The sequence below is a fragment of the Pimephales promelas genome, chromosome 20 (assembly GCF_988280905.1).
Source record: "Pimephales promelas chromosome 20, fPimPro1.hap1.1, whole genome shotgun sequence".
Lineage (NCBI taxonomy): Eukaryota > Metazoa > Chordata > Actinopteri > Cypriniformes > Leuciscidae > Pimephales > Pimephales promelas.
In genome coordinates, this window is record NC_142788.1 from 6,773,021 (window position 1) to 6,917,199 (window position 144,179).

Genomic DNA, 144,179 nt, shown 5'->3' on the forward strand with positions numbered 1-144,179 from the left:
GCCTACGCTTACAGGGTCACAAGACTTCGCAAAGGGCACAGGGAAAACTCAGGTTGAAATAAGGAACTCAATAACCCGTAATGAAACACAGCTGAACATAATAAAACATAATGAGTCATGGGAAAACATAGCACAGGAAGAGAGGGACACGAGGCACAAGCGGGCACTCCAGCTGGCATTCATGACACTTAGTATGAAATTAATGTATTTTAAAATAATTTTTGATATAGGTTTTTTCACAAGGGTAATCACTAAGGTAAACTTAAAAAACATACAATTTTAATGGGAGTACTTCAGTTTGATTATAATTTGTTGGGGTGCCAGTATTTTGGCAGAAAAACTTCCCTGCTGTGAATATTTTGAATGAAGGATTAAAGAGTTCACCCAAAAATATGGAAATATGTCATTAATGACTCACCCTCATGTCGTTCCAAGCCCATAAGACCTCCGTTCACCTTCAGAACACAGTCTAAGATATTTTAGATTTAGTCCGAGAGCTTTCTGTCCCTCTATTGTAAATGTATGTACGCTACACTGTCCTTGTCCAGAAAGGAAATGAAGACATCATCTAAGTAGTCTATGTGACATCAGTGGGTTGGTTAGAATGTTTTGAACAACGCATTCTCACCCCAAGGCGTCACCTTTGACCATGCTTCAATATTTGACGTTTTAGGACGCGGTTAGGTTTAGGTGTGGGGTGGGGGTAAGGTACACGCGATCCTAGGGCGTCATCTAACTGACGCTAAAGGGCGCCTAAAGCGTCAGATATTGAAGCATGTCCAAATGCTTCCCAAGGCGTCAGTTAGGTGACGCCTTGGGGGTGAGAATGGGCTGTTTTGAAACATCAAAAATACATTTTGGTCCAAAAATAACAAAAACTACGACTTTATTCAGCATTCTATTGTCTTCCAGTTCTGTTGTCAATCCGCATTCAGGAGTCCGAAGTGACGCTGATAAGACGCTGCTGACGTGTGTCTGGTGCGTCCGGGTTAAAATAAATATGGCTGGGAAAAAAATACAAGTCTTCCTCTGTGTCGAAATCCTTAGACACGTTTGCGAAGATTTTTGTTTACAGCGTGCGTCTCCCTCATACATGTGAACGAAGCTTGGGCGCACCAGACACACGTCAGCAGTGTCTTACGTCAGCAGCGGATCCACAACTGTGGAGGAATGTTACTTTAAATTTGCACCTTTTATGATTTAACTTTTCTATGCTGAAATATAATCAAATAGTATGGAACTGGAAATCAAAATAAATGATTGGTTTTCCAAGCAGATGATTTAGGATTTCTTGCACATAAGAATAAGGAAATAGGACATTAAATAGTGTGTACTATATTTGCTCCATGTTTCTCTTCAACATTTATATGCATTCATTCAGCAGACGCTTTTATACAGAGCGACTTACAATTGAGGAATTCATCTTAATTAAAACCCAGTCATATTTAGCAGAATCCTATAAGTCAAGAATCACTTTGGTGGGTGTCTCTTAGGTAGCAGTCGGCTTGTCATGCTCCAGGAAATTCCCTACAAGTAGTTTTGTTGAGATGCCTAAATGTTAGAGTAATGAGCCTTCACACCTGAAACATCGCACATGAAAGACTTGACCAAAATTAAGCATCTCTATTGAGGTTTCTAAATTAGAAGGAGCGGAAATTCCCTCGCAAAGATCAACAATGAGGAAAGCCTGGTCTCTAAAGGCATGTTTATGAATGTGGCATTTACCATGATGAAACTTGTGTCTTTAAGATGGTTTCATTTATTTTACAGTGTCTCACTGCACTCACTTGCACTTGTGTAAACAATCATCAGCAGGAAATGTCATAATGTGACGGATTGGCTTTGATGTCTCTTCTTCATATTGCACTGTATAATAGCGGCGCCAAACGGTATTGCACCAATAATGAGGCTTCAAACAGGTTTGAACACACACATTTCTGCCATTGTTCAATCTATATTAGCTGGAGAGAGCTAATATACTGTACTTAGACTTTCTCTCAGTGTAAGTCAAGTATCCTAAAGTGTAATTTTAAGCATATTTCTGAGAAGTACATAAGAAGAAGACTGTATGCTTCACTTTTCTTTCTTTTTTTAAGAATTATACTAATAGTACACTTGAATAAACTTCTTTTTTGTAAGGGTATTAAGCATATTTCTGAGAAGTACTTAAGAAGAAGACTGTATGCTTCACTTTTCTTCTCTTTTTTTTTTAAAGAATTATACTAATAGTACACTTGAATAAACTTCTTTTTTGTAAGGTTATGACTATTAAAAAAAGTCAATAAAAAGATACATTCACAACAACAAAACGCTAAAACTCTTCTTTCGTTGGTTACTGTTTTTGGCCTTTACAGCATTAATAATATGGGTCTATGCTAAAGAACAATGTTTTGAAGACTGAGTTTTGAATCACGCACACACACACACACACACACACACACACACACACACACACACAGCAGCTTTAGGCACACGGTCACCTGTAAATTACATAATCTGTTTGGAGGAAAACAAGAACAGGAATCACACACACATGCAGCACTAATCACACTTACTTTTACACAGAGACCAACATCTCAGAAGTCTCTGCTCTGCAAGATAACAAACGTGAGTGTCAAACGATTCTCATATTGTTGACACAAGGCCGGTGACTGTGAAAGACACGAATGCGGGAATCTTATCAGTGTTTGAGCACAATCTCATCCCTAAGCAGTGAAGATGAACTCAGATCAGTCTGTCCTCTCCAGATCCTCGACAGAAGGACTCGGGACTGTTCTGGGATCAGCACACAGGGCAGATGGCTGATAGTGCGGGGTGTGAATAGGGAAACTGCTCTGAGATCAGTAAATGAGGTAAAGCAACACATTCCATGAGCGTTATGATGTGAAACAGCAAAGCGGAGGGAAACAATGATCACATTCATTAAATTCATCCGTCATTTTCCTCTCCTTTTATCTCATGCTTTCTCGCTCCCTTTCATAAGATTTCACCTGTACGTCCACCAAAAAGCGGCCCTTTGAAGAGGCTGTCCTGCCACCCCAGTTTGAGCTGCCAAACGTCCCAGCCTGTCATGTCGTATAAACACTTACTTTGCCCCCCTCAAATATTTCGGAACTCGCACTTCTAGAATATCTGATTAAGATAAAAAAAAAACCTGCCGCTAGACAAGACCACAACGCATGATGTAGTCAGCCGGAACCGGGTCATATCCAGATCAGATGGAGGACCTGCGTCTAGACAAGACCATAATGCATGATGTACTCAGCCGTATCCAGGCCGTATCCAGATCAGATGGAGGACCTGCACCTAGACACGACCACAACGCATGATGTAGTCAGCCAGATCCAGGCCGGATCCAGATCAGATGAAGGACCTGCACCTAGACAAGACCACAACGCATGATATAGTCACCCGGATCCAGGCCGCATCCAGATCAGATGGAGGACCTGCACCTACAAGACCATAATGCATGATCTATCCAGCCGTATCCAGGCCGTATCCAGATCAGATGGAGGATCTGCGCCTAGACACGACCACAATGCATGTGTAGTCATCCGGATCCGGGCCGTATCCAGATCAGATGGAGGATCTGCGCCTAGACAAGACCATAATGCATGATGTTATCAGCCGGATCCGGGTCGTATCCAGATCAGATGAAGGACCTGCACCTATACACGACCACAACGCATGATGTAGTCAGCCGGATCCAGGCCCCATCCAGACCAGATGGAGGACCTGCACCTAGACACGACCACAACGCATGATGTAGTCAGCCAGATCCAGGCCGGATCCAGATCAGATGAAGGACCTGCACCTAGACAAGACCACAACGCATGATATAGTCACCCGGATCCAGGCCGCATCCAGATCAGATGGAGGACCTGCACCTACAAGACCATAATGCATGATGTATCCAGCCGTATCCAGGCCGTATCCAGATCAGATGGAGGATCTGCGCCTTGACACGAACACAATGCATGTGTAGTCATCCGGATCCGGGCCGTGTCCAGATCAGATGGAGGATCTGCGCCTAGACAAGACCATAATGCGTGATGTAGTCGGCCAGATCCGGGCTGTATCCAGATCTGATGGAGGACCTGCGCCTAGACACGACCATGATGCATGATGTTATCAGCCGGATCCGGGCCGTATCCAGATCAGATGAAGGACCTGCACCTATACACGACCATAATGCATGATGTAGTCAGCCAGATCCGGGCCGGATCCAGATCAGATGAAGGACTTGCGCCTAGACACGACCATAATGCATGATGTAGTCAGCCAGATCCGGGCCGTATCCAGATCAAATGGAGGACCTGCACCTAGACACGACCATGATGAATGATGTAGTCAGCCAGATCCAGGCCGTGTCCAGATCTGACAGAGGACCTGCGCATTGACACGACCGCAACACATCTCTGAAGTGTCAGCAGAGATTGTGCCACCTAGACTCTCCCCTGTGTAGGCCTCATCGACACGACAGCCATACCAGCCGACAGTCTCCACACCGGCGTGACTCTGGTCTTCAACCAGATGACCTGAATAATGTTGTTCCAGTCTGACCTCTGACCTGTAGTGCTGCCTGAATCATAATCATAAACTGTTCATTCACTGGCCCCCAACTGAGCCTGGGTTCTCCAAAGGCTTTTGGCTTGCTTAGTTGGGAACATTTAACATTCAACAATATATATTCAACAATAGTGGATATAAATCAATATATTGATCTGCCTGCATTGACAGCATTATATGAGAACTGAACTAAAGCTGGACGATGACATCACGGTTTTCTCCAGAGTGGCTATATAACTAAATTAATAACTTAATAAATGAATAACAAAAATGAATCACTGAACTTATTTCAACACTCTGGACTGTACAGCAGAAAAAAATCTCCAGTAGCACCTCAATGCAGCACATGAGATCCACGGGGAGGAGTCGGGTCAAGATCCAAGGGGTGGAGATGGGTAGGATTAGGGTTGGGTTTAGGGATTAGGGTTGGGTTTAGGGATCAGGGGGCGGAGTTAGGTAGGTTTAGGTGTATGTAAGGTGGGAGGAGTTGGATCTGGAGCCGACTCCTCCCCATGGATTTCATGTTCCGCAGTGAGAACCATATCGTTATCTCTGTAAAGCTGCTCTGAAACACTCTGTATTGTAAAAGCTCTGTATATATAAATGTGACTTGACTAATGGCTGTTGCCCACAGTCCGCCCCAAAGACACTGAACACCACTGAGGCAGTAGAGCCTTGAGTGCTCAGCCTTTTCTTCATAAATGCAATAAATATTGGGATTTATAGAATTTATTCTCTTATGACATAACAAAGGTTCATTTGGTGACACTTTATAGTGCTGTTCCTTCATTAATGAATGACTACACAGGAACAAATGGGTAACACACAATTAACATTCTACAAACAAGGAACATTGATTAACACATTAGTAAGTAATATCTTTCAGATGAATGTGGCAATTCACTATTAGCTAATCAATAACCTCACTGTAATAACCTTTTCATACCTCACTGAAGTCTTTTAACTTTCAGAACTTATGATGCTCAATCATCACTCAATTAATCACTTTATTATCTCATTAACTTTAACACTGCTTCAGTGATACTTATAACACTCTTGAGTGTGGACTCATATAAACACTGAGCAATGTAAATTTAGCACTGGGGATTTTGCTGTTTAAAGTATCAGGTTTTAAAAAAATAAAATCAGTTTATTTCCATTACAACCAATAACTGTAATATAATGAAAGCCATTTGTTTTCTGGTAAAATAAGAATGACACCTTGCACTTGAAGAAAGCATGAATGTATTCATTTTACAGTCAAGAAAACAACATTTGTGAAAATTACCTTTGATTTTGAGCTCAATCACGGCCCTTGAAATCTTAAGTTAATGTATTTTGAAGGTAAATACGTTATTTGAACTTATATATTTCAGTGACAGGGCCAAAATGCTAAATGTAAAGTAATGTTTATAGTCAAGTACACGTGATTGTTTAAGTAAAGACCACATTAGGGTTTACAGTGTTGAATTTTGTCCTATATAATAAAGCAGCTTTGCACAGGTGATGTATGTGTTTCAGATCTCCTAGAGCCTGCAGATCTGCTGAAATGATATGATAACTTCACCTGTAAACAGTTTTCAATGTGTAAATGGTTATGAAAACAAAATCAGCATTGTCCTTTCCTGAAGCACAGCACCACCTGCTGGTATCTTAGCACATGTGCACGCAGGTTTGTGGACGCTGATGTTTCCCAAATTTATTACACTAATTCTTCAATCCCGCACAACTGCAAGTGTATGTAATCTGTCCAAAATTATGATTGATGTGACAACACCAAAAGTATTAATATAAATGCAAATTATTCCCAAAAATCTCAAATTGTATGACAGAGCACTGACATTTTTGGTTGCGAGACCGTATATAAGCACATAAGTGTGATTAAAGTTATATTGTCCCACGTCTCAAGAATTAGAGAAGGATGAAAATGCTACATTATCATAGACATATAATGCATGCCCCATCAAGTAGATCTTCTGTATAGCTGACTTCTTGAAATGGGAGACACTTCATGCATATGCTCTAGGGAAAACACAAATGTTTCTGTGTATCCTGCAGAAGCTGAGATCTTTTTGGACGGAGTACACAGGATATTGTCACCGGACCTGTAGGGGAAAGATGAAGAAAATAATAGTTAGAATGTGGTTTCTGTGGTATGCAGCATGAAAGACCTGCCTGTTGTGTCTTGCAAAAGTCAGTTTCTGAAATATGACAGTTTGTCTGATATATTTAACCCTGCCTGCAGAGACATAAAGACATTATCTTTCACATTTTTAGTCACATATAGGGGAAACAGAACATCAGAAATAACTTTAATTTATTAACCCTTCCTTCCTTCTCTTGAATGTCACTACGTCAACAGGAACTAATGATCAAATCTAATCATTTTAAGGTAAATAAAATGAATAATCTCCCTAACAATTGCATTAAAAATAGAAAAATTATTATCAAAATGAAATAAATAAGCTTTCTGGGCAAAGTATAATTTTAATTAATTAATTAATTAATTAATTAATTAATTAAGAAAGAAAGAAAGAAAGAAAGAAAGAAAGAAAGAAAGAAAGAAAGAAAGACAGAAAGAAAGAAAGAAAGAAAGAAAGCACCAAAGTGCTTTTTTTAATATATATTATTTAGATTTCAACTAAAAATTATTAAATTGATTAAGGGTCTAGACTTAACATGCTGTAAATACCATATATTCTGTGTTGAATTATAAAATAAAATAGGGAAAAGTGTGCGAAATTCAATGAAGAACATAAAAAATAGGTTAAAGATCAACGGAGCAAAGATGTTAAATGAAAAAAGTCAGTATACCATTTTGCAAGATGTAAACAACACTGGTCCAGAAGCACTTCCTGTTTCAGTTTTTTTAACACTGTACTGGTCCAGAAGCACTTCCTGTTTCAGTTTGTAACTGTTTTCTTTATTTCACATGTAAAGAAAACATCTTAAAGTTTGTTTAACTTTTTGATTCAGTTTTAAATGTTCTGTTGGTTGTATTTTATCCCAGCTTTTATGTAGTGTTAAAAAACTGAAACAGGAAGTGCTTCTGGACCAGTGTTGTTTACATCTTGTGAAATGGTCTATATAAAAGCTGGGATAAAATACAACCAACAGAACATATAAAATTGAATCAAAAAGTTAAACAAAAATCTTTAAGATGTTTTCTTTACATGTGAAATAAAGAAAACAGTTACAAACTGAAACAGGAAGTGTTTCTGAACCAGTGTTGTTTACATCTTGCAAAATGGTCTTGTTACATCAGGAAATACACTTTCATTACCAACCAAATTGACAGAAAATCTATAAATCTACCCTTCAAAAAAGTACAGGATACACCTTATTATTAAAACTATATTATGCAATGGCAAAAGTGATTGAAATTTGGAGAGTTGAGATTTGGACTTGATTTTATCAGGAGAGTTGTGCCCCAGTTTTTTTTTTATATTTCTAATCAGCTAACTTAATCAAATTCCTGTAAAAAGTCACTTCAACCGGCAGGATGAAAGCATCACTACACTGTGTCTTTAAGGAAACTCGTCACTGTGTTTCAGAATGACGGAGAGCAAGTCCCAGCATGCATCACTCCACTTCGATAGTATAACCTGCGGCGGGTATTTTCCATGCGACTATGTCTATTCAAAAAGTATAATTTTTTGCATGCTCCGGGAAAGTTTTTGCCTATTTTACAGACTCATATTTTTAGTATTCGCGTTTTTTTTTCTAATTTGAACACCTGAACCTCTGAGTTCAGAGAGAAGAAATAATGAAAGTAACAGCAGTGACTGTGCAGCCCGCGCGCCGTGAGCTGTGTGGAGTGGAGCGCGTGCTGTAGACACTTCAGCACTGCTGTCACATTAGTTCGGTTGAGGGGTGTGTGTGTGTGTGTGTATGTGTAAGGGATGCGGCGGGAGGTTACTGGAGAAACCGGCACAAACTATCTAAATACGAATAGTTTCATATCCATAACTTGAAAAATCTCTGTGAATATAAGACCTGCTGTGATCATGGTGAGCGCTCGTCCTCTCGCTGTGATCTTCATCCTGACATCTGCGCTCATGTGCTGCTTCACCAACGCGGCCAAACTTAACATACCTAAAGTGTTATTACCTCTTGCCAGAAGCACAAAAATTAATTTTACTCTGGAAGCAAGTGAAGGATGTTATCGCTGGTAAGTGCATTAAGTAGGCTTGTAAAGAAACATTGATGCATTTCTTGTGTAATATTGAATACCTTGCCCGGTTGTAACATCATGTTTTTGACATGTCAAATGATAAAGTACAGTAGACCACATTAGACCCCTTATCTATAAAAGAGTAACTTAACTAGAACAATATATGTATTACTATAAGGATGAGTTCAGAAAGCTCAAGCACGTGGTGCTGTTGTGACGTGTTTGTTATAGTTCCTCATGCTCAAATCTCACTTTTTCAATTTCTGTACTTTGTAGATATTTTAAAATGTGATATTTAAATATATTTTAAAATGTGATAAATGTCATGCTAAATACTAAGAGTTGCATTTTATTTTAACAATTATTGCACTTTTTTGCACAGCTATCTCAGTCATATATTATCTTTATTTATATATTTATAAGTTTAGTTTATTATTGATATGAGATTGTACATTGCACTTTGCTTGCTAGGAAAACTCAACTACTGGTAAAATGGAAACATTTTACAATAAGGTCAATAAGGTTTTACCTCCTCTTCACTCTATATTCAACAAAATAAATAATGTTCAAACAAGCAAGGAAAATTATTCTGGACCCTTTCATGCAGAATTGCAACCACTTCCGTTTGGTCTTTAACTATTAACTAAGATAATAAATGCTAAAGAAGTATTTTCATTTTAATTGAAACAATGTAGGAAACATGGAACCTTATTGTAAAGTGTTACTGGTGAAATGTGTGTTACATCCTGTTAAAATGCATACAATTCTAGAACCTTAAGCCCCTCTCCGGAGCCCTGTGTATTACCTGTTTTAATGCGTGTTGTGTCTTCAGGTCGTCGAACCGGCTGGAGTTGGTATATTATACATCTATTAATGCATGTTGTATCCTCGGGTCGTCGAACTGACCGGAAGTGCTATATTATACCTGTATAAATGCATGGTGTGTTCTCAGGTCGTCGAACCGGCCGGAGGTGGCCAGCGTGGAGGCGGTAGATGTTGACGAGCGCCAGTGTTCTCAGAGGGCCGTCCTGCAGGCGCGCTCTACTCAGCCCTCCCGCCTCACCAGCATCATCCTCGCTGAAGACGTTTGTGAGTCACACACACTGGGGCTTTCTTATTGTTGGGTAGCTTTGTCATTCCTTGTTAGTTTGTAACGTTATGATTGATCATTACAGAGACAATGTGCTATGAACTATTATATCAGTTATTAATTCATCTCTCCCACACAATTATAGTGAACTGAGACTGCAGCTTTTGAGCTTCAGAAAGGATAAGTACCGTAAATATATAAAAGTTGTCCAAATGTCCTAGGTGCTGTATTAAAAGCCATCTAAAATGATTATATACACTGCCCTGCAAAAAAAGGCTCTGTTTGAATCAGTGTTGTTTTTGGCAGCCCTTTTAGTTTTAGTCTTAGTCTTAGTCTTTTGGACGAAAAAATGCTTTTAAGTTTTAGTCACATTTTAGTCACTTATAAACTTAATAGTTTTAGTCAAGTTTTAGTCGACGAAAACACAAAAGGTTTTAGTCAAGTATTAGCCGACGAAAACACCAAAAGGTTTTAGTCAAGTTTAATCAATTTTAGTAAAAAAAAAAAAGTAGTCTTTAACAAATTAATTTAGTTTAAAAAGTAGTGGAAATGGGCTTAGGTTTGACAGATTTAGCAAGTGTTGCAGTTCATAAAACAAGCTAACCTTACAACCTTTGCATAATAAACTAGACTTTCTCACTGATGGAGATGCAGTGCTGCCATTGCCAAGCTGTACTTCATTGTCACATTGGGCAGAAACCTTTTATCCCCATATTTCAAGTTATAGTTTTACCCCTGAATATTAAAAGTTATTTTCACCAGTTATCACAGTAATAAAGGAATAAAGGAATGGTTTAAAGTTTAAACAGCAAAAACGTTGAGCTACTAGAACATTGTACACAGATAAAGTGGTAACAGTGAAATCACTGTTTTACTCGAAAAAAGCCAAGCATAAAAACATTCTTACTTTGGCAATTGTGGCTTTATTTGAGAAATTGCTAAAGTGCAATGAACAACGTAGTATGCAACAATAAGATGCACATTTTTTGTAAACACAAACATTATGTATAGTCTATCTTTAACTTGTGCAAACTGCAAAGTTGCAAACATTCTGAAACAAAATAATAAAATAAATATCTAATACTGAGGTGCATTGACCAAAGAATGCATACTTGAATATAAAGTATGAAACAAACATGACACTTGGAGTGTGTTGAACATAAAAATGTATAAGACAATCCCAGAATAAACACTGTATTTGGTCTTGGTTAGTTAGGTATTTTACACTTAAAGCCCTGTTTTAAGATCGTTTCTGATGAAATAGAACGGTTAAGATTGAAATTTGGACAAATGCTGTTGTCCCGAGAATTTTAGGTTTGTGTGTTACTTAGCACCCACACAATCATTCATAAAACTTATTAAACATTCGTTTACAAAGACGTCAAACTCTCCGAGTGGTCAGGGATGTTCACTGATATGCTCACTCAAACATCGCTGCAAAATATGCTTTCCAACAGGTTTTATCCTAGTTTTTGTCCGACTCTATTGACTTGACTTGGTACAAAAACTACCATTAAACCCTGTGTTGTTGTTGTGTGGTGGCCGGTGCTGGGCGCACGCGATAGGAAACGGCAGCATTGCTGATACTTATTTTTAGCTCAATACAGACCGATTTCACGCAAAACAGGCATAAATTACATGCATTGTGAACGTCAGACTTATAATCATTTTCGTTCCGTCTCGTCAACGAAAACTTGAAAACGTCTCGTCATGTTTTAGTCACCTCAGAGCTATTTTTAGCTAGTCATCGTCGCGTTATCATCATAAAAAATAGTGCGTTAACGAAATCATTTCGTTATCGTCATCACTGACGAAAACATCACTGGTTTGAATTTAAGTACGGTAGGCAAATGCTTAAAGGGATAGTTCAACCAAAAATTTAAATTAGCCCATGATTTACTCACCCTCAACAAGCTATCCTAGGTGTATATGACATTCTTCTTTCAGATGACATCTATCACATCTTTCCGTGATAAAAGTGCGTCTGTCCATGATAAAAGTGCATCTGTCCATGATAAAAGTACATCTGTCCATGATAAAGGTGCATCTGTCCATGATAAAAGTGCATCTGTCCATGATAAAGGTGCATCTGTCCATGATAAAGGTGCATCTGTCCATGATAAAAGTGCATGTGTCCATGATAAAGGTGCATGTATCCATGATAAAGGTGCATCTGTCCATGATAAAGGTGCATCTGTCCATGATAAAAGTGCATTTGTCCATGATAAAAGTGCTCTACCTGGCTCTGAGGGGTTTACTTATCTGACCTTCTGAAGTGAAGATCAGATAAGTAACCTTAGGTCAGGTTATTCTGAATGGAAATTAGCTGATATCAATTTATAGTGCCTAAATAAGAGTTTGTTTTCCTATTACATATTTCTGTTGTTTGACCATATTATTAGCAAATGTAGTTCAGAGTAGTTGTCCAGCTGTGAAGAATGTCTGAGGCTCATTCCTTCTGTTGATCTGTGCTCAGTGACAGGACAGGTTCTGCGCTGTGATGCTATTGTGGACGTCATCAGTGAGATCCAGATAGAGTCCACCACGCGTGAGCTTCACCTGGAGGATTCCCCACTGGAGCTGAAGATCCATGCGCTCGACTCCGAGGGTGAGTCTTCACGCACTTCTGCACACTCCTGCACACTCTTGTTCTTTTCTAGCTTGTATCGCCAAGCAAAAACAATACTATCTGTTTTAAAAGGTAATTAACATTACAAACTATAAGGATGTAATTTTGTTGCAATATACCACTCCTGTTTCACTTTTGAATGAAATAGGATAGGTAAAAAGTTATCGTAAAATGTAAACTTCTATTAAGTCCTCTTGTAGTAATTTTTTTAAACATGTCATTATGGTAATCAAAGATGAGTTTTAAAGATTCAAGCCTTAAAATAGCTTGAATGTAACTTGACACCCTTGCCTCATTTAGTATACACAGTCTATGAAAATGCAAATGAGCCCCGTCTTCACTCACCTCAGCTCAGAGATCCACTCGTTGACAATCACACGTTGAACTTATTGGTTACAAGGTAGTTTGTGACGTCAGAAACACCAGCGATTTCACACCGTGTTTTTTAAGGAGAAAATACTCTGCAATGGTGTTGACTTTGCATATGGTTTGTCTAAAAGCATATTAAAAACACCACATAGACACTTAAATAACATTTAAAAGCTTAATTTTCACCACAGGGGGACTTTAAAATCAAGTGTGCATTGTAATAATACATCTGTCTGGATCTGATGAATGATTTTTGTTGGTTTCAAATTGTTGGAGAAATTAAGATTTTACAGTTTTTTCCACAGGTCACACCTCAAGCTGTACATTTAAGCATCTAGTCATCATTTGTATTCATTTCCATGTATACAGGGGTTGGACAATGAAACTGAAACACCTGGTTTTACAACACAATAATTTGTTAGAATGGTGAGGGCCTCATTTTGCATCCAAATACAGCACCAATTGACAGATAGAAGTCCATCACAGTGACCAGAGGGATTATGAGCCGTCCCTCTTCCAGAACAGTGTCCAGGTCATTATATGATGCTGGTGGACTCGCTCCTCCAAAACACCACAATAATATTCAGATCTGGTGACTGTCAGACCATGGGAGATGTTCAACGTCACTTTCATCTTCATCAAACCCTTCTGTCACAAGTCTTGCTGTGTGTGTTGGTGCATGATCATGCTGATACACGGTTTGAGCATCAGGTGCTCATGATCCTCCAGAAGGGTTTGGTAGTCCTCGGCAGTGTTGTGTCCATCAAATACAATCAGGATTGTCAAGATATTGGAGCTCAAACCATCACTGATCCACCCGTGCTTCACTCTGAAGATTGGCCGCCAGGCATATAGATGTGAAACCTCCAACATTAGCCAGTGTTTCAGTTTCATTGTCCAACCCCTGTAGATGTGAACAAGTTGATTACAAATCAACTTGTACAACTTACTATACCTATTCTATGGCTAGCATGATCACAATTTCTTAAATTAAAGGAAAAGAGCGTCAGAATGAAATATCTGAAAACAAAATCTTACGTAGTTTGGTATAATATGTGGTTAATATTTCATGTAAATCATAATAACACTCTAATACGTCATTGACAACTATACACACTTACGCACACATAAACAGCTGTGAAGCTTCCAGGGTGACTCTGACAGTGAAGAAGGACTGTACTGGTGTCATTCATGTACAGTCTGGGTAACGTGTTCCTCATTGGCTCTTCAGGGAACACCTTCAGTACTCTAGCCAGTCTGTTGTTCGAGTGGACTATCGTGAAGGACGCCGAAATGGCAGGTTTCCCTGATTCCTACAACACCCTACAGTAAGAGCTCACGTTTCCTTCACCAAATTATGCTGCCTTTCACTTGGTCATCCTGTTTTATCACATTTCCTCATGTCCTCATGAAGGATCTATTCTTCACATCCTCATTTTACATTAATTTTATAAGTCGTCCCCCACGACTGCGCTCTGTTCAAGCTTGCGGCCCGTGTCATGTTGCCGTGTGTGTGTGTCTGCAGGGTCCTGAGGTTTGCAGAGTCGGCATACACTCCTCCAGCGTATATCTCTGAGATGGAGCGAGTGGGACATCAGGGCGACATCATCCTTGTTTCAGGAATCAAAACCGGCCATGCCAAACTCAAAGCCAAAATACAAGAGGCCATCTATAAGGTCCATGTCACATGTGTGATTGATTTTATACTTCATATGAATAGATTTTTGGCCATGTTTTGAGAATAAAGATATTACAGCATCGTTAGGAAGAGGGGTGTTGTGCTCATGAATGTGTTCTCTGCTTGTGTTCTCAGGATGTCGGTGCTGCCGAGGTCCGACTGCTGATCCTGGAGAACATTCTCTTGAGTCCTGCGTATGATGTGTATCTGCTGGCTGGCACCTCCATTACATATAAAGTCCAGAAAATCCGTCAGGGAAAGATTACAGGTAAGATTTGTTTCATTTATCAATAAATAATTGTCTCTTTGGTAGGGGTGTAATGACACCCTCATGTCACGATACTGAACTCACAATATCATATTATTCCAATACTCAAAGACATATAAGAAAATGTAAACAAAAATATATAATGTTGATTGAAATGGCAAATTTGGTATTACATTGCGTGTTTATACATTTATAAGACTTGGACTTGGTGCTGGAAACCCAAAGCACAGGACAATAGTGACATCAGAATAACAATATTCATGATTCTGAAGCTGAAAATAGGATTATTTTTGATGAATATGCTTTCACTGATATATTTAAAATAATGTAGGCCACTAATAATATTAGTGCTAACAGAAGATATTTGGCATAATCAAGACCCACAAATATTCCCGCATTGTTTTATTATACATTATATTCAACATTATATACATCAGTTTAATGTAGAACCGACACTAAAACAAAGTAATTTTTATTTTGGATGAACTGTACACAATACATATTGTCACTATCCACAAATTATTGCGTTTTTGTATTACGATATATTGTGACACCCTTACTCTTTGGTTATTACAGTGTGTTTGAGATTTTTGGCCAAAAATAACAAACTAATCAGGCTATAATCCATTACCAATGTCTAATAAGCGGGTCTAATAATAGAAGTTAAACCTGCACTATGACCATGTAGGATGGCGTTCCTTTAAGGAGCCGGATAACACGCCCTCTCTCTAAATTATCAATACATTGATAATCTCTATAGTTTTAACAAAAATTTTGGTAAAAAAATCTAATAGAACCAAAATGTCCAAATGGGTTGTCGTCGATGTTGTATTTTACACGGATGTGTCTGTGGCTGAGTGTGTCCTCCTCACTGCAGAGCTGTCCATGCCCTGTGATCAGTATGAGCTCCAGCTTCAGAACGGTGTGGTCACCGCTAATGGAAACCCTGAGGCTCCTGTCGCACACCTGGACCAGAGCAGCTCTACAGTCTTTGCCCTTCAGCATGGACACACCAACATCGTGCTGGACCACAAGAGTATCCTTCACACTGGCCAGCTTCAGTTACGCTTATTGCTTGTGTTTCTTGCGGTGTATTTGATGACATTACTCTGAGGTTTCCTTGATTCTGAACGCCAAGGTCTCGGGATGCAGGGCGTTTCCCGACTTCCCAACAGCACAATCTATGTTGTGGAGCCTGGATACTTGGGTTTGTCTCTTCATAAAATCTTCAGGAATATGACAACTTGTTATCTAATTAGGATGATCAGTAATTTAATAAGATGTTTTAGAATACTTGATTGACTATAGTTGATTGAAACTTTTTTGTTTGTCGTCTTCTCTGCTAGCATTCAAGATTCATCCTGAGGATTGCTGGGTCCTTGAGACAGGGAGGAAATATGAGATTTTCATTGAAGTGTTTGATAAGTCGGGCCACAAGCTTTATCTGTCTGACGTAAGTTGACTTTGGACTTTTAAAATATGTCTTTTTTTTTATTTTTATTCTTTTCAATATAACTAAATGCATCTTCTGCTCATCATGAGTAGAGTGATATCTGAAAACTTCATAAATAATTACTAAATCACTACACTCGCTTAAGGGTTAGTTCAACCGAAAATAAAGCATTTTTCTTGCCTGACACATAAGCACGTCAAATATGGCAAAACATTAGCTTGCTTATAAGTACATTTGCTGAACAGTGTTTATATGATAATAAAAGCCTACATTTCATATGTTCATTACATTAAGTTATCAGAAGATTTTTCAATGTTTTTTTTGTACTTTTTAATGCATGAAAGTTTTGGTTGTGTTGACTTGTGGGTTTGGAACAACATTAGGACGAATTACAGAATAAAAAATTTTCTTTTAAGGTAGATCAATGTTTCATTTATTATTAAAAGATTCACATAAACTTTGATAAACACAGCTACAGAATAAAGTACCAGCTGCGCATCAAAAAGCTCATGTGACTGCCTCAAGTCAGTGGACCAATTAACTCGGATGATTGGCTGTTATTACCTACTAGTGAAGTTATGGTTTATGGGATACTCAGTGGTTCAGATTGCACATACAAAAAACTCTTAATAATTTATTAAATTGAATTAAAAAAAAACTACAACAGTGGTTAACTCAATGGCTCAGTGTGAATGATGCTTCTGTTCTTTTGAACATATGAGATGTAAATGGTTATTTATTAACCAATTGTTTTTACAATATTTTTAGTGTGAATTAAATTCAAAACTTTTTTTTAATGAAAACGCATATTTTCACAGAATATCCGTATAGAAACCACATTCCCTAGCGAGTACTTTGAGGTTCTGGAATCGTCTGTTAATGGATCTTACCACCACGTGAGAGCTTTGAGACGAGGTCAGACTGGCATTGATGGCACACTGAAAGCTGTTGTCGATCAAGTAGGTTTTTGTCTTGTTACAGGGTAAACATTTGTTTTCTTTAGCATTTAAAATTGTACCTGTTACAAGGATCTTCTCAGTGTTGGTTTATCGACCCTATTCTAGTTTGTTGTGACCTCGTGTGTGTCTTCAGGCAGGAAGTGTCCACGCACTCTCTGTTCCGGTGCGTAACGAGCAGGACGTGGAAATCTACGACCCCATCGTCCTCAAACCCGCCATCCTCACCTTCCCATGGCAGCCGAAAGAGGGAGCCTACCAGTACACCATCCAGGTGTCGTGCGGCTCTCTTTTCTTTGTCAGACATTGATCATTTAGCATTGTAAAGTTCAAAAATACATAAGAGTGTGTGAATCTGTTCTTATGTGTGTGTGCATGAATGTTATGTGTCTGCTTCAGGCGACTGGAGGGAGTGGGAACTTCAGCTGGTCTTCCAGTAACGCGGCCGTTGCTACTGTCACAGTGAAAGGCGTGATGACCACTGTCCGGGACGTTGGCGTCAGTGCAGTCTATGCCCACGACGTCAGAAATCCCCTGCACTATGGAGACATGAAGGTGTGGCCAACGCTCATGCTCTTACAAATCAAGATGAGTTTAGTTACTGGTCTAGATTTATCATTCTTGATTTTTTTTTTTTTTTTTTAAATTATTAATGTTTTTAAATAACTGATTGTGTTTGAGCATAGACATTTTGAGCTCTTCTCTTAGATAATCTGCTTTCTGAAAATAAAAATGATTTTAAACAATGAATCAAAGTAATATTGTAATCAGAATTATTTGTACAAATTGAAATACTGTTGATTGCCACGAATATAGCCTTTGCTGCTGATATGATGTTAAAGGGTTAGTTCACCCAAAAATTCAAATTATGTCAGTATTTACTCACCCTCATGTTGTTCCAACCCCGTAAGACCTTCGTTCATCTTCGGAACACAAATTAAGATATTTAAGATATTAAGATCGCTCCTGCATACAGTCCATAGGCTTCTTGAGGGACTGGCTCTTGCTGTCCTCGAAAAGTCATTAAAGACATCGTTAAAATAGTCCAAGTGACTACAGGGGCTCAATCTTAAGTTTATCAAACGACGAGAACACTTTTGTGCGCAAAAAAACAACAAAAATAACGACTTTATTTCAACTATTCACTTCCTTCTCCATGAGCCTGTAAGTCAGTTAACGTAGTGTGATTGCGTAGAGCTACGTCACACGTAGGCTCACTATTGGCCGACGCTGGTCATGTGTGTGATGCGTGTGACGTACAATAACAGAAGCTTACGCTGTTAAACTAGTAACCTGACTCGCGCAGAGGGAGAAATAAACGAATAGTTGAAATAAAGTCGTTATTTTTGTTGTTTTTTTGCGCACAAAAGTGTTCTCGTCGTTTGATAAACTTAAGATTGAGCCCCTGTAGTCACTTGGACTATTTTAACGATGTCTTTAATGACTTTTCGAGGACCGCAAGAGCCAGTCCCTCAAGAAGCCTATGGACTGTATGCAGGAGCGATCTTAATATCTTAAATATCTTAATTTGTGTTCCGAAGATGAACGAAGGTCTTACGGGGTTGGAACAACATGAGGGTGAGTAAATACTGACAGAATTTTCATTTTTGGGTGAACTAACCTTTTAAATCATAAATTAGTGCTGTGCAAAGTTTGTCTACGTAATATATGTGTGTGTTGTGTATAATCATTTTGTAAATACAGTATAAATACACACACATGCATGCATATGTGTGTATAATTATTTTGTATATATAATACACATAGTATACACACACATCTTATTTAAACACAAAAGTTTTATTTTGGATGTGATTAATCGTTGCTCAGCCCTAAATGAATGAGTAACGCGTGAGCTCTGTTGCTCCTGCAGGTGTATGTGATCGAGCCGGTGGGCATGGAGTTCAGCCCGTGTGCAGTGGAGGCCCGCGTGGGCCTGGACCTTGACCTGCCGCTGCGCATCTTCGGTCAGCTAGCCGGAGAGAGGGTGACGCTCAGTGACTGCTCACACTTCGACATGCAGGTGGACATGGAGAGCCACAGCTTCTTCCAGCTGCTGGAGGGTGAGTTCAGTACACGCTAAACAAACTGATTCAGTTTCTTGCCTGGAACTGGATCATTCACCCACAAATCAATCTATTACTCTCCATCGAGTTGCTCCAAACCTGTATGAATTTATTTCTTCTTCTGAACACAAAAGGTATTTTGAAGAATATGGGTAACCACTGTTTACTTTCATTTATGACTTACAACGGTAACACTTTACGGTAAGGGTACATGAATCATCATGAATTCATGTATAAGTTAATGCATGAACTATGCATTCATTCATGCATTAATATCTCATGAATCATCAGGAACTAACACAAGTTCAACGTTTTTTCATTCATGACTTCATTATTACGCATGATCATGAATTTTTCTTTGTTCACAGTTATGCCACCATTAACAGCACATTGTTCATCAGTGTTTCAAAGGACCTAGTCACCACTTTAGTTAAGGGGCCACACACATGATGAAGTCATTGATAGATAATGCTTAGTTAATGATGACTTCTGTATTTGATTTACAGAATGTGTGTGCCATGAGCTGTGATTGGTCTATTATAGTGTCTGTCCAATAGTCATCATTAACTAAGCCTTAATCTATTAATGACTTCATCATGTGTGTGGCCCCTTAACTAAAGTGGTGACTAGGTCACTGACCTAGACTAAGAACAAAGAAAACATCATGATCATGCGTAATAAATCATAATTCATGATGATGTGCTCATCTTAGTTAATGTTTTAATTAAGGTGTTGTTCATTCATGAAGTCATGAATGAAAACCGTTTAACTTGTGTTAGTTCCTGATGATTCATGAGATATTAATGGATGAATGAATGCATTAATTTATACATGAATTCATGATAATTCATGTACCCTTACCGTAAAGTGTTACCCTTACAACAGGGTTCCCCAAACTCGGTCCTGGAGGGCCACTGTCCCTGCAGAGTTTAGCTCCAACCCTAATCAAACACACCTACCTGTGAGTTTCTAGTGATTCTGAAGACCTTGATTAGCTTGCTCGGGTGTGTTTGATCAGGGTCGGAGCTAAACTCTGCAGGGACCGAGTTTGGGGAATCCTGGTTTACAATGAAATTTTGACATAATTTGGGGTATTTGTCTGTTCAAGTGCAAGAAGACATGAAAGAGACTCCATTCAGCATTTGTTATGTGCAAGTGCTCAGAAAACAGAATTGAGATCTCTTTCTAATCTTCTTGTGCTTGAATGGTTTAAAACCACATTAAATGTGTACACAGGAGTCGATGAGTGTAATTTTATAACTAGTATCTGATTCCTGACCTTAAGCATTTGATTCCGGCTTATTGTGCTTAAAGGATTAGTTCACTTTTGAAAACTTTTGCTGTTAATTTACTCACCCCCACGTCATCCAAGATGTCCATGTCTTTCTTTCCTAAGTCGAAAAGAAATTTAGGTTTTTGATGAAAACATTCCAAGATTTTTCTCCATATAATGGTCCAAGGTCCAAAAGACAGTTAATAACAGTTTCAGATGCAGCTTCAAATGTCTTTAAACGATATCAGACGATGAATAAGGGTCTTATCATGCGAAACGATCGGTTATTTCAAAACTTATTCCAAAAATGTAACTTTTATAAGGACAAATGCTAGCCTTGCTCTATTCTGTGAGGCGCGCTTGCAACGTCACGTATTACGTAATTACGTTCAAAAGGTCACGGGCGACGTAGCCGAATCTGATGAAACCGAAAATTTAGGTTTCATCAAAAACCTAAATTTCTTTTCAAATGAGGAAAGAAAGACATGGACATCTTGGATGACATGGTGGTGAGTAAGTTATCAGCAAAAGTTTTTTCAAAAGTGAACTAATCCTTTAATTACTTTTTGGGATTTTTTTTTCGATTTATCACAGTAAAGTGTTAATGATTTTTAGTACTGTGCTAATGATTTTGTGCTAAACGATTTATATATATCGTCATAACTCCCAGCCCCACCTGAAGTACAAGGGTCAAATCTTTTTTTAAACAACAAAAGACGTGCGGGTTTTGCATAAGAATGTGAACGTTTTTCACAGCAGTTGACTTGAAGTGCCGCATTAATTCTCTAATGTGAAAATCACAAATAATGTCTTGATACTCCGTTTGTGTTATTTAAGAGTTACAAATATGATTTTGTTGTATTAATATTGGCAGATTTAACAAAAGCAAGCAAAGTGTTATGCTAGTAATAAAAGTGTGTGGAGTTGTACTCTTGCAGTAATTTTTTAGTGTGTGTGTGTGTGTGTGTCTTCAGGTAGACTTGCTCCAGGTCAGGGCCACTGCAGCGGGGTTCGTGTTAAGGCCTTGACCCCTGGTTACACCACCCTGTTGGTCAGCTATACCCATAGTAATGTTCACCTCAGTGCAAAGATCACCATCGCTGCCTACCCGCCTCTCAAGGTAAGATGTTTGAATATACGTTTAAAGATGGAGGAGTGAGCCGTGACCTGTAGATGACGTGCCTCCTCGTCTTCTGCAGCCGGTTGACCCCGTAGCTGTGGCTGTGGTGACGTTGGGCTCCTCTAAAGACATGCTGTTTGAAGGAGGCCCGAGGCCTTGGGTGCTGGAGCCATCCAAGTTCTTCAGGAACCTGACGGCTGAGGACCACAGCAGCGTTGCGCTGTCTCTGCAGGGCCCTGCCTCGCGCTCCTACTCCCAACACCTGGTCAGAGCCACGTGCAGAGCTCTGGGAGAACAGGTACATCTCATGTCCTGCAGACATGGCGTGTTCATCTCATGTCCAGTAGCTCCTTCCCAGCACAGGTTCGGACTGTACTTTTTAGAAACCGTCCATCAAGGCTGCCGTATTACTTTGTAAAACAAAACAAAAAAACGTAACTTTTAAAATAGTCATCAAAGATGAGAATCTTGGGCCCAGAGAGCCAAAAGAGTGAATTTATTTATTTATTTATTTATTTGTTACCAAAGATTTACCCAAAAAAGTAAATATTTCTGAATATAAAAAGGTTAGCTCAGCTATTTTTAGTGTATGGCACATAGAAGGCACTGAGAAAACGGGCTTTACCTCTTATGCTGGGTACACACCGAAAGATTTTCAAAATGTGATAGACCACTCACATGAGGAGAAAAAATCCTAGATTTAACCGTTTTGCTCCTATAGTGTGTGGTGTGCCATGATGTGACAGCACAAGACAGCACATTATAATAAGTAATTATAATACTCTCATAAAGAAAGTAAATAAAGAATTAATCTAAAAATAAACTGTTTTTTATTTCATTGTTAATGTCTATATTCTTTTCTTTCTTTTTTGCTCGCAATAAACTTCAATCAATCAATAAATCAACGTTTGTTTTGAAACACAGTTTGTTGTTTATTTTCAATACAATGTTCACGGTTACATCATTGATAATACAGTACTAACCAAGTCTGCCACGGGACACATTATCCTGCATAGCACAGTTCCATGTGGAGACTGAAAAAAATCATTTCGAACAGGTATCGTTATGGCAGCTCGGGTGGAACCTTTATTTTATTGTCTATGGGTGGAAGGGCCCTGGACATCCGTGTTGATTCTGTGGGGATAAAGTTTGTGTCGTCTTGTTAATCAATGTCGTTTAGCTCTAGCTGGCAGCTGCAAAAACAACAACATTCTCTCTCTTTCGCTCGCGGCGCACGGAACCAAAGAGATTCGCGAACCCCCCTAGCGTTCTGGCGGCGAAATGCACCGCGATGCACCACAACCTCACACAGAAGTATAAAACGGCCACGACGCCGTAGCAGTGACGACGTAGCTACGCCGTGGAGTTGACGCAGAAGCATAATGAGGCCTTCACACATACACCTATCCTTATATGGAATGTTTTTTATACTGAGCTAATTACATTTTCTGAGCCACAAATCAACAAGCTGATCCTCCATCTCATCAAGTTCATGTTGTGTTGCGCTATGACTGTGTTTGTGATGCTTCCGTCTTCCATCATCTCGCTTTCTGATTTGATATTGTTTCGTTTCATGTGATAATCTCCAGAGCGCGCACGCGTTTGTACTCGGGGTTCCCCCCACACATTAGGATTTCTGATCGTAAATATTCAACATGTTGAATATTTACGATTCGCGATTGAAATGTCGCTCCGATGTTCTTCCAAGCAGGTTCGTGCACTCTTAACACACCTCACACCAAGGAAGAATCTGATATGATAATCTGTAAAACCATCAAGATAATCGGGACATACCTAGGATTGTTGGAAGGGGGAAAATCGACCAAAAAACAGCCCGATTATCTTTTGGTGTGTACCCAGCATTAAGAAAAGTATGGGCCATTTTTATATTTTACTCAAAGAAATCAACTATTAGATTACGTACATTGTTTGTTTTTTAATAATCAAAACTCTTATCATGAGGACAAAACAAAGTTAAATAGTAATTTATGCTTTTTTTTTTTCTTTACTTGCCTTCTCTATATAATTTTAATGCTCTTTATATGCTGATTATTAATGCTAAATGTATGAAAACAACTTGTCAAACCTTGTTTAGTTAAATGATCAGAGTAATCTGTATGACATGTACAAATAATTGTATTCGCTGCATTCTTGTTTTCTGCTGTGTTTCAGTGAAAGGATCTGTTTTGCTTAGCACCGTGTTTCTGCTACTGTTGTTAAAATAACTGTGTCATCTGCAGCTCTTAATGTGGCGCTTTATAAGCGAGGGGAAGAGAGAAGCAATGTGTGCTTGAATGAAACACTTTTAGCTCTAGACATAATATTATAGATATAGCTCCGAAAGATCATTACCATAAACAACCCAGAGTGCTTGTGACGTGAACCGCTTTGTTAGAAATGGTAGAAACGGTAAAATGTGTTCAACACATTTTTATGTTTTGTTTGTTTGTTTGTTTGTTTTTTGTTTATTTAAATTATTTATTTGTTCTTTATATTTAATGACATAATTATGTCCCACAATCCAGTTGGAACCAGTCCGCCCTTTGAGCAACACTGCTCTAGACTGTCCACTAGGAATGTGGATTGATATGATTGAAATGTTTGAATAATTGTGTCTCCGCAGATCTTAGCAGTGACTGTTGGGAACCAGCCCACCATGACGAACCCCTTCCCTGCAGTGGAACCGGCTGTTGTGAAGTTTGTGTGTGCTCCTCCATCACGCCTCACACTGACCCCCATCTACATGAGCCCTCAGCTGGACGTGTCCTGCCCTCTGCTGCAGCAGAACAAACAAGTGGTGAGCACCCAAACGCTCAGTGTCTGCAGGCTGCAAGATATACATGACCTAAAATAGACCTATAATGCCCTTTCACAAGATGGAAAATTATTCTCTGAAGTCCCCAGAGTTTGTGTGTGAAGTTTTAGCACAAAATACGCCATTTTTTTTAAAGCATGTGAAAATTGAAAAAAATTGGGGGAAAAAACCCCCATAAAATTTCAAAAACTTTTAGCTTTTTATGTTCAAACCGGACAATCGAAACAAAATGGAGAGACTCAAGAAGAAGTGACGACTTGTAGAGTAACAGGACATTTTATGAATTGTTAGTTGATGAATTCATGTATCTTCTAGTCATTGATTAGCATATTCTGTCATGATGATCTATAATTACGTTCCTGTGGGCGGGGTTTATGTAAATTTTGGGGTTGGTCACTAACCCAGGAGGAAGCTTGTGTAGTTCCTACCAGCCGTTTGTTGTAATCCTTAAAAAGCGATTTCTGTAAAAGCAAATATCTCCCTTTGCTTTGAACTTTGAGCGTTTTAACTTTGCAGATGTTGTTTATGCTCAAACAGCAACATTACACACTAACTACAGTTAGAAAAGTGAAATCATAATCAAGCACCCCTTTAACATGAAAGAAGTTCAGTGTCATTTGTGCTCGTTCTGCAGGTGCCCGTCTCCAACTACCACAACCCCGAGCTGGATGTGTCGGCGTTCGACCAGCAGGGACGGAGGTTTGATAACTTCAGCTCGTTGAGTATGATCTGGGAGTCCTCTAGAGTCTCCCTGGCCAGCATCGAGCCGACCATGCCCATGAAACTACACGTGCACGAGGACGACAGCAAACAGAAAAAACTTCACGGTACCTTTTAATGAATACTGAGAGATCATTGATAATTATGGAGTACACATATGAATTAGGGAAGGATGGCATGGCAAAAATCCTACACTGAGGGTCAGATGAACTTAACTTTGCGAACGCAGCGTTAATAGCGCCATGGCCAAGACGCAGAAAGTGGTTGATGTGAAACCAAAGTGTGCAAGTTATGTACCAAACCTATAGCCTGGCATGCCAGACCTACATCAAGATGTTAGGTCTGGGAACTCATCATTGACAGGGCTCAATCTGAGGGGCGGGATAAACGGTTGTCTTTCAAATTCTCTCAAATTGTGACACTTTCCCCTTGACCATCCCATGAATGCATATGCATGACACGAAAAGCGCATTTTGCCATTTTCAGTTCCCGAGACGGGCAGTCTGCGCTTTCCTCTCGGTGCGTCCCGTTCGTACATACCTCGCCATGGTTTTATATGCACTTTGTGAAACAATTACACCTGATGTGCGCACAAAAGCATTAGTACATCTGGCCCTGACTCATTTTATATAGCATATATCACAATAAATCAATTTTAAACATTAAAACATGAGCATAAGATTACAGCTGAAACAAATGTTTGATGATATTAACAAAAAAAGCCAAATAAAGTCACCGTTATTTATATAGAGTTTTTTACTATATAGATTGTTTCAAAACAGCTTTACAGAGATAACAGGAAAAATTTGTTTCTGCTGTACAGCAGAGCTAGAAGGAAACAGCATCACAGTCCAGCTGAAGTTCACTGATGGTTCGTTTTTGTTGTAAAAACAAAAAGGTGTATGCTGTGTGTATATATATATATATATATATATATATATATAGCGCTCTGGAGAAAACGGTGATGTCCTCGTCCAGCTCAGTTCAGGTCTCAAATCATATGTCACCAATAAGCAAGACGGTGACATGATGGTAGTACAAGTATCAAAGTAAGAGTAAAGCATAATTGCGTACATAAAAGTATCAGTTTTGACATGCCTATATCCAGTGGTGGAGGAAGTACTGAATCTCAGTACTTAAGTAAAAGTACAAATAACCAGATAAATATTTACTTTAGTAAAAATAGAAGTAACACAATGACAATCATACTTAAGTAAAAAGTACCTGATTTTAAATGTACTTTAACTATTAAAAGTAAAAGAACTTAACATTTTATTCTCTTAATGTCTATTTCTTTCTAATGATTAATAAAACATTTAATTCTAACTCATTCCACCTAATACTCCTATAATGATGTTCAATATTTGTGGAAAAAAAATTGTTGTCACCATTTCTGAAACAAGCTTGCAATTAGGCAATATACACATCATGCTTATCCTTACTATATATTAATAACTATGTTTGGCAGATGTTACACATGGTGCGTTTCCTATGCACGTAAAAACAAATTTTCGCGTATAAATTGCACGATAAACACACTGCGTGCGAGACACGTATCTATGGCAACCAAACGTAACTGGTGAGACAAACGTGCAACGAACGGACGGTCAGATTACGTTTTGGCAGGGGAAAAACTGATCAGAAAATGTAACGAAAATGTAACAGAAGTTGTAGAAATGTAGTGGAGTAGAAAGTATAATAATTGCTGCAAAATGTAACGAAGTAGAAGTAAAAAGTATGCACTATTTTTTCTACTTAAGTAAAGTAAAGATACGTGAAAAATGTACTTAAGTAAAGTAACAAAGTATTTGTACTTCATTACATTCCACCACTGCCTATATTGCACATAACCGTTATACAGACAGTGGTACTGAATTCTATTTTCTACATATTTAATAAACAGGTTCACACACTTCTACTGTTACACAGTCATATACCACCATACTGCTCAGCCCTGATGTTTGTGATGCATGTGTGTAACACACATGTGGTGTGTTCCCCGCAGGTCACCAGACGGTGCTGGTGCATCATGAGTCAGGTGTGGCAGCGATCACGGTGACCGCGGTCGGCTATCAGACACCGCACCTGGAGCTCGCCGCGGTTCCCAGCGGAGTGAGTCCTTCTTCCTTTATATCAAAATGCTTTTTAAACCACAACCAAATCCACTATAAATCATCTCTCTTATCTTCAGATCGAATAGAATACAAGATTGCAGTCGATATGCACTTTTATTCTTTTATCTTTTTTTTTTTTTTACCCAAAGCTTTGAGGCCAGTTCACATGTGTGGAATGACTCGTTTTTAAAATAGTTGAACTTCTTTTTACTTGAGCCCCAGGTTTTCAAAATGCTGTGTCATTGCGTAGACGTGAATGCAGCGGTCAAACATCCGTCTGGCAAATGTAACGAGAGAAAAGCTAACAAATTCTTTAATGAATTTTTCTAATAACTGTCAGGTTCAGGGCACTGAGTAGCAACACACAATGATGCTTGCTTTTTAATGTGTTTTTTCTTATTGGAAAGTTTTTAATTACGATAACTATTGCTAACCAAATAAATATTTATTGTATTAATATTACATGGGTTAAATTGCGAAGCTGGCACAGAAGTGTATAATTACAATGTAAAGTTACTGTGGCTGACTTGATTTTTTTTTTTTTTAAGCCTAAAAGTTTGTGACTGCGATGTTATTTCTGCTCCAGCTCTCTGGTGCACAGTCAGTGTCATTTCGCAACGTCATTTCGTTGACTTCTGATGCATAGAGTTAGCAACGAGAGTCCATTTGTGCGCTAGAGCCGACCCTGAAGGGCCCTGTGATGTGGGTTCGGTGGATCTCTGGTTGGGATTGAGCGATCAGCATAAGAGAGGGCCTGATCCTCCACTTCTGGAGATCATGAGCCACCTCGTTTCCTCAGCAGGAAGTGACTTAGTCTCTCTTACCACACATGACCCAACACAATTACCGTTGCCACAACAGAGCGAACAGCACAGGAAGCTGAAACGGCACACGCTAGCTCTGTGCTAACGCCTAGTCAGCAGTTTACGGTGACTGGCAGACGCTTGCTGATGAAGAGGAGCTTCAGGTTCATTTGAAAGTCTCTTCTTGGCACCAATAGTCACACATATAGTGTTGATTCTATTCAAATCCTGATTCTCCTAACATGTTTCTAAGATAATGATAAGGAAAATACCTCTTACTCGTACAAGACGATATGTCAGCTAATTTTTGGCATTGGCAAGTTTTTCTGTTTGGGTGATTAAATGTTGTGAGCTGGACTTTTATTTTGACCGTATTGAGAACCAAGACACCAATTCTGTATTCATTAGTTTCCCATCTTTGTTTCACAGATTTGTCTATTAATCGATAATCAAACTTTTTTTATATATACTGTTGCCATTCCGGAAATCAGCATTTATATAATGAAAGAAGTCATTAAACACCTGTTAAACATGTAATTCCACAAACCTTCCCCAACTTTGGTAAATCCTGCTGAAGAGCACTCTGTAGTGAACTTTTTCTTCCAAAGTGGAAAAAAATCAGAAACATAGACCAGGAGACGTTGAGGTATCTTTCACGCAGAAGTTATTTATTGCGTCTCTGTAGTCATCTCAAAAATCGTCTAACTAAACTAAAATACAGAACTGTTCTTATACAGTAATCTGACTCATTTAACTTACAATAGAGACACCAGAACAGAATTTATTTTTCAAATAAATATTATGTAGTAAATATTAGCTAAAATCTAAATATAATTACAAATCGTATGTTATTTACTGTTGTTAAAATCAAGCTTTGAATGTTGTCTATGTGGTGTTTTTGAGATGCTTTAATTGGCATCAGCCAGCAAAAAAATCCAGATCTGTGGACGACTGCCTTTTATTCATACATATTGGATCGTTTTGAGCTTCAGTGTAAATTGGATCACTGATGTGTGTTTTATTTACATGTGTGTGTGTGTTAGTTTGATCCTCTGAGCCCCGTCTCGGCCACGCTTGACCTTCTGTTAGTAGAGGACGTGAGGGTGACCCCTGACACCATCACCATATACAACCATCCTGATGTGGCGGTAAGACCTCTTTATCACACACACACACACACATGCTCTGCCTGAAAGAGCTTGTCCAGTGTGCCTGACGCATACTTCTCTGCAGGCGGATCTGACTCTTCAGCAGGGCTCCGGTTATTTCTACATCAATGCAAGCGTCGGGGGGATCGCAGATATCACGTTTCAGGAGTCCCAGGGAATTGCTCAGGTAACTTCTTAAAGGCCTGATCCAGCTTCAGTAGGAGATGAGCTCGATCGGTGGAATTTTGTATTGCAAAAAATTATTTCAACTAAACATTACAACATAACAACAAATTTTGTGTTTTAAATTTGTACAGGTTAGTTCCAAGTGCGAGAAGACTAAAAAGAGAACTCAATTCAGTATTGAAGCACTAATCAAAACTCAAATCACCCTAAAAAGAAGAGGAATTAATATTTGATCCCATGGGTTTAAGTTATCATTGACCTGTAACTGTTCTATTGCATCTTAACGAGTGTATTCTCAGTGTGTTGACAGTGTATTAACCAGGAGAGCTTATACTGAACATCTCTACTGAATGAGTAGCCTTTGCTGTCGTCTAGAGCAGACTCAGGCCTGGTTTCACAGACATAGATTAAGCCAGGATTAGTTAAATACATTAAAGTATTCCACCGACTCTGTGAGCTGACTGCAAAATGTAAATTGGTTACAACTTGTTTCTTCTGCACACTGTTAAATCAATGTAGTTTTGAATCTAATCTCATGCCATTGTGACTCAGGTTGTCCCAGCTCAGGCGGGGGTCTTGCAGGTGATGGTTCATGACCTTTGCTTGACCTTTCCTTCCCCCGCCACGGCTACAGTTCACATCTCTGATATTCTGGAGGTTTATGTGCGCGTGGTCGACAAGGTTGGTGACATTCACTCAAAAAAAAAAAACTTGAATTAAGAAAGTCCACTAACAAATCCGTTTTGAAAATATAAAAGCCTCATTTCATGCATGCGCACTTTATGATCTTTTATAAAGTGGTTTTGAAGTCAGAGGTTAAATTCAGATTACACAATCATTTTAGGTTGAGATCGGCAAGTCAGTCAAAGCATACGTTCGGGTTTTGGACGGCAACAAGAAGCCTTTCCTGTCCAAGTACTTCTCTGTCATGAACCTGAAGCTGAGGGCAGCGTCGTCCATCATCTCTCTGCAGTGGGTAACCGATTCCTCTTTACTCGATGTGCTGGCATCTGTGAAAGCTAATACGCTTCTGTTGTTTGTCAGAACTCTGCCCGATTCATCAGAGGAAGATTCGGCCACTTTTCTGGTCAAAGGTCTGGTGATCGGACAAACCAGTGTGTCTGCTTTCGTCGTTGACAAAAACGGCAGGAAGATCACCTCTGCACCCCAACAAATTGAGGTAAGCTTCTTCTGTGCTGTCATTTACAGCTTTTTTTCAAAGGATTGTGTCAAAGTTTTTTCATAGTTACACTAAAAGCCTGTTGAATGCTTGATTCTGATTGGTTGACACTCTAAGGTGTGCAATTATTGTCCAGTAAACACACAGCTATTGTTGTTCCAGGCAGGTCGCATTATAACATTAGTTGACCGCATTACAGTTTTATATCAGTTCACTAAATTAATTCATTTATTTATAAAAGTCTTTATGAAAAAGTCAAATGAAACCCGGTATTAAACGGGCCCCGGTACTGAATTTTGAAAGACCGCTGTATCGATAAGCTCGGACGTTATTGGTTCTGCTGTCGGTACTGGAGAAATTAAGGAAATACACGTAAGTTGGGCTAATATTTATTATTCCTATAAAGACGTTATCTTGAACATGTTTATATCGCCAGCCATTTCTATATATAAACTATATTTTAATTAAACCATTTGTCTGTGATGTAAATTTGCAATTCGCAGTTCAGAAGAGAGAGAGAGCGATCTCTCACGCAAATCCACAGCACGCGCAACACGACAGCCCTTGCTTAATGAGTGACAATGAGGACAGAACTAAACATTCAACGTGGTTACACTTTAGATCTGGGATATTATTCTAATATATTTTGTATTTTGGCTTCCAAATATTATAAAAAGAAGATATTTGAGATAAAACCGTTAAAAAACGAGACGATCTGTCCAGCTTAACTTCCTTTACTTCACAGCACTGCAGAGCGCTGTCAGTTCTTCCTAAAACCTAAACGTAACCGTCAGAATCCGCACGATCGGCGATTGTTGCAAAATGCTGTCTTCTACTGTTGCAAGATAAAAAAAATGGCTATTAAAAACACAAAAACCTGCGCAAGAGACACTGTTCACAAGGCGGTGCGCACTCCGAATCGGAGTGCCACGAGACAAGAAAAGTAGCCTGCCTATACTTGGGCTTCGTGCGTCCTTAACTATCAAATATACATAAAAATGTCAAAATGACCAGCTCTGAGATTCACTTAAACACAGTTCATTCACTTAAACACAATTATGTCTTAAATGGACGTAAATAACAGGGAGAAAATGATGCATCAGTCCCCATTAGATCTGCACTCGGTCTTAAAGGGGCAGCAGTCTAATAGCCTAAACCTGCTGACGATTCCATGCCTGATAGCGCTCCGGCGTCACGCCGGATTTCCGGCGTTCAGACGTGTCTGGGGAAAAAAAAAAAAAACAGGTTCGCGCACTAAACCACATATGTAACCTTACTTCAGCCAATCGGCAATAGGGTAGGGGCTGGTCTTGGGTTTTGGCCAATCAAATTGAATCAGTAGTCACTTCACGTGCGATCAGTTTTTTGTGCGTTTTCCACACTGGCAGCGCGAAATCTAGCCGAAGTCATGGAGCGCAACTTTATGAAGACGGGGGAAGACACCAAACTTTTCGATAAAGGCATAAAGAATAAATGGCGCTGGTCTTGGATAGAAGAGGTGGGTAGAGACGAAAAGCCCTTTGGAAGCTGGTGTCAAAAACCCCGGCAACCAGGAGCATGTTTCTGCACTTTGTGTGCAAGGAAAATATTATATGGAACTAGCGGGAAAAAAAGTGCTGCCACGGCACGAGTTAGACCCTAGTCATCAAGCAGCTGTCCGAGCGATTCAACACACCTCACGTTTGCCGGGGGCAACAGCCACAGCAGATATCCGACCCTCAATGACCGATCGTGTGGCTGATTTAAAAATTCGCTTGTGCTCCTTCATTGCCGAGTTCGATCTGTCATTTACAATCGCTCATCCACTCGTCACTCTGTGTCAGAAATTAGCGAAGGATAAACTCGCCCTAACGCATCTGTCTGTTTCGAGGCAGCAACCTCAAACGAATAGTAACAATTTCAACATATGCATGAAAAAAACGAATTATTGAAAATGATCAATATATGATAACGATATTCAAAAAAGGGATGGGCACCCCTCCAGCACATGCACACACAAACACACAGGCTACATAACATGTGAGCAAAGCGGAGCAGCATGACGCTTAAATATAAGTTAAAAAATAAATAAATAAATAAATAAACATAAAATATACGTTTCACATTTGTTTTTAATAATATTACATTACTTATTTTTATTATTTCATATATGTTGAGTAGGCTATGAAAAGGGAACCGCATGAGATGAGTAAGATAGGATCAAAATTCAAAAGCTGCCCAATATCTGAAAATATTTGGAGTGCGTCAGACATGATTTTGACCACTTATTAAGTTTTGTTTTGTAGAAAGCTTGTAAATTTCGTTTCATATAAATTGTATCTTCATTTTAATAAATGTTTCATCGACAAATTGACTGGATTAATACATTAGAAGTAAATATCAGACAATATAATCAGGACACAGAGGCGCGCAGGTGAACCGGAGTGCGTCTCATAATATGAATCGAAACACCGCGATGCTTGCCTCACACAGGCCTGAGAACTAAGCTACAGAAAGCTTTAAATATCTACTTTTAAACAAAACAATTAAAAACTAAAATAAATTGGCAACTCTCTGCGTATGTAGGCTAATTCGAAGTATGCGTTTCTATAGGCCTATGCGCGTTCACTGCGAAGATGGCGAGTAAGCATCATCAACTTTATCTTTGTTGCTGACACTGACAGAAAACATTAGTTTATTAATAAACAATTCAAATGTTTCATGCATAATCATTACTTTTGCCGGTTCTTTGTGGCAAGCTTTATGCATACGTTGAAATGCGGAATATGCAATTAAAAACGCTCATATGGTTTCTCTCCCATTTAATTAAATCAATATATGTGATTACTGATAATACAAATGGCTTAAATGATCTACTACTAGTCGACTAGAAAACTAGGACTCATTTTGAGGAATAAATGAACATAATAAACCTCTGTTCAGAGTGCCGCCGTGCTGGATTGTGTAGAGCGCTCATTGAATTTGAGGATTTATCGTGTTTAGGCTAAAAACAGGGCTGGCGCTTATCGTGGTTTGGAAAGAAACTGTATCTTGCAGTACATTTTAAACATAGAAAGAAATATAGCGATTTGGCATGAAACGTTGATGGAGCAGCGAAAGGGTTCTGTCCGCAGCAGAATGACACGACAAACTCGTTTTTTTTTTTAAAATGGCGTTTATCACGTTTTGGAAAAGAGCTCTTCAAATTGAGTGTTACATTACATAGGGTTTTGTTGCACTGTAACTGTTTAAAAAAAAATATTTAAAATAAATGGTGCATATTTTGCATTAAAATGAATATCTCCTTGTTCATGCGTCCTTATTTTCTATGGTTAGGCTACTAATGAATTCCTAGTTTACTTTGGAGAATTATAATTGCCACGCTCTGACCTTTCTTGTTATGGATGTTGTATAGTCTTAGTACACTATACAAGCAATAAGTACGCAGGTAAATGACTAGTTAAAAGCAGGGATGGATTAATAAACAGACCCAGGGTCCCAGGAGCTCTGGTGCTCTACACAAATATGCTACTGTAATATAGGCTTTGTATTGGGTTTGTTCATTTCATGTCTGAATGATGTCCATTTATATCTACAAAAGTCACCAGAATCATTTAAGGGACTACCTGTATTTATCAAAATGTTCTCCCAGGGGAGCACACTTCTGGATCCCGCTTGACAAATGTTGATCAGGGCATATATCTCTTGGCTTAGGGGCCGCTTACCTCCCAGGGAAAAAAGTTCAGGCTCAGGATTTTTTTCTACTATCACCCCTGCGATTCAGCCATTAATGCAAATCAAACAACAAAAGGCAGAGAAAATCACTCACAGCTTTTGAATGAGTAACTTTAGATTTAATAAGCATTATTCTATCTATGATAAACTATACAGTGCTATTTTATATTTGATTACTAGGTTTCTTTTCAGACAGAAACAATTACCTGAAAAGATATGTTAGTAGACATTCTTGAAATTAAAGCACTTTGTATATAATTTGTATCTTTGATTAATTGTATTCTACGGAGCCCCTCTAGTCCCACTTTGGTAAAAACAATTAATTATAACTATCTTGTGGCCTCAAGATAGTAACTCGTGGCCTCAAGATACTAACTCGTGGCCACAAGATAGTAACTCGTGGCCACAAGATAGTAACTCGTGGCCTCAAGATACTAACTCGTGGCCTCAAGATAGTAACTCGTGGCCTCAAGATAGTAACTCGTGGCCTCAAGATAGTAACTCGTGGCCTCAAGATAGTAACTCGTGGCCTCAAGATACTAACTCGTGGCCTCAAGTTAGTATCTCGTGGCCACGAGTTAGTATCTCGTGGCCACGAGTTACTATCTTGAGGCCACGAGTTACTATCTTGAGGCCACGAGTTAGTATCTTGTGGCCACGAGTTAGTATCTTGTGGCCACGAGTTACTATCTTGTGGCCACGAGTTACTATCTTGAGGCCACGAGTTACTATCTTGTGGCCACGAGTTACTATCTTGTGGCCACGAGTTACTATCTTGAGGCCACGAGTTACTATCTTGAGGCCACGAGTTACTATCTTGTGGCCACGAGTTAGTATCTTGAGGCCACGAGTTACTATCTTGAGGCCACGAGTTACTATCTTGTGGCCACGAGTTAGTATCTTGAGGCCACGAGTTACTATCTTGAGGCCACGAGTTACTATCTTGAGGCCACAAGATAGTTATAATTAATTTTTTTTACCAAAGTGGGACTAGAGGGGCTCCGTAGTATTCTTGTGTTTGTACTTGTTTTTTTCTTATGTGTCCTTTTTGTATAAACAAAAAAAGCCTGCTCACTGCTGCATAACAAAAATATATTTTACTTCGTTTTGCTTTTTCTATTTTACGTTTCAAAATATAAAGTTTAATTATGTTCTTAAAAAAAATAAATAAATAAAAAATAATAAAAAACACCAAAAAGAAATGATAAGAATACCGTTAAAGTACTGGATCGATAAGCGGTATCGGTAAGAGTGGTAATACCGATAAAACCTTAATGATACCCATCCCTACACTAGGATAAAAATTACAAACTATATCCATATCTATATTTTGTTTTCACCACAAAATCACATTTCAATTAAAATAGTAAGTAATATAAAAATAACACGATTAAATAAAATGGATGATAAATGGTAAAATGATTGAATAACTGAATATAAATGATGACTGTAAATATTAGCTAAAGCAAATGGGAAAAAATACACAATTAAAGATTGCCCTGTTGAAGCACTCACACAGGTTGCTTATGAAAACTCAGGCCCCGTCCACACTGCTGTGTTTTCTAATGCACTCTGTGTGCGGGTTGAGGGGGAAAAAAGCGTTGAGCGATGTAGCAAATCACAGACGTGTGTTGTTTTCTTGAACGCAATGGCCAATCAGAAGTATTTACTATGGACTCCCCTCACCGCTTAAAACAGACTTTTTGTTCAGTGCTGAATTCTGTATGATGGCAAATCCTTTAAAGTCCCCGTGAACCGGAAGTTGCAAACGATTTTTCTCCAGTGCTGTGACGTATTTCCAAGTGAAACGGAATATTGAACAGAGGGCAGGGTTTTACTCTAGCGCTCCTCCTCTCCATCTCTCGCTCATAGCAAAATAACGGTTTGAGGGGAGTGGTTAAGCGTTTCCCCACCCAAACTGTGAAACCTACGTCATCAGAAAAAGAAACCGTTCCAGACCGGAAGTAACTTTTCAGATTTTGATTAAAGATTACTAAGGTAAAACATTTTTTTAATATATATTCACTTGCACGGATTAATTGTTCACCACAAGACTAGTAATATGCGCTAACAAACTAAATAGGTTCAATTTTGATTTCACAGGGACTTTAATTATAACAAACACAGATATTATGAAAAGCTTCATTGATAATAACAGATGTGTGAGACTGTGAGGAACTGTCAGCTTTTTAGGAATTATTAAAGGAGCACACAGTCATGCCAAACCATGCACGCAGGAGCTGCTTGCTTTTATGTTGTAACAATGGTTTGTGTGTTAATGCCTTAATAACAAATAATTCATCAGGAGCAATTATGCTGATGTGTATGCTAGCGATATGTAGGCTAACTTGAAAGTATTTGGAGGTACAGAAAAAAAGTCTTTTTGCGAGCGGGAGCGGGACGAAACATAAATGTTGCGGGCGGGAGAAAGTAATATAGAAAGTTGAGAACGTCACATCGACCCACGTTTTAAAAAATAGCCGGGTTTAAATCATTTAATTGATTAGATTTGTTTTCTTAATTTCCATATAATATTTTGTGTTATGGGATCAAATCACCTGGATATTTAGAGTGAGAACATGCAAACCTTGGCATACAGTACTAATTTAGAATACAATATCTTTTTTTTTTTTTTACAAGATGGGAAAAGTTGAATTAATTCTTGTTTACTTGTGTTCATTTAATTTATTTTTATTTTAGAGCATTCACAGAGCAGTCCTCTGTGTCTAAATAAAGTAATAAAAGTCCCAGAGTTAAAAAATGTGTAAACTGTGTGCGACTTGGTATGACTTGATGACCAATTTGCAACTTGACTTGACTTGACTTGACAAAGAGTATGACTTGACTTGACTTGACACTTACAACAGAATGACTTGACTTGACTTTGACTTGTAATGTTAAGACTTGGACTTGACTTGAGACTTGCATTTAGTGACTTACTCCCACCTCTGGTGAATGGTTACGTGATCCGCGTTTTCAGTCGTTTTAATGTGGACGGAGATCAATTTTAATACGCAGATAAAACGCTGGTGTGGATCCGTTTTTAAACGAAAACGCAGTAGTGTGGACAGGGCATCAAATTGGATCTCAGATCTTCATGGTGATAATTCATGGTGATGAAAATTCCTGTTTTTTTCCGACCTGTAGGTCTTCCCCCCCTTCAGACTGCTGCCAAGGAAAGTCACTCTGATTGTTGGAGCAATGATGCAGGTACGTAATTATTTATTCCAGTAGTAACGAGCACTAAAAAACGAGACCACATAACTCCAATTCTTTATTCTCTCCATTGGCTCCCAGTACATTTTAGAATTCACTATAAAATTTTATTATTCGTTTTTAAAGCTCTTAACGGCCTCGCTCCATCTTACATATTAGACATGCTGACCATTCGAAATTATGGTAGGACGTTGCGGTCGTCCAATCAGCTTATGCTGGAAGTGCCCAGGTCAAAACTTAAACACTGGGGTTGACCGCGCTTTTTCCGTTTCTGGACCTAAGCTCTGGAATAAGCTCCCCAGTGAGTTGCATATTATTACTGACTTAGGCCTTTTTGAATCAAGACTAAAAACGCATCTTTTTAAAATGACCTTTATTACCTAGTAGTGTGTTGGCTCGTTTATATCGATTTTATTTTATTTTTTTATTTATTCCTCTTACTTTCCTCTCATTTTTTATTGTATTTGTGTTATTGGTAGTTTTGATTTGTTGTTTATTCTGTTGTAAAGCACTTTGGTTCACCTATCGGTTGATTTAAGGTGCTACATAAATAAAGTACATTTACATGTTTCAGTTACTTTCCTCTTGTCTAATGCACTCAGATCTGATTTGTAAATGAGCTGTTGAACACACAAAACACTAGCCAATCCTGCATTCCAGAATTAAATGGTAAATGGACTGCATTTATATAACGCTTTCACAGACCGACTGGCCACCAAAGCGCTTTACATTTTACCTCACATTCACCTATTTACTCACTCATTCATACACCGACGGCAGGATGTAGCTGTGTTTACACGGTCACCTTTTTTTAGTTTAGAGTTAAATCATTCTGGTTGATGAAACCGTTTACATCAGGGGTTCTCAACTCCAGTCCTCACGACCCACTGCTCTGCATATTAGCCGTTTCTCAATACCAAGTACGCAAAGCTCGGAGGACGCAAGTCCGGTTCTTCTGCAAATGGAACAGAGCGTACTTGATCGCGTCACTCAGCACGCTCTGGCTACTCCGGTTATTTCTTTATATATATTTTAGGCAAACAATAAAACGAAATATGCTACAACTCTGCCTCTTTTCATCAACAATAAAACGAAATATGTTATAAAATACCACTCTGCCTCTTTTCATTAAAAAAAAATCAACATATTAGCCTAATGGCCATGTGGTTCAGGCAACGCGATTCTCTTCACTACATGATCTTTTTGTTTTCATATTAAAAATATGAAACATTGATTTTTATTGACATTTTGTCAAACAGAGACAGTGTTGTCATTTTATTTTATTGTTCATATAGTGAAGATAATGTAAAAATGTTGTTAAAGTTAAATAACCTAAATATGTAAAGTTATGAAACTTAAAAAAAAAACGATTTTTTTGCCATGCAACAAAGTTTAATGAGACCAAAGATAGACTTATACACAAGACGAATTATACGTCTAGTTTATCCACTTGATGAGAGAGCAGAGCCAGCGGCAAACGTCAGAAGCACTAGCCGAGGATAAGCTGTTCCAGTCGGGGTTGATCTCGCTGAGTGTCCGGTGAAGGCTTAGATGTAAGAAATCCCAAAACATCAGATGCATTTTTCAAATAGGCGCTATGTTTATAAATAAACCACAGATTTGAGATTTAAACAACTACATTCCCGCCTGAAACACTCTTAAAATTACATTTCATGACACGATAATAGTAGTATTTTGATATTTCGCGGATTTTCTCCTCTCCTATTGATCCTTGCTGGTTAGTGCGAGGTGCATTCTGGGATACCTGGCTATCTCAAGTCCACACAAGTCACCTCTCGATGCATCCTCGGTAAACGGGGCGGATCAAGAACACATCCGGGGATTTGAAGTGGACTTGGCTAGATGTGAACTTTGAATTGGAACAGTACTTGGGCAGTGACTGATGTTTCACAAGTCCTCGAGAACACAAGTACAGACAAGAATGCATATTGAGAAACGGCTATACACAATATGCAGAGCAGTGGGTCGTGAGGACTGGAATTGAGAACCCCTGGTTTACATGAAAGCAAAGTAATCAGATTTATGATCCAAATCTGAATGAATCTTTTGATTTGCATTCACAATACATGTGCTAGCCATTGGGTCTCACACACTAACTGTGCATGTGTGAAATTTATGTTCGTTTTCAAATTATTCATGATTCAGAACCAGAGCATAATTCAGAGCATTATCAGCTTGGAAAGCCAATGACATGATTTATAATGTTTGTCAGTGGTCCTTCAACCATTGTTTTAATCTCTTAATGTTCTAGAGCTACATCTGTGCATGACACCATCGCTGCATCAGTGTTGAACATGTACAGAACATCCCCGTTTCAGAGTAAAAGAAATACACAACCACTTTCAATCTCCTCATTTCATCTTTTGCATTCGCTTCGAGTTCGAGTGTTTCTTTAACACTTGTTTTCATGTGCCGCCTCAAACAGCACACGTCTGTCCGATGTCTCTTGCTCTAAATATACCAAATTAAACCCGTACTCCACCCAGTATTTCCCAGTGGAACTACAACAGACATTTAAATAGAGCATAATGGCTCTTACTGCACATCTATGATTGTTTTCTGATGTCATCTGTTCATTTATAGATCACATCAGAGGGAGGGCCACAGCCCCAGTCCAACATCCTCTTCTCTCTCTCCCGTGACCACATCGCCTCAGTCAACAGCCTGGGTCACGTCCAGGGCCTGTCGGTGGGCAACATGAGCGTGACCGGTGTGGTTCAGGCGGTCGACACGGAAACAGGCAAACTAGTGGTGGTGTCAAAGGTGATGCTTCTTTACAGACACATGTGAACACATATGGTTGAAACCATATTGGTCTGTGTGGTGAATGACTTAATGGGATAGTTCATCCAAAAATGAAAATTGTCATCAGTTGTTCTCACTCATGTCGTTGGACACCAATGAAGATTTATTGTAACCCGAGAAACTTCTCTCCCTCCATTGTAAGTCTATTCGCCCAAAACTCAGATGGTTCAAAAGAAAGAGATTGTAAAATAAATCCAAAAGAAATTAGCGGTTTAATCCAAACCTTCTGAAGTGATCCAATCACTTTATAGGATGAACAGTGCTTACAAAGGAGGGACAGACATCTCTCAGATTTCCTTAAAAATATCTTCATTTGTGTTTCAAAGAAGAACGACATGGGAATGAGTGCTTGATGACAGAACGAACTAACCCTTTAGATATCGTTATTGACAGGATCAAGTGGACATTGAGGTGGTGCAGCTGAAGGCTATAAGGATCCGAGCCCCCATCACCAGGATGAAGACGGGGACACTGGTAAACACACATCATGTTTGCGCAGTGTTTTGTCTGCAGAGTATGTTGTCTTGTTACACAGCTTTGGTGTCTTGCTGTAGATGCCGGTGTATGTGATGGGCCTGAGCAGCAGTCAGACGCCCTTCTCTTTCGGGAACGCTCTTCCCGGCCTCAGCTTCCACTGGTCTGTGACGAAGAGAGATGTTCTGGACGTCCACACACGCCACTCAGAGGTCAGGACAAAACCCTTGCACAGTGATGCACACTGCTTGTGTTCACTATTCCTGTGTTGATTTTAGCTTCGTCACTGCTGGTATCTCAATATCTTACGATGTTATTTAAACGATGATGATTTATTGAGTAAAACACTCAATGTTTTTGCATTGGCTCTCAAAACATTTAAAAAAGTGAAAGGAAAGGAAAAAGACATGAACAACTGTTGTTTCAATGTACATTAAATGTATCATACGTAAGTGCTTACTGCAAAACACTAGTATAATGTATAAATACTAGTATAAATGAATAATCTAGACCCATCCTTTTTTTTAAAAATAAATAAACACCAATATAAAATTAAAAAATATAAGGTAACACTTTATTTTACAATGTCCTTGTTACATATGTTACATGTTACCACACATCTTACCATACTAATAACAGTACATTATGCATAATTACATGCAATTAACCCTCAAACAAAACCTAACCTAACCCTGTAGTAAGCACATGTAGTAAAAATATTAAAATGACTCAGTGCTTAAATATATAATTACACTGAAACAATGACACCTTAAAATAAAGTGTAACCATTTATTTTAATGCGTCTTTGTTGCACTGTAATTATACATTTAATAATAATATTAAGTAACTTCATGTACTTACTATAGGGTTAGGATTAGTGTTTGGTTGAGGGTTGATTGCATGTAATTATGCATAGTTTATAGTTCTGTCAGGTCCATTAAGTCAAAACACATGACAATAAATTATTAGGAAATTGTATTGAATAAAATGCAATTCAAGTTGATAATTAAAACTGGGCAATATGTCTCTGTTCAGGGAGTTCTCTGACCTTTCATGAGCACCATGAAATAGCAGAGAGTCAGAGGACAGCAGCAGGTACCTGGCAACCTCTTGTGAATAAGACAAGAGATGGAATCAGACAATTAAAATGCTTAGAAATCTTTATGAATAAATACGAATTAGTTGGCAATATGTTTCAGTTCAGATGAGTCTCCTGACCATTCATGAGCACCATGAATTTAGCAGAGAGTCAGAGGACAACAGTAGCATTAGGGGAAATTTTGCTGCAACAATCCTGCATATTGTACCTTTATAATAACATTATTTTGGTTATAGCCTTTTTTGTTGCTGTTTTTAGTTTGAGTCAGTCAGCCATCAGTTTTTCTAATACACTTAAAGGACCACAGGTGGTAAAGTGCACAGCAACAAAAAATACAAATAACTATCTTTAACTTTGCTTTTTTCTGGGATGCTTAGTCAGATTTTGTGGGCATTTAGAGAGGAAGAGAGGTAGATAAAGAGAGAGGGGGGATAGAGATTATTAGATTAATTTCGCTCAATTTCTTGGTCATTTTTTATTTATTTATTTATTTTTGCAAGAACCCTTGCAAAATTATTTTAAACAGATTAAGAACGCCACCACTACTGTACTGATCACATCTATATGGTTGGATTGATTTGTTTAGATTTGTTTACCATGTACCTAATATAAATAAATAAATCATCTCCAGTTAACTTGCAGAGCATTCATTTAGCACTAAAATGTGTTTTTGAACTCAAGCTGTGCGCTCGTTGCCGCGGTGATCAGTGTCATGGATACAGTGTTTTCTGTGTCTTCACTCGGAGGTGCGCTTCAATCTGTCGCCGTTGCGGACTCTATTCATTCCTATGAAATCACAAAATAAAACACAAACCTGTCCCTGCTTGATATAGACTGTAACAACTGATGAACATATTCAGTTTTGATGAGAGAAAAAAATATATACGAGTGCGGAATAGAACCCGTGACCTCTGACATGCTTGGCAAAAGATCTCCCATTAGACCATTGAATAACTCAAACTTAAATTGCGGATCAATGTATTTATTTACGGGTTGAGCAGAGAGGCTGCACAGTTTGACAAGCGGCAATGACATGGTACACACATTGCAGATTGCTAATGAATTGTCTTTTTCACACACCTTGTAGAACTGCCAGACAGGTGAAGCCATTTTTATCAGGGCATAAAAAAAATTGTGTCGTGAATTTTGCGTCATCTGATTGGTTTTTCTGGATCTGCCGCCGATCACACATCCCAAAGCAATTATTGGCCGATTATGATCGGCGACCGATCAATCGGAGCATCCTTATTTAGGAGCGAACTGTATCTGCTTAAATAGGGTACCCTGATTAGAGCGTAGGCATTAGCAGCGAGGGGAGATGAACACATGGTTGTCAGTTTGGTTTGAAATGTGCTGGGGACAATGACGCATTCCTTCTTTTTTCTCTTTCGCGAAGGTCATGTTTTCAAAGACGATTTCCTGTAGCTTACTGATGTAAATAAATAAAATGTATACAAAGATGTGATGTCCGACCAAAAACGTTATGATACTTTGGGTTTAATTGGTCGTATATGAGATATGTTGTTAGTATGGAGAATTTTAAAGTGAATAAATACACAGATTCACCTATACTGAGTATGTACAGTGATGGTCCAGTGGCAGTAATTTTGCCAAGCGTGTCGGAGGTTCTGGGTTCTAATCCGCACTCGTTTAGTTGGTTTTTTTTCCCTCATCAAAACCGTATTTATATTGATATGCAACCACTGAAAAACATTCTCGTTTTTGATGAGGGTAAAAAATACTGTACAAGTGCAGATTAAAACCCAGAGAAGCAGGGACATGTTTGTGTGTATTTTGATTTGTGATTTCACCGGAACGAATGAAACCTCCCCAACGGATTGCAGCGAGCATCCGAGTGAAGAAAACTCATTTCAGCGCTAGATCGCCTCTTATTTAACAAACGAATGCTGCTAGCTAACTGGAGATGTTTTATTTGTATTGGTACATCCGTGCCGTGAGACATGTTTCAAAAGTGGTGGGGACAATATCGACCCTGGCAAAAAGTGGTGGGGACATGTCCCACCCGTCCCCCCCGTAAATGACGCCTATGGATGAACAGCAGATCGCCGATGAGACCGTGTTGACTGCCGATAGCAGCATCTTGACAACTTGGCCTTCCAGAACTGATGCTGATGCTGAATGTGTAATTACTCTATAAATAACTACATGTAACATATGTAACAATGACACTAAAATAAGGTGTTAAAAGGTAATAAGGTATTAAAAATGTGATTGGTGCAACAATTATTTATAGATGGATGGATAGATAGATAGCACTTTATTATCATTGTACATGGAAATTTGTCTTGCAATATAAGTTCCAACAATTACAACACACAACTTAAAAAAAGCTAAAAACATAGTCATCAGTAAAAACAGCCTCTTTGAAGAACAAAACACATGACCTTGTCCAAGTGGCAGGTCTGTTAGTTTGCGTTGACACATTTCTGTGGTGACCTTTGACTCCAGTGTCTGGTGGTGTTGTGCTTCAGTGTAAGCAGTGTGTGTGTAATCTCTCTTGCAGGCATCTGTGCAGCTCAGCGCTGAGCACAACTTTGCCATGAGTGTGTTTGCCAGGACTAAAGGCCGCACTGGACTGAGGGTGGTGGTGAAGGCCACTGTTCCTCTGGCGGGACTTCTGGAAGGCAATGCCCTTGAACTCCATGATGAGATACAGATTCAGGTAGGCGGAAACTCAGTCTGTCATTCATTTGCTAAACAGAAAGCAAAGACTGACTCTTACCATACATTCAACCGTGCATTCAATAACAATTTCAGGTCTATGAGAAACTACAGCTGTTGAACCCAGAAGTTCAAGCGGAGGAGATACTGTTGTCACCAAACTCCCTGCTGAAGCTCCAAACTAACAGGTTCTTCAGTTCAGATCAACACGTATAGATACAGATCAACATGTATAGATACAGATCAAGACGTATAGATTCAGCTCAACACATATGGACACAGATCAACGCGTATGGATACAGATCAACACGTATAGATACAGCTCAACACTTAAAGATGCAGCTCAACCCTTGTAGATACAGCTCAACACGTACAGACACAGATCAACACGTCTAGACACAGATCAACAAGTATGGATACAGCTCAACAAGTATGGATACAGCTCAACACGTAGAGATGCAGCTCAACACTTATAGATGCATAACAACACGTAAAGCGCAGCTCAACACGTGTTTATCCAACAGCTCAACACGTATAGATACAGATCAACACGTATAGATAGAGATCGACATGTATAGAAACAGCTCAACCTGTAGAGATACAGCTCAACATGTATAGATTCAGATCAACACGTACAGCTGGCTTGCTGTGTTTGAACTGGACAACATCATACATCCATGTTGCTTTGTCATGAATTTGAGCTGTATTTCCCTACAAAGACAAAATACAGTAAACACATTTTGACCAGCATATCAGTAAAAACCTAGTGTGAAATACAAAACAGGATACAATTTTATTTGTTTAAGTAATAGTGTCTTCAATTCAAATTCATTAAGTTAAATAGTGTTTTTAAAGTAGTTCACCCAAAAATGAAAATTCTGTCAGTAATTAAGTCAAGTCAAGTCAAGTCACATTTATTTATATAGCGCTTTTCACAATACAGATTGTATCAAAGCAGCTTCACAGTGATAACATGTAAGTAGCACAACACAGATCAACAACATTGCTAAACACTAAATAAATAACCCCAACTGAGCAAGCTCAAAGCAAGCCAAAAGCAAGGCGACAGTGGCAAGGAACCAAACTCCATCAGATTGGATGGAGAAAAAACCTTGGGAGAACCCAGGCTCAGTCGGGGGCCAGTTCTCCTCTGGCTTACATTCATATTGTTTAAATATAAATATTAAATATAAATATTGTTTATGAATCAAACGGCGCCATAACATATCGCAGGCGTTGAGTCGTCTCATCACAGGCGTTGAGTCGTCTCATCACAGGCGTTGGGGCATCCGAAATCCCCGTGAGAGGCTGGACACAAAACTGGACCTGACGAACGCCATTTTTCTCGGGACAAGCGTCCCGAGATAACAGCAGAAAGGCAGATGGGAAATAATTAGCATAGCTGATGTTCATAATAATTTCCGTTATAACTCACAAACTCTCCGTAACCCGAACTCTCCGCAACCCAACCATACGCGCCGACCCGTTTGTCTAAGAGGCTGTCGAGCCCCACTGGTGCGTTAAGCAGTTTCAGTGGCAAACGGTTCCGTATGGCATAACAGAGGACTAGAAGGTAAGCATTATGTGAATGCTTGACTAAAGAGATGCGTCTTTAATCTAGTTTTGAACTGTGTCAGCGAGTCAGAGGCTCGGACCGTATCGGGAAGGCCATTCCAGAGTTTTGGAGCTAAATGCGAGAACGCCCTCCCTCCTTTACTGGACTTCGATATCCTAGGAATGACCAGAAGCCTTGAATTTAGTGATCTTAAGGAACGCGCTGGATTGTAGGGCGAAAGAAGGTCCGTTAAGTACATAGGTGCTAAACCATTTAGGGCTTTATAGGTCAGTAGTAGTATTTTGTAGTTGATGCGGAACTTAATAGGTAACCAGTGTAGAGATGATAAAATCGGTGTTATATGATCATATTTTCTTGACCTAGTAAGAACTCTAGCAGCTGCATTTTGTACTAACTGTAGCTTGTTTATTGAGGATGCAGGACAACCAGCTAATAAAGCATTACAGTAATCTAGTCTCGAGGTCATGAATGCGTGAACTAATTTTTCTGCATCAGAAATAGATAGCATGTTACGTAGCTTAGCAATGTTTCTAAGGTGGAAAAAGGCTGTTCTTGTAACATATGAAATATGATTTTCGAACGACAAGTTGCGGTCTAGTATAACACCCAGGTCTTTTACTGTTGTGGATAAAGTAACAGGACATCCGTCTATATTAAAGTTGTATTGTGAGAGGTTTTGTGAGTAGTTTTTTGGACCAATAAGTAATACCTCCGTTTTATCTGAATTTAATAGCAGGAAATTACGCGTCATCCAGCATTTTATATCTTTGAGACACTCTGTCATTTTAGATGAGTTAGTGTTTTCATCTGGTCGTGATGAAATATATAATTGAGTGTCGTCAGCGTAACAGTGGAAATTAATTCCATGTTTTCTTATAATATTACCAAGTGGCAGCATATATATTGAGAATAGCAGAGGGCCTAAAACTGATCCTTGCGGTACTCCATAGTCTACTGACGTTATCTTTGATTTTTTCCCATTTAAACAGACAAAATGAGAACGGTCCGATAAGTACGATCTAAACCAGCTTAATGCCTGTCCCTGAACACCGGTGAAGTTTTGTAGTCGATCCAAGAGTATTTTATGATCTATAGTGTCGAACGCATTACTCATTTTGTTCCAACCCGTAAGACCTTTGTTCATCTTCAGAACACAAATTAAGATATTTTTGATGAAATCTGAGAGCTGGATCATTCCTGCATACTAGTCCATAGGCTTCTTGAGGAATTGAAAGTTGCCGTCCTCAAAGTTATTAAAGACATCGTTAAAATAGTCCAAGTGACTTAATTGGCTCAATCTTAACTTTATCAAGTGACGAGAATGCTTTTTGTGCGCAAAAACAAACAAAAATAACGACTTTATTTCAACTATTCACTTCCTTCTCTATGGGCCTCTAGTTAGTTAACGTAGTGTGATAGCGTAGAGCTACATCACACGTAGGCTCACTATTGGCCGAAGCTGGTCGTGTGTGATGCGTGTGACGTACAATCGTACAAACAAGCTTACGTTATTAAACTAGTAACCTGACTCGAGGCAGAGAGAGGGGTAAATAAATAGTTGAATTAATGTTGTTGTTTTTTGCGCACAAAAAGTATTCTCATCGTTTGATAAAGTAAAGATTGAGCCACTGTACTCACTTGGACTATTTTAACGATGTCTTTAACAACTTTTCGAGGCCAGCAAGTTTAAATTCCTCAAGAAGCCTATGGACTAGTATACAGAAGTGATCCAGCTCTCGGATTTCATCAAAAATAAAATAAAAATTTGTGTTCCGAAGAAGAACAAAGGTCTTACGGGGTTGGAACAACATGAGGGTGAGTAAATACTGACAGAATTTTCATTTTTGGGTGAACTAACCCTTTTAACTAAACTGGTCAGTTTATACAGAGTTGCCCGGGACAACAGTCATCATTTAGAAATATTTGACCTGAATATATTCCATACAAATCTATTTCATTCTAATTAATATATGTAATGTGAAAAATTAATGTATGTAATAGGTTTGTTACTGCCACAGAATAAAACATTTTAAAAGATAATAGCAAGTTTACATTTACATCATATTCTTAAAGGGTACATATCATGCTTTTAAATCATTCATTTTTACATATAAATCATACCGTTGTGGTCTATATAAAACATAACTGCAATGCTTGGGTCTGAATTCCTCATTATTATAGCTCCACAGGCCCCTTTTCTACCCCTTTTCTGATGTGCGCCTTTGAGCGACCCGTTTCAAAGCGGCCCCTTTAAATAAAAAGGAGATGCGTCATACCGATGAGTCGATGAGTTCACGGTCAGTTCAACTCCCCACGTTCGGCCATTATTGTGGTTTGATTAGAGATACACGATTATATACGATACCTTCAAATAACATTTTTATTCACACATTAATAAAATGTCAACAACAGAAGACTTGTCCATCAAGCCTTACATATTCGAGCCAGAGCGAGCGAGTTGATAAAGACGACGACGAACCTGCAGAACAACCACTTCTTCATATGGATATGTTGGTATGCGAGTTAACTGTTTTGTGTTATTAGTGAAAGTCGACTATTTCTCTTGTTAAAACAACCACACTGACAAGATAAATGACTACGGTCTAATCTTACCACAAAAAAATCTGTATTAACAATATGATACGTTTAGAAAACCATCAGAAAACAACGCAGCTAAATGACCATTGATGAAACTCAAGAACAATAATACTGCAGACGTGTAACGTTACTTCAAAACAAAAACAAAGAAAGACAAAGGTACTGCTAAACCATGACCACCGTGTGTTTTAAGAAAGTAAAGTACTTTATTTTTATTAACGATATTTACAGCTTTTTGAAATGCTCTGTTCGTCGTCTCCAAAGATAGAAGGAATTTACCTCTCATTCAGACGAAGTCAATCGGCAAACCCTTCTTTATACTGGCGGAGGTTGTTGAAGTGGGAATCCTTGAAGTGCTTCAGGTCACTAACGTACATCCAACAACCGAACATTTTGACTTGCCCTCTCGTAACTGCTGCATCATTAAGCTCGGACTACAAAATCGGAGCGAGAAATAATAATGGCGGATTGCTCAAAGTGTTGGACCGGTAGTCAATGTCCTTATTTGGCAGTTCCGCTGCAAATACGGTGACGCACTTGCTCAAAAAACGTCATAGAGAACAGAAAAATCTGAACAGGTTGAAAAATATTATCAAAACAGAATATAAAGATATAAACGAAGCACCTGAAGAGAATAATTTCATCTTTTCTGTACTTATAAACACTCCAAATATAAAACAAAATGCATTTAAGGGCTAAAAAAGTGGATTTTGCATGATTTGTCCCCTTTAATATTTCCCAATTACGTGTTATTTCAGAATTGCGAGATAAAAAGTTGCAATTACCTTTTTTTAATTTTTATTCTGTGGTGTAAACAAGCTTCCATAAATTTAAGTATTTGAGAGATCCATTGAATAATATTGAGTAACTTGAAAGACAAAATTGGTTCAGTTTGTGTATTTTTTTCCGTGTCAACTGTGTGTTATTTACTGTAGAGATGGTCAGGGGTCCCTGTCGTACCGTGTGTTGGATTGTCCGGACAGAGCTGCTCTCATTCAAGTGGATGATAAAGGTCTTCTGATGTCTGGATCTCTGACAGGAACAGCATCCCTACAGATTAGCTCGCAGGAAACATTCGGCGTCAATCAAACCATCATCATCGCTGTCAAGGTAACACTGCGACATGCATGAAGCTCTGCTAGTGCAATACAGTCTTCAAACAGATGATCCTTTTAGCAAATTTAAGTGCATTTTACAGAACCTAATAAACAGAGAACAAAATAGAGGATAAGTAACTTAAATTGCAGATTAATATTGCTTGTTAAATGATTTGAGACTAATGACTGACTGACTGCACATTACCAATCTTATATTTATATTTTGTAATTCACACTTGTTCTTAACTGTTTGTGTTGGTAATTGGGAGTCAGCAGTGTTTGTGTATTGTTGTTTAAAGGTGGTGACCGTGTCATACCTGCGTCTGAGCACGAGTCCAGTGATGTACACGTCTAACAGAGAGACTGTGTCCGCCATCCCGCTGGGAGCCGTTCTGACCTTCACCGTTCATTTCCACGACAGCACAGGAGAAACCTTACACAGCCACAACTCACTGCTCAGCTTCTCCACCAACAGGTGCTGCAAACTCAAACCCTCGGCATGACATGATTCACACAGTCCCTACACTGCTACACTGCAAGACAAATCAGAGCTGCCACCCCTAAAAAACTGTTTATGTTTATATTTAACATAGAATATTTTAATGTCTACAGATATTATGGACTAAACATTTTGCATCAAAATTCAACAGCAACAAAACATTTTTCCACAAGTAAGCATTAATGCAACATATTTCCCCATGTTTTACTTCTCTTGACTGTTCTCCCCATCTCATCACAAACTTTAACTCTGGGTGACTCCAAGTAGGAAATCTGATATGTAGTGTTTTTCTACCATATAAAATCCGCTTTATTTTTTATATGAATATAAGAATGGGCAACATGTCCATTCTAATATTCTTACTGTGATCAAATTATCCTGTTATTTAATACTAAAATATATATTCTGACAGAGAAATTGAGCATCAAATGTGATTTGAAATCCAAAAAGACAAGTTTCACTGGATATTTAATGTAGGCTGATGTAATGTATTAATGCAAGACTATGTCAATGAATTTACACAGGAAGTACAATCACAGAAACTGTTAATGTTTTTGTTTTTGCAGTTCGTGCTATAAAAAGATTTTGGTAACGCTTCCTTTTACAGTACAGTACTTACAGTGTACTTACAGTAGGTGATCAACCAGAATGACACTTACCGCCACCGCAAGTGTAAACAAAAATAACAAAAATAAACCAGCCGTATTTCAAAGTCGGTCGCGAAATAACCACGAGGTGGCGCAAAGGGACATTTAGCGAAAGAAAAATGTAATTATATAAAAATAGCCTACATTTTAAATAGAATATTGCTTTAAATGTAATCTAAACTTTTATAAAAGAACATTTTATTAATCAAAAGGCCACAGTCAGTGAAATAAATTGGGTGCTTTCAAAGACGCTATTGAGGAATGAGAAGACTGAATCAATCTTTTTGGTTTAGTTTCGTTTTGAATTGTTCTGTTTAAAAGTTGACATTTCAAATACGTTTCAGGTCTGTGGAGTAGGATATACTTAGGCTATACGCTGAGTTTATATTTATGAGACGCGCTCCGCACCGGCGCCTGCGTGTCGTGATTATCTATAATTGTTTGCTTTTACTTCTTATGTATTAAATCCAGAGGGCTGTTTCACAAAACCAAGATAGCGGATTAAGCCGGGATTTTCCAGATATCCTGGCTGAATTAAGCCGGGACTCGGTTTCACGAAAGCAGTAGCACATAAGTTACCATGGCGATTTATTCTGTGCAGGTAGCCTGCTCCAGACCAGGCTAACAGCCAGGCTTAGTCAATCCTGGTGCCTTATGTGTTCAGTGAGCGGTCACGCCGATCAGAAACCAATGTGTTTTGTCAGTTATTCCGTTTTTTCATCTATGTGTTCGGTGCAATTTTTATCAGCCTGCATTAAAATACCTCAGATACATATTGGCATTCAGTCAAGTAGCCTACTATTATTATTGTAACTTTATGATGGTAGCCTACCATTATTATCTACAATAATAATCATCCATATGGGCATTGTTACTGTTCAATTGTGTTTTTGAAGACTGCTGTTGTTCTAAGTTTGACAGAGTGGTCTTTAATAGGCTATTGTATGTGATGAGGGAATTAGAGAAATGGCTGATAAAGAAGCAAAAGTTTTGTCAATCAAGTCAGGCAATATAAGTAGCTCTAAACACATGTTTCGTCCTTTACAATGGCATGCCCATTTTTGGATGACATCGTAGATGATGAAGCACTTATATTGAGAAGGCCTTTCAGACGTGAAAGAGTGTTTCGGGACAGGTCCGACCCATTGGCTTTTCCCGACAATTACCTGCAAGAGCGTTAGCCTACTGCTTTTCTGGGGATGGCATCCGCTACCTGTGCAGAGTGTTGGGTCCCAAAATTTGATCAGACACTCACCAGTCTGCAAAATGTTCTTATATCTTGACCTGTTGCCAGGTCCTCTTTGGTCCAGTCATGTTTGTTCTGTATAAATATTGATAGGATGTGTAACAAAAAAGAGTAACATAAATTAATCAGCTGTCAGATTCACACGTTACAACATTGACTTCCACTGTTTATTTTTAAGTTTACAGTTGTTCATTCAAGTAATTCCTTGAATGTATAATTATGACGTTTTCAGTAGCACATTCAGTCGATCCGCTATTGTTTGCCATGCCCTTTCTCGCTCCTTTATAATAGTGGCAGTGTTTCCTTTTCTGAGTATGATGTTCTTCGATTCCTGGTAAGTCTGCATTAAAAGATGTTGCTCATTTGGTGTGAAGTATGCAGTGTTCGGTAAGTTACTCTAGTTACTAATTACCTCTTCAGCAGTGTAATTAGATTACTGTACTAATTACTCTCTCTAAAAAGTATTTAATTACTTTTAATTAATAATTATCATGAATTATCCTTAAACTGACCAAGATGGAGAAGGTTACATTATAAAAACATACTTTTTAGCATCAGACAATACATTTTGATGTTAAACCCACTATTGTTTTATGTCTGATTTCATGACATTTCACACTTTTTTCATACACTGTACATATTTTACAATAATTCATACGAATTTGTACGAGTGTGGTCGTAATATTTCGACACCTCATAAAATGCATACGAATCGCTGTGAGATCTGATTGATCTATACACAGTATTTACCTCAGTTACATCAGAAGTAACTGTAATTAAATTACAGATACCGGTAAATTAAGAGTAATCCCTTACTTTACATTTTCAAGGGAAAAGTAATTAAATTACAGTAACTAATTATTTAGTAATTAGTTACACCCAACACTGGAAGTATGGCGCACGCAACTTATCCATTGTAGCATCAATGAATCTGTGATGGACTGTGTGGTCTCTTGAAGAAAGCTGTTGACACCCACTTATCTGAATTACTTACACCTGGCTGGTCGCTCCTCCTGAGACTGGTTTGGCCTTTGTGAAACTCATAAAGCCAGGATGCACTGATCACACTAGGTCAAGCCCAGCTTTATCTCTTATCCTGGATTTCTAAATTCTGCTTTTGTGAAACAGCCCTCTGGCAATTGGTTGATGAAACATTGATTAAAGTCATGATAAAATCGAAAGAAAAACGAAATTCACTTTAAATAAAGGCTTTGTGCTTTTCTGTTTGAGAACTGTCACGTCTGTAACATTGTTTTTTCCTCATAAATGCGAACACTAAAAATAAAATAAAATTAATATTTTATGTTCTGTGGAGAGCCAACCCATCCTCATTCGATTTGCGCTGTGTAATTCACAAAATTACAAAAAATATATATTTTGCCTCCTAAGTTCAAGATTTTTTGTCACGCATGAATGCATGTGTATTTCCTTAAAGAGCCCCTATCATGGATTTTTGAAAATGACTGTTCATATGGTGTGGAATATAGCTCTAAGGGAATAAAAACATCCTGCCAAGATTTATATCTGAAAGTGCACCGTATATAACGTTATTGTCTTTCAAAAGTGAGTCGACTCTGAGTCTATGAAATTAATTGTTTTTGAAACGAGTCATTAGCTGTTACATCGTGACGAAGAGAGGTCATTGGCCATGCCCAGTTACTGCGCGCACAGACGGAAGTGTAAACTTGAAGTCTACACATTCAAATACTTCATCAAAAGTGAAGTATTTGAAAAGGTTAGAGTTCATATTTGCAACGATACCACAACAGTAGTGTTCTTTTTTTAATGACGATTGTGTTCTCATTTTAATGACGAATGTTCAAAAACATAAATGAATTCAAATGTGGATTCGCAAGCGGTTGTTCCTGAAGGAGGGCTCAGTAACTCACTTACCCACTGTATATGGATCAGCTTCCTCCTCCGAATCAAAACCTGTAAGTATTATTAATAATTGTTGCTTTTATGGGTTTTGAACGGTTTTGTAGCGTATGCGGGGCGCAAGGAGGGAAGGCACAATAAGTATGTGTGTGTGCTCTTGTGTTTGTGTGTGTGTGTGTGTTAGTTACGCTCAGCGCAGCTTCTAGGTCTCCAATGTCAATTTTTTTAAAATATGTGAAATCGCTTTGTTTGTCGCTGTTATTGGAGTTGTCATGAAGAATAGAGCGTCTTGTAGTACTGCAGTGCTTTATCAATATGTTTATGCGTTATGCTAACAAACAATAACTGACTGGGTCTGTCATCTGACCAATCACCGCCGATTAGAGTCGTTGTACGAATCATTTGGGAGTCGGTGAGCAAATCAGTTAAAAGTAAATGCATATTATAAGACAAACAACGTGTTTTTTTATCCTTGCATGCATGTTAAACTGTTTTTGGGAACTCCTAAAACAAAAATAGGAACATTTCAAATGCTATGATAGGGGCTCTTTAATATTAAACTAGTGCAAAGTGCCCGTGCAAAATCAGTTTTTGTGTGTTTTTAGTAATTGTTGGTTTGGTGTGTTTGAGTGCTCATTGTTAGAATTACACAGCAAAAGTTCAGTGACATTTTTATTTGTGCGTAGCTAATCCAAACAACGTCAAAGCGCATCAAAGGAAGTCCTTTTTATGGGTTAGATCAGTGGTTCCCAAACTGGAGTACATGAGGTGACAGAAGGGGGTACAAAATGCTGAGTCTTGCCGTTCATTTAATTCTACCCTACCTTAAAGCGATACTCCACCATTTTTTCATATTAAACTATGTTATTCCCTTAACAAAGACGAGTTGATCATACCTCTATCGTCTTAGTGTGTGCACTCAATCGCACTTAACTAGCCCAGTTCATTCAATAGGGGCCAAGCAAAGAAGCGACCAAACACCTCCACTTTTTCTCTATTTAAATACAGTTACACGTAGTTTCCCTATTTAAATACAGTTACACGTAATTTGACCAAGAATGATGACACAAAATAAAACGTTGGACTTTTCTAAGCGTGTAAAGTGGATAACTATAATGTATGGTGTTACAGCCAGCTCGTTTCGACCGTACATAAAGAGATACAAGTACACCAAAATTGCTGGAGGCCAACAGAGTCAATGAGATTTAAAAAGTCTTTTGAAAGAGGATTTGTTGGACAACATACATGGATGTTAAAGTCACCCAGTATTAATATTTTGTCATATTTGTCAATATCCCACCATACCGAGAAACCGTCGCTATTCACGACGAGTGGTGAGTACGGGAAAGTCACAAATGGCTTCGACTTTGGTCTCTATAGGCTTTACATAACCATTTCCCACGACTTTACCTAAATAGGTAACAGTTGCCTTCGCGAATTCCGATTTAGCAAGGTTGATGGTAAGATTAGCCTTTGTTAAATGAGAAAACAATTCTTTAATCTGGTTAAGATGTTCAGACCAGGAGGAATTATACAACACCACGTCGTCAAGATATGCCTCACATCCTGACATTCCATACAGTATACGGTTTACGAGACGCTGAAACGTCGCGGGTGCATTTCGAACCCCAAAGGCATAACCGTATACTGCTGGAAAGCATCAGGTGTGATGAAGGCGGATAATTCTTTCGCTCGACTAGTCAGAGGCACCTGCCAATATCCCTTTAAGAGATTGAACTTACAAACATATCGGGCAGAGCCATCATAATCGACACAGTCATCAACTCGAGGCAAAGGGAAGCAATCCGGCTTAATAACAGAATTAAGTTTTCGATAATCTGTGCGGAATCGATATGAGCCATCAGATTTATTTACTTGAACACAAGGGGAACTTCATGAACTGAAACTGGATTCAGACAGACCATGAGCAAGTAGATAGTTCTCCTCTTGTTTCAGCAAATCTCTTTTAAAAGGATTGACTCGATATGTGCTCTGTTTAACGGGACACGAGGCTCCTACGTTGATATCATGTTCTATGATAGAAGTACGATCAGGAACATCACGGAAAAGAGAGGGAAATGACATCACCAACTCAGTGACATCACTCCTCACCTTCTCTGTCAAATAAGAAAGATGAGAGGACAGGTTAAGAAGAATCTCAGAGTTTTTAATTCGCCCGTCGACTTTTTCTCGAGAAAGAAAACTCTCATCCTCATCAGCATTCTCCAAAGAATCCTTACTCGGGCTACGAAAGGAAGATGACAATTCTGGAAAAGAATCACAAGAGTTTACCACATTAACAGTAACGGAACAAACAGGACCTATGTACAATTTCAACAAATTACTGTGACCTATTGGTACCTTCTTTCTCCGATCAGGAGTATTCAACAGATAGTTATTATCGGAAAGACGTTTAACTATCTTGTAAGGGCTTGTAAATTTAGCCTGAAATGGATTTGCAGGTAGAGACAATAAAGCCAATACTTGTTCACCCACCTGAAATTCTCTTAATTTAGCTTTTCTGTCAAAGCATTGTTGCATTTTTATTTGAGACTTACTCAATTTCTTTTTATCAAGAGCTTGTGCCTCATATAATCTGTGCCGGAATCCACTCACATAATCTGAAGTATTTTCAGAAGGTTTAGACGTTCGCCACTCCTCAGCTAACACAGTTGTAGGTCCTCTCACTACATGTCCTCTCACTAATTCATTTGGGCTAAACCCAAGACTTTCTTGGATTACCTCATGGATCGCTAACAACATCCACGGCAGACCTTCTTCCCAATCAGCATCAAGTTCTTCCCAATCAGCATCAGCAGCCCCCCCCCCAAACACCCCCCTGCCCCCAGAAGAAGAAAAAAACAACAACCCAACAATAAAATCACATAGTGTTCATTTGAAAGACACAGTTAATAGAATCCAGTTATTTTGCTAGATTAATCTAACTTTCAAGGGAGGAACCATTAGCACATTGGTTACTGCCTTGAATTATATGCATGGCACACTTTTAGTTATGACTTGTTAAACTATACTTTGTCACGAAATGGAGTTTTTAAAAGTGAAAGGGTCAGAGAGATACTTATGTAGTAACACAATACTTAGGCTATCTCTTAAATAATTTCGAACAGCTCTAATTTTAACAACTATCCAAACTGTTATAGACCTAAAATAGCTTTTGTAGCCCTATGTCACTCTTAAAATGTCAGAGAAAAGGACAGAATCAGAGATTATTTAGAAAATAGAACATTGCACTTTGCATATTATTGGCTACTGTAAAAAAAAACACATAATTAAAGTTGATTTTAGTTGATCAACTAAAATCAACTTTAATTATGTGTTTTTTTACAGTAGCCAATAATATGCAAAGTGCAATGTTAATTTGCAACAAAGTGCAATGAAAATTGTTTTCATTTCATGAATGAATGATCACATGATCATTCAACCAAAATGATCACATACATACAATCTTGTTCAAAAAGCCTAACACACAATGAAATCAATTCACCAAGTTAATAAAATTTAAAGATTTGTATTAAAGGAGTGTCTTTTATGCTACGTACGTAGCCAACGCCGTACACTACGGCGTACCCTCGACGCAGAAGTATAAATTGGCCTTAACTCAGTGCTTACCTCCTCCTCCTAACTCCTATCAACAAGTGACCACTTCAGAGAAGTCACCATAGTCTCCTTCAGCCTCCTCTCTTGAGAAGTGAAATCAACACTGAAGCGTTCGGCGATTTGCACCAACTGCTCCTTTGTACAATTCTCAAGCAAAGTTTCTGATGGACACGCAAAGAAATTCTTGAGCACCGAAGACATTTTGTTCGTATGTTTTATGCACAATAACACAAACGAAACTACTAGCTAACACACGTGAGACGATGTTCACTCAAAAATTCCCATAAGCCACGGTTTCAAAAAGGAACTACGTCACCGTATTACGCAACCGCATTCATTAAATTTTCAAAGACTTCCCACAAGTCAAAACACAGTGTAAGCGTGCTAGACACTAGACACGCAAACTCAACAATTTACCTTTTTTATTTTTGTAGAATGGATTTACCATTTATAATATAAGAGAACTTCAGCTCCTAACTCAGAAAAACACTAACTAAATCCTACCTAGTCTTCAGAGATGTACCGGGCTCGAGGCGACAATAAACTCTGAACTCCGCAACTATCAGTCAAATTGAAAGTCCGGAAGCATACCCCCAATAGAGAATTAATCTCCACCCAGGATAACCTCCAAAAACAAGAAAGGCAAAATAACAAAACAAAACAATAAACAGTGCTCCGTCGTAAGGATTGTATTCACAATCCAGCTGGAAACACTCTAACTCACCAAAGTTCTCATTTATAAAGTTAACCATTCACAAAAACATACACGCATACAACCCACACTCACCAACGTTTCCTACCCCAGTAGGATCGCGGACGAGACTCCAATTTATGTTACGGCCAGCTCGTTTCGACCGTACATAAAGAGATACAAGTACACCAAAATGACTTGCAAGATTTTATTTGTCCTCAAAAAAATCACAATTAACTGAATATAACAAAGTCTAGGGTTTCAAATCAAAAGGGGAAAAATCATAATCCGGTTGGGGAGTAAAAGAAGGTTGGTATGGGCTGTAAATCAAAGGTTCAAATGACATTTCGTCAGAGGCTGTCAGTCCAATGGACGAAGTGAAGAGGGGATGTTTAATCCAAGGTTTTATCCTCTTCATAATTAAAGACAATCAGGTAGCAGGTGTGTGCGATCTCCTACGCTCTCAGAGCAACTACGCTACCAGCAGGCGAGCAAGCGGAACGCAGGGTCGTAACAATGGCGGAATACCACAGTAAGTGCTTGGGAGCAGTAAGTGCTTCGGCACAGTAATATATCACTCATGAAAAGTCCTCTCCCTCTCCAGAGTGATGATATTACTGCGCCGAGTCCATAGATATATATGCGCCGACTCGAAGTGCTTCCAAGCAATTACTGTAGTTTGCCATTCAATCCACTTTACACAGTGTTTGGTCGCTTCTCTGCTTGGCCCATATTGAATGAACTGGGCTAGTTAAGTTTTATTTTTTTATTTTATTTAACCTTTGTTTACCAAGTAAAATCAGTTGAGAACAAGTTCTCATTTACAACTGCGACCTAGTCAAGACAAAGCGATCATTTGTGCAAAGTGCGATCAAAGTGTCTTGCGCACCAGAGCGATTGAGTGCACGCACTGAGACGAGAGGGATGTATATCAGCTCGTCTTAGTTAAGGAAATAACATAGTTTAATATGAAAAAACGCTGGAGTATCCCTTTAAAATAATATCAAAACTGAGCATGTATTTCTAGCAACTGGCAAAAGACTGTAAATACATGACATCTAATCAAATGATCTCATCCTTTGCAGTGTAAACTGACTGCATCCACACAAGCTGTGTGCATGTTATTGGCTGTGTGCTGAGTATTGTTGCCTTAGCAGGGGCGTCGCAACCGTGGGGGGGTGTGGGTGTTTTAACACCCACACTTTTCCTGGTGAGAGTGTTCAACACCCGCACTTTTTCTGCCGTTTTTCCGCAGTTTTACACAAACGCCTTCCTACAGTCGCTCCTCCGTTTCTCTGGCGCTCAGTGTGTGTGTGTGTGTGTGTGTGTGTGTGTGTGTGTGTGTGTGTGTGCACTCGCTGCGGCTGTCTCCTCTCAAACATGATACCGGCTTTGAGTGTGTCCGGCTGATGATTGGCTGGTCTGCCTTAAGTCCCGCCTCTCTTGATGTGTTAGATGTATCGGTCAGCTCGTGCTGAGGAGGCGGGAACGGTTGTTTACATCTCCCCTTTCCAGGTACTTTGAATGAGTGTTTATGCTTTCGAGGTTTTTAAATAAGCTTGATACGTGTTTGGGAAGATTTATGTTTTATTGACATGTCCAGTGTTATCATTATTATATTTCGTATTTTTGGATAAATAGTACAAGACTTGTGTTAGGCATTCTGTTTGTAATGCTGCGTGATTTGAAAAAAAAAAAAAAAAAAAAACGCGCTCTTTGCTCACACGATCAGCATGGTGTTCTGTGTTTTCTCCTAAATTAAAGCTCAAGGGTTTATTTCTTACAAGTGAAGAAATTAGGACAAAAGTATTGTAATTTTGATAGCGTAATATAGAATATAATGACTGAGACTCTATATCATAACTATAAAGATGTTTGAGCCCTCTTTACAAGTCAATGCTTTTTCGTTGTTCAATGTGCACAGGCCTGGGTCGAATCCAGTTGAAGCTCTTAATTTTGAGCTCTCAATGTGCTCCAGATTGATGCATTTAACCTTAAAATGTACCAAATTTTCTTGCGGGGGACCATGCCCCCGAACCCCCCTAGAGGGACAGGGCTCTACGTAACATGCCCAAATTTAAATGACACATCCATCCCCCACACTTTTCAAAAGCTTGCTACGCCTCTGTGCCTTAGCAAATCTCACTGCATTGCTGCCGTTGTAAACAATGTACCTTTGTAAAAGTGGGGATTTAGTACATACTCGCATGAAGAAATATAGACACAGTGACATATATATATATATATATATATATATATATATATAGACATATATAAACACAGTGGATTGAGATCGATTTAAGACTTACAAAAACATACCCTATGTGAGTTTATAACGACCAAGTATGCAATTGTTCCTAAATATCCACACAATTGCACACGATTCACACAATTGCAAACTTGACATACAAAAGGTCAACAAACAAAACACTTTAAACACAGTAGTGTCAGTATTTACCTTATTTTGTAATGAAATAATAGTTCCAACGAAAGCCACAGCAGAACTACAGCACACATCTGTGTTTCGTGAACAATTCTGCAGCTTTGAACAAATCGTGAGCGTCAATCATTTAATGATTCATTCATAAATGCAGCCAGTTGCTTCGTTACTGATGAATGAATTACTAGATAGCTTGGCCATTTAGGGGCTGTTTACACCTGGCCACTTCATGCGTTTTCTCAGATCGGATAGCTATCTGATTTATCAAAACGATTCCATTTACACCTGGTCACATAAATGTGTTTTGCAAAACGGATATAAATCCGATCTTCAATTCTCGCACTATATGCGGATTTAATGAAGTGCACGTCACCGAAAGCAACAGATATGAGCTGCATTTTATTGATCATCGGCTAATTTCAAAATCAGCAAAGACAGTGATAAGAGAGAGCGGCAACAGAACTGGTAAGATCATTCCGTTTCTTTACTTTTAATGAAGATGGAAGTGTTAATTGTCTGCGACTTACTTTCATTTACTTTCACTTTGATTTGCGATAGATTGCGGCGCGTTGGCTTGATGGGCGTTCAGCTGCTCATCTGAGGTGATGCGCGTCGCAGTAGCGTCATCACATCTGACTAAAATAGCATGACACATAGCCTATAACACGCTCTCACGTGTTCATTTTTTAGCATTTTTGGGAGTAGTAACATTTACATATGTTGTTTCAAGAACCAGATGCATTTACACTTGTCCAGTTTTGTCTGGAATGCGGCCCAGACCACCTCCTGAAGTGGTTTGAGCGATCGGATTCAAATCCGTCTCGAATACATTTCGGGGGGCATTTACACCTGGTCTTTTCACGATCAGATAGCTATCAGATCACAGAAAACGCATGAAGTGGCCAGGTGTAAACGGCCCCTTAGACAGTGAGTCACTGCCACCTACTGGCGGTTTGAGCTTAAAGAGCCCCTATCATGGATTTTTGAAAATGACTGTTCATTTAGTGTGGAATGTTGCTCTTAGGGAATGAAATCATCCTACAAAGATTTATATCTGAAAGTGCACCGTATATAAAGTTATTGTCTTTCAAAAGTGAGAGTCGACTTTGAGTCTATGAAATGAATTGTTTTTGAAACGAGTCATTAGCTGTTTCGTAGTGACGTACATACGAAACATAAGCATATTGGCCGCGCCCAGCTACTGCGCGTGCAGACGGAAGTGTAAACTTGAAGTCTAGAACACATTCAAATACTTCAGCTGAATAGCATCATGTCGAGAAGACGCTGTGTTCTACAATGCAAAGATAGTTCAGCCACTTGAGCATGTGAAGAATCAGTGGTTAGAGTTCATATTTGCAACCATACCACAACAGTATAGCCCGATTGTGTTCTCATCATTTTAATGACGAATCATTCAAAAACATAAATGAATTCAAATGTGGATTCGCAAGCCGGTTGTTCTTGAAGGAGGGCTCAGTACCCCTACAGTGTATATGGATCAGCTTCCTCCTCCAAATCACAACCTGTAAGTATTATTAATAATTGTTGCTTTTAGGGGTTTTGTAGCATCGAGGCGCGAGGAAGGAAGGCGCAATAAGTGTGTGCGTGTAAGTTGCGCTCAGCGCTGCTTCTAGGTCTCCAATATCTTTTTTTTAAATATGTGAAATGTTTGTCGCTGTCATTGGAGTTGTCATAAAGAATAGAGCATCTTGTTGTACAGCAGTGCTTTATCAATATGTTTATGCATTATGCTAACAAACAATAACTGACTGGGTCATCTGACCAATCACCGCCGATTAGCATTAGAGTGGTTTGGAAAAATGAGTCGTTGTACGAATCATTTGGGAGTCGGTGAGCAAATCAGGTAAAAATAAATGCATATTATAAGACAACAAAATCGTTTTTTGTCATTGCATTCGTGTAAACTGTTGTTGGGGACTCCCAGAACAATATTAGGAACATTTTAAATGCCATAATAGGTGCTCTTTAATATTCAAAAGTATCACTTTGTTTTTACCATCATTGCATATTTCTCTATTTAACATTTTTTTTTATTATTATTCATGAAGGTAAAACAAAAATGCACTGGAAAAATACATGTATTTCCCTTAATTAAGGGGTACGCCACTTTAAAGAGGTTGGGTACCACTGGGTTAGATCAAGTCGAGACACATTTATTTATATTGTGCTTTTTACAATATAGATTGTTTTAAAGCAGCTTTACAGTGATAACAGGAAATTAATTCAAAAAAGTTTAAGTACAAAAAGATCCTTGAAATAAGTTGCAGGTTACCACTTTTTCAGTGGATTCAGTGGATTTTGACTTTTGCCACCAGGAAATTATCTAGAGGCACTGTTGACAAACCTGTGTGCAGTGATGATGCTCGCAGTGGAAACTTTTTGCTGGAATTGAATTATCATCTAAACAGATTATATGCCATTATATGGCCTGTGGTAAATGTCAAGTCAAGTCACCTTTATTTATATAGCGCTTTTTACAATACAGATTGTATCAAAGCAGGTAAAGCAGGTTCTGGAGTAGATCTGGAGGCCCTTTTATTTAGTTTGATCCATGAGTTTTTTATAAATTAATAAAATAAATATTTATTTTTTTATTAATGTTTTTACCCATCTATATGATGTGTGCAGGGATGATTTGGTGCAGGTGGGTAAGGGTTCGAGTAACGGCACGTTGACGGTGCGGACAGTCAATGTGGGACTAACTCTGCTGGGGGTGTGGGACTCGGAGCAAGCAGGACTCGCTGACTTCATCGCTCTACCTGTCCAGCATGCCATCCATCCAGCCGAAGCCCAGCGGCTGATCGTGGGAGATGTGGTGTGCTTTTCTGCACAGATTATTAATCAGGAGGGTAAGACAGGACACAGACACCTGAAAAACACTACACACTACTTTGTTTTAGCCCAAACTGAGCGTTTCTGCAGGCATGGCTTTCTGTGATTGTTGTGCTTCTCATGGTCAGGTGCGTCGGGTGTGTGGAGCTCCTCGTCCAGTGCTGTGCTGGAGGTCGATCCCAGGACTGGAGCTGCAGTGGCTCGAGACAAGGGCACAGTCACCGTCTACTACGACATACCAGGGCAGCTCCGCACCTACAGAGAGGTGAGACATCACAATCAGGTCCTTCGTTTGGAGATATTTCGAAGAAGATATTTAGTAAAAATCATGAGAAGACAGTGGTCTAAATGGGATTCCTGTAGGGCTGCAACAACTAATCGATAAAATCGATTATAATTCATTAGTTGTCAACGAATGTCATTATCGATTAGTTGGTCTGATTACGTCACGGGGATTGTTTACATGCTACATGCGCTTCTTACATGCGCTTCATGAGGCACACACGCAGTTTCTCTCCCTCGCCGCTCTACCCTGTCTCGCGCGCGCAACACGGACGGTTTGGAGCACATTATCTTCTGTCTCGCATGCGCGCTCTTGATTCCGTGAGTTTGAACTAATTTGCGGGCATCAGGAAACCGCTATCCATATGCAGCATACACGAAAATCATTCACCTATCGGCAAATTCACCGTTTTGAAACCAAAATAGGTGACCTACGTTAATCGTGTATACTTTATGAAGCCATAATATAGTATAATGTGAGATAGAAATGTATATTTAAGTCATTAAATTCAAGTTAACCTAAGCTTTTCCCTCCACTGCGGCTGTCAGTCATTCTCTATTCGGTGTTCAAACAGCTCGTCGCGTTACAACAGTTAACATGATGAAACTCTTTCCAAGATGATTCAATGTTATTATTATAATTGATCCGTAGATAAAGGTCTATGATGGTTTCTATCTTGCTAGACTTTTATTGCTGTAACTTAATCACTTTCTACTGAGTGTCTGTTGGATCACATCACTAGAGTACAGTCGACACACTATAATTGTTCTTCACGTGTACAGTAGCCTTACTGAAATTTAAAACTGTTAAAAGAAAAGGCTTAATAAACTATTGCATAGATACTGTGTGTCAATATGTCTTTCTCTTTCCTTGGTGCTTTTAACTTTAATGCGGCGGACACTGAAGATCTGCGCGCCGCCCTGTGACTCTGTGTTGCTTCAAGCGCATCATTCAGCGCTCGCGATGCGCATAAGCACTTTGTGCAGCTCTTTCATGATCATGTCATAATACTTTTGCGCAATGAAAGCTTATTAATAGCCTTTCTTGTTCTGTCCTATCTATTATATTTTGCTTCCTCACTAAACAGCTGTGCTTTACATTTAAAACAGCTGTGCATCTGATTTTTACGATGTTTTTCATGAATGTATAACAACAATACAAAGAGCAATGTGTAACGTTTTACCAGAGTTAGTGCTACACTTATTGTCTCTTATTTGTTCCCCACTAAAGGCCTGTTCACACCGGGACGAATTTCGCACGCGATATTCGTCGACGTTTAACGCCTCGTGACTAAACAATGGGCGCCAATGTGAGTGTTCACACCGACGTGAAAACGAGATTGGCGGGTTTGCTCACGTGTCTGGTACTTCTGAAGTTACAGTAAAACACAACTTGGGGGCGTTCAAACACAAAACGGTCTTGCCGAGCACACATACGGCGAAGAAGAGATCCTACAAGGCAAGATACCTATGGGCAAGATGAATGTTGAGCTGCTGGTCTCGGAGCATAAAGAGCTATATGATAATATTTATATTAGTATTTCTGTAATAAGTATAAGTATAGTATAGGGTGACCAACAGTCCTGTTTTCCCGCGACATGTGTAAAACGATCACTTTGTGCTTTATAGAAATCTGAGTTGAGATGAGAACTGCGCATAGTGTGCATAGTGTCAGTTAGATTTTGACAAGTGAGGAGAGGAGATAACCGCTCTGCCGACTCTTTGTATTCTTTCTTTTATTTTATTTTTCTATTGTGACCAGATGTTTGTTTGTTTGTTTGTTTGTTTTTATTTCTCGCTCAATCCCCATGTATGAGGACGAGAGTAACGTTTGAGTGGTTTTATTAAACGCGGGGAAATACGACAACTCTCGTCTCTCGTGCATCTGTTCATTCGACAACTAGTGCTATGTTTTTATCTCTGGGCAACATCTCAACTTTGCGTTACACATGTCCTGTTTCCACGTCCTGTCCTGGCTGTTTTTAAGTGATGAAAATGTCCTGGTTTTCAAAAAAAAACTGCTGGGAAAGATCAGTTCTACAGCAAAATATAGATGGACAAACAAGGTGGACGAGGAAGAAAAACAAGATAAAGAGGATGAAAACTAAAGATATAAATAGATTTTGTTAGTTCGTTTTTGTAAGTTTGTGAGAGCTATTTTTTGCTACTTCTGGAGGCATTTCTTTTAGTCATTTATTATTTATATATTTATTTTTCTAATACAGAAGACATTATTTCTATCATTATTTCATTCGTTTTTTTAATCTGTCAGTCATAATAAAACATTGAGACATGAATATGATCACCCTAGTATAGTATTCTATTATTATTTCTGTTTTACATTAAGCGCCATCTAATGTCAGGGAATGAATTTGCATGTTCACTCGGCTCATCGTCAGCGAAAAACGCTTGGGTGTGAACACAAAAAACGCGTTGAAAAACGCGCGCTGATATTCGTCTCGGTGTGTACGGGCCTTAAGGAATGTTTTTTTTTTTTTCACTAAATGTTCAGATTTTATAAAATTATTGTGCACTTGTGATATTTCTAGGCTAAGTTTTGCTGAGTTATCCACTAATCTAGTTTACAATGGCATTTTTGTCATAGGTTATTGTCATATATATTTTTTTTATTTGTTGTTTTTCTTTATAATGAAGTTGTCTGTATTAAGTAGATTGTTTAACACACAAAAGAGTGTGGTTTTTAGGGTTTTATTTAGTTATAATAAACAAAAAAATGAAATATAATTTTTTTATCCGATTAATCCAAAAAATAATCGTCCGATTAATCGATTATCAAAATAATTGTTAGTTGCAGCCCTAGATTCCTGTTAAATTGAAGACAGTCATTTACTGAAACATGTTTTCTTTAGGTTTTTATTGAAGGTGCAACTCGGACCTCTGTCATGTCCCCCTCAGTGAAGAAAGACAGAGACTCCAAAGTCTTGATGTCAACCAGGGACACCGGGAGCAACCTCATTGGTACAGATCCCTGCTTGAGTCGCTGTAGTCCTCACACTGACTTCATGCTTATGTGCTGTGTCTGACCTACTGATGTGTGTGTCCTGACCTGCTGATGTGTCTTGACCTGCTGATGTGTGTGACGTGTGTCCTGTCCTGCTGATGTGTGCGAAGTGTGTCCTGTCCTACTGATTTGTGTGACGTGTGTCTTGACCTTCTGATATGTGTGGCATGACGTGTGTGTCCTGCCCTTCTGATGTGTGTGTCCTGCCCTGCTGATGTGTGTGACGTGTGTGTCCTGCCCTGCAGATGTGCGTGACGTGTGTGTGTCCTGTCCTTCTGATGTGTGTGACGTGTGTGTCCTGGCCTGCTGATGTGTGTGACGTGTGTGTCCTGACCTGCTGATATGTGTGAAGTGTTGTCCTGCCCTTTTGATGTGTGTGACGTGTGTGTCCTGACCTTCTGATGTGTGTGACGTGTTTGTCCTGACTTGCTGATGTGTGCGACGTGTCCTGCTGACGTTTGCGACATGTCCTGCTGATGTGTGTGACGTGTGTGTCGTGTGTGTCCTGACCTTCTGATGTGTGTGACGTGTATGTCCTGCCCTTCTGATGTGTGTGACGTGTGTGATCAATGTGATCAGAATGTGGATTCAAATCTGTTTTCACACAGAGAGACTCACCCCATGTTACGGTAGTCATATATCATAACTGAACTGTGTTTGTTGCAATTCTCATTAGCTACAGAAATCCACATAATTTAAAAAACTAAATATCATACTTAGGGCAGGCCGATACATTGATTATTGCAATATCTCGATAATGTTAAAAGTTTAGCTTGGGTTTCTAAAGACAGTAAACCAGTTTCACTCCCCTTTTTTAATCTCTCAAGTAAAGGGTTGATGTAAATTTTTGGGGGTTAGTTAAGTATAAAACACAGGAAGTTTCTCGTTGTAGTTCCATTCGAGTCGTTTTTGGAGGCATTAAACTTCCTGATTTTTAAAAGATGATATCTCTTCTTACATTGAACTTTCAGCTCAGCAACATTGTAGATACTATTCATGCACCAACAGCAACATTACACACTATTTAAAATGAAAAAAGTGAAATCGCAATCAACCACCCCTTTAAAACCTTGTTTTTTTTCTGTATCTGTACAGCACTTTGGGGCAGTAGTGACTGTTTGTAAACGTGCTATATAAATAAACTTGACCTTGACCTTGATGCTTTAGGCCTGTAGCCAAGTTGATTTGTGTTCATTTAGCTAAGCTCATTTATTTCATATTCATTCGAAAATAACTGTCACTTTAAAGGGATATTGTGAAGAAATTTTTCCCATCTAGTGGTGAAATTGTATTTTGCATTCAAATAAATTGTGCTCTCCAGTGCCTAGCTTCAAATGCGTGTTGCATCTACGGTAGCCATTCAAGTCTTGTGTTTTTTGAACAATCAAGGATGTTCCACATTACAGCTCCTCTCTGCCCAGTCTGTCTAGAACGCTTCGTTTTTGATGAAGCCCCTCCTTCCGAAATACCAAATGTGCTGTGATTGGTTAGCTAGCCCAGTGTGCTGTGATTGGTTAGCTGGCCCAGTGTGCTGTGATTGGTTAGTTAACCCAGTGTGCTGTGATTGGTTAGCTGGCCCAGTGTGCTGTGATTGGTTAGCTAGCCCAGTGTGCTGTGATTAGCTGGCCCAGTGTGCTGTGATTGGTTAGCTGGCCCAGTGTGCTGTGATTGGCAGCGCTTAGGGAAATGTCCTGCCCCTTTATATCCTCTCAAATGCTGCTCAACCAAAAGGGTAATCCATCGACCGGAAGTTGAAGCCGGCCGGGTGCCGCCATCTTGTAGCAGAACTTAACTTGCGTTAGAATTTCCATTGACTCCCATTCATTTTGGCGTCGCTTTGACAGCGAATAACTTTACATCTGAGGCATTTGAAGACTCCATTTGCCCATTATTTATTTCTAAATAAACACAACAATGTATAAAATGCTCCATTACCTTGTAGCTTATGTTATGGCCCCGTAGAAGCAGTTTTTTGTAAAAGTTGGCTAACGATTGCGTCATAACCAAGCGACTCTCTGTCACACAGTACAGAGATTACCATATGGACAGGAGGAAAAGCTTGCAGACAATCGGGGAAACGTGGAGGCAAAATGACAATAATTAATCAGAATACCTAGCAAAAGTTTCTCCTGCTCCTAGCTCATGGACAGCTCCTACTCACACTCTCCGCCTCTGCAAGTTTCGAAAGGGAATGATTCAGATTTCTCATGCCACAGCCACTAGAAGACAGACGGGTTGCTCACGTCACATCTACGTCTTCAAGCTCTGTTTGAGTCAGTTTGAGTCTGCGCGTCAGGAACGGAAGTGCTAAAAAATCGCCAAAAACGGACTTCACTTGTCTCAATGGAGTTCCAGTGAGATGGCTCTGTCTCTCTGTCCTTATCTTTTTTTGATCATTAAAAATTAATGCAAACATTAAAATGAAATCCAGAGAAATAAAAACCCGAAAACGCTGATTTTGGGGGGGAAAATAAAACAGAATATGGGAAAAAATAAAATAAATTTCAATGGGACTAGCATCACATGGATTTGATTATTAAGAATCACAAAAGCTGAATAATTGTATTCTGTGAATGACCTGAAAGTGTCTGCTAAATAAACATGCAAATCTAATAGTCAATGCTATGATGATCAAATACATAACACAACATAACACAATCTGCTTTGCTGTGTCCTCAGGAATCTGCTCCTCGTTGCAATCGGACAGCATAGCTCTGCTCCACCCAGAGTCTTCCATCATCTGTCAGCTTCGCTTCACCAGCAGCGCAGTGGACTTCTCTGCTCACGACGTCTACCACACTCGCACCGCGTTCGACCCCAGCACAGGTCTCGCCAACCTCTGGCTGCCTGACTTCAATTGTTTCAGTGAATAAAGCAATGTTTTAATCTGTACCTCCTGTTGACGTCAGGTTTCTACAGCTGTGAGCTGAGCTTCAAGCCCATGAACGAACAGCAGGTGAAGGTGCTGAGCATGTCCATGACTGACGTGGACGTCACGGCCGGTGTGCAGGGTCACTTCACCGGTCAGCAGATAAGTGCTCGACTGCCCATCAACCCAGGCATTTACGCGGACCAGACAGACATCCTCCTGAGTAACCAGCACACGTCTGCGGATCTGACCATCTACGGGACGCCAGGTGCACTGCAGCAGCTGGAGGTAAAGCTCGCACCTTCGGCCGTTCGTGTCTGAAAAGTGAAAGGATGATCATTTTGTTGATGCAGGGCTTCAGACTTTGTGTTTTGCAACCAAAATTAGAGTGTGCGACTGAATTTTACATCCCGTCACACATGTGCAACCTTTTTTTTTTTTTTTACACGTTAAACGTGGAAGTGGCTTATCAATGAATCTGGAATGTGTGGCAGGCAGTGTTGGGAGTAACGCATTACAAAAGTAATACATTACAGTAACATATTACTTTTTGCTGTAACGCAGTAGTGTAATTTTATCAATTTTCAGTAATATTTTACTCGTTACATGTTCAGTGAGGCTTGTATTACAGTGTATTGTTTGCTTTTACTTCTTAAAGGCAACAGACTATGTGAAAGTTTTAAAGCAGTCTTTTAGTGCCAGTTCAGAGCGGTCGCGTCTGTAACATTGTTTTTTCCTCATAAATGCGAACACGAAAACTAAAATAAAATGAATATTTTAAGTTCTATGGAGACTGGAGAGCCAACCCTTCCTCATCCGATTTGCGCAGTGTAATTACAAAAAATATATTTTACCACCTATTTTTTTGTCACGCATGAATGTGTGTCTTTTCCCTAATATTAAAAATAAAACAGACTGATATTTGTCTAATGTCTGGAGTCCTTTAAGGAAGTAGCCTATATACGTTTCAATACATGAATTTTCTGAGAATTTTTATTTCAAGTTTTGACTGCAAATGTCATGTCCATAATGCTGGACTTCCCCAATTTTAAATAATTTATCCTCAACTAGTTTTGTGGTGTTATAATGTTAACTTCAAATAATAGGCTACTAATAGCCTAATTTAAAGATAAGGCAGCATTGGATCTGGACGGTAAGGAGAATAACGCTGGAGTTGGAAGAGGTGTGTCGCGATTCTGTAGGTTTGTGGATGTGGCGAATCGCGATTTCAGTTTCATATTGCAAATCGTTACAGCCCAAAAGTTAAGTTCTACTTAGTTATTTTGGTGAAAGTAACTCAAAAGTAATACATGAGTAATGTAACACATTACAATTCTGGGACAGTAATATTGTAAGGTAATGAATTACTTTTAAATAACAGTAACAAGTAATACCTAATGTATTACAGTTTGGAAGTAACTTGCACAACACTGGTGGCAGGCCAATGATTGTGAGAAGAATTGGGGATGGCCACTGTAAGTGGCTAATGTGTGGAGGGGGAGGGACCTAGAAATAATCGAGCGCACGTTTAAACATCTGTGGGAAGGAGACAGAGATAACCTAACAAGCGAACTATTGACTCGTTCTTCCAATCTGTGGCCAGTTAAATTCACTTGCTGGCTTCCCAAGTCTGCGCCAGAGCAGATCTACTTCTATTGGATGTACCAATACAAATAAATAAAACATATCCGGTTAACTAGCAGAGCATTCATTTGTTATATCAGGCACACTGAATATAGCAAACTGAAATGAAAGTGCTCGTTGACTCGATCCGTGGTGCTGATCAGGGTGGGAATTATGTAATTTTAGGGGCAAGGCCATTTGGCCTCCACCTTTTCTTTTTTTTTTTAGGGGCACCAAGGACATATGACAGGGCACAAAGGCCATTGAGTACAATTCGATAGTTTTCCCATTCAGATTAATACCATAACATCCTAATTTGGAATAAGACATGAATTATGAATTTTTTAATAAAAATAAAAAATTTAAAGATAGAGAGCGCGCGGCATTACATTCTAGAAGGTAAAAAATCAGACAGATAATATAATACAAACCCAATTCCATAAAAGTTGGGACACTGTACAAATTGTGAATAAAAACAGAATGCAATGATGTGGAAGTTTCAAATTTCAATATTATATTTAGAATACAACATAGATGACATATCAAATGTTGAAAGTGAGACATTTTGAATTGCCATGCCAAATATTGGCTCCTTTTGGATTTCATGAGAGCTACAAATTCCAAAAAAGTTGGGACAGGTAGCAATAAGAGGCCAGAAAAGTTAAATGTACATATAAGGAATAGCTGGAGGACCAATTTGCAACTTATTAGGTCAATTGGCAACATGATTGGGTATAAAAAGAGCCTCTCAGAGTGGCAGTGTCTCTCAGAAGTCAAGATGGGCAGAGGATCACCAATTCCCCCAATGCTGAGGCAAAAAATAGTGGAGCAATATCAGAAAGGAGTTTCTCAGAGAAAAATTGCAAAGAGTTTGAAGTTATCATCATCAACAGTGCATAATATCATCCAAAGATTCAGAGAATCTGGAACAATCTCTGTGCATAAGGGTCAAGGCAGGAAAACCATACTGAATGCCTGTGATCTTCGGGCCCTTAGACGGCACTGCATCACACACAGGAATGCTACTGTAATGGAAATCACAACATGGGCTCAAGAATACTTCCAGAAAACATTGTCAGTGAACACAATCCACCGTGCCATTCACCGTTGCCGGCTAAAACTCTATCCACAAGTTTCCGAGGGGCGCTCCTGTAAAAAATAAAGTGGGTGAAACTTCCGGTGAGGCGGCGGAAGTAGCATTCCAATGGTATTTTGTGTGTTAGTTAGCGAAGAGGCTAGCTGTTTTTCGGAGAATTGTTTTACTATTTAAAGACGCAAATCTTTATGAGAGATGTCGTTACGGAGCTCAGGGACAATATGTGCTGTTCGCGGTTGTACGTATAACCGGACTAAACTAATTCAGTGGCTTAAACGTGATTGTTTTGAACATAAGCTGAAAACGAGTGATCCTGCCAGAGCCCGTCTCTGATCTTGCCAACGACTGTAGTTTCCATCACCTCCCAAAAGACGACGAATCTTCCTGTGTACATTTGTTTAAATTCTTAATATTTTATAAACTCTATCAGCATGTGATTGGCTGTTCGCTACTGATGTTACACCTAAACTCAGGATCAAAACCTGATACCAAATGTGCCAGTAATGTATTCAAGTAGCACATTAATTTATAATTTTGAATAAACTCCAAAGCACAATGACTAAGTGTGTATTTTTTATTTTAATTGTTTGTCAGCTCGCACAACTGTCTGTCACCTTGATGAGTATTGATTATTAATAATGTTATTATAATACTCCCAATCAACTACTGCGGAGGGTAAAGGTACTGTTATTTCACCCTTTTAATTTCGTTGAGGTTGTGTTCCCACATCGTTAGCTAGTTTGGATCGCTATAACTTGAATGACTGTCAACTGTTGAATGAACGAGTGTGAAGCATGTCAAGTCGTGCTTTGTTTACTTCCAACCGGAAGTCGCGCCCACTTTTGACGCAAGGCCTCATGGGGCGTAGGAAACTTGTGGATAGGTCAAAAAAGAAGCCATATCTAAACGGGAACCAAAAGCGCAGGCGTTTTCTCTGGGCCAAGGCTCATTTAAAGTGGACTCTAGCAAAGTGGAAAACTGTTCTGTGGTCAGACGAATCCAAATTTGAAGTTCTTTTTGGAAAACTGGGACGCCATGTCATCCGGACTAAAGAGGACAAGGACAACCCAAGTTGTTATCAGCGCTCAGTTCAGAAGCCTGCATCTCTAATGGTATGGGGTTGCATGAGTGCGTGTGGCATGGGCAGCTTACACATCTGGAAAGGCACCATCAATGCTGAAAGGTATATCCAAGTTCTAGAACAACATATGCTCCCATCCAGACATCGTCTCTTTCAGGGAAGACCATGTATTTTCCAACAAGACAATGCCAAACCACATACTGCATCAATTACAACATCATGGCTGCGTAGAAGAAGGATCCGGGTACTGAAATGGCCAGTCTGCAGTCCAGATCTTTCACCCATAGAAAACATTTGGCGCATCATAAAGAGGAAGATGCAACAAAGAAGACCTAAGACAGTTGAGCGGCTAGAAGCCTTTATTAGACAAGAATAGGACAACATTCCTATTCCTAAACTTGAGCAACTTGTCTCCTCAGTCCCCAGACGTTTGCAGACTGTTATTAAAAGAAGAGGGGATGCCACACAGTGGAAAAAATGGCCTTGTCCCAACTTTTTTGAGATGTGTTGATGCCATGAAATTTAAAATCAACTTATTTTTCCCTTAAAATTATGCATTTTCTCAGTTTAAACATTTGATATGTCATCTATGTTGTATTCTAAATATAATATTGAAATTTGAAACTTCCACATCATTGCATTCTGTTTTTATTCACAATTTGTACAGTGTCCCAACTTGTATGGAATTGGGTTTGTATTTTACAGAGGTGGGGACAAGTCACACATGGTCAAGTCCAAGCAAGTCTCAAGTCTTAACCATCAAGTCTCGAGTCAAGTCTCAAGTCGCAGTTCAGATAAATCAAGCAAGTCAAGTCAAGTCAAGGGTTCACCCTAAGCAAGTCAAGTCAAGTCACACTACTAAAATAAATAGAGGTAAATTTTTTCGATACATATTTATTTTTGCACAGAAAAGATGAACTTTTATACATATATTATGTATCTTACATTTGCTATATTAATCATATGCATATCTGTGCTACATTAATATCTGAAAATAAAATAAAATTGTGTTGTTTACACAAAACGTTCAGAGTCTAAGATGTATCGATTCTAAGATGTATAATCCAATCTGTCTAATTCAATTTAATTGAAACGGTCTAAAATGTATGAAATCTAAAATGTAATATCTTATATCTTATATAAATGTAAAATATAAAATGTATGAAATGTATGAGAATATAAAATGCCATTTTTTTTTAATTCAGTAGTTTTTCTTATCATAGCCAACAAATGTCTTCGGAAACTCCTTTTCCTCGATTTACTGAAACCTATATGTAAAACGCATTTGCAGCTGCACAGCCGTGTATATAGCTATGCTGCATATACAGACATCCCAACCTACAAGAATTCATTTCAGGGAGGTATATCTCAATGAATGTAATGTTAGGGAGGGGGGGGGGGGGGGGGGGGGTAATATATGTTATATTAACATATTTAAAATATCTTTAAAATAAATATAAAATACAAATAGTAATATGTTATATTAACATATTTTATATTTAATAAATATTACATATTAAAAAATATTATGTATATTATATATTAGATTTACATAAATATTAACAAATGATTGTTTTAATTATGGAATTCTCCATAATTAACTCCTAAACTTCAGTAGAGAACAATTCTTTGTAAGGAAGGAGGGGTTTCTTTATTGTACATTTATTTGCATGTAGTATGTAGCATATGGTTTGCGTTGCTTTAAATTGGTCAGTACAGCGCTGACTATTGAGTGTCGCTAGGAAACACGTCCGCGCTGCGCTGACGAATCGGCTGCGCGGCTCGGATCATTGAACCGTGCAGATGACATGTCTGCGCGGCACGAGCTCTGTAAAGCCCCGCTGTCTCGTCCCACTTTTGGTTTGTTTGGCTTCCCATATCTCTGCCGTGCACACGCCGCACGCTATGTATGTTATACGCGCAGTATCTCGCTCTAGATTCCGGGAGATTTTAACTCATTTGCGGGCATCAGGGAGACGCTATCAATATGCGTGAGACTCCCGGAACTTCTGTTTGGCGCGGTTTGAATTGAGTAGCGTAAAGGCACAGATGCCGATATATTGATGCTGACGTCATATATATTTTAATTAACTGTATTGCTGTTTGTTTATTATATGTTCAAGTCATTGTCGAGTCTTCCACTTCAAGTCAAGTCAAGTCTCAAGTAACTTGTTCTCAAGTCAAAGTCAAGTCAAGTCATTTTTGTACTTTAATCAAGCAAGTCACAAGTCCTGAAAATTGTGACTCGAGTCAGACTCGAGTCAAGTCATGTGACTCGAGTCCCCCACCTCTGGTATTTTATGTATAATGCAACGATGATAAAGTCTAACGATTATCATAACATAATACATATAATCTATTATTATGAAAATGTCTGACATGGCTCGAACACAGGTAAGACAAATATCATGCCAAAAATGTTTATTGTCTTCAAAACAACAATCTCCATGTTACAGCAATCTGTTAGCTCTGTTTGGTTTTCATGCATTGTCAAACGATCTTAATGTGTTTCAAATATGGACTATAATGTTCAGTAGAGGATTACATCAGTAGCCTACAGCGCTCATAATGATTACATCGACGCATGCTGGGGCATGGGGACGTCTGACGCAAATTAAGACATAATTGTCAATATAAATTTCTCAGAATACAATAGTGGTCAAATACTGAAACGTGAGTCTTATATCTTTTTGAAGTAAATCTTTTTGTCAAGGTAAAAACATTAAATCTTATAGTAACTTTGAACTATTAAAAAAAAAAACGCTTGTGCGCCGATGGTTTACAGGTTTAATTTTAAGGTTTAATATTGCACGGCCCTTGAATGCCCCACCATAGCGCCGACCCTGTTCCCAAATAATACATTACAACAGCGATAATCAAAAAAACGTAGTCAAAAATCAAAAACATAGTCTGGTATGCCTTAAGTCAACTTATATGGTCAAGAAAGATAGTCACAGTATCATGTAGGCCTACTGAATCAGCTCTGAATTTAATATTTTTTGTAACTTTAATAAGGATTAATCTTTAATTTATATAGTCCAACATGCAATGTTATTTTACATTTGATTATTTTATTAAATTTCTGTACCTGAAAACTAATGTTTTACCTACCTGAAAAGCATCGTTCATTTTATTAGTATCTTTGCTCTATTGTATTTATTTGTGCTTTTGCTTGTGGTTCAATTATTTGTTCTTATGTTCTTGATTTTATCTGACAGTAGTTTTTTTTCCCTGAACATATTATAATCCCGAATCATACCGAAACCGTGAACCTAAAACCGTGATATAAAAACTGAACCTTGAGCTATTTGAAACGTTGCAGCTAGTACAGTGTCACAGTCTGAAGATGATTTATTGACTGAGACTGAGAGGTTATTGTGGCGAAAAAGGCCAAACCCACCATTTTCGTGAAGACTGGCTGCGAGAATTCAACTGGTTAAAGGATTAGTTCACTTTTGAAAAAACTTTTGCTGATAATTTACTCACCCCCATGTCATCCAAGATGTCCATGTCTTTCTTTCCTCAGTCGAAAAGAAATTTAGGTTTTTGATGAAAACATTCCAGGATTTTTCTCCATATAATGGACTTCAATGGGAACCGGATGGTTCAAGTATCAAAAGACGGTTAAAAACTGTTTCAGATGCAGCTTCAAATGTCTTTAAACGATATCAGACGATGAATAAGGGTCTTATCATGCGAAACGATCGGTTATTTCAAAACTTATTCCAAAAATGTAACTTTTATAAGGACAAATGCTAGCCTTGCCATATTCTGTGAGGCGCGTTTGCAACGTCACGTATTACGTAATTACGTTCAAAAGGTCACGGGCGACGTAGCCGAAAGTACAGAGTCAGTGTTTACAAGTTGAACGCATAGGTTGAACGTGCAAACTAACTCAAACACCGTTTACAAAAAAAGGAATTAAAAGGAAAAACAACGATGTCGGACGATTTTGATTCTGTACTTCCGGCTACGTCGCCCGTGACCTTTTGAACGTAATTACGTATTACGTGACGTTACAAACGCGCCTCAGAGAATATAGCAAGGCTAGCATTTGTCCTTAGAAAAGTTACATTTTTGGAATAAGTTTTGAAATAACCGATCGTTTTGCATGATAAGACCCTTATTCATCGTCTGGTGTCGTTTAAAGACAATTGAAGCTGCATCTGAAACAGTTATTAACCGTCTTTTGATACTTGAACCATCCGGTTCCCATTGAAGTCCATTATATGGAGAAAAATCCTGGAATGTTTTCATCAAAAACCTAAATTTCTTTTCGACTGAGGAAAGAAAGACATGGACATCTTGGATGACATGGGGGTGAGTAAATTATCAGCAAAAGTTTTTTCAAAAGTGAACTTATCCTTTAAGGTAGTACTGTAAGGAGACGAATTCCATGAACTTCGAATGTTGCAGTTGCTACCCCATAACTGCGGGGAACACAAAATTTGCTGACAGTGTCTTACACAATCTTAGCCTCAAGCATAGAGTATGCGAGTTTCATTTATTACATGTTAACAAATCAAAAAGCAACGCCTCTGCCGGTTGCTTTTAGAAGACAAGAGGTTGTAGCGTTAAATCAGAGCGCAAAGGCATTGAAATTTCTGCATCTATTATCAAAGTATTTATTAGTAATACACTGGAAATTTGATTAGTAGAAATGTGAATATCTGGTTAGTATGTTGATTTACAGTGTGTGCTCCTAAATTTTCTGGTTGTGCCCCTAAAATTTTCAGTTGGGGGCCACTGTGCTCCTTGGGGAAAAAAGTTAGTCCGGAGCCCCTGTGATGTGTCTGAGATTGCTCAAACACGTGTGCTTGTGGATCTGATTGGTTCTTTCAGGTGAAGAGCAGTTCTCCTTCAGTGGTGATAGAGCAGAAGGAGGTGTCCCAGAGCTTCCCGAGCTACATCAGGTACACGGTTAGTGTGGTGAAGCCGCAGGGAGCTCTGACGGCCTCGGTGTCCGTGAGCAGTGGCTCCAGCGATCAGGTGCTGCTCATCCCTGTGTCCGTCATGCATCTGACAGCCAGCGCCACTTCTGTGCAAGGTTGGTTATAGGGGTGGTCAAAAAAATTGGTTTTTCGATTTATTTTTGTTTATTTTGTTTTTTTTTAAATGTGTCGATTCAAAACCGATTCTCAGAGGCCAAGAATCGATTTTTCCATATGCACGGCTCGCGGTGCTGCGTCTTCTCTCTCTGCACAAGGCAAGCGTCAAGCGCTGCAGGGGTCGATACACACTCGTGTCAGGGAGTCGGGACATGACGGAATATTCACTACCACCATCGGGCCAGCATTGCATCATAACTTACATTTGTCTTTTTAAGTTTTACCAGTTTAAACATTAAGACATTTTAAACTATCCAGTGCTGGCGCATTCTCCGAGATGTTTTTCACTGCGTGCACATACAGTAAAGCCTAAATCCGCCTCACAAACAGCAAGCCAGTAACAAAAGTTCTTTTTCAAAAACACGCAAAATTTGGAAAGGAAGTTCAATTTCTGTAGTATTTCTGACCTACCCAAAAAAACTTTTTTCTTTTTATGTTTCTTTGTCTTTATTCTAATGTATTTATTTGTGCTACTTTTTTAATTTAATTCAAAGATTGAAATCAAGCCTCCATCCATGTGTTGCATAAACTCTTAACAAAAAAATTACCTCATTGTAAAAACAAACAATTATGTGAGATTGTTATAAAAAAATTGTCTAAATATGTATATATTTATTTATCTATATCTATCTTAAACATAAAATAACCTAATCCTGTTTGATCAAGGTGTGCGACTGACTGTTCTGACTTGTCCAATTTTCAGCATCAGTTTTGCATCAAAATCCTGTCTATTCATTGTATGCATTTAGTTTAGTGTACCTAAAATAAGGAGTTTTATATACAAGTTTGTTAATAATTAAACTTAACTTTTTCTATTAATTAACCACTTGTAAACTTAAGTCCACTGTTCTTTTTTTTTTATAAATAAGGATTTGTATTACATCTATATTCATTATAGTCGAATCGAGAATCGAAATCGCATCGAATTGAGAGCTTGCGAATTGAATCGAATTTGAACATCTGAATCGATCCCAGCCCTAGTTGGTTACTCGTCGACAGCATAGGCGGAAATGTGTTTATGGTCAAGGCTACAGTAATAAGTAGTCTTTTATTGTAGTATCTTATGGGCTACCTAATTGAACGGCCAAAAATAGCAGTTTCAGAAGATATAATGAGCATTAGCTGTGTAAAGGGGTCGTGACATGAGAAATCTGATTATTTTTAAACATTTGCAGGATGTTGTAATAGTGCAGACATTGCATGTTTCTTAGCTTAAGCGCATCCTCCTCGTTAGCTTAAGCTCATCCTTCTCAGAAAACAGCATTTATTTAACCAAGCGCCAAAAACGGCTTGTTGGGATGTTGTGGGATTTGTGATGTCACATAAACAAATTAACTTGCTTTTGACTGTCATCTTCAGTTAGGGCAGTTATTTATAAAGTATCTTTTTCACTGGCAGTCAGTCTCATAATGGCTGTCAACTGTGTACACCTTTTCTTCTAGCACAAATGGCAGATGGAGCAGATGGGCCCAATATTCTTCAGCAGTTTATTGACTCCTATCAAGTGATGTTCTTCACTTTATTCGCTCTTTTGGCAGCCACTGCTGTTGTCATCATTGGTAAATGCCTCCTTATCCTCCAACTCTTTTTAATATCGTGGGTTTTAGGACAGTGATTGTTCTTTTTTAATGTCTTTTTCTTTGTAACAATTATCTATCTTCATTTTATAGTGTGCCATTTGCTGTTTTCTCCAAGAGATCCTGTCAATCATCCTGCATTCATCCAGAAGACTCCGCCTCCCACAGGTACATGCATCTGGGAAATACCCCTGCAAGAATGCAACCAAATAAAACCCCAATAAATGCTGCCCAATTAACACCTGACCACTTTTTGCAGTACAAAATGTGTAACACAATGCACCTTTAACTTTCTTTAGCACACAAAGAATTGTGTAATATTTAGGAATTGTGGTAACACTTTACAATAAGGTTCATTAGTTAACTACATTAGTTAACATGTACAATATGTGAACAATACTTCTTCAGCATTTATTAATCTTAGTTAATATTAATTCCAACATTTACTAATACGTTATTAAAATCAAAGGTTGTATTAGTTGACATTAGTTAATGGACTGTGAACTAACATGAACGCACAATGAACAGCTGTATTTGTATTAACTAACATTAACAAAGATTAATAAACACTTTAACGTTAGTTCATGTTAGTTAATGCATTTACTAATGTTAACTAATGAACCTTATTGTAAAGTGTTACCGGAATTGTAAATGCTTGTGTTTTTTTCAGGTGTAGCTAAGCTGACCGAGAGCCCCTTCAACAACAGCATGTCTTCAGACATGAAGGGAAGCCCAAGATTACGCTTGTATTCTCCAGACTACAACTCCAGATAAACCTTTCTCCACCCAGAAGACCGAAGAAAGTGCCTTACCATTGAATACAGGAGTATAAGCGTGCTGGATACTTGCGCAAGAATATTGCTTACATGCTTCAAACAATAGCTTTTTCATTTGAATCATATGCCAGGGCTGCATAACTATGTCTGCTATTGTTTGATTATTTAAATGTTTGATGTGTGCACTCATTTATTATTGTTGCCATTTTTAATTTCAGTAGATTTGTCATAGCTTGAGACAGCCTAAGTTTTAGTGAGTTGTGATGTTAAACGTGTCTTTTTTTCCTTTTGAAGCTCAGGACAACCTTTGGAAACTAGTGTGATTATGTAGCATGTTATTGTGTGAATAGTGCAACCACTGATTCCGTCCAAAGTGCTCTTACAAGTGTTTCATCTGCAAAAAAGTAATGGCCAGTTGTTTCATTTCGTGAACAATAATATTTTGATGTTTAATATTTTGAAGAGTTCTTTAGTGCAGCTTCTTTCGGTCATTGATGTGAATGTTCAAATGTTTTAGGGCTTAGTTCTGTTGACTTGCTTTGGCAGATTAGGTGGTTCTGGAAGGACAGAACCTACCGCAGCATTTGACATGGCCATTGATACGGATAATTCTGATAATACTGTGAGTTTGAGTCCGATTCAACATTATGACCATTTTTGACAGAATAAATCCTCAGCATGTTTAAGTGAGACAGAAATACTGTTTTAATGAATAATTTGTTTTCTGTCTTTGAGCCATAATGTGATTCATAGAAGTGCTGCACTGAATACAATGAATTGTGAGATTGCTTTTGTTCGGCATATACTTGTACATATACAGTTTAATCTGTATATGGAACCTCTTCTGAGCCTCATTGTTTGATTTGTCTATCATACCTCCCTCAAAAATAATAACAACAGCTTCTGCTTTGAAAACATTGTGTTTTTTGCAGCATGTGATCGATCTATAAACATTAAATATGCTCTCTCTTTTTTACTATCACTGATTGCATTTTTTTAGGTTCTGAAAAAATGTCTTCTTGTTCATTTGAAAAACTACTCTGTTACTATTGTAACCCCAGTTCCCTGAGAGAGGGAACGAGTATTGTGTAGCTATACACAATGGGGGAAACTCCTTTTCCTTGATTTACTGAAGCCTATTGTAAAATGCATTTGCAGCTGCACAGCCAGCACACTGAGCATCTGACACACTCATAGGCGGTGTTGCAGCAACTGCACATCCAATGGCACAGGCGACCAATGAGCTAGCCTTGTGTCAGAGCCCATCGAGGGGTCGTGACCCAGTCCAATAGACCCCCGAATTCGCCATTATAGCAGGTTTATACAACTGAAGCGACAAATTCACCAGTTACTCTTGAGCGGCCGGCTACGCAATACTCGCTCCCTCTCTCAGGGAACAGAGGTTACGATAGTAACACAGTAGTTCCCTTTCGAATGGTCACTTCGTATTGCGTAGCTATACGCAGTGGGGACACCATGCAAAACGCCGCCCCCCTGAGTGACTGGTTGCCCTTAAACTCAGACCCTGAGCTGACAGAACAAACCAAAACCCACTAATATGTACCTGTATCACATGTACTTATGGCATCATCACAACAGCCAAAAACACCTGATCAACTTTCTTGCCATAACAAATGCGTTTTATAAACTCCCCCCCAACTAATTCATTAGTTTATAAAATTATGTAGACCTACTTTTTTAATAATTACACATTTTCTACAAAATAATTAAAACAGTTGTATGTTAAGAATTTTAAACTAATATAACTTCAAAACATACAAGCAAGTAGCTAGCAAATAATAAAGAGGAGCCTAGAAACATATAAGAAACAACAAACAAAAAGTGCTTTCAGTAGCCTATTCAAAAACTGTGAGGGAATTTTCTTTATCTGCCTGTTATTTTTTTTACTATGACAACATAGACTGCGGGAGATTTATTAAGCTGCATTCACGCACGCATCTCTTTTGAAATATAAGAAGTAATGTGGTTTGTCCTGTCCGTTTAATCCCTTAAGACATAACTGGCTGTGTTTACGTTAATTTTGCATTAAGTAGCCTACATTAAACCACGGAGACGCACAGCCGCATGGGCGAGCAGTCTACACAAACAAAGCGCGCGTGAAGATGTTAAAATGAAAGCAGTCTTCCTTTAGTGAGGTTCATGTTTTAAGTCCACCGCATTGCAAACCACATAAATGTTGACTTTGTAGAGCATTCGTAAGGAAAATATACCGACGGGCAAGACAGCACACTTCACGTGTAACATCAAACAAAGTGCGCGTCTCTCACGGCGCGTGCAATGAAGCCTGTGAATGTCCTCGTAATTCGCTTCAATCTTTCCGAACTTTATGAAAGATTATTTCACGGAAGGTTCGAGTGGTGTATGTTGGCCTACAGCAGCCTATATGGAACTGGAAGCAAGCAGAATAGAGTGCCGAAGTTACGACGTCACTCTGTAGGCCGAAACGCGGAAGTGAGTTAGCGTTTGGTTACTTCCGGGTTCTGGACTGGCTGCATTAACACGTCTCTGTCCATGCGGGGGCGCTCGCGGTCAAGTGCAGAATGAATGGGAGTCAATGGGGTTTCACCCCCAAAAATCCACTTTGCTCAGGATGTAATTTTTTGTCAAGTAATTTGAAAGTTGCATTCAAAAGGGAGAGCTAAGATAATACACTCAGCAGAAAATTGCATTTTTAAGTTCACTTATCTGTTCTAAAAATCCGTTCGTGATGACGTCACACAATAGCAGAATGCTAGCGTATTCCGGCCAACAACGGCCTAACCTGTAAGAAATCAAAAGGACACAAGTACTCGTTCATTCGACTTTTGGCCTATAATCTATATTGAACTTGCGGAATCAACAATAAAATCTATGTTAATTTAACGACAAGCAGGTGAAAGAGACACATTTAGCCGTTTAGCCCCATAGACTCCCATTCATTCTGCACTCGCCCGTGATCAACTCCAGTGGAATTCTAATGGAACTGCAACCAGGATGATACACAATGGGGCTAATAGGAAGTTCCAAGGCTCTCTGTTAGACGGGCTCTGGCCTTACTGTCTACGTATATGTCTGTTCTCAAACTGGGGGCCGCGGGCCACTAGATGGCGCTAGGGGGGCCGCAAAGAAATTCTAGAACATGAAATTATTTAAAAAAATTATTTTACCTGTATGTAAGTTAGGATTGTCCTATGTGAACTATGATGTATTATGTATTTTAAAAAAAAAAAATATATATATATATATATATATATATATATAATATTATCAATTATACATATTAGGGGTGTAACGATTCACTCGTTTTCTCGATGCATCGATTATAAATCCTGAACGATGCATATGCATCGATCCTGAAACATGTATTTTGAATCGTGAATCGTTTATTTACGTGAATAATCGATTTAAAAGGCTAAGAATCGAATTAATCGCGATTTTATAGCGATTCGGTGGTTTAAAATATATAAACACAACCTTAACCCTCAGGTTCTCTTCGGTCATTTCTGACCGAAAAATGTTCTGTTTTGACATTTTAAAAATCACAGCTTCATCGGAATGTTACGAAACTTGGTGACTTTTATGGCATTGGGTATGTGAACACAAAAAACAATTGAGGTCATGATCCGAGCAGGCTAAGTGGTCGTAAAAAAAATAGTCACACTTGTGCTCTTCGGTCAAAAATGACCGACCATAGGAAATGAATGGGAAATTGACAAAAACACAAAAACTTTGAGAATTTTTGTGTGTACAATCTACAAATCGGCCACGATGCAGAAAAAAGTGCTCAGCATTGAAGGGGTGACGCTGTAAAACATCAAGAGTGCAAAACAGACATACCCACCCCTACGCACACACATACACACACACTTTTGTTTTATACACAAAAACACCAATAAATTGTGATTAAAGAAATCTGTTTTGAATATTTAAAAATCACAGCTTCTTCAGAAAATTACGAAACTTGGTGACTTTTATGGCATTGGGTATGTGAACACACAAAAAAATTGAGGTCATGATTCGAGCAATTTAAGTGGTCGTAAAAAAATGAGTCACACTTTTGCTCTTCTGTCAAAAATGACAACCCATAGGAAATGAATGGGAAATTGATACAAAAAAAAAATTCTCTGAATTTTTGTATGTACAATCTACAAATCGGCCACAATTCTAAAAAAAAAAAAAGTACACCGCAAGAAAGGGGTGACACTCTACAACATCTAGAGTGCAAAACAGACACCCACCAACACACACATACAAACACACTTTTATACACATACACACCAATACATTTTGATTACAAAAAGTATGTTTTGAATTTTTAAAAATCACAGCTTCATCGCGATGTTACGAAACTTGGTGACTTTTATGGCATTATGTATGTGAACACACAAACAATTTGAGGTCATGATCTGAGCATGCTAAGTGGTCTTAAAAAAATATTGTGGTCTTTGGTCAAAAATGACCCCATAGGAAATGAATGGGAAATTGTAAAAAAAAAAAAGAAAAAAAAAGAAAAAAAAATTGTGAATATTTGTTTTTTGTCATTTTTTTTATAAGAAATAGTTTTTGAGATTGTTTCAACTATATATACAAATCCACCAACAACAACAAAAATGTGTTCATAAACAGCTGGGGAATTCACATGCCTCTCAATAGAGAGCTGTCCATGCCATCAAGTGGTTACACCATGATTCTACGCTTTTTCTCTATACTGTAACCAGATGGTGCTAATTTTCTTCAAACTATATTGTTTTTCTGAAGGCCTAGACTCTATATTAAACTAAAATGCTGCATTAATATTTTTTTGAAGAAAATAATATATAGAAAATAATATATATTTTTCTATGGCAAAAATAAACCATAAATATTGCATAAATATTAATTAATTAATTTAAATTGTCTCAAAATACTAAATTAAAAAGAATAAATATTATAGAACAAAAATAAATTGCATTGGTTCTACTGGGATGGAGAAAGTTTCATTTTTAGGTGTCCGGTCACTTTTGACCGGGAAGATAACAAGTGTGACTCCGAAACGAAGAGCACCTGAGGGTTAAAGTGTTCCTGGTACAAGCTGCCTCACGCATTGGCCGTCATAGACATCCGCATTTGATTGGTTTCACGCGCTCACACACCCCTGATTTCTCACGCTGAAGCCCGGTCGGTCAAATGCCTGAAAGATGGGTTTATCTTTCTACCTGTTGAGCTACTCATGTCGTGATCAGCTTGTATTAGGCTACCGCAAATTAGTTAAAATCTCCCGGAATCTAGAGCGAGCGTGCATACGAGACAGAGGTGGTGCTCCAAACCGCGTATTGCGCGTGCACACACGGCTGCACGCACTCGGCAGAGAGGGAAAGCGAGCGAGAGACCACCGTGCGTGTACGGAGAGTCTTTCCATAAATGAATGAAAGCGTAGCGTTTTATTTCATAGTGCTCATGCATTGGACTAGTTGCACCACAACGGAAATGGAATTTCCGGTTTGTCTATGGTAGGCTGGAACACTTCCGGTCACTGTCCGTCAATGGCACTCGCTTACTTAACCGACCGTTCAGCGTAGTGTAAAAGAAAAACACGAGTCTTTTCGGTATTAAAACAGCAGGTGTTGTACCGAATTCCGACTCGCGGACAAATCGCACGCCCCTTCGCGTGCGCGCGCCTCTCATTAATACAGGCTGAATCGAGTTTGAATGCACTTGATTTGCCATATGCGTTTATCGATTGATTTTTTTCTCACAGCAAGCACCCACATCCTGCATGAAAGCTTTGTCTACACTAACAAAAATTGACAGACAGTGAACTAGTGTGGATAAAAAATGCAAACAAACAAAAACGCATGGGAGATGATTCAGACTATAAACTTCCACGGGTAAAGCTACCAGCTAGGCCTACCAGCTGTCATTAGCCTACTGTTAATTTCAAATAATTTAATTGAACGTAACTTTTGCGTGTTAAACACGATGTGGTTCATAGTAAAATATTGTTTTACTCTCCCCATTGCACAACATTAAAAAATAATAATAACCTTTTTCATGAAGATATTATAAACAAATTATTATGCATGCATTTTTGTAATATTGCAGCAGGTTTTCTTCAAAAAAGGGCACCTGAACACAAAACAATGTATTTCCATAAGCAATCTGGAATTTTTCTTAATTTTGTTCTGTTCTAATGTTTTCAGCGGGAAGTTTTGTTTTTTGTTTTTTTTCCCCAAAAATATAATGTGTTATCTCAGCAACATTCACAAAACATCCTCAAAATATTACAGTTAAAACATCCTTAAAACATTATTTCAACATTACATTCAAATGTTTTCTTTAAAACAGTACCTTATGGCTTTACAAGTTTAAACCAAACTTGTAGGGAATGTTAGCCAAAGTTCTGAGAACGTTCTCAGCTAGGATGCAAAATGTGAAATTGAAAGAATGAATTAAATAAATCATGTTTTTGTGGTCCTAATGTGCCAGAAAATAACTAGCCTATATTAAAAAAGTCTAAGGTTTCTTTACATCCTTAGCTTTAGTCAATGATCACATTATTATAATTATCAATTATAATTTGTTTTATTTCTATTTTTAAGATGCAATTAAGCAAAAACAAAACAAACATAAAAACTGGTATTTGCCTCATATAGGCTATAGTCTATATTAGCCTATAGCCTATATAATATACAGACATGTGTTTTATAAACTAAGCCTATCTTCATTAAAAAGGTTAAATATTATTTTTAATGACATTCATGTGTAATGGGGAGAATACACTATTTTCCTATGAACCACAGCGTGTTTTACACACACAAGTTACGTTCTGTTAAATTAACAGTAATGTTGTGTTTTGACAGGCGGTAGCTTTATTATGGCTGCTTTATTATTATGGCTTGCCTTTACCCGTGGAAGTTTATTGTTTGAATCGATCTCCCATGCGTTTTTGTTTGTTTGCATTTTTTATCCACATTAGTTCACTGTCTGTTAATTTTTGTAAGTGCAAAGCTTTCATGCAGGATCTGGGTGCTTGCTGTGAAAAAAAAAATCAATCGATAAACGCATATGGCAAATGAAGTGCATTCAACTCGCTTCAGCGTGTATTAATGAGAGGCGCGCGCACGCGAAGGGGCGTGCGATTTGTCCGCGAGTCGGAATTCGGTACAACACCTGCTGTTTTAATACCGAAAAGACTCGTGTTTTTCTTTTACACTACTCTGAACGGTCGGTTAAGTAAGCGAGTGTCATTGACGCACAGTGACCGGAAGTGTTCCAGCCTACCATAGACAAACCGGAAATTCCATTTCCGTTGTGGTGCAACTAGTCCCATGGCAGCTTTATCAATGGCTTGAGCGGGTTGCCTCAAAACTATTGCTTTCTCGACAGAGAGCTCAGCTGGAGAGCTCAAACATGGACTGCTCAAAAATCTGTAGTTACAAGCTATGTGACGAGCGCGAGCAATAAAACTATAATGAAAACGTCTCCATTAATTTGTGCATGTATAAGTCCGGTGGCCTAATAGCCAATTTACTTTTTAATTTAACAAGTTTATGTAGGCCTATAGCCAAATTTTTATTTGTATAATTAGGCCCATTGATTCGTTTAATTTTACAGTTGTTGTTTTTGTGTGTGTAGGTCTAAGCTAATTTAAATTTTAATAGTGCACGCTGCGCAAAAAATCAGTTAGGCTTGTTAAATCTGGCCTAATAATTAATTAGCCTATACTTTAATAATGTATGTATGTATATATATATTTTTTTACATTTTTGTTTATATAATTTTTAGTTATATTATTAGGCCCATTTATTCGTTTAATTTTACAGCAGTTTGTGTGTAGCCTACAATGGTTATAAGCACATTTAAATTTTTATCGTGCGCGTTGAGCAAAAGTTCAGTAATCAAAATTCTGGCCTATAGTTAATTTGCTTTAAAAACTTTTATGTATATTTTTGTTTATATACATTTTATTCGTATTATTAGGCCCATTTATTCGTTTAATTTTTTTTAACTTTTTGTGTATGCTACATTCCTGTTCTTAGGCTAGTCCTAATTTGTAATTTGAAATGAAACATTTGTTTGGAAAATGTTGTTTTTGGTCTTTAGTTCTTTGTAAGGTAAGGCTGTGGTCTAACCTAAAAGTGAAATACAAATACATGCAGATTTTTTTCATTTTTTGGAGCAAGCAGGGGGGCGATTTGAGTGGAGCGCGTATGAACATTCTTTTACGCGCGAGCAACGCTGGGTAGGCTACAGTGATTTATACGAGGATGAACTGGCCGTGTGACAGAGCGGGCATAAGATGGACACGAGCTCGAACGCGAATTTAATAACGCGAAGCGTTATTAACCAATTAATCCATATATAAGGCGCTCCGGATTATAAGGCGCGCTGTCCTTTTTTGAGAAAATTAAAGGCTTTTAAATGCGCCTTATTGGAAAATACGGGTAAATAAAAATAAAAAACAAAACTGGACGAGCAACTTTTTTACTCGGACAAGTGAATGGCAGATTTACTTAGCGTATATGAAAAGGCTTAATGTCAAGCCCTCCCTATATAGCAAGCATCAGGAGACACACATACACCGGTAGGCAGTGGCCCACCTTGGTGACCACGTCTTGGTCCACCAGAATTTATTGTTTACCCACCTCTTTTTTTTACCACTACACCTCTGCATACACCAATCGTCATATCTGACTGAACTTTTGCACAGAGAGCCTGTGGATAACAATTTAAATTGTCTCAAACTTTTAAAAAAAAGAAAAAAAAAGAATTGCTTTTTCCTTATCTAGCCTACAATTCTTTTGAGTTCACCTTCAAGAACACGAGTTTGGACAATGTCTGAGGCTTCAGACACATGCGGTGGTTTCTTGAATGCAGGCCAGCAGCGGAGAAAACCCTCTCTGCGCTCGCAGACGGTGGACCCGCTTGGGGGTGCTGAATACAATGCAAGCAACTTTAGTCAGGCGGGGAAAAGACGTGCACTGTAAAAAATTTCTTGTCAAATTAACAGTAACTTACTGGCAACAATTATCCAGTACTTGCTGTATTTCATTTAACAGTAAAATTACCGTAACACTAACTACAGTACTGTTAAGCATACTGCAAATTAAATAAAATTATTTTACTGTAATTTCTTACCATATTAAAGTACAGAATTACACTGTTAATTTTTAATAATACTGTATAGTATGAAATGTTATTGTATTTATTTTATAGTGCTACTGTGTAACCTGTAGAAAATCCGTAGAAATATTATTTTAACTGTTAATGGGAAATAGAAAAAAGAACAATTGAAGCTTTAACTGCACAAGGTTTATTGTGTATTTTCAAACACATTAGTACATTTACATAATATACATTTAAATACATTAATACAATTAAATACATTAATAATAAAAATGTAATATAATACAATAAAAATCATGCATGACAATCATGAACAATTATGCATAAATACATGCAAAAATTATCATGAACAGGTAAAATAGAAAAGATTAAAGGGGTGCTATCTAATCAATCTGTTAGAAAGATAGTTCACAACAACTCATCCACCCACACCCACAATTGTGACTTTTTGGATACATGTAAAAAATGTGATCCCATTTTGCAAAATATGTATAACACACACTGTGTAGATCAAATAGTAACACTCAGCACCATAAAGACCAAAAATGGCCCATTGAAACCCATTAAAACGTTGTTTAAATCTGAGGCTGTCAGTAATACATGAAACATGATTTTTGCACAAACATCCTTTCATTTTGAAGCAAAAGCATTATATTTGCATTATATAGTGTATTCCACCAGATGACGTCACTACATATTTATTCCCTATGGGTGGAAATGCACCTTATTTTAGGCAATAGGCAATGTTTAATAGGTGGCCATTTTTGGTCTCTAACGCGCTAAGTGGGATTTTTTGCAAAGTGGGACTGTGATAATCCAAATCTAAAGTTTTCTCTTTGCATTTAGTTTATTGAAAATAATTGAATTTTTGTGTTTTTTCCTCTTATACAAATCGATGGTTTCGCAAACAAAACTGGTAATTAAAGGGTTAAAATCCTGAAATTGAATACATTTTTGGTAGTTATGATGAGGACTGATGCTGGTTAAAAGATTTAACTTGGTAAAAGTGGAAAATAATAATAATATATAATATTTTAGGCAATGTTTAATATGTGGCCATTTTTGGTCCTTAATGCACTCAACGGTGTTAAAAATCTAATGCAGCACAAGGGTTAATATAGGCTGCCTATCATAAGGCAAAAGTCGATCTCGCATAGAGTGAGTGGCATGACACTGGTTGAGGTCCAGCATCTCAAAATTGATTTGACACTCATTTTAGGCATGTGAAAAAACTAAATACAGATGTCTTGATTAAAGCATTCTTTGGTATAGAACGTCCATATCTTAAGTGTTTAACTCATGTCTGGTCAAAGGGTCCTCAAAAGTTTTTAAACAAGAAAAACTTTTACACTCCTTCTGATATTACATGAGCTATAGATAGGTTCCTTTTTGACCTACTGAAAACATAGTTCTGGCCCACGAGTACTTGATCTTGAACATTCTAAACATACTCATTAACTTTTGATGTTACTGAAGCCATACAAGAGTCCTTATTTTAACTACTGAACATATTTCTGGCTAAAGTGTTCTTTGAAAATCAGGATACTATACAGAATGACCTCTTATCATGTTATTTTAGCCAGACAGATATTTGACCTACAGACTATATTTCTTGCCCATGTGTACTTGATCTTGAACTTTCTACATACTCATAGACTGATGATGACTCATTGATGGTTCCTAGGCCATATAGAATTGTCCACATCTGACCTATTGAAATTATTTCTGAAAAACTTATGGACTCCTTTTGATGATATATAAATCAATTGCCAAAAATATTATAAAAACTCTATAGTAATTTGGACACTACCAACCACCTAGAAACACCATAGGAACCACACAGACTACCATAGTAACCACCTAAAACACCCTAGCAACCACCCAGAACACCCTAGAAACACTCTAGCAACCACCCAGAACACCTTAGCAACACCCTAGCAACCAACCACACCACCCTAGCAACCACCTAGCAACACCCTAGCAACCACCCAGAACACCCTAGCAACCACCTAGCAACACCCTAGTAACCACCCAGAACACCCTAGCAACACCCTAGCAACCACCCAGAATACCCTAACAACCACCTAGCAACCACCCAGAACACTGTAGCAACCACCGGGAACACCCTAGCAACCGGGTGGTGAGATTTGCCACTGCAAGCACCAATTCACATTTTCTTCTGGAAATGTGCCATAAATGTGTTACATAGGTCAAAAATTGACCCATGCATAGCTAATACAACATCAGAAGGAGTCTATAAGTTTATATTGTTATGGTAAAAGGGTCCTCAAAAGGTTTCAAACAATATAAACATGAAATGTAATAAAAGAATCGATTAGTTAAGAGCTAAATAATGCCAAAAACATTATAGAAACTCCATAGTAAAAACCTAAAACACCCTAGCAACACCCTAGCAACCACCCAAAAAACCCCACCAACAAACAAGAACACCCCAGCAACCACCTAGCAACACCCTAGCAACCATCCAGAACAACCTGGCAACAGCCTAGCAACAACCTAGCAACACTAGCACCTTAGCAACCACCCAGGATACCCTAGCAATCACATAAAAACACCCTAGCAACCACCCAGAATACCCTAACAACCGGGTGGTGAGATTTGCCACTTCAGGCTCAATTTCTTCTTTTCTTCTTCAAAAATTGAACTATGTATATCTAATATAACATCAGAAGGAATCTAAAAGTTTATATTGTTTTAAACTTTTTGAGGAACCTTTGACCAGAAATGAGTTCAATGACATCACGAGAAGTAAATCTATCAGTATATTAACCCACAGATCAAGTACCCGTGGGCCATAAATGTGTTCCTGGAGGTCAAAAATTGACCTATGTATAGATAATATAACATCAGAAGGAATCTATAAGTTTATATTGTTTTAAACTATTTTGAGGAACTTTTGACCAGAAATGAGTTCAACAGGTCAGATATGGACTTCTCTATGGCTTAGGAAGCATCTATTGGAGTCTATGAGTCTGCATGGAAAGTTCAAGATCAAGAACTTTTGGGACAGAAACATGTTCAGTAGGTAAAATATTTTTCTGCCTTAAATTACATATTGAGAACTAAATCTCCAATCAACCAGAACACCCTAGCAACCACCTAGCAACACCCTAGCAACAAACCAGAACACCCCAGCAACCAGCTAGCAACACCCTAGCAACCACCCAGAACACCCCGGCAACCACCTAGCAACACCCTAGCAACCACAAAGAACACCTTAGCAACCACCCAGAATACCCTAGCAACGGTATAGCAACACATATATCAACCACCCAGAATACCCTAAAAAACCACCTAGCAAACACCCAGAACACCGTAGAAACAACCCAGAATACCCTAGCAACGGGGTGGTGAGATTTGCCGCTTCAAGCTCCACTTCACATTTTCTTCTAGAAATGTGCCATAAATGTGTTCCTGGAGGTCAAAATATTTATCGATCTATCTATTTTATCCGATGTTATAGTTATCTATGTATCTATTTTATCTGATGTTATAGTCAGACTCCTTCTGACTAAAACATCAGAAGGAGTCTAAAAGTCTATATTGTTTAAAACCTTTTGAGGAACCTTTGACCAGAAATGAGTTCAATAGGTCAGATATGGACTTCTCTATGGCTTAGGAAGCATCTGTTGGAGTCTATGAGTATGTATGGAAAGTTCAAGATCAAGTACTTTTGGGCCAGAAACATGTTCAGTGGGTCAAATATTTGTCTGGCTGAAATGACATCATGAGATGTAAAGCTCTCAGTATATTAACCCACAGATCAAGTCCCCGTGAGCCATAAAAGTGTTCATGGAGGTCAAAAATTGACCTATGTAATATAACATCAGAATGTTATATTACATAGTCTATGAGTATGTATGGAAAGTTCAAGATCAAGTACTTTTGGGTCAGAAACATGTATATTTTTCTGGCTGAAATGACATCGTGAGAAGTAAATCTCCAACCAACCAGAATACCCTAGCAACCACCACGCAACAGCCTAGCAACCACCCAGAACACCCTAGAAACAAACCAGAACACCCCAGCAACCATCTGGCAACACCCTAGCAACCACCCAGAACACCCCAGCAACCGCCTAGCAACACCCTAGCAACCACCCAGAAGACCTTCGCAACCACCCAAAATACCCTAGCAACCGCATAGCAACACCATAGTAAGCACCCAGAATACCCTAAAAAAAAACTAGCAACCACCCAGAACACCGTAGGAACCGCCCAGAACACCCTACCAAGCGGGTGCTGAGATTTGCCGCTTCAAGCTGCACTTCACATTTTCTTCTGGAAATCTGCCCTAAATGTGTTCCTGAGGTCAAAATTGACCTATGTATATCTAATATAACATCAGAAGGAGTCTAAAAGTATATATTGTTTTAAACTTTTTGAGGAACCTTTGACCAGAAATGAGTTCAATATGTCAGATATGGACTTCTCTATGGCTTAGGAAGTATCTGTTGGAGTCTATAAGTATGAATGGAAAGTACAAGATCAAGTACTTTTGGGCCAGAAATATGTTCAGTAGGTCAAATATCTTTCTGGCTGAAATAACATCATGAGAAGCAAAGCTCTCGGTATATTAACCCAAACATCAAATACCCGTGGACCATAAATGTGTTTCTGGAGGTCAAAAATGTACCTATGTATAGCTAATGTCAGGAGTCTATAAGTTTATATTGGTTAAAACTATTTTGAGGAACTTTTGACCAGAAATGAGTTCAACAGGTCAGATATGGACTTCTCTATGGCTTAGGAAGCATCTATTGGAGTCTATGAGTCTGCATGGAAAGTTCAAGATCAAGAACTTTTGGGACAGAAACATGTTCAGTAGGTAAAATATTTTTCTGCCTTAAATTACATATTGAGAACTAAATCTCCAATCAACCAGAACACCCTAGCAACCACCTAGCAACACCCTAGCAACAAACCAGAACACCCCAGCAACCAGCTAGCAACACCCTAGCAACCACCCAGAACACCCCGGCAACCACCTAGCAACACCCTAGCAACCACAAAGAACACCTTAGCAACCACCCAGAATACCCTAGCAACGGTATAGCAACACATATATCAACCACCCAGAATACCCTAAAAAACCACCTAGCAAACACCCAGAACACCGTAGAAACAACCCAGAATACCCTAGCAACGGGGTGGTGAGATTTGCCGCTTCAAGCTCCACTTCACATTTTCTTCTGGAAATGTGCCATAAATGTGTTCCTGGAGGTCAAAATATTTATCTATCTATCTATTTTATCCGATGTTATAGTTATCTATGTATCTATTTTATCTGATGTTATAGTCAGACTCCTTCTGACTAAAACATCAGAAGGAGTCTAAAAGTCTATATTGTTTAAAACCTTTTGAGGAACCTTTGACCAGAAATGAGTTCAATAGGTCAGATATGGACTTCTCTATGGCTTAGGAAGCATCTGTTGGAGTCTATGAGTATGTATGGAAAGTTCAAGATCAAGTACTTTTGGGCCAGAAACATGTTCAGTGGGTCAAATATTTGTCTGGCTGAAATGACATCATGAGATGTAAAGCTCTCAGTATATTAACCCACAGATCAAGTCCCCGTGAGCCATAAAAGTGTTCATGGAGGTCAAAAATTGACCTATGTAATATAACATCAGAATGTTATATTACATAGTCTATGAGTATGTATGGAAAGTTCAAGATCAAGTACTTTTGGGTCAGAAACATGTATATTTTTCTGGCTGAAATGACATCGTGAGAAGTAAATCTCCAACCAACCAGAATACCCTAGCAACCACCAAGCAACAGCCTAGCAACCACCCAGAACACCCTAGAAACAAACCAGAACACCCCAGCAACCATCTGGCAACACCCTAGCAACCACCCAGAACACCCCAGCAACCGCCTAGCAACACCCTAGCAACCACCCAGAAGACCTTCACAACCACCCAAAATACCCTAGCAACCGCATAGCAACACCATAGTAAGCACCCAGAATACCCTAAAAAAAAACTAGCAACCACCCAGAACACCGTAGGAACCGCCCAGAACACCCTACCAAGCGGGTGCTGAGATTTGCCGCTTCAAGCTGCACTTCACATTTTCTTCTGGAAATCTGCCCTAAATGTGTTCCTGAGGTCAAAATTGACCTATGTATATCTAATATAACATCAGAAGGAGTCTAAAAGTATATATTGTTTTAAACTTTTTGAGGAACCTTTGACCAGAAATGAGTTCAATATGTCAGATATGGACTTCTCTATGGCTTAGGAAGTATCTGTTGGAGTCTATAAGTATGAATGGAAAGTACAAGCTCAAGTACTTTTGGGCCAGAAATATGTTCAGTAGGTCAAATATCTTTCTGGCTGAAATAACATCATGAGAAGCAAAGCTCTCGGTATATTAACCCAAACATCAAATACCCGTGGACCATAAATGTGTTTCTGGAGGTCAAAAATGTACCTATGTATAGCTAATGTCAGGAGTCTATAAGTTTATATTGGTTAAAACCTTTTGAGGAACCTTTGACCAGAAATGAGTTCAATAGGTCTGATTTGGACTTCTCTATGGCCTAGGAAGCATCTGTTGGAGTCTATGAGTATGTTTGGAAAGTTCAAGATCAAGTACTTTAGGGCCAGAAACATGTTCAGTAGGTCAAATATTTGTCTGTCTGAAATGTCATCATGAGATGTAAATCTCTCTGTATATTTGAGTCAGAGTCAGAGTCAGAGTATCTTTATTTGTCTCCCACCGGAGAAATTAGTCTTTGGATCAAGAGAAATTGCTGCATGAGGATTACGACAAGACAAAAACACAGAAACAGTTCAATACAAATAAATACATAAAAAAGCTTTGTGGTTTCTCAGAGACCTGTGCAAAAAGAGCAAATCACCAGTTGCAAATTGTACATAATATTTTCACTGATAAACCATACATTAATAAATACAAAATCACATATACATCACTGGTCATTTATGAGCTTAATTGAGAGAGGTATAATGAGCGCTTGTACCTAATATATTTACACATAGGAACCCTATACCTCTTTCCCGAGGTCAGTAACTCAAACTCTAAAAACAGTGCATGATTAGTGTCGGATATAATATTTTTAGCTTGCCTAATTGTCGCCTGATCAAAAAGCTCCTGCGGGTTAAGGGGTGGTGCTGTACCCATAATTTTGCCTGCTGTCTTAACCAAGTTAAAAAAAAAAATATTAACCAACAGATCAAGTACCCGTGGGCCAAAAAAGTGTTCATGGAGGTCAAAAATTGACCTATGTAATATAACATCTAACATCTACCTATACACGGGTATTTAAATAAACAAACAAATTACCTGCCAGCAGCCCCTCGCGGACGACTGCTGGCTACCCAAAATAAAATATAAATACCGGCCAGCAGCCCCTCACGGACGACTGCTGGCTTACCAAATAAAAACAGGCCTGTTCCTCTCTCGATCATCCACTCCGTCGCTCCCCCTTTATGCCTCTGCTCCTTCGTGAGAGATGCGAGACCGGTGTGCTTCACAGGTGCTGCTCATTAGCAATCGCACCACCGGCCTCGCGACTTTCTCTCACGTCCCTCGGCCGTCCTGCTCACCACAATCAGAATGTTATATTACATAGTCTATGAGTATGTATGGAAAGTTCAAGATCAAGTACTTTTAGGCCAGAAACATGTTCAGTAGGTAAAATATTTTTCTGGCTGAAATGGAATCATGAGAAGTAAATCTCCAACCAACCAGAACATCTTAGCAACCACCAAGCAACAGCCTAGCAACCACCCAGAACACCCTAAACAAACCAGAACACCCCAGCAACCATCTGGAAACCCCCTAGCAACCACCCAGAACACCCCAGCAACCGCCTAGCAACCACCCAGAACACCTTCGCAACCACCCTGAATACCCTAGCAACCGCATAGCAACAACACAGCAACCACCAGAACCCCGTAGCAACCTCCCAGAACACCGAAGCAACCGGGTGCTGAGATTTGCCGCTTCAAGCTCCACTTCAAATTTTCTTCTGGAAATGTGCCATAAATGTGTTCCTCGAGGTCAAAATTGACCTATGTATATCTAATATAACATCAGAAGGAGTCTAAAAGTTTATATTGTTTTAAACTTTTTGAGGAACCTTTGACCAGAAATGAGTTCAATATGTCAGACATGGACTTCTCTATGGCTTAGGAAGCATCTGTTGGAGTCTATGAGTATGAATGGAAAGTACAAGGTCAAGTACTTTTGGGCCAGAAATATATTCAGTAGGTCAAATATCTTTCTGGCTGAAATGACATCATGAGAGGCAAAGCTCTCGATATATTAACCCAAACATCAAATACCCGTGAACCATAAATGTGTTTCTGGAGGTCAAAAAATGACCTATGTATAGCTAATGTAACATCAGGAGTATACTGTATATGTTTATATTGTTTAAAACCTTTTGAGGAACCTTTGACCAGAAATTAGTTCAATAGGTCAGATATGGACTTCTCTATGGCTTAGGAAGCATCTGTTGGAGTCTATGAGTATGTATGGAAAGTTCAAGATCAAGTACTTTTGGGTCAGAAACATGTTCAGTAGGTAAAATATTTTTCTGGCTGAAATGACATCATGAGATGTAAATCTCCAACCAACCAGAACACCCTAGCAACCACAAAGCAACAGCCTAGCAACCACCCAGAACACCCTAGAAACAAACCAGAACACCCCAGCAACCATCTGGCAACACCCTAGCAACCACCCTGAACACCCCAGCAACCGCCTAGCAACACCCTAGCATCCACCCAGAACACTTTCGCAACCACCCAGAATACCCTAGCAACTGCATAGCAACACCATAGCAACCACCCAGAATACCCTAAAAAAAACCTAGCAACCACCCAGAACACCATAGCAACCTCCCAGAACACCTTCGCAACCACCCAGAATACCCTAGCAACTGCACAGCAACACCATAGCAACCACACAGAATACCCTAAAAAAAACCTAGCAACCACCAAGAACACCGTAGCAACCTCCCAGAACACCCTAGCAAGCGGGTGCTGAGATTTGCCGCTTTAAGCTCCACTTCACATTTTCTTCTGGAAATGTGCCATAAATGTGTTCCTAGTGGTCAAAAATTGACCTATGTATATCTAATATAACATCAGAAGGAGTCTAAAAGTTTATATTGTTTTAAACTTTTTGAGGAACCTTTGACCAGAAATGAGTTCAATGACATCACGAGAAGTAAATCTATCGGTATATTAACCCACAGATCAAGTACCTGTGGGCCAGAAATGTGTTCCTGGAGGTCAAAAATTGACCTATGTATAGATAATATAACATCAGAAGGAATCTATGAGTTTATATTGTTTTAAACTATTTTGAGGAACTTTTGACCAGAAATGAGTTCAACAGGTCAGATATGGACTTCTCTATGGCTTAGGAAGCATCTATTGGAGTCTGTGAGTCTGCATGGAAAGTTCAAGATCAAAAACTTTTGGGACAGAAACATGTTCAGTAGGTAAAATATTTTTCTGCCTTAAATTACACATTGAGAAGTAAATCTCCAATCAACCAGAACACCCTAGCAACCGCCTAGCAACACCCTAGCAACAAACCAGAACACCCCAGCAACCAGCTAGCAACACCCTAGCAACCACCCAGAACACCCCGGCAACAGCCTAGCAACACCCTAGCAACCACAAAGAACACTTTAGCAACCACCCAGAATACACTAGCAACGTTATAGCAACACATATATCAACCACCCAGAATACCCTAAAAAACCACCTAGCAACCACCCAGAACACCGTAGCAACAACCCAGAATACCCTAGCAACGGGGTGGTGAGATTTGCCGCTTCAAGCTCCATTTCACATTTTCTTCTGGAAATGTGCCATAAATGTGTTCCTGGAGGTCAAAAATGTATCTATGTATCTATTTTATCTGATGTTATAGTCAGACTCCTTCTGACTATAACATCAGAAGGAGTCTAAAATTCTATATTGTTTAAAACCTTTTGAGGAACCTTTGACCAGAAATGAGTTCAATAGGTCAGATATGGACTTCTCTATGGCTTTGGAAGCATCTGTTGGAGTCTATGAGTATGTATGGAAAGTTCAAGATCAAGTACTTTTGGGCCAGAAACATGTTCAGTAGGTCAAATATTTGTCTGGCTGAAATTACATCATGAGATGTAAATCTCTCGGTATATTAACCCACAGATCAAGAACCCGTGAGCCATAAAAGTGTTCATGGAGGTCAAAAATTTACCTATGTAATATAACATCAGAATTTTATATTACATAGTCTATGAGTATGTATGGAAAGTTCAAGATCAAGTACTTTTGGGTCAGAAACATGTTCAGTAGGTAAAATATTTTTCTGGCTGAAATGACATCGTGAGAAGTAAATCTCCAACCAACCAGAACACCCTAGAAACAAACCAGAACACCCCAGCAACCATCTGGCAACACCCTAGCAACCACCCAGAACACCCCAGCAACCACCTAGCAACACCCTAGCAACCATCCAGAAAACCTTCGCAACCACCCAAAATACCCTAGCAACCGCATAGCAACACCATAGCAAAAACCCAGAATACCCTAAAAAAAACCTGGCAACCACCCAGAACACCGTAGCAACCTCCCAGAACACCCTAGCAACCGGGTGCTGAGATTTGCCGCTTCAAGCTCCACTTCACATTTTCTTCTGGAAATATGCCATAAATGTGTTCCTCGAGGTCAAAATTGACCTATGTATATCTAATATAACATCAGAAGGAGTCTAAAAGTTTATATTGTTTTAAACTTTTTGAGGAACCTTTGACCAGAAATGAGTTCAATATGTCAGATATGGACTTCTCTATGGCTTAGGAAGCATCTGTTGGAGTCTATGAGTATGAATGGAAAGTACAAGGTCAAGTACTTTTGGGCCAGAAATATGTTCAGTAGGTCAAATATCTTTCTGACTGAAATGACATCATGAGAGGCAAAGCTCTTGATATATTAACCCAAACATCAAATACCCGTGGACCATAAATGTGTTTCTGGAGGTCAAAAATTGACCTATGTATATAGCTAATGTAACATCAGGAGTATATAAGTTTATATTGTTTAAAACCTTTTGAGGAACCTTTGACCAGAAATGAGTTCAATAGGTCAGATATGGACTTCTCTATGGCTTAGGAAGCATACTTTTGGGTCAGAAACATGTTCAGTAGGTCAAATATTTGTCTGGCTGAAATGACATCATGAGAGGTAAATCTCTCGGTATATTAACCCACAGACCAAGGACCCTTGGGTCATAAAAGTTTTCCTAGAGGTCAAAAATTGACCTATGTAATATAACATCAAAAGTGGTCTATAAATTTATGTCGTTTTAAACTTTTTGAGGAACCTTTGACCAGAAATTAGTTCAAAAGGTCAGATATGGACTTTTCCATGGCTTAGGAAGCATCTATTGGAGTCTATGAGTACGTATGGAAAGTGAAAGATCAAGTATTTTTGGTCAGAAATATGTTCAGAAGGTCAAATATCTTTCTGGCTGAAATAACATCATGAGATCGATCAATTAATTACCCATAGGCTAGAAATATGTTCAGTAGGTCAAAAAGGAACCTTTGTATATAACATCAGATTGATTTTACCAGTTGATATTATTTAAAAACTTTTGAGGAAACATAGACCAGAAATTAGTTCAATAGGTCAGATATGGACTCCTCTATGGCTTAGAATCAAGTACCCGTGAGCCAGAAACATGATAACTAGGACAAAAAGGAACCTATCTATAGCTTCTAAATCATCAAAAGTCAATAAGTTAATATTTATTAAAACCTTTGAGGACCCTTTGACTCTTTCGCATGGATTCTAAAACTAATTCTTTTGTGCACATCACTTGAGCGTGCACATCACTTTCAAGTGCATATCACTTGAAAAAACATCACTTGAGCGGTCGTGCAATGCAATAACTTACTCGTTCCTTTGTGCAACAAGATGTGTAATGCATGTGTTTTGTAACAAGGTTGTTGCATTAGTTGTTGCATTTCTGTGATGAAGAGAAATCGTTGACATTAGCTGTTTCCTTACAACGCATGCAAATAACTAACTCATTCCGTTGTTCAACGAAAACACATCTAACGTCTAAGGTTGTGCATTAAAGAATATGCACGCAATAACTAACATGTTTCTCTGTGCAATGAAAAGAAAACACCTAATATGTTTCATTGGATTGCATTACAATCTAACTTGTTCTTCGTTGCAATGAAAAGGCATAACGTAGTTTTCTCGTCTGTGCACAAACAATCTAGTTTGAGTCTAGTTTTAAAATAGAAATGCACGCTGTAATAAAGTTCAGTTAGGGGTGAAGAAGGAGACAGGATCGGCGAAACTGGAACTCGTACTGTTTTATTACTCAGAATCGTACAAAACAAAAAGGCGCGCACACAGCGCATTCACCGTAGCGCAGCTACAGCACAACTCATTCACAAAAACTCTTTCCACGTTGATCACCATCCGGTTCCAGATCAACCTCACAGCACGGGCACGAGTTCCAGTCAGTTTCTCTCTCTCTCTCCTCTCTCCCAGTCTGCGGCTTTTACGGTCTCCCCGCTCCAATCACTGCAAATAGACACAGCTGTTCATCATTTGCACTTGACCCACTTACTCTCCGCGCAGCTCATTGACTCGTCTCTCACTACAGACGCCGCGAAAACCACGCTCCCCTACCACATACCCCCACCGCCCGACTCAGGCCGGGGAACCGTCCGGCCTGCAGCCTCCCCCTTCCCCTCCTGGAGAGGAAGTCGGCCACCGCCATCTGCGTCCCCGGCCTGTGGACCACCTGAAACTTAAAAGGTTGTAACGCCAAATACCACCGGGTGATCCGCGCGTTGGTATCTTTCATGCGGTGGAGCCATTGGAGGGGCGCGTGGTCCGAACACAGGGTGAACTCCCGGCCCAGGAGGTAGTAGCGGAGGGTGAGGACAGCCCACCGTATGGCCAAACACTCCTTCTCAATGGTGCTGTACATCGTCTCTCTCTTCGAAAGCTTCCGACTGATGTACAGCACCGGCCGTTCCTCCCCCCCCACCTCCTGGGACAGGACCGCGCCCAAACCCCTGTCCGACGCGTCCGTCTGTAGGATGAAAGGGAGAGAAAAGTCAGGAGCATGCAAAAGCGGGCCGCCGCACAGAGCAGCCTTTATCTGGGTAAAAGCCCGCTGGCACTGCTCCGTCCACTGAATCGTATCTGGAGCACCCTTTTTAGTTAGGTCAGTCAGCGGGCTAGCGAGGTCCGAATAGTTAGGTACAAACCGTCTATAATATCCCGCTAGCCCCAGGAACTGCCTAACCTCCTTTTTGGTCTTCGGACTTGGACAGGTTGCAACTGCAGCTGTCTTATCAATTTGGGGACGCACCTGTCCATGTCCCAAGTGGAACCCCAGATACTTTACTTCCACCCGCCCAATTGCACACTTCTTCGGGTTGGCCGTGAGCCCAGCTCTTCTCAGCGTTTTCAGGACAGCACGCAAATACTGCATATGACGCTGCCAATCATTACTATAGATGATGATGTCATCCAAGTAAGCAGCGGCATATGCAGCATGCGGCCGGAGAATTCTGTCCATCAAACGCTGAAAAGTCGCCGGTGCCCCAAACAACCCGAACGGAAGCGTGACAAATTGGTGTAATCCAAACGGCGTGGTAAAAGCTGTTTTTTCTTTGGACATTGGAGATAAGGGGATCTGCCAATATCCCTTTGTTAAATCCAGTGTCGAATAAAATCGAGCGGAACCAAGCCGATCAAGCAATTCGTCAATCCTCGGCATTGGATAAGCATCAAACTTAGACACCGCGTTCACCTTTCTATAATCCACACAGAACCGAACCGAGCCGTCAGGTTTCGGGACTAAAACTATCGGGCTTGCCCAGTCACTGTTGGATTCCTCTATTACCCCCAGGTCCAGCATTGTCTCTAATTCGTCTTGAACCACTTTTTTTTTGTGTTCCGGTAAACGATACGGGCGGCAACGTACTACGGCCCCCGGATCAGTCTCAACGTGGTGCTGAATGAGATTCGTTCGGCCAGGTAGGGGCGAGAACACATCCGCAAACTCTGTTTGTAAATTCTTAATGTCAGTGAGCTGCGAGGGTGAGAGGTGGTCGCCAGAGGGAGCCAGAGCGAAGGAATGGTGTTTGATATTCGCTTCTGGCCCGAGGTCCTCCTCTCCACCTACCACCGTCGCCAGCATCACTGCCTCAGCCTCAACCCATTTTTTAAGCAGGTTGAGGTGGTAAATCTGACGTCCCCCGCCCCTATCTGTTCGCACTACCTCATAGTTGAGATCCCCAACCCGCCGTGTGACCTCAAAGGGCCCTTGCCACTTTGCGAGTAATTTCGAACTGGACGTGGGAAGTAATACAAGGACCTTATCTCCCGGTGCAAATTGACGAAGTCTAGCCCCCCTATTATATTGCTGCCTCTGTCTGTCCTGGGCCTGTAACAAATTCTCCAAAGATAGCCGCCCCAAAGTGTGAAGTTTCGTTCTCAGGTCCAGGACATACTGAATTTTGTTTTTGCTAGCGGATGGTCCGTCCTCCCAAGTCTCCTTCAGTACATCCAACACCCCACAGGGTTGACGACCGAAAAGAAGCTCGAAAGGGGAAAACCCCGTGGAGGCTTGGGGGACCTCGCGTATAGCAAACAACAGGGGTTCTAGCCACTTATCCCAATTTTTGGCGTCTTCGTGAACGAACTTACGAATCATGGCTTTTAACGTCCGATTAAACCGTTCGACCAGACCATCCGTTTGTGGGTGATAGACGCTGGTGCGAATCGATTTAATGCCTAACAACTCGTAAAGTTCGCGTATTGTCTTTGACATAAACGCCGTGCCCTGATCGGTGAGGATCTCTTTCGGGACCCCCACCCGGGAGATTAAAGAAAACAGCGCGCTTGCGACACTCTTAGCTGAGATATTGCGAAGCGGAACTGCCTCCGGGTATCGTGTTGCGTAGTCCACTAAGACTAACGCAAAACGATGCCCTCGTGCTGACCGTTCTAATGGCCCGATGAGGTCCATGCCAATTCGCTCGAAGGGGACCTGCATCAGTGGAAGGGGGCACAAGGGTGCTTTTGGAGTGGCCGGTGGATTAACCAACTGACATTCGCGACAAGACGCGCACCACCTGCGCACGTTCTCGTGAATGCCCGGCCAAAAGAATCGGGCCATGAGACGGTTTAGTGTCGCCGTTTGCCCTAAATGACCGGCCATCGGATTACAGTGAGCCGCCTGGAAAAGCATTTCCCGACGGCTCTTTGGTACCAATAACTGGGTTGTATCCTCATTTGTCTGGGCGTCTCGGGCCACCCGATACAACCTATCTTTAATTATGCAAAAATAGGGGTAAGAGAGCGGTTGGTGCGGGTGGAGCCGCCGTCCGTCGATGGACTGGACCTTATCAAACGCATGTTTGAGCGTCTCATCCTGGGACTGCTCCAAGGGAAAATCATCGCGCTCAGAGAGAATATTTCCCTCTGACGCGCTCTGTTCCCCCGCCGCAGTGCCCAGAGGTCCCGGTACAGTGTCTCCCACCTGCACCAACGCTGTCTTCCCCCGCTGTTTTTTCCCCCGAGCGGCACCCGCACATAAAAATTTCAACAAATTCGTAAAGCCCGGCCAATCCGTACCCAAAATTAGCGGATGCCGGAGGTGCGGGTTAACTGCCACCTCCACACTATGCTTTTGACCCCGGAATAAAATTTTTACCGGCATTAAGGGATAACTCACCACGACCCCGTGCACACACCGTACCTTAACCATGCGGCTGTTATCCAATGCCCCAGATCGAATCAGGCTTTGATGAATCGAGGTTTGGTTACATCCGGAATCCACCAAAGCCTGATAAGTACCCCCCTTGATACTCACGGGTATCTGGTACAAGCCAGCTTGATCGGGGGCGGCCCTTGGCGCGTCGGGGACCCGGACCAGCGTCCCCACCTCCATCACCGGACAGCGATCAATAAAGTGTCCCGGATCCCCACAGCGCCAACAGGCCGGCCCGGGCTTTCCCGCTGTCCCAGCGGCGGGAAGTGGGGCAAGGGATTGGTGTGGGGAGAGCGCAACGACCGGAGCCGGGGAGGGGAATCCCCCGCCCGGTGTCCCCCCCTCCGTCATCCTCCCGGCCGACGGGGAGTCCCTCTGGCCGCCGGATCTCCATCGCGGCGCGAGCCTGGGCGCCGGCCCACCCTGAGACCTGGGAGAAGGAATAGTTTTTCCAGAGGGGGACGAGAGAGAGACTGGGGAGGGGGAGAAAAAAGAGTGGGAGAGAGAGGCAGATGGGAGGGGTTCGCCGACCCCCGAGCACGCCACCATGTGATCTTCCGCCAGTTGGATGGCCTGGTCCAGGGACGTCGGACGGTGGCACTGGACCCATTGAGCTGTTTTCTTGGGAAGCCTCGTGATGAACTGCTCCAGAACCACCAGGTCGACGATTGTCCCGACGTCCCTTCCCTCGGCCACCAGCCATTTACGGCAGGAGTCCCGGAGCTGTTGCGCCATCACGAAGGGCCGACCGGCCTCCTCCAGAGTCAGGGAACGGAACCGCTGACGATGTTGTTCCGCCGACCGGCCGACCCGCTGCAGAATGGCGCGCCGTAGATCTTGGTAGACCAGGAGACTGGAGACTGGCAGTTGGTGGGCGGCGAGCTGCGACTCCCCTGATAGGAGTGGGATGAGTCGCAGCGGCCAGTCTGTTTTGGGCCACCTGGTCGAAACAGCTCCGGAACAACTCGCGGTCCTCCTGCTGTCCTTGAAGCAGCGCCTGGAAGCGCTGCTCGTGTTCTTCCTTAAAGGACAGCAGGGCTTGATGTTGTTCCCTCTGCATGGCCGCGAGTGATTGAATAATCTCCGTAAACGGCGAACCTGACGGGCTCGACATGGCGACGGCGGTCTCCTTCTTCCCGGGTTTTCGGCACCAGTGTAATAAAGTTCAGTTAGGGGTGAAGAAGGAGACAGGATCGGCGAAACTGGAACTCGTACTGTTTTATTACTCAGAATCGTACAAAACAAAAAGGCGCGCACACAGCGCATTCACCGTAGCGCAGCTACAGCACAACTCATTCACAAAAACTCTTTCCACGTTGATCACCATCCGGTTCCAGATCAACCTCACAGCACGGGCACGAGTTCCAGTCAGTTTCTCTCTCTCTCTCCTCTCTCCCAGTCTGCGGCTTTTACGGTCTCCCCGCTCCAATCACTGCAAATAGACACAGCTGTTCATCATTTGCACTTGACCCACTTACTCTCCGCGCAGCTCATTGACTCGTCTCTCACTACAGACGCCGCGAAAACCACGCCCCCCTACCACACACGCGAAAGCAAATGCAAACATTTTCTTTTCATTGCAAAAAGGAACAAGTCCGATTTTTTATGCATTGCAAAAAAACATTACCTGTTGCATTGTGCAATGAAAGATGTGGATTGTGCATGAAGAACGTTGTGCATCAAAAATAGAAATTTTTGAAAATAGTAAAATGCACTTTATTGTATTCAAGAACTAAACCAATTGAACTAGTGCTTTGACTGGATAACGTGTGTTGTTTCATTGCAATGCTTACATTTTCTAACTTATTTGCAATGTAAAGAAAAGATAAAACACGCATGCTTTTCCATGCATTTCCAATCTACAACTAATTAATTTGTGTTTTGACGAGAAAACATCACAAGAGCGATCGCTTTACAATGCATACACTAACTTGTTCCTTTGTGCAACGAAGTGATTTGCAATGCTTGTGCTTTAGGATTGCATTGCACATGCACGCGATAAATAACCTCTGTCCAATGAAAAGAAAACACCTAAGATGTGTTTCATAACATTGTATGACCTATCTAACTTGTTCCTCGTTATGCATATGCACGCAATAACTAACCTCTGTGCAATGAAAAGAAAACACCTAAGATGTCATTCATTGCATTGCATGATAGATATAACTTGTTTCTCGTTATGCATATGCACACAATAACTAACCTCTCTTATAGTGAAAAGAAAACACCTAACATGTGTTTCAGTGCATTGCATGACTTATATAACTTGTTCCTCGTTATGCTATGCACGCAATAACTAACCTCTGTGCAATGAAAAGCAAACACCTAAGATGTGTTTCATCGCACTGCATGACATATCTAACTTGTTCCTCGTTATAACTATCCACGCAACAACTAACCTCTGTGCAATGAAAAGAAAACAACTAAGATGTGTTTCATTGCATTGCATGACATATCTAACTTGTTCCTCGTTATGCATAAGCACGCAATAACTAACCTCTGTGCAATGAAAAGAAAACAACTAAGATGTGTTTCATTGCATTGCATGACATTTCTAACTTGTTCCTCGTTATAACTATCCACGCAATAACTAACCTCTGTGCAATGAAAAGAAAACACATAAGATGTGTTTCATTGCATTGCACGACATATCTAACTTGTTCCTCGTTATGCTTAAGCACGCAATAACTAACCTCTGTGCAATGAAAAGAAAACACCTAAGATGTGTTTCATTGCATTGCACGACATATCTAACTTGTTCCTCGTTATGCATATGCACGCAATAACTAACTTCTGTGCAATGAAAAGTAAACACCTAAGATGTGTTTCATTGCATTGCACGACATATCTAACTTGTTCCTCGTTATGCATAAGCACGCAATAACTAACCTCTGTGCAATGAAAAGTAAACACCTAAGATGTGTTTCATTGCTTTGCATGACATATCTAACTTGTTCCTCGTTAGAACTATCCACGCAATAACTAACCTCTGTGCAATGAAAAGAAAACACCTAAGATGTGTTTCATTGCATTGCACGACATATCTAACTTGTTCCTCGTTATGCGTAAGCATGCAATAACTAACCTCTGTGCAATGAAAAGAAAACAACTAAGATGTGTTTCATTGCATTGCATGACATATCTAACTTGTTCCTCGTTATAACTATCCACTCAATAACTAACCTCTGTGCAATGAAAAGAAAACACCTAAGATGTGTTTCATAGCATTGCATGACATATCTAACTTGTTCCTCGTTATGCATATACACAAAATAATTAACTTCTGTGCAATGAAAAGAAAACACCTAAGATGTGTTTCAATGCATTGAATGATAGATATAACTCGTTCCTCGTTATGCATATGCACACAATAACTAACCTCTCTTATAGTGAAAAGAAAACACCTAACATGTGTTTCAGTACATTGCATGACATATCTAACTTGTTCCTCGTTATGCTTATGCACGCAATAACTAACCTCTGTGCAATGAAAAGAAAACACCTAAGATGTGTTTCATTGCATTGCACGACATATCTAACTTGTTCCTCGTTATGCGTAAGCACGCAATAACTAACCTCTGTGCAATGAAAAGAAAACACCTAAGATGTGTTTCAGTGCATTGCATGACATATCTAACTTGTTCCTCGTTATGCATATGCACGCAATAAATAACCTCTGTGCAATGAAAAGAAAACACCTAAGATGTGTTTCATTGCATTGCACGACATATCTAACTTGTTCCTCGTTATGCATATGCACGCAATAACTAACCTCTGTGCAGTGAAAAGAAAACACCTGAGATGTGTTTCATTGCATTGCATGACATATCTAACTTGTTCCTCGTTATGCATATGCACGCAATAAATGACCTCTGTGCAATGAAAAGAAAACACCTAAGATGTGTTTCAGTGCATTGCACGACATATCTAACTTGTTCCTCGTTATGCATATACACGCAATAGCTAACCTCTGTGCAATGCAATGAAACACCTAAGATGTGTTTCAGTGCATTGCATGACATATCTAACTTGTTCCTCGTTATAACTATGCACGCAATAACTAAACTCTGTGCAATGAAAAGTAAACACCTAAGATGTGTTTCATTGCATTGCGAGACATATCTAACTTGTTCCTCGTTATGCATAAGCACGCAATAACTAACCTCTGTGCAATGAAAAGAAAACACCTAAGATATGTTTCATTGCATTGCACGACCTATCTAACTTGTTCCTCGTTATGCATATGCACGCAATAACTAAACTCTGTGCAATGAAAAGAAAACATCTAAGATGTGTTTCATTGCATTGCATGATATATCTAACTTGTTCCTTGTTATAACTATCCACGTAATAACTAACCTCTGTGCAATGAAAAGAAAACATCTAAGATGTGTTTCAGTGCATTGCATAACATATCTAACTTGTTCCTTGTTATAACTATCCACGCAATAACTAACCTCTGTGTAATGAAAAGAAAACATCTAAGATGTGTTTCATTGCATTGCACGACATATCTAAGTTGTTTCGCATTATGCATAAGCACGCAATAACTAACCTCTGTGCAATGAAAAGAAAACATCTAAGATGTGTTTCAGTGCATTGCATAACATATCTAACTTGTTCCTTGTTATAACTATCCACGCAATAATTAACCTCTGTGTAAGGAAAAGAAAACACCTAAGATGTGTTTCATTGCATTGCACGACATATCTAACTTGTTCCTTGTTATAACTAAGCACGCAATAACTAACCTCTGTGCAATGAAAAGAAAACATCTAAGATGTGTGTCATTGCATTGCATGATAGATATAACTTGTTCCTCGTTATGCATATACACGCAATAATTAACCTCTGTGCAATGAAAAGAAAACACCTAAGATGTGTTTCAGTGCATTGCACGACATATCTAACTTGTTCCTCGTTATGCATATGCACGCAATAACTAACCTCTGTGGAATGAAAAGAAAACACCTAAGATGTGTTTCATTGTATTGCACAGAGGTTAGTTATTGCGTGCACATGGATAACGAGGAACAAGTTAGATATGTCATGCATTGCACTGAAACACATCTTAGGTATTTTCTTTTCATGACACAGAGGTTAGTTATTGCGTGCATATGCATAACGAGGAACAAGTTAGATATGTCGTGCAATGCACTGATACACATCTTAGGTGTTTTCTTTTCATTGCACAGAGGTTAGTTATTGCGTGCAATATGCATAACGAAGAACAAGTTAGATATGTCGTGCAATGCACTGAAACACATCTTAGGTGTTTTCTTTTCATTGCACAGAGGTTAGTTATTGCGTGCTTATGCATAATTAGGAACAAGTTAGATATGTCATGCAATGCACTGAAACACATCTTAGGTGTTTTCTTTTCACTGCACAGAGTTTAGTTATTGCATGCTCATGCATAACGAGGAACAACTTATATCTATCATGCAATGCAATGAAACACATCTTAGGTGTTTTCTTTTCACTGCACAGAAGTTAGTTATTGCGTGCATATGCATAACGAGGAACAAGTTAGATATGTCATGCAATGCAATGAAACACATCTTAGGTGTTTTCTTTTTTCATTGGACAGAGGTTAGTTATCGCGTGCATGTGCAATGCAATCCTAAAGCACAAGCATTGCAAATCTCTTCGTTGCACAAAGGAACAAGTTAGTGTATGCATTGTAAAGCGATCGCTCTTGTGATGTTTTCTCGTCAAAACACTAATTAATTAGTTGTAGTTTGGAAATGCATGGAAATGCACGCGTGTTTTATCTTTTCTTTTCATTGCAAAGAAGAATACGTTAGAAAATATAAGCATTGCAATGAAACAACACACAGTCCAGTCAAAGCACTAAGGAAGGGTTTAGTTCTTGAATGCAATAAAGTGCATATTACATATATGTTATTTTTGATGCACAACGTTCTTCATGCACAATCCACATCTCTTCATTGCAGCAAGCAACGGATGTTGTTTTATTGCAATGCGTAAAATATCAAACTTGTTCCTCTTTGCAATGAAAAGAAAATGTATGCATTTGCGTTCGCATGCATTTCTATTTTACAAACTAGATTGTGCACAGACGAGAAAACATCATGTTATGCCTTTTCATTGCAACGAAGAACAAGTTAAATTGTTATGCAATCCAATGAAACTTATTAGGTGTTTTCTATTCATTGCACAGAGTTGTTAGTGCGTGCATATTCTTTATTGCACAACGTTAGACGTTCGATGTGTTTTCGTTGAACAACGGAATGAGTTAGTTGTTGCATGCGTTGTAAGGAAACAGCTAATGGCAACGATTTCTCTTCATCACAGAAATGCAACAACTAATGCAATTATATCCCTTGTTACAAAAAACATGCAATACACATCTCTTCGTTGTACAAAGGAACGAGTAAGTAAGCACGACCGCTCAAGTGATGTTTTTTCGTCAGTGCACAAAAGAATTAGTAGTAGATTCCATGCAAAAGAGTCAAAGGGTCCTCAAAGGTTTTAATAAATATTAACTTATTGACTTTTGATGATTTGTAAGTAGGGGTGTAACGGTACACAAAAATCACGGTTCGGTACGTACCTCGGTTTTAAAGTCACGGTTCGGTACGTTTTCGATACAGCAAAAAGAAAGAAATGCCAGAGAAATTTCCTATTTGTTTAAAGAAAAAATATTTTTAAATAAGTGTGAGTTTTCCTAGATCTTGAAACTTTCAGGTTTATAAATGGGGGTCATCTTTGAAGGGTGAACAAATAATGTTTTGGTCATCACATTAAAAATAACATTTAAATATATATTTATTTATATAATATTTGAATTTTGAAGTGCTGGTAAAAGATGTGTGAAGTACTTGAAAGCATTTCACCATTCCAGCCAAACTGGTTCCAGTTAGTGTTACTATATTAAATCCATGGTGAATGTTGCTGGTCTGTGGACGTAAAGTTCATTCACGGCACAATGTTTCTCCTGGTTTCCATGACAGCGCTGTTTGATCTAATAGAGATCTGCGGTTAATAACGGAGAAATGTGAATGCATCTCACTAGATCTCGCAGCGATGTTATTACCCGAGTGGCGAATTCAAATGTTTTCTTTACCGGATCTCTTAGCGCTGTGTAGTAACAGTGTCGCTTGGTCGAGATCGGCTCGCGCTGCACAGATGTTGCTGGTCCGAACTGATAAACGATCCGTGAAGCACATTTATAGCGCAGTTTCGTTCTGCATTCATTACGCTTGCCATTTGATGTTGCGCAACGTTGTGTTGGCCGCGTCAGCACGAATTTTGCCGGCAGGAAAAATGGTCCAAGCAATCGTTCGGTTTGTATGCGTACCGAACCGGAAGCTTCGAACCGAAACGGTTCAATACGAATACATGTACCGTTACACCCCTATTTGTAAGCCATAGATAGGTTCCTTTTTGTCCTAGTGAACATATTTCTGGCTCACGGGTACTTGATTTTAAGCCATAGAGAAGTCCATATCTGACCTATTGTACTAATTTCTTGTCTATGTTTCCTCAAATGTTTTTAAATAATATCAACTGATAGACTCAATCTGATGTTATATACATAGGTTCCTTTTTGACCTACTGAACATGTTTCTAGCCTATGGGTAATTAATTGATCCTTCTCATGATGTTATTTCAGCCAGAAAGATATTTGACCTACTGATCATGTTTCTGGCCCAAAAGTACTTGATCTTGAACTTTCCATACATACTCATAGACTCCAACAGATGCTTCCTAAGCCATAGAGAAGTCCAAATCTGACCTATTGAACTCATTTCTGGTCAAAGGATCCTCAAAAGGTTTAAAACAATATAGACTTTTAGACTCCATCTGATGTAATATTAGATATACATAGGTCAATTTTGACCTCCATGAACACATTTATGGCACATTTCCTGAAGAAAATGTGAAGTGGAGCTTGAAGCGGCAAATCTCAGCACCCGGTTGCTAGGGTGTTCTGGGAGGTTGCTACGGTGTTCTGGGTGGTTGGTAGTTTTTTTTTTTAGGGTATTCTAGGTGGTTGCTATGGTGTTGCTATGCGGTTGCTAGGGTATTCTGGGTGGTTGCGAAGGTGTTCTGGGTGGTTGCCAGGGTGTTGCTATGTGGTTGCTAGTGTTTTCTGGGTGGTTGCGAAGCTGTTCTGGGTGGTTGCTAGGGTGTTGCTAGGCGGTTGCTAGGGTATTCTGGGTGGTTGCGAAGGTGTTCTGGGTGGTTGCTGGGTTGTTCTGGTTTGTTTCTAGGGTGTTCTGGGTGGTTGCTATGCTGTTCCTTGCTGGTTGCTAGGGTGTTCTGGTTGGTTGGAGATTTATTTCTCATGATGTCATTTCAGCCAGAAATTGTTTTTACCTAATAAACATGTTTCTGGCCCAAAAGTACTAGATCTTGAACTTTCCATACATATTCATAGACTATGTAATATAACATTCTGATGTTATATTACATAGGTCAATTTTTGACCTCCATGAATACTTTTATGGCCCATGGGTACTTGATCTGTGGGTTAATATACAGAGAGATTTACATCTCATGATGTCATTTCAGCCAGACAAATATTTGACCTACTGAACATGTTTCTGGCCCAAAAGTTCTTGATCTTGAACTTTCCATAGAGACTCATAGACTCCAATAGATGCTTCCTAAGAAGCCATAGAGAAGTCCATATCTGACATATTGAACTCATTTCTGGTCAAAGGTTTCTCAAAAAGTTTAAAACAATATAAACTTATAGATTCCTTCTGATGTTATATTAGCTATACATAGGTCAATTTTTGACCTCCAGGAACACATTTATGGCCCACGGGTACTTGATCCATGGGTGAGTATACCGAGAGATTTACTTCTCATGATGTAATTTCAGCCAGACAAATATTTGACCTCCTTCTGATTTTATATAAGATATACATTGGTCAATTATATTAGATATACATAGGTCAATTTTTGACCTCCAGGAACACATTTATGTCCCAAGGGTACTTGATCTGTGGGTTAATATACCGATAGATTTACTTCTCGTGATGTCATTGAACTCATTTCTGGTCAAAGGTTCCTCAAAAAGTTTAAAACAATGTAAACTTTTAGACTTCTTCTGATGTTATATTAGATATACATAGATCAATTTTTGACCACCAGGAACACATTTATGGCACATTTCCAGAAGAAAATGTGAAGTGGAGCTTGAAGCGGCAAATCTCAGCACCCGGTTGCTAGGGTGTTCTGGGTGGTTGCTAGGTGTTTTTTTTAGGGTATTCTGGGTGGTTGCTATGGTGTTGCTATGCGGTTGCTAGGGTATTCTGGGTGGTTGCGAAGTTGTTCTGGGTGGTTGCTAGGGTGTTGCTAGGCGGTTGCTGGGGTATTCTGGGTGGTTGCTATGGTGTTGCTATGTGGTTGCTAGGGTGTTGCTAGGCGATTGCTAAGGTGTTAATGGTGGTTGCTAGGGTGTTGCCAGATGGTTGCTGGGGTGTTTTGGTTTGTTTCTAGGGTGTTCTGGATGGTTACTAGGCTGTTGCTTGGTGGTTGCTAGGGTGTTCTGGTTGGTTGGAGATTTACTTCTCATGATGTCATTACAGCCAGAAAAATATTTTACCTACTGAACATGTTTCTGGTCCAAAAATACTTGATCTTGAACTTTCCACACATACTCACAGACTATGTAATATAACATTCTGATGTTATATTACATAGGTCAATTTTTGACCTCCATGAACACTTTTATGGCCCATGGGTACTTGGATCTGTTGGTTAATATACCGAGAGATTTACATCTCATGATGTCATTTCAGCCAGACAAATATTTGACCTAATGAACATGTTTCTGGCCCAAAAGTACTTGATCTTGAACTTTCCAAACATACTCATAGACTCCAACAGATGATTCCTAAGCCACAGAGAAGTCCATATCTGACATATTGAACTCATTTCTGGTCAAAGGTTTCTCAAAAAGTTTAAAACAATATAGACTTTTAGACTCCTTCTGATGTTATATTAGATATACATAGGTCAATTTTGACCTCCATTAACATATTTATGGCACATTTCCTGAAGAAAATGTGAAGTGGAGCTTGAAGCGGCAAATCTCAGCACCCGGTTGCTAGGGTGTTCTGGGAGGTTGCTACAGTGTTCTGGGTGGTTGGTAGGTTTTTTTTTAGGGTATTCTGGGTGGTTGCTATGGTGTTGCTATGCGGTTGCAAGGGTATTCTGGGTGGTTACGAAGGTGTTCTGGGTGGTTGCTAGGGTGTTGCTATGTGGTTGCTAGAGTATTCTGGGTGGTTGCGAAGCTGTTCTGCGTGGTTGCTAGGGTGTTGCTAGGCGGTTGCTAGGGTATTCTGGGTGGTTGCGAATGTGTTCTGGGTGGTTGCTGGGTTGTTCTGGTTTGTTTCTAGGGTGTTCTGGGTGGTTGCTATGCTGTTGCTTGGTGGTTACTAGGGTGTTCTGGTTGGTTGGAGATGTATTTCTCATGATGTCATTTCAGCCAGAAAAATATTTTACCTACTAAACATGTTTCTGGCCCAAAAGTACTAGATCTTGAACTTTCCATACATGTTCATAGACTATGTAATATAACATTTTGATGTTATATTACATAGGTCAATTTTTGACCTCCATGAATACTTTTAGGTGTTTGTGGAGCTTGAAGCGGCAAATCTCAGCACCCGGTTGCTAGGGTGTTCTGGGAGGTTGCTACAGTGTTCTGGGTGGTTGGTAGGTTTTTTTTAGGGTATTCTGGGTGGTTGCTATGGTGTTGCTATGCGGTTGCTGGGGTATTCTGGGTGGTTGCGAAGTTGTTCTGGGTGGTTGCTAGGGTGTTGCTAGGCGGTTAATGGGGTATTCTGGGTGGTTGCTATGGTGTTGCTATGTGGTTGCTAGGGTGTTGCTAGGCGATTTCTGGGGTGTTAATGGTGGTTGCTAGGGTGTTGCCAGATGGTTGCTGGGGTGTTCTGGTTTGTTTCTAGGGTGTTCTGGATGGTTACTAGGCTGTTGCTTGGTGGTTGCTAGGGTGTTCTGGTTGGTTGGAGATTTACTTCTCATGATGTCATTACAGCCAGAAAAATATTTTACCTACTGAACATGTTTCTGGTCCAAAAATACTTGATCTTGAACTTTCCACACATACTCACAGACTATGTAATATAACATTCTGATGTTATATTACATAGGTCAATTTTTGACCTCCATGAACACTTTTATGGCCCAGGGGTACTTGATCTGTGGGTTAATATACCGAGAGATTTACATCTCATGATGTCATTTCAGCCAGACAAATATTTTACCTACTGAACATGTTTCTGGCCCAAAAGTACTTGATCTTGAACTTTCCATACATACTCATAGACCATGCAATATAACATTCTGATGTTATATTACATAGGTCAATTTTTGACCTCCATGAACACTTTTATGGCCCACGGGTACTTGGATCTGTTGGTTAATATACCGAGAGATTTACATCTCATGATGTCATTTCAGCCAGACAAATATTTGACCTACTGAACATGTTTCTGGCCCAAAAGTACTTGATCTTGAACTTTCCAAACATACTCATAGACTCCAATAGATGCTTCCTAAGAAGCCATAGAGAAGTCCATATCTGACATATTGAACTCATTTCTGGTCAAAGGTTTCTAAAAAAGTTTAAAACAATATAGACTTTTAGACTCCTTCTGATGTTATATTAGATATACATAGGTCAATTTTGACCTCCATGAACACATTTATGGCACATTTCCTGAAGAAAATGTGAAGTGGAGCTTGAAGCGGCAAATCTCAGCACCCGGTTGCTAGGGTGTTCTGGGAGGTTGCTACGGTGTTCTGGGTGGTTGGTAGGGTTTTTTTTAGGGTATTCTGGGTGGTTGCTATGGTGTTGCTATGCGGTTGCTAGGGTATTCTGGGTGGTTGCGAAGGTGTTCTGGGTGGTTGCTAGGGTGTTGCTATGTGGTTGCTAGAGTATTCTGGGTGGTTGCGAAGCTGTTCTGGGTGGTTGCTAGGGTGTTGCTAGGCGGTTGCTAGGGTATTCTGGGTGGTTGCGAAGGTGGTCTGGGTTGTTGCTGGGTTGTTCTGGTTTGTTTCTAGGGTGTTCTGGGTGGTTGCTATGCTGTTGTTGGTGGTTACTAGGGTGTTCTGGTTGGTTGGAGATGTATTTCTCATGATGTCATTTCAGCCAGAAAAATATTTTACCTACTAAACATGTTTCTGGCCCAAAAGTACTAGATCTTGAACTTTCCATACATATTCATAGACTATGTAATATAACATTCTGATGTTATATTACATATGTCAATTTTTGACCTCCATGAATACTTTTATGGCCCACGGGTACTTGATCTGTGGGTTAATATACAGAGAGATTTACATCTCATGATGTCATTTCAACCATATAAATATTTGACCTACTGAACATGTTTCTGGCCCAAAAGTTCTTGATCTTGAACTTTCCAAACATACTCATAGACTCCAATAGATGCTTCCTAAGAAGCCATAGAGAAGTCCATATCTGACATATTGAACTCATTTCTGGTCAAAGGTTTCTAAAAAAGTTTAAAACAATATAGACTTTTAGACTCCTTCTGATGTTATATTAGATATACATAGGTCAATTTTGACCTCCATGAACACATTTATGGCACATTTCCTGAAGAAAATGTGAAGTGGAGCTTGAAGCGGCAAATCTCAGCACCCGGTTGCTAGGGTGTTCTGGGAGGTTGCTACGGTGTTCTGGGTGGTTGGTAGGGTTTTTTTTAGGGTATTCTGGGTGGTTGCTATGGTGTTGCTATGCGGTTGCTAGGGTATTCTGGGTGGTTGCGAAGGTGTTCTGGGTGGTTGCTAGGGTGTTGCTATGTGGTTGCTAGAGTATTCTGGGTGGTTGCGAAGCTGTTCTGGGTGGTTGCTAGGGTGTTGCTAGGCGGTTGCTAGGGTATTCTGGGTGGTTGCGAAGGTGGTCTGGGTTGTTGCTGGGTTGTTCTGGTTTGTTTCTAGGGTGTTCTGGGTGGTTGCTATGCTGTTGTTGGTGGTTACTAGGGTGTTCTGGTTGGTTGGAGATGTATTTCTCATGATGTCATTTCAGCCAGAAAAATATTTTACCTACTAAACATGTTTCTGGCCCAAAAGTACTAGATCTTGAACTTTCCATACATATTCATAGACTATGTAATATAACATTCTGATGTTATATTACATATGTCAATTTTTGACCTCCATGAATACTTTTATGGCCCACGGGTACTTGATCTGTGGGTTAATATACAGAGAGATTTACATCTCATGATGTCATTTCAACCATATAAATATTTGACCTACTGAACATGTTTCTGGCCCAAAAGTTCTTGATCTTGAACTTTCCATACAGACTCATAGACTCCAATAGATGCTTCCTAAGAAGCCATAGAGAAGTCCATATCAGACCTATTGAACTCATTTCTGGTGAAAAGTTCCTCAAAATAGTTTAAAACAATATAAACTTATAGATTCCTTCTGATGTTATATTAGCTATACATAGGTCAATTTTTGACCTCCAGGAACACATTTATGGCCCACGGGTACTTGATCTATGGGTGAGTATTACGAGAGATTTACTTCTCATGATGTAATTTCAGCCAGACAAATATTTGACCTCCTTCTGATGTTATATAAGATATACATTGGTCAATTATATTAGATATACATAGGTCAATTTTTTACCTCCAGGAACACATTTATGTCCCACGAGTACTTGATCTGTGAGTTAATATACCGATAGATTTACTTTTCGTGATGTCATTGAACTCATTTCTGGTCAAAGGTTCCTCAAAAAGTTTAAAACAATGTAAACTTTTAGCCTTCGTCTGATGTTATATTAGATATACATAGATCAATTTTTGACCACCAGGAACACATTTATGGCACATTTCCAGAAGAAATCTCACCACCCGGTTGCTAGGGTGTTCTGTGTGGTTGCTAGGTGGTTGTTAGGGTATTCTGGGTGGTTGCTATGGTGTTTTTATGTGGTTGCTAGATGCTAATGTTGCTAGGCGGTTGCCAGGTTGTTCTGGATGGTTGCTAGGGTGTTGCTAGGTGGTTGCTGGGGTGTTCTTGTTTGTTGGTGATGGTTGCTGGGTGGTTGCTACGGTGTTTTAGGTCGTTACTATGGTATTCTGGGTTGTTGCTATGGTGTTACCAGGTGGTTGGTAGTGTTCACATATGGTTACTAAAGAGTTTCTGTAATGTTTTTGGGCATGATTTAGCTTTTAACTAATAAATTCTTTTGTAATATAATGTAATATGATATAAACTAATCAATATGTTTATATTGTTTGAAACCTTTTGAGGACCCTTTTACCATAACAATATAAACTTATAGAGTCCTTCTGATGTTGTAGTAGCTATACATGGGTCAATTTTTGACCTATGTAAAACATTTATGGCACATTTCCAGAAGAAAATGTGAAGTGCTGCTTGCAGTGGCAAATCTCACCACCCGGTTGCTAGGGTGTTGCCGGTGGTTGCTACAGTGTTCTGGGTGGTTGCTAGGGGGTTGTTAGGGTATTCCGGGTGGTTGCTAGGGTGTTGCTAGGGTGTTCTGGGTGGTTACTAGGGTGTTGCTAGGTGGTTGCTAGGGTGTTCTGGGTGGTTGCTTGGGTGTTGCTAGGTGGTTGCTAGGGTTGGTTGCTTGCTAGGGTGTTGCTAAGGTGTTCTGGGTGGTTGCTAGGCGGTTGCTAGAGTGTTGCTAAGGTGTTCTGGGTTGTTGCTAGGGTGATTTATGTGGTTACTATGGTAGTCTGTGTGGTTCCTATGGTGTTTCTAGGTGGTTGGTAGTGTCCAAATTACTATAGAGTTTTTATAATGTTTTTGGCAATTGATTTATATATCATCAAAAGGAGCCCGTGTTCAGAAATAATTTCAATAGGTCAGATGTGGACAATTCTATATGGCCTAGGAACCATCAAAAGGAGTCTATGAGTATGTAGAAAGTTCAAGATCAAGTACATGTAACCCCTCACACCCGGGTCCCACTCAACCCGCTCCGAGCGGGCCTCGAACCCGGGTCTCCGGCATGAGAGTCAGGCGCTCTAACAAGGAGGCTAAAGACTGCAGCCTCTAGCGTCTGTCGCTAGAGCGCTTATTGAGATCGGGGAGTGAGGTTTACTCGCACAGCAACTACTAGCTGGCCTCCGTTACACTCACCCCCCTAAACCTCACTCTTATCCGGGTCACGGCACCAATGTAACCCCTCACACCCGGGTCCCACTCAACCCGCTCCGAGCGGGCCTCGAACCCGGGTCTCCGGCATGAGAGTCAGGCGCTCTAACAAGGAGGCTAAAGACTGCAGCCTCTAGCGTCTGTCGCTAGAGCGCTTATTGAGATCGGGGAGTGAGGTTTACTCGCACAGCAACTACTAGCTGGCCTCCGTTACATACACATGGGCAAGAAATACAGTCTGTAGGTCAAATATCTGTCTGGCTAAAATAACATGATAAGAGGTCATTCTGTATCCACAAGTTTCCGAGGGCCGCTCCTGTAAAAAATAAAGTGGGTGAAACTTCCGGTGACGCGGCGGAAGTAGCATTCCAATGGTGTTTTGTGTGTTAGTTAGCAAAAAGGCTAGCTGTTTTTCTGCGAATTATTTTACTATTTAAAGACGCAAATCTTTATGAGAGATGTCGTTACGGAGCTCAGGGACAACATGTGCTGTTAGCGGTTGTATGTATAGCCGGACTAAACTAATTCAGTGGCTTAAACGTGATTGTTTTGAACATAAGCTGAAAACGAGTGATCCTGCCAGAGCCTGTCTCTGATCCTGCCAACGACTGTAGTTTCCATCACTTCTCAAAAGACGACGAATCTTCCTGTGTACAATTTGTTTAAATAATATTCTAATAAAATCTTAATATTCTATAAAATCTATCAGCATGTGTTTGGCTGTTCGCTACTGATGTTCTGTACTGATGTACTGATCTGTAGTAAAAGCCCCTATGGACAGGTGTTGAAAATTAGCACATGTGCTATTACACTTTAAACAATGCATCTGGTTCGTCCAATGTTATTGCCATGTCCATATTAAATAAATAAAATAAAAAAGAAATAAATGTTACAAAGCCTGTGTTGACAGAATACCAAATGTGCCAGTTAATGTATTCAAGCAGCACATTCATTTATAATTTTGAATAAACTCCAAAGCACAATGACTAAGTGTGTATTTTTTATTTTAATTGTTTGTCAGCTCGCACAACTGTCTGTCACCATGCCTTGACGAGTATTGATTATTAATAATGTTATTAATACTCCCAATCAACTACTGCGGAGGGTAAAGGTACTGTTATTTCACCCTTTTTCATTTTGTTGAGGTTGTGTTCCCACATCGTTAGCTAGTTTGGATCGCTATAACTTGAATGACTGTCAACTGTTGAATGAACGAGTGTCAAGCATGTCAAGTAACGCTTTGTTTACTTCCAACCGGAAGTCGCGCCCACTTTTGACGCAAGGCCTCATGGGGCGTAGGAAACTTGTGGATAGTATCCTGATTTTCAAAGAACACATTAGCCAGAAATATGTTCAGTAGTTAAAATAAGGACTCTTGTATGGCTTCAGTAACATCAAAAGGAGTTAATGAGTATGTTTAGAATGTTCAAGATCAAGTACTCGTGGGCCAGAACTATGTTCAGTAGGTCAAAAAAGAACCTATCTATAAGCTCATGTAATATCAGAAGGAGTCTAAAAGTTTTTCTTGTTTAAAAACTTTTGAGGACCCTTTGACCAGACATGAGTTAAATACTTAAGATATGGACATTCTATATGCCTTAAGAAGCATCAAAAGGAGTCTATGAGAATTTATACAAAAAGTTCGAGACCTAGTACTCGTCGGCAAGGACTATGTTTGTCAATGCTCTAATACCCTAGAGTCAATGAGGAACCTCTAGGCCTAGGAAGTAGTCTAAGAAGTAGCATAAGTAGCCTATTTAGTATGTATAGAAAGTTCAATATCAGGTACTCGTGGGACAGATATATGTTCAGTATATGTTCAAATATCTTCCTGCTCATAAAACATCATAAGTAGTAAATATCAATGTATAGTAACCTAATGATCAAGTACCCTTTGACCAGAAATGAGTTCAATGGGTCAGATAACAGTAACAGCAGTAACAGCAAAAGGAGTCAATGAGCATGTTTAGAAAGTTTAAGATCTACTACTCGTGGGCCAGAACTATGTTCAGAAGGTCAAATAGGAACCTTTGTATAGCTTATATATCATCAAAAGGTGTCTATAAGCTTATATTGTTTAAAAACTTCTGAGGTCCCTTTTACCAGAAATGAGTTCAATAGCTATACTATGCACTGTAAAGCTCATGTGTTGTTTTCTCGTCTGTGCACAAATAAATTAGTTTGTAAAATAGAAATGCATGCAAAATTACGTTATATCTTTTCATTGCAACGAGAAACAAGTTAGATATGTCATGCAATGCGACGAAACACATCTTAGGTGTTTTCTTTTCATTGCACAGAGGTTAATTATAGCGTGCATATGCATAACGAGGAACAAGTTAGATATGTCATGCAATGAACTAAAACCCATGTTAGGTGTTTTCTTTTCACTGCAGAGAGGTTTTTGCGTGCATTTGCGTCCATATGCATAACGAGAAACAAGTTACATCTATCATGCAATGCCACGAAACATATCTCAGGTGTTTTCTTTTTATTACACAGAGGTTAGTTATTGCGTGCATAATCATAACAAGGAACAAGTTAGATATGTCATGCAGTGCGATAAAACACATCTTAGGTGTTTTCTTTTCATTGCACAGAGGTTAGTTATAGCGTGCATATGCATAACGAGGAACAAGTTAAATATGTCATGCAATGCACTGAAACCCATGTTAGGTGTTTTCTTTTCACTGCAGAGAGGTTAGTTATTTGCGTGCATACGCATAACGAGAAACAAGTTGTATCTATCATGCAATGCAATGAAACACATATTAGGTGTTTTCTTTTCATTGCACAGAGGTTAGATATTACGTGGCGATGCATAACGAGGAAAAGGTAGATAGGTCATGCAATGCGATGAAACACATCTTAGGTGCTTTCTTTTCATTGCACAGAGGTTAGTTATTGCGTGCATATGCATAACGAGGAAAAAGTTAGATATGTCATGCAATGCAAGAAAACCATGTTAGGTGTTTTCTTTTCATTGCACAGAGGTTAGATATTACGTGGCGATGCATAACGAGGAACAAGTTAGATAGGTCATGCAATGCGATGAAACACATCTTAGGTGCTTTCTTTTCATTGCACAGAGGTTAGTTATTGCGTGCATATTCATAACAAGGAAAAAGTTAGATATGTCATGCAATGCAATGAAACACATCTTAGGTGTTTTCTTTTTATTACACAGAGGTTAGTTATTACGTGCATATGCATAACGAGGAACAAATTAGATGTCATGCAATGCACTGAAACCCATGTTAGGTGTTTTCTTTTCACTGCAGAGAGGTTAGCTATTTGCGTGCATATGCATAACGAGAAACAAGTTATATCTTGCAATGCAATGAAACACATCTTAGGTGTTTTCTATTCATTGCACAGAGGATAGTTATTGCATGCATACATAACGAGGAACAAGTTAGATAGGTCATGCAATGCATTGAAACACATCTTAGTTGTTTTCTTTTCATTGCACAGAGGTTATTGCGTGCATATGCAAAACGAGGAACAAGTTAGATATGTCATGCAATGCACTGAAACACATCTTAGGTGTTTTCTTTTCACTGCACAGAGGTTAGTTATTGCGTGCATATGCATAACGAGGAACAAGTTAGATATGTCATGCAATGCAATGAAACACATCTTATGTGTTTTCTTTTCATTGGACAGAGGTTAGTTATCGTGTGCATGTGCAATGCAATCCTAAAGCACAAGCATTGCAAATCTCTTCGTTGCACAAAGGAACAAGTTAGTGTGTGCATTGTAAAGCGATCGCTCTTTTGATGTTTTCTCGTCAAAACACAAATTAATTAGTTGTAGAATGGAAATGCATGGAAAAGCACGCGTGTTTTATCTTTTCTTTTCATTGCATAGAAAAATAAGTTAGAAAATGTAAGAATTGCAATGAAACAACACACGTTATCCAGTCAATGCACTAAGGAAGGGTTTAGTTCTTGAATGCAATAAAGTGCATATTACATATATGGTATTTTTGATGCACAACGTTCTTCATCCACAATCCACATCTCTTCATTGCACAAAGCAACGGGTGTTGTTTTATTGCAATGCATAAAATATCGAACTTGTTATTTCAGCCAGAAAGATATTTGACCTACTGAACATATTTCTGGCCCAAAAGTACTTGATCTTGAACTTTCCATACATACCCATAGACTCCAATAAATGCTTCCTAAGCCATGGAAAAGTCCATATCTGACCTTTTGAACTAATTTCTGGTCAAAGGTTCCTCAAAAACTTTAAAACGATATAAACTTATAGACTCCTTCTGATGTTATATTACATAGGTCAATTTTTGACCTCCAGGAACACTTTTATGGCCCACGGGTCCTTGGTATGTGGGTTATTATACCGACAGATTTACTTCTCATGATGTCATTTCAGCCAGACAAAAATTTGACCTACTGAACATGTTTCTGGCCCAAAAGTACTTGATCTTGAACTTTCCAAACATACTCATAGACTCCAACAGATGCTTTCTAAGCCATAGAGAAGTCCATATCTGACCTATTGAACTCATTTCTGGTCAAATGATCCTCAAAAGGTTTTAAACAATATAAACTTATAGACTCCTGATGTTACATTAGCTATAGATAGGTCAATTTTTGACCTCCAGAAACACATTTATGGTCCACGGGTATTTGATGTTTGGGTTAATGTACCGAGAGCTTTGCTTCTCATGATGTCATTTCAGCCAGAAATATATTTGACCTACTGAACTAATATCTGGCCCAAAAGTACTCGACCTTGTACTTTCCATTCATACTCATAGACTCCAACAGATGCTTCCTAAGCCATAGAGAAGTCCATATCTGACATATTGAACTAATTTCTGGTCAAAGATTTCTCAAAAAGTTTAAAACAATATAAACTTTTAGACTCCTTCTGATGTTATATTAGATATACATAGGTCAATTTTGACCTCCATGAACACATTTATGGCACATTTCCAGAAGAAAATGTGAAGTGGAGCTTGAAGCGGCAAATCTCAGCACCCGGTTGCTAGGGTGTTCTGGGAGGTTGCTACGGTGTTCTGGGTGGTTGGTAGGTTTTTTTTAGGGTATTCTGGGTGGTTGCTATGGTGTTGCTCTGCGGTTGCTAGGGTATTCTGGGTGGTTGCGAACGTGTTCTGGGTGGTTGCTAGGGTGTTGCTATGTGGTTGCTGGGGTATTCTGGGTGGTTGCTATGGTGTTGCTATGCGGTTGCTAGGGTGTTGCTAGGCGATTGCTGGGGTGTTAATGGTGGTTGCTAGGGTGTTGCCAGATGGTTGATGGGGTGTTCTGGTTTGTTTCTAGGCTGTTCTGGATGGTTGCTAGGCTGTTGCTTGGTGGTTGCTAGGGTGTTCTGGTTGTTTGGAGATTTACTTCTCATGATGTCATTTCAGCCAGAAAAATATTTTACCTACTGAACATGTTTCTGGTCCAAAAATACTTGATCTTGAACTTTCCACACATACTCATGTTGCTTGGTGGTTGCTAGGGTGTTCTGGTTGTTTGGAGATTTACTTCTCATGATGTCATTTCAGCCAGAAAAATATTTTACCTACTGAACATGTTTCTGGTCCAAAAATACTTGATCTTGAACTTTCCACACATACTCACAGACTATGTAACATAACATTCTGATGTTATATTACATAGGTCAATTTTTGACCTCCATGAACACTTTTATGGCCCACGGGCACTTGGATATGTTGGTTAATATACCGAGAGATTTACATCTCATGATATCATTTCAGCCAGACAAATATTTGACCTACTGTACATGTTTCTGGCCCAAAAGTACTTGATCTTGATCTTTCCAAACATACTCATAGACTCCAACAGATGCTTACTAAGCCATAGAGAAGTCCATATTTGACATATTGAACTCATTTCTGGTCAAAGGTTTCTCAAAAAGTTTAAAACAATATAGACTTTTAGACTCCATCTGATGTTATATTAGATATACATAGGTCAATTTTGACCTCCATGAACACATTTATGGCACATTTCCTGAAGAAAATGTGAAGTGGAGCTTGAAGCGGCAAATCTCAGCACCCGGTTGCTAGGGTGTTCTGGGAGGTTGCTACGGTGTTCTGGGTGGTTGGTAGGTTTTTTTTTAGGGTATTCTGGGTGGTTGCTATGGTGTTGCTCTGCGGTTGCTAGGGTATTCTGGGTGGTTGCGAACGTGTTCTGGGTGGTTGCTAGGGTGTTGCTATGTGGTTGCTGGGGTATTCTGGGTGGTTGCTATGGTGTTGCTATGCGGTTGCTAGGGTGTTGCTAGGCGATTGCTGGGGTGTTAATGGTGGTTGCTAGGGTGTTGCCAGATGGTTGATGGGGTGTTCTGGTTTGTTTCTAGGCTGTTCTGGATGGTTGCTAGGCTGTTGCTTGGTGGTTGCTAGGGTGTTCTGGTTGTTTGGAGATTTACTTCTCATGATGTCATTTCAGCCAGAAAAATATTTTACCTACTGAACATGTTTCTGGTCCAAAAATACTTGATCTTGAACTTTCCACACATACTCACAGACTATGTAACATAACATTCTGATGTTATATTACATAGGTCAATTTTTGACCTCCATGAACACTTTTATGGCCCACGGGCACTTGGATATGTTGGTTAATATACCGAGAGATTTACATCTCATGATATCATTTCAGCCAGACAAATATTTGACCTACTGTACATGTTTCTGGCCCAAAAGTACTTGATCTTGATCTTTCCAAACATACTCATAGACTCCAACAGATGCTTACTAAGCCATAGAGAAGTCCATATTTGACATATTGAACTCATTTCTGGTCAAAGGTTTCTCAAAAAGTTTAAAACAATATAGACTTTTAGACTCCATCTGATGTTATATTAGATATACATAGGTCAATTTTGACCTCCATGAACACATTTATGGCACATTTCCTGAAGAAAATGTGAAGTGGAGCTTGAAGCGGCAAATCTCAGCACCCGGTTGCTAGGGTGTTCTGGGAGGTTGCTACGGTGTTCTGGGTGGTTGGTAGTTTTTTTTTTTTTTAGGGTATTCTAGGTGGTTGCTATGGTGTTGCTATGCGGTTGCTAGGGTATTCTGGGTGGTTGCGAAGGTGTTCTGGGTGGTTGCCAGGGTGTTGCTATGTGGTTGCTAGTGGATTCTGGGTGGTTGCGAAGCTGTTCTGGGTGGTTGCTAGGGTGTTGCTAGGCGGTTGCTGGGGTATTCTGGGTGGTTGCGAAGGTGTTCTGGGTGGTTGCTCGGTTGTTCTGGTTTGTTTCTAGGGTGTTCTTGGTGGTTGCTATGCTGTTACTTGCTGGTTGCTAGGGTGTTCTGGTTGGTTGGAGATTTATTTCTCATGATGTCATTTCAGCCAGAAAATTTTTTTACCTACTAAACATGTTTCTGGCCCAAAAGTACTAGATCTTGAACTTTCCATACATATTCATAGACTATGTAATATAACATTCAGATGTTATATTACATAGGTCAATTTTTGACCTCCATGAATACTTTTATGGCCCATGGGTACTTGATCTGTGGGTTAATATACCGAGAGATTTACATCTCATGATGTCATTTCAGCCAGACAAATATTTGACCTACTGAACATGTTTCTGGCCCAAAAGTACTTGATCTTGAACTTTCCATAAATACTCATAGACCATGCAATATAACATTCTGATGTTATATTACATAGGTCAATTTTTGACCTCCATGAACACTTTTATGGCCCACGGGTACTTGGATCTGTTGGTTAATATACCGAGAGATTTACATCTCATGATGTCATTTCAGCCAGACAAATATTTGACCTACTGAACATGTTTCTGGCCCAAAAGTACTTGATCTTGAACTTTCCAAACATACTCATAGACTCCAATAGATGCTTCCTAAGAAGCCATAGAGAAGTCCATATCTGACATATTGAACTCATTTCTGGTCAAAGGTTTCTCAAAAAGTTTAAAACAATATAGACTTTTAGACTCCTTCTGATGTTATATTAGATATACATAGGTCAATTTTGACCTCCATGAACACATTTATGGCACATTTCCTGAAGAAAATGTGAAGTGGAGCTTAGAGCGGCAAATCTCAGCACCCGGTTGCTAGGGTGTTCTGGGAGGTTGCTACGGTGTTCTGGGTGGTTGGTAGGTTTTTTTTTAGGGTATTCTGGGTGGTTGCTATGGTGTTGCTATGCGGTTGCTAGGGTATTCTGGGTGGTTGCGAAGGTTTTCTGGGTGGTTGCTAGGGTGTTGCTATGTGGTTGCTAGTGTATTCTGGGTGGTTGCGAAGCTGTTCTGGGTGGTTGCTAGGGTGTTGCTAGGCGGTTGCTAGGGTATTCTTGGTGGTTGCGAAGGTGTTCTGGGTGGTTGCTGGGTTGTTCTGGTTTGTTTCTAGGGTGTTCTGGGTGGTTGCTATGCTGTTCCTTGCTGGTTGCTAGGGTGTTCTGGTTGGTTGGAGATTTATTTCTCATGATGTCATTTCAGCCAGAAAAATGTTTTACCTACTAAACATGTTTCTGGCCCAAAAGTACTAGATCTTGAACTTTCCATACATATTCATAGACTATGTAATATAACATTCAGATGTTATATTACATAGGTCAATTTTTGACCTCCATGAATACTTTTATGGCCCATGGGTACTTGATCTGTGGGTTAATATACCGAGAGATTTACATCTCATGATGTCATTTCAGCCAGACAAATATTTGACCTACTGAACATGTTTCTGGCCCAAAAGTACTTGATCTTGAACTTTCCATACATACTCATAGACCATGCAATATAACATTCTGATGTTATATTACATAGGTCAATTTTTGACCTCCATGAACACTTTTATGGCCCACGGGTACTTGGATCTGTTGGTTAATATACCGAGAGATTTACATCTCATGATGTCATTTCAGCCAGAAAGATATTTGACCTACTGAACATGTTTCTGGCCCAAAAGTACTTGATCTTGAACTTTCCAAACATACTCATAGACTCCAATAGATGCTTCCTAAGAAGCCATAGAGAAGTCCATATCTGACATATTGAACTCATTTCTGGTCAAAGGTTTCTCAAAAAGTTTAAAACAATATAGACTTTTAGACTCCTTCTGATGTTATATTAGATATACATAGGTCAATTTTGACCTCCATGAACACATTTATGGCACATTTCCTGAAGAAAATGTGAAGTGGAGCTTGAAGCGGCAAATCTCAGCACCCGGTTGCTAGGGTGTTCTGGGAGGTTGCTACGGTGTTCTGGGTGGTTGGTAGGTTTTTTTTTAGGGTATTCTGGGTGGTTGCTATGGTGTTGCTATGCGGTTGCTAGGGTATTCTGGGTGGTTGCGAAGGTTTTCTGGGTGGTTGCTAGGGTGTTGCTATGTGGTTGCTAGTGTATTCTGGGTGGTTGCGAAGCTGTTCTGGGTGGTTGCTAGGGTGTTGCTAGGCAGTTGCTAGGGTATTCTTGGTGGTTGCGAAGGTGTTCTGGGTGGTTGCTGGGTTGTTCTGGTTTGTTTCTAGGGTGTTCTGGGTGGTTGCTATGCTGTTGCTTGGTGGTTGCTAGGGTGTTCCTGTTGGTTGGAGATTTATTTCTCATGATGTCATTTCAGCCAGAAAAATATTTTACCTACTAAACATGTTTCTGGCCCAAAAGTACTAGATCTTGAACTTTCCATACATATTCATATACTATGTAATATAACATTCTGATGTTATATTACATAGGTCAATTTTTGACCTCCATGAATACTTTTATGGCCCACGGGTACTTGATCTGTGGGTTAATATACCGAGAGATTTACATCTCATGATGTCATTTCAGCCAGACAAATATTTGACCTACTGAACATGTTTCTGGCCCAAAAGTTCTTGATCTTGAACTTTCCATACAGACTCATAGACTCCAATAGATGCTTCCTAAGAAGCCATAGAGAAGTCCATATCTGACCTATTGAACTCATATCTGGTGAAAAGTTCCTCAAAATAGTTTAAAACAATATAAACTTATAGATTCCTTCTGATGTTATATTAGCTATACATAGGTCAATTTTTGACCTCCAGGAACACATTTATGGCCCACGGGTACTTGATCTATGGGTGAGTATACCGAGAGATTTACTTCTCATGATGTAATTTCAGCCAGACAAATATTTGACCTCCTTCTGATTTTATATAAGATATACATTGGTCAATTATATTAGATATACATAGGTCAATTTTTGACCTCCAGGAACACATTTATGTCCCAAGGGTACTTGATCTGTGGGTTAATATACCGATAGATTTACTTCTCGTGATGTCATGTAACTCATTTCTGGTCAAAGGTTCCTCAAAAAGTTTAAAACAATGTAAACTTTTAGACTTCTTCTGATGTTATATTAGATATACATAGATCAATTTTTGACTACCAAGAACACATTTATGGCACATTTCCAGAAGAAAATGTGAAGTGGAGCTTGAAGCGGCAAATCTCAGCACCAGATTGCTAGGGTGTTCTGGGTGGTTGCTAGGTGTTTTTTTAGGGTATCCCGGGTGGTTGCTATGGTGTTGCTATGCAGTTGCTAGGGTATTCTGGGTGGTTGCGAAGTTGTTCTGGGTGGTTGCTAGGGTGTTGCTAGCCGGTTGCTGGGGTATTCTGAGTGGTTGCTATGGTGTTGCTATGTGGTTGCTAGGGTGTTGCCAGATGGTTGCTGTGGTGTTCTGGTTTGTTTCTAGGGTGTTCTGGATGGTTGCTAGGCTGTTGCTTGGTGGTTGCTAGGGTGTTCTAATTGGTTGGAGATTTACTTCTCATGATGTCATTTCAGCCAGAAAAATATTTTACCTACTGAACATGTTTCTGGTCCAAAAATACTTGATCTTGAACTTTACACACATACTCACAGACTATGTAATATAACATTCTGATATTATATATCATAGGTCAATTTTTGACCTCCATGAACACTTTTATGGCCCATGGGTACTTGATCTGTGGGTTAATATACCGAGAGATTTACATCTCATGATGTCATTTCAGCCAGACAAATATTTTACCTACTGAATATGTTTCTGGCCCAAAAGTACTTGATCTTGAACTTTCCATACATACTCATAGACCATGCAATATAACATTCTGATGTTATATTACATAGGTCAATTTTTGACCTGCATGAACACTTTTATGGCCCACGGGTACTTGGATCTGTTGGTTAATATACCGAGAGATTTACATCTCATGATGTCATTTCAGCCAGACAAATATTTGACCTACTGAACATGTTTCTGGCCCAAAAGTACTTGATCTTGAACTTTCCAAACATACTCATAGACTCCAACAGATGATTCCTAAGCCACAGAGAAGTCCATATCTGACATATTGAACTCATTTCTGGTCAAAGGTTTCTAAAAAAGTTTAAAACAATATAGACTTTTAGACTCCTTCTGATGTTATATTAGATATACATAGGTCAATTTTGACCTCCATGAACACATTTATGGCACATTTCCTGAAGAAAATGTGAAGTGGAGCTTGAAGCGGCAAATCTCAGCACCCGGTTGCTAGGGTGTTCTGGGAGGTTGCTACGGTGTTCTGGGTGGTTGGTAGTTTTTTTTTTTAGGGTATTCTAGGTGGTTGCTATGGTGTTGCTATGCGGTTGCTAGGGTATTCTGGGTGGTTGCGAAGGTGTTCTGGGTGGTTGCCAGGGTGTTGCTATGTGGTTGCTAGTGTATTCTGGGTGGTTGCGAAGCTGTTCTGGGTGGTTGCTAGGGTGTTGCTAGGCGGTTGCTAGGGTATTCTGGGTGGTTGCGAAGGTGTTCTGGGTGGTTGCTGGGTTGTTCTGGTTTGTTTCTAGGGTGTTCTTGGTGGTTGCTATGCTGTTCCTTGCTGGTTGCTAGGGTGTTCTGGTTGGTTGGAGATTTATTTCTCATGATGTCATTTCACCCAGAAATTTTTTTTACCTACTAAACATGTTTCTGGCCCAAAAGTACTAGATCTTGAACTTTCCATACATACTCACAGACTATGTAATATAACATTCTGATGTTATATTACATAGGTCAATTTTTGACCTCCATGAACACTTTTATGGCCCATGGGTACTTGATCTGTGGGTTAATATACCGAGAGATTTACATCTCATGATGTCATTTCAGCCAGACAAATATTTTACCTACTGAACATGTTTCTGGCCCAAAAGTACTTGATCTTGAACTTTCCATACATACTCATAGACCATGCAATATAACATTCTGATGTTATATTACATAGGTCAATTTTTGACCTGCATGAACACTTTTATGGCCCACGGGTACTTGGATCTGTTGGTTAATATACCGAGAGATTTACATCTCATGATGTCATTTCAGCCAGACAAATATTTGACCTACTGAACATGTTTCTTGCCCAAAAGTACTTGATCTTGAACTTTCCAAACATACTCATAGACTCCAATAGATGCTTCCTAAGAAGCCACAGAGAAGTCCATATCTGACATATTGAACTCATTTCTGGTCAAAGGTTTCTAAAAAAGTTTAAAACAATATAGACTTTTAGACTCCTTCTGATGTTATATTAGATATACATAGGTCAATTTTGACCTCCTAAACACATTTATGGCACATTTCCTGAAGAAAATGTGAAGTGGAGCTTGAAGCGGCAAATCTCAGCACCCGGTTGCTAGGGTGTTCTGGGAGGTTGCTACGGTGTTCTGGGTGGTTGGTAGTTGTTTTTTTTTAGGGTATTCTAGGTGGTTGCTATGGAGTTGCTATGCGGTTGCTAGGGTATTCTGGGTGGTTGCGAAGGTTTTCTGGGTGGTTGCCAGGGTGTTGCTATGTGGTTGCTAGTGTATTCTGGGTGGTTGCGAAGCTGTTCTGGGTGGTTGCTAGGGTGTTGCTAGGCGGTTGCTAGGGTATTCTTGGTGGTTGCGAAGGTGTTCTGGGTGGTTGCTGGGTTGTTCTGGTTTGTTTCTAGGGTGTTCTGGGTGGTTGCTATGCTATTCCTTGCTGGTTGCTAGGGTGTTCTGGTTGGTTGGAGATTTATTTCTCATGATGTCATTTCAGCCAGAAAATTTTTTTACCTACTAAACATGTTTCTGGCCCAAAAGTACTAGATCTTGAACTTTCCATACATATTCATAGACTATGTAATATAACATTCAGATGTTATATTACATAGGTCAATTTTTGACCTCCATGAATACTTTTATGGCCCATGGGTACTTGATCTGTGGGTTAATATACCGAGAGATTCACATCTCATGATGTCATTTCAGCCAGACAAATATTTGACCTACTGAACATGTTTCTGGCCCAAAAGTACTTGATCTTGAACTTTCCATACATACTCATAGACCATGCAATATAACATTCTGATGTTATATTACATAGGTCAATTTTTGACCTCCATGAACACTTTTATGGCCCACGGGTACTTGGATCTGTTGGTTAATATACCGAGAGATTTACATCTCATGATGTCATTTCAGCCAGACAAATATTTGACCTACTGAACATGTTTCTGGCCCAAAAGTACTTGATCTTGAACTTTCCAAACATACTCATAGACTCCAATAGATGCTTCCTAAGAAGCCATAGAGAAGTCCATATCTGACATATTGAACTCATTTCTGGTCAAAGGTTTCTCAAAAAGTTTAAAACAATATAGACTTTTAGACTCCTTCTGATGTTATATTAGATATACATAGGTCAATTTTGACCTCCATGAACACATTTATGGCACATTTCCTGAAGAAAATGTGAAGTGGAGCTTGAAGCGGCAAATCTCAGCACCCGGTTGCTAGGGTGTTCTGGGAGGTTGCTACGGTGTTCTGGGTGGTTGGTAGGTTTTTTTTTAGGGTATTCTGGGTGGTTGCTATGGTGTTGCTATGCGGTTGCTAGGGTATTCTGTGTGGTTGCGAAGGTTTTCTGGGTGGTTGCTAGGGTGTTGCTATGTGGTTGCTAGTGTATTCTGGGTGGTTGCGAAGCTGTTCTGGGTGGTTGCTAGGGTGTTGCTAGGCAGTTGCTAGGGTATTCTTGGTGGTTGCGAAGGTGTTCTGGGTGGTTGCTGGGTTGTTCTGGTTTGTTTCTAGGGTGATCTGGGTGGTTGCTATGCTGTTGCTTGGTGGTTGCTAGGGTGTTCTGGTTGGTTGGAGATTTATTTCTCATGATGTCATTTCAGCCAGAAAAATATTTTACCTACTAAACATGTTTCTGGCCCAAAAGTACTAGATCTTGAACTTTCCATACATATTCATAGACTATGTAATATAACATTCTGATGTTATATTACATAGGTCAATTTTTGACCTCCATGAATACTTTTATGGCCCACGGGTACTTGATCTGTGGGTTAATATACCGAGAGATTTACATCTCATGATGTCATTTCAGCCAGACAAATATTTGACCTACTGAACATGTTTCTGGCCCAAAAGTTCTTGATCTTGAACTTTCCATACAGACTCATAGACTCCAATAGATGCTTCCTAAGAAGCCATAGAGAAGTCCATATCTGACCTATTGAACTCATTTCTGGTGAAAAGTTCCTCAAAATAGTTTAAAACAATATAAACTTATAGATTCCTTCTGATGTTATATTAGCTATACATAGGTCAATTTTTGACCTCCAGGAACACATTTATGGCCCACGGGTACTTGATCTATGGGTGAGTATACCGAGAGATTTACTTCTCATGATGTAATTTCAGCCAGACAAATATTTGACCTCCTTCTGATTTTATATAAGATATACATTGGTCAATTATATTAGATATACATAGGTCAATTTTTGACCTCCAGGAACACATTTATGTCCCAAGGGTACTTGATCTGTGGGTTAATATACCGATAGATTTACTTCTCGTGATGTCATGTAACTCATTTCTGGTCAAAGGTTCCTCAAAAAGTTTAAAACAATGTAAACTTTTAGACTTCTTCTGATGTTATATTAGATATACATAGATCAATTTTTGACTACCAAGAACACATTTATGGCACATTTCCAGAAGAAAATGTGAAGTGGAGCTTGAAGCGGCAAATCTCAGCACCCGATTGCTAGGGTGTTCTGGGTGGTTGCTAGGTGTTTTTTTTTAGGGTATTCCGGGTGGTTATTATGGTGTTGCTATGCAGTTGCTAGGGTATTCTGGGTGGTTGCGAAGTTGTTCTGGGTGGTTGCTAGGGTGTTGCTAGCCGGTTGCTGGGGTATTCTGAGTGGTTGCTATGGTGTTGCTATGTGGTTGCTAGGGTGTTGCCAGATGGTTGCTGTGGTGTTCTGGTTTGTTTCTAGGGTGTTCTGGATGGTTGCTAGGCTGTTGCTTGGTGGTTGCTAGGGTGTTCTAATTGGTTGGAGATTTACTTCTCATGATGTCATTTCAGCCAGAAAAATATTTTACCTACTGAACATGTTTCTGGTCCAAAAATACTTGATCTTGAACTTTACACACATACTCACAGACTATGTAATATAACATTCTGATGTTATATTACATAGGTCAATTTTTGACCTGCATGAACACTTTTATGGCCCACGGGTACTTGGATCTGTTGGTTAATATACCGAGAGATTTACATATCATGATGTCATTTCAGCCAGACAAATATTTGACCTACTGAACATGTTTCTGGCCCAAAAGTACTTGATCTTGAACTTTCCAAACATACTCATAGACTCCAACAGATGATTCCTAAGCCACAGAGAAGTCCATATCTGACATATTGAACTCATTTCTGGTCAAAGGTTTCTAAAAAAGTTTAAAACAATATAGACTTTTAGACTCCTTCTGATGTTATATTAGATATACATAGGTCAATTTAGACCTCCATGAACACATTTATGGCACATTTCCTGAAGAAAATGTGAAGTGGAGCTTGAAGCGGCAAATCTCAGCACCCGGTTGCTAGGGTGTTCTGGGAGGTTGCTACGGTGTTCTGGGTGGTTGGTAGGTTTTTTTTAGGGTATTCTGGGTGGTTGCTATGGTGTTGCTATGCGGTTGCTAGGGTATTCTGGGTGGTTGCGAAGGTTTTCTGGGTGGTTGCTAGGGTGTTGCTATGTGGTTGCTAGTGTATTCTGGGTGGTTGCGAAGCTGTTCTGGGTGGTTGCTAGGGTGTTGCTAGGCGGTTGCTAGGGTATTCTTGGTGGTTGCGAAGGTGTTCTGGGTGGTTGCTGGGTTGTTCTGGTTTGTTTCTAGGGTGCTCTGGGTGGTTGCTATGCTGTTGCTTTGTGGTTGCTAGGGTGTTCTGGTTGGTTGGAGATTTATTTCTCATGATGTCATTTCAGCCAGAAAAATATTTTACCTACTAAACATGTTTCTGGCCCAAAAGTACTAGATCTTGAACTTTCCATACATATTCATAGACTATGTAATATAACATTCTGATGTTATATTACATAGGTCAATTTTTGACCTCCATGAATACTTTTATGGCCCACGGGTACTTGATCTGTGGGTTAATATACCGAGAGATTTACATCTCATGATGTCATTTCAGCCAGACAAATATTTGACCTACTGAAAACAGTTGTTTCTGGCCCAAAAGTTCTTGATCTTGAACTTTCCATACAGACTCATAGACTCCAATAGATGCTTCCTAAGAAGCCATAGAAAAGTCCATATCTGACCTATTGAACTCATTTCTGGTGAAAAGTTCCTCAAAATAGTTTAAAACAATATAAACTTATAGATTCCTTCTGATGTTATATTAGCTATACATAGGTCAATTTTTGACCTCCAGGAACACATTTATGGCCCACGGGTACTTGATCTATGGGTGAGTATACCGAGAGATTTACTTCTCATGATGTAATTTCAGCCAGACAAATATTTGACCTCCTTATGATTTTATATAAGATATACATTGGTCAATTATATTAGATATACATAGGTCAATTTTTGACCTCCAGGAACACATTTATGTCCCAAGGGTACTTGATCTGTGGGTTAATATACCGATAGATTTACTTCTCGTGATGTCATGTAACTCATTTCTGGTCAAAGGTTCCTCAAAAAGTTTAAAACAATGTAAACTTTTAGACTTCTTCTGATGTTATATTAGATATACATAGATCAATTTTTGACCACCAAGAACACATTTATGGCACATTTCCAGAAGAAAATGTGAAGTGGAGCTTGAAGCGGCAAATCTCAGCACCCGGTTGCTAGGGTGTTCTGGGTGGTTGCTAGGTGTTTTTTTAGGGTATTCCGGGTGGTTGCTATGGTGTTGCTATGCAGTTGCTAGGGTATTCTGGGTGGTTGCGAAGTTGTTCTGGGTGGTTGCTAGGGTGTTGCTAGCCGGTTGCTGGGGTATTCTGAGTGGTTGCTATGGTGTTGCTATGTGGTTGCTAGGGTGTTGCCAGATGGTTGCTGTGGTGTTCTGGTTTGTTTCTAGGGTGTTCTGGATGGTTGCTAGGCTGTTGCTTGGTGGTTGCTAGGGTGTTCTAATTGGTTGGAGATTTACTTCTCATGATGTCATTTCAGCCAGAAAAATATTTTACCTACTGAACATGTTTCTGGTCCAAAAATACTTGATCTTGAACTTTACACACATACTCACAGACTATGTAATATAACATTCTGATGTTATATTACATAGGTCAATTTTTGACCTGCATGAACACTTTTATGGCCCACGGGTACTTGGATCTGTTGGTTAATATACCGAGAGATTTACATATCATGATGTCATTTCAGCCAGACAAATATTTGACCTACTGAACATGTTTCTGGCCCAAAAGTACTTGATCTTGAACTTTCCAAACATACTCATAGACTCCAACAGATGATTCCTAAGCCACAGAGAAGTCCATATCTGACATATTGAACTCATTTCTGGTCAAAGGTTTCTAAAAAAGTTTAAAACAATATAGACTTTTAGACTCCTTCTGATGTTATATTAGATATACATAGGTCAATTTAGACCTCCATGAACACATTTATGGCACATTTCCTGAAGAAAATGTGAAGTGGAGCTTGAAGCGGCAAATCTCAGCACCCGGTTGCTAGGGTGTTCTGGGAGGTTGCTACGGTGTTCTGGGTGGTTGGTAGGTTTTTTTTAGGGTATTCTGGGTGGTTGCTATGGTGTTGCTATGCGGTTGCTAGGGTATTCTGGGTGGTTGCGAAGGTTTTCTGGGTGGTTGCTAGGGTGTTGCTATGTGGTTGCTAGTGTATTCTGGGTGGTTGCGAAGCTGTTCTGGGTGGTTGCTAGGGTGTTGCTAGGCGGTTGCTAGGGTATTCTTGGTGGTTGCGAAGGTGTTCTGGGTGGTTGCTGGGTTGTTCTGGTTTGTTTCTAGGGTGCTCTGGGTGGTTGCTATGCTGTTGCTTTGTGGTTGCTAGGGTGTTCTGGTTGGTTGGAGATTTATTTCTCATGATGTCATTTCAGCCAGAAAAATATTTTACCTACTAAACATGTTTCTGGCCCAAAAGTACTAGATCTTGAACTTTCCATACATATTCATAGACTATGTAATATAACATTCTGATGTTATATTACATAGGTCAATTTTTGACCTCCATGAATACTTTTATGGCCCACGGGTACTTGATCTGTGGGTTAATATACCGAGAGATTTACATCTCATGATGTCATTTCAGCCAGACAAATATTTGACCTACTGAAAACAGTTGTTTCTGGCCCAAAAGTTCTTGATCTTGAACTTTCCATACAGACTCATAGACTCCAATAGATGCTTCCTAAGAAGCCATAGAAAAGTCCATATCTGACCTATTGAACTCATTTCTGGTGAAAAGTTCCTCAAAATAGTTTAAAACAATATAAACTTATAGATTCCTTCTGATGTTATATTAGCTATACATAGGTCAATTTTTGACCTCCAGGAACACATTTATGGCCCACGGGTACTTGATCTATGGGTGAGTATACCGAGAGATTTACTTCTCATGATGTAATTTCAGCCAGACAAATATTTGACCTCCTTATGATTTTATATAAGATATACATTGGTCAATTATATTAGATATACATAGGTCAATTTTTGACCTCCAGGAACACATTTATGTCCCAAGGGTACTTGATCTGTGGGTTAATATACCGATAGATTTACTTCTCGTGATGTCATGTAACTCATTTCTGGTCAAAGGTTCCTCAAAAAGTTTAAAACAATGTAAACTTTTAGACTTCTTCTGATGTTATATTAGATATACATAGATCAATTTTTGACCACCAAGAACACATTTATGGCACATTTCCAGAAGAAAATGTGAAGTGGAGCTTGAAGCGGCAAATCTCAGCACCCGGTTGCTAGGGTGTTCTGGGTGGTTGCTAGGTGTTTTTTTAGGGTATTCCGGGTGGTTGCTATGGTGTTGCTATGCAGTTGCTAGGGTATTCTGGGTGGTTGCGAAGTTGTTCTGGGTGGTTGCTAGGGTGTTGCTAGCCGGTTGCTGGGGTATTCTGGGTGGTTGCTATGGTGTTGCTATGTGGTTGCTAGGGTGTTGCCAGATGGTTGCTGTGGTGTTCTGGTTTGTTTCTAGGGTGTTCTGGATGGTTGCTAGGCTGTTGCTTGGTGGTTGCTAGGGTGTTCTAATTGGTTGGAGATTTACTTCTCATGATGTCATTTCAGCCAGAAAAATATTTTACCTACTGAACATGTTTCTGGTCCAAAAATACTTGATCTTGAACTTTACACACATACTCACAGACTATGTAATATAACATTCTGATGTTATATTACATAGGTCAATTTTTGACCTCCATGAACACTTTTATGGCCCATGGGTACTTGATCTGTGGGTTAATATACCGAGAGATTTACATCTCATGATGTCATTTCAGCCAGACAAATATTTGACCTACTGAACATGTTTCTGGCCCAAAAGTACTGGATCTTGAACTTTCCATACATACTCATAGACCATGCAATATAACATTCTGATGTTATATTACATAGGTCAATTTTTGACCTGCATGAACACTTTTATGGCCCACGGGTACTTGGATCTGTTGGTTAATATACCGAGAGATTTACATCTCATGATGTCATTTCAGCCAGACAAATATTTGACCTACTGAACATGTTTCTGGCCCAAAAGTACTTGATCTTGAACTTTCCAAACATACTCATAGACTCCAACAGATGATTCCTAAGCCACAGAGAAGTCCATATCTGACATATTGAACTCATTTCTGGTCAAAGGTTTCTAAAAAAGTTTAAAACAATATAGACTTTTTGACTCCTTCTGATGTTATATTAGATATACATAGGTCAATTTTGACCTCCATGAACACATTTATGGCACATTTCCTGAAGAAAATGTGAAGTGGAGCTTGAAGCGGCAAATCTCAGCACCCGGTTGCTAGGGTGTTCTGGGAGGTTGCTACGGTGTTCTGGGTGGTTGGTAGTTTTTTTTTTTAGGGTATTCTAGGTGGTTGCTATGGTGTTGCTATGCGGTTGCTAGGGTATTCTGGGTGGTTGCGAAGGTGTTCTGGGTGGTTGCCAGGGTGTTGCTATGTGGTTGCTAGTGTATTCTGGGTGGTTGCGAAGCTGTTCTGGGTGGTTGCTAGGGTGTTGCTAGGCGGTTGCTAGGGTATTCTGGGTGGTTGCGAAGGTGTTCTGGGTGGTTGCTGGGTTGTTCTGGTTTGTTTCTAGGGTGTTCTTGGTGGTTGCTATGCTGTTCCTTGCTGGTTGCTAGGGTGTTCTGGTTGGTTGGAGATTTATTTCTCATGATGTCATTTCAGCCAGAATTTTTTTTTACCTACTAAACATGTTTCTGGCCCAAAAGTACTAGATCTTGAACTTTCCATACATACTCACAGACTATGTAATATAACATTCTGATGTTATATTACATAGGTCAATTTTTGACCTCCATGAACACTTTTATGGCCCATGGGTACTTGATCTGTGGGTTAATATACCGAGAGATTTACATCTCATGATGTCATTTCAGCCAGACAAATATTTTACCTACTGAACATGTTTCTGGCCCAAAAGTACTTGATCTTGAACTTTCCATACATACTCATAGACCATGCAATATAACATTCTGATGTTATATTACATAGGTCAATTTTTGACCTGCATGAACACTTTTATGGCCCACGGGTACTTGGATCTGTTGGTTAATATACCGAGAGATTTACATCTCATGATGTCATTTCAGCCAGACAAATATTTGACCTACTGAACATGTTTCTTGCCCAAAAGTACTTGATCTTGAACTTTCCAAACATACTCATAGACTCCAATAGATGCTTCCTAAGAAGCCACAGAGAAGTCCATATCTGACATATTGAACTCATTTCTGGTCAAAGGTTTCTAAAAAAGTTTAAAACAATATAGACTTTTAGACTCCTTCTGATGTTATATTAGATATACATAGGTCAATTTTGACCTCCTAAACACATTTATGGCACATTTCCTGAAGAAAATGTGAAGTGGAGCTTGAAGCGGCAAATCTCAGCACCCGGTTGCTAGGGTGTTCTGGGAGGTTGCTACGGTGTTCTGGGTGGTTGGTAGTTGTTTTTTTTTAGGGTATTCTAGGTGGTTGCTATGGAGTTGCTATGCGGTTGCTAGGGTATTCTGGGTGGTTGCGAAGGTTTTCTGGGTGGTTGCCAGGGTGTTGCTATGTGGTTGCTAGTGTATTCTGGGTGGTTGCGAAGCTGTTCTGGGTGGTTGCTAGGGTGTTGCTAGGCGGTTGCTAGGGTATTCTTGGTGGTTGCGAAGGTGTTCTGGGTGGTTGCTGGGTTGTTCTGGTTTGTTTCTAGGGTGTTCTGGGTGGTTGCTATGCTATTCCTTGCTGGTTGCTAGGGTGTTCTGGTTGGTTGGAGATTTATTTCTCATGATGTCATTTCAGCCAGAAAATTTTTTTACCTACTAAACATGTTTCTGGCCCAAAAGTACTAGATCTTGAACTTTCCATACATATTCATAGACTATGTAATATAACATTCAGATGTTATATTACATAGGTCAATTTTTGACCTCCATGAATACTTTTATGGCCCATGGGTACTTGATCTGTGGGTTAATATACCGAGAGATTCACATCTCATGATGTCATTTCAGCCAGACAAATATTTGACCTACTGAACATGTTTCTGGCCCAAAAGTACTTGATCTTGAACTTTCCATACATACTCATAGACCATGCAATATAACATTCTGATGTTATATTACATAGGTCAATTTTTGACCTCCATGAACACTTTTATGGCCCACGGGTACTTGGATCTGTTGGTTAATATACCGAGAGATTTACATCTCATGATGTCATTTCAGCCAGACAAATATTTGACCTACTGAACATGTTTCTGGCCCAAAAGTACTTGATCTTGAACTTTCCAAACATACTCATAGACTCCAATAGATGCTTCCTAAGAAGCCATAGAGAAGTCCATATCTGACATATTGAACTCATTTCTGGTCAAAGGTTTCTCAAAAAGTTTAAAACAATATAGACTTTTAGACTCCTTCTGATGTTATATTAGATATACATAGGTCAATTTTGACCTCCATGAACACATTTATGGCACATTTCCTGAAGAAAATGTGAAGTGGAGCTTGAAGCGGCAAATCTCAGCACCCGGTTGCTAGGGTGTTTTGGGAGGTTGCTACGGTGTTCTGGGTGGTTGGTAGGTTTTTTTTTAGGGTATTCTGGGTGGTTGCTATGGTGTTGCTATGCGGTTGCTAGGGTATTCTGGGTGGTTGCGAAGGTTTTCTGGGTGGTTGCTAGGGTGTTGCTATGTGGTTGCTAGTGTATTCTGGGTGGTTGCGAAGCTGTTCTGGGTGGTTGCTAGGGTGTTGCTAGGCAGTTGCTAGGGTATTCTTGGTGGTTGCGAAGGTGTTCTGGGTGGTTGCTGGGTTGTTCTGGTTTGTTTCTAGGGTGATCTGGGTGGTTGCTATGCTGTTGCTTGGTGGTTGCTAGGGTGTTCTGGTTGGTTGGAGATTTATTTCTCATGATGTCATTTCAGCCAGAAAAATATTTTACCTACTAAACATGT

General features: G+C 39.4%; 2 protein-coding genes across 2 annotated transcripts; one reads left to right on the forward strand and one right to left on the reverse strand.

Annotated features, from left to right (window-relative positions):
* The first annotated feature begins 8,148 nt into the window (after positions 1-8,148).
* Positions 8,149-82,181, forward strand: nup210 (nucleoporin 210). The gene is made up of 40 exons (XM_039689778.2): positions 8,149-8,740; positions 9,696-9,832; positions 12,310-12,441; positions 14,063-14,159; positions 14,357-14,507; positions 14,645-14,777; positions 15,655-15,813; positions 15,916-15,984; positions 16,124-16,230; positions 17,049-17,189; positions 17,323-17,460; positions 17,586-17,741; positions 19,060-19,249; positions 21,500-21,645; positions 21,725-21,943; positions 24,269-24,442; positions 25,095-25,287; positions 27,186-27,292; positions 29,141-29,245; positions 29,331-29,432; positions 29,984-30,112; positions 30,276-30,403; positions 30,476-30,611; positions 37,473-37,535; positions 40,146-40,325; positions 40,761-40,841; positions 40,922-41,053; positions 44,465-44,623; positions 44,719-44,810; positions 49,732-49,906; positions 50,193-50,368; positions 63,562-63,782; positions 63,894-64,030; positions 66,918-67,026; positions 69,749-69,895; positions 69,979-70,226; positions 78,581-78,785; positions 80,289-80,405; positions 80,517-80,591; positions 81,094-82,181. Exons 1-40 carry the CDS (start codon positions 8,577-8,579, stop codon positions 81,195-81,197), a joined length of 5,634 nt encoding a protein of 1,877 aa, XP_039545712.2. The 5' UTR covers positions 8,149-8,576; the 3' UTR covers positions 81,198-82,181.
* A 20,448-nt stretch (positions 82,182-102,629) lies between these two features.
* Positions 102,630-107,648, reverse strand: LOC148970534 (uncharacterized). The gene is made up of 2 exons (XM_089124447.1): positions 106,213-107,648; positions 102,630-102,902 (listed from the first exon to the last, which is right to left on the reverse strand). The coding sequence occupies exons 1-2, from the start codon at positions 107,374-107,376 to the stop codon at positions 102,900-102,902; spliced, it is 1,167 nt and encodes a 388-aa protein (XP_088980573.1). The 5' UTR covers positions 107,377-107,648; the 3' UTR covers positions 102,630-102,899.
* Positions 107,649-144,179: the final 36,531 nt, after the last annotated feature.

Bases quoted from the DNA above. Each gene is read 5' to 3' on its own strand.
- LOC148970534 (XM_089124447.1), bottom strand. From the start codon at position 107,376: ATGCGCTGTGTGCGCGCCTTTTTGTTTTGTACGATTCTGAGTAATAAA.
- nup210 (XM_039689778.2), top strand. From the start codon at position 8,577: ATGGTGAGCGCTCGTCCTCTCGCTGTGATCTTCATCCTGACATCTGCG. The intron at 40,842-40,921 runs GTAAACACACAT...GTCTTGCTGTAG, and splicing joins GGATGAAGACGGGGACACTG to ATGCCGGTGTATGTGATGGG. The intron at 69,896-69,978 runs GTCTCGCCAACC...TGTTGACGTCAG, and splicing joins CGCGTTCGACCCCAGCACAG to GTTTCTACAGCTGTGAGCTG.